Source organism: Chelon labrosus, assembly GCF_963514085.1.
Source record: "Chelon labrosus genome assembly, chromosome: 16".
NCBI lineage: Eukaryota > Metazoa > Chordata > Actinopteri > Mugiliformes > Mugilidae > Chelon > Chelon labrosus.
The window spans coordinates 19,124,553-19,259,712 of record NC_140349.1 but is presented as its reverse complement, the minus strand read 5'-3'; the positions used below and the strand labels follow the sequence as shown (position 1 = coordinate 19,259,712).

The window sequence follows — 135,160 nt, the reverse complement described above, 5'->3', positions numbered from 1 at the left end:
CTGAGAAGGAGCATCCTCGTGCTTTTCAATACTTTGAATCTTCAGCCATCTTCCATCTTCCGTTCTTTTCCAAGGACCTGATTCTGCATTTTGAAAAGTCCGCAATAAAGAATTCTTGATTCTAAAATAGGGGGGAAATAAATAAATGCATCTCTGGTTCAAAAACATGCATTACCACTGTGCAGTGGAGGAATTTAACATTCAGTACTACATCTCTCCAGCAGATGGCAGTAGACAACCACCAGACAGCTGGAGCTGAAGCAGAATCCCTCCTGATGAAATCAGGATGTCCATAAAGTTTTTGTGTAATGTTTAAGAGGACAGAATAGTTGTTTGTGTCTCATCCAAACCTCCTGTAGTCCTGTAGTCTGTGCGGCAGTAGACACACATTGCAGCTGTAGTGCATCTCTCACTGTAAACCACCTTACCTTCAAAAATGGAAATATTTCCCTTCTTGACAGGAATAAATGCAGAATCTCAAACAAGAAAATCATTGTTGGTCCTGTTTCAACTGCTAATCGGCTTTGTCACCAACTCAATTCTCTGTGCTAATCTCAGCCTCCCAGCACATACTAACTGGGCAAATAGAACAAAGGTAAGACTCCTTTAAAATCAAATTATGTTGCAAAAAGCCTCTTGTAATCCTCTGTTTCCTAGCCTTCTTAGTAATGCTGCTGTTTCTCCATTCAGACGCAGCTCCGTGCAAAAAGTGCTAATCCCTATTTATCGAAGAAAAAAACGATAATGGAACACGTTGAACCAGCGCGGACTGCTAAAACAGACACACTTTCGACACGTGGCTGCATGGAGACGTTGAGAGTTCACTGTGCCGCCACACAGGTTGGCTTGCCCTTCACTCTGAATTCGCTCTCTGATCAATCAAGCCTTTAAATTAGCTGCTAGTTAGGGAGAGTTGTCCCCAATCAGTGCCCTCTCATCCAGACAATCAGTCCTGCTGACACGGAGGCAGAGCTCAGAGGTTAAACTCACACTTCCACAGTGCTCCTCCACCACTGCATATGAAGGAGAGGTTTCTGTTATTGTTTTTATTGGTTCTGGTTTCATTCACACGGTATTGAAAACACAGGTTGGAGGGTTTTCTGTCTAGCGTTTCACCATGTATCCTGACCCTATCCACTATATCTGATTATTGACAGGAAATATAGTCCTGTAGTCTGTGCAATCAGCCACAACATTAAAACCATTGACAGAAGAAGTTAATAACATTGACCGTCTTGTGACAATTCAATGTTCTGCTGGGAAAGTGTTAGACCTGGCATTAATGTGGATGTTACTTAGACATGTACCACCCACCTAGACCAGACCAGGCACCCTCATCCCATAGCAATGACTCTCCTTGATGGCAGCAGCCATCCCCAGCAGGATGCAGCCTGACACAGGCACACACACAATAACGACATGATCCACAGAGGCCCCTCCCTTCAACCCATAGGACCCAAAGGCCCCCACTAACAACATTCTGTTGCCAGACACCACAGGACACCCTCAGAAGGCCCATGTCCATTCTCTGATGAGTCACAACTGTTTTGGAGGAACAAGGGAGACCTACACAATATTAGCAAGGTGGTCATAATCTTATGCCTGATCGGTGTATCGGCCTATTAATCCAGAAAGTCATCAAATTTGAATCAATTGTATCATAGTTTGACAAATACATGTAGTTCTTATATTATTTATTAAAAGTGTTTATAATACATTTGGAACTTTTGGTGGGGGTTGCAGAGGGGGTACAAGGCTACAGCCCTGTAAATTAATCTATATAATGCAGGTTGGCCCGTGATATCTGCCCAGAAAAGGAAAAAAAAAGAACCCTAAAACTGCAACTGGAAGCACAAGGGAGACGTACACAATATTAGGCAAGTGGTCATAATGTTATGCCTGATTGGTGTGTACTGCACAATAGTGTTGCTTGAAATTTCCAACTAGAAAAAAAAAATCATTCTAATAATAAATCAGTAAAATCTCGACCATTGTCAGTGAACAATTTAAATGAAGAGCCTTGGTCTCTATGGCTCAGATACACTTAGGGAAATGTTTAAAGTGAATTAAGTCTCTTTGTTCCCATCACCAGGCCAGACTGAAATATGAAAAAAAAACAAAAAAAAAAAAAAACAGGAACTCTAAATCTCCACTTCTGCCTATTCAAACTTCTACATTAAAGAGTGTCTTGCTCAGAAATGAATCATCCATTTGCTAACTCTGCATCCATTATTAGCTCTACAGGCAGCCTGTCCATTTCAGCCAGATAATAGCCCGGTCCTAGCATAGATTCACTTCTTATAGAATATATGTCTGGTAACGTTCCATTTACTCTTCTGTCACCACATGAAGCCCACCCACACGATTTGATTGGCCCAGCAGATCTTTGCCAGGGCATAATCAGTTCTCAATGGAGTGTCTCCAGACCAGCTTTCTCCCACAAAAAAATGTGTGGGTGGGGCACACTGGTGTGGCTTCTGGATTAGCCGGGCCTTAAGTGCTCTGCGGGACATGGACGCCATAAATTATGCATGTAGCCTACGCCGGTGCGAGCCACTTATACTTGTGCGCGCGTCAGTCTGTAAAAACACCACCCAAACACTAGTCGGCGCTGTGTCTTTTTTGCCAGTCAGGTGAATTTTTGTTTCTACTTCCTGCTTCACTTTCATGGTTTTTGTTCCATATGTGTAATTTCTTAGTATCAAATCCTCAGCGTTCCAAAACCAGAACGCCATTATTTCCAGGATTTGTTAAGTCTGGTTTCATTGTTTCTGGTTTCCATCAGCAGATTCACTTCTCTGATTTATTTTTTACAAAGTGGTCAGTTTTAGAGGGTTGGTCCTGATGCGTCAGAAGCAGGTCAGTCTGACGGTTAGTGGATGTGTCGGTGTCTGTCAGTAGCCTCTCGGAGTAAGCTCCCAGAGTCTGGTTTCAGCACGGCAGCGTATGGAAAATAAACCAGACACAGAGAAGAACGTACAGTAAAAATTCATCCTCCATTTAAATGAGTTTATTCCCAGAGTGGCCTTAGCCCTGTGAACTGAATCTAATGTGTCAAATCTGTCAAATATTCAGTACAATGCTGAAGGAGGCTTTTGTGAAGGTGGAGGAGCCAGCAGCCAACTCGTCATCTCTGGAGACGGTGGACGGCCGACTGGACGGACTGTCAGATTCAGCTCTTTTGTGTGTCCGTCTCGTCTCACGGGTCCATTGTGGAGACTGGACAGGCTGATCCCACCTCGGGAATCCAGCCGTCCTCCCTGCCTTGTATGCATGTCAGCCTCCCCCCTTCTCCCTGCGAGGGATTTTCATTGTCCTGCCCTCCCCCCCTCCCCACCTTTCAAATCAGACGCCTTGAATGCTACACTGATCAAGGAAAAATAATCAACTGCCCTTTTGTTTTAGCAGCCGTTGCAGTGGGAGAAAATAAACTTATGGTAATGAAGCCTTATCGTGTGAGGTTCAGACGCTGGGTGTGATGTGATTTGCCTTCCAGTGGTGTGGAGCCGTCCAGCCGAGGCTCCCCGCTGCGAACCGAGGCCTGCAGCCAGCTGATGGAGCTCCAGCACATTCTAATGCTTAAGTGCTGCTGCTCCTTCCACCGCCCTCACCCCCTGCACAGCTCTTACCTACAGCTAATAACCAATAATAACACATGTTCTAAGGACACGGAGAGGAATAACCATACTGTGTTTGCACTTTTAAAGTTCTTTCTTTCCTTTTCTGAACAGAAGTAGCCTTGCACCTCCTCTGTAGTCCCCACCAAAGGTTTAAAATGTATTAGAAATACTTTTAATAGATTAATGATGCCTTCTGTCACTCTGTAGTTATAATAATAATAATCTAAGAACTACATTGGCGTTGTACATATATCAAACTATAATACAACTGATTCAAATTTGATGGCTTTCTGCATCAATAGACCTATATACCAATCAGGCATAAGATTATGACCACCTTCCTAATATTGTGTAGGTCTCTCTTGTGCCTCCAAACTAGTTGTGACTCATCAGAGAATGGACATGGTCCTTCTGAGGGTGTCCTGTGGTGTCTGGAAACAGAATGTTGTTAGTGGGGGGCCTTTGGGTCCTATGGGTTGAGGGGAGGGGCCTCTGTGGATCATCCCACAGACACTTCTTCTTCATGTTTTTTTTGAGTTGTTCCTAAACCGTTTTCGTGTGTGTGTGTGTCTGTGTCAGGCTGCATCCTGCTGGGGATGGCTGCTGCCATCAAGGAGTGTCATTCTATGGGGTGGGGGTGCCTGGTCTGGTCTAGGTGGGTGCTACATGTCTAATTAACATCAACATAAATGCCAGGTCCTAAAGTTTCCCAGCAGAACATTGGATTGTCACAAGATGGTCAGTGTTATTCACTTCACCTGTCTGTAGTTTTAATGTTGTGGCTGATCGGTGTAGCTCTGTACCATTACCATTGCACTAATCATATGATCTTCTGACAAAACCACTGTTAGGTCCAACTATCAATTCTACACAGTAGAAACCTGAGAGCTGAGAAAACTGAAAATACAAAAAAAAACAAACAGAAGAATAAATATTTGGTCTCCACATAGATAACTCCAACCCCATCATAAAGAAAGATACATTTTTCGATATTAACAAAATAGAAATATAGTCCAATCTGGTTTAATTCTGAGCATTTGGTGAGCCAGCCATGACTGAAATCCCTTCTTCTTCAACACCATCGTACGACCACAGATACATTCCTTCCACCGGCGCTGGGTCTTATGTGTAAGGGCCAGTGTAGGTTGCAGCCCCGAGCCACTCTTTGGAGGGGCGTGCTTGAGCGAGAGTGGGGTGACGACCCCGAGAAAGGCCTCATTTAAATGAAGCCGCCACACAATGTGAGATTACACTCCAGGGTGTGTAGGACACGTTCCGCTCATACAGAGCCAAACCAGCCGAGAAGATAAAGATGAGAAAACGTCGGGAAATTACAGCGCACCTTGGCGCTATCGCCCCTCCGCAGAGCTGGAGGTGAGAGATAGAACTGTACTAAAAACGCCGGGCAAAGAAGAATGACCTTTCACAATATTATACACAGGCGGCAAGCTGAGCATCAGTATCTGTCCTCGGCGCTGCGCTCCGCTTAAATGGCTGTTTTTCCTCAATGTCAGCTCAGTGAGCTTTGCTGTAGAGACACCATGGAAACAAAAATCAGCTTCAGCTGGGTTACCTTGAATATTATTACCAAGCCATCACATATAAGAGAGTGAGATTTCCTATTTTCTCCAATGGTCCTGAAGGAACCGGAGGAGCATTTTTAACCACATGAATCAGATGGTGCATTTCACTGGAGTTACCAACTGAGATTATGACAATATTTCCAATGTAATCAAATATTTTAGCCTCTTGTATTGTTCCATTTTTTTCTTGTATAGTTTTTAACCTGTTGTATTGTCGTAACCTCCTTTCTTTTTAAATGAAAAGCCCAGATAAACCAACTGTATATGACCTGCTCAGAACCAAATAGCAGACAGACACAGTTCGCTGCATTGCGCTTTTATCTGATGTTGGAGGAGACCATAAACAGAGTTCAAAGTATGTAACCCCTAGAGCAAACACTGAGGTGAGCACCTTTCAATAGGAAGAAACCCTGAGCAGATCCCATTTCATATGCCACCTGCTAGAGCCTGGCTATATGTAGCTTCTATCTTTAGTTCATTTGTAGGTATAAACAACGTTACATTCTGCCTTCTCACAGCCAACGCATCCATAGATGCTCACTGCTTATGGTATTCATTTGCTGCTTGTGTGATTCAGTCTGTTGAGCTGCTCACATCATGGGATTTGTTTTTGTCAGTCAGCTGCTGAGTTGCTTAACAAAGAGAAATGTTTTCAGAGGCTGAGCACATATTATTCCTGTTAATTTACTATAGAAACGGAGCCAGACTTTCTATTGTTATCAGAAGAAGAGTCTGGTAACACTTTGAATTCCATTATGTGGCATGTCTCAACTGATACAGAGAGAAGAAAATAGAAAAAAATAAATAAAAATAAAACACCTCTGTACGCATTTGGAAAGTCCTCCAGAGCTGTTTAGTGAAAACGGCTCCACGGCGCTCAGATGACACACGTGACTGTGTGGCTGCTACTGTTCTGTTCATCACCACACGAAGCCTGACCAAACTATTTGATTGGATCAGGAGATCTTTGCCTGGTAATAATCAGTTCCCAAAAGAGAGACTCTGCTACTTTCCGCCACGAAAAACAGTGGGGGGTGAAGTGGCTCTGGCTTCCAGGCTAGTAGAATATTAATCAGAATTACAAGGATGACCTCTACTTAAGGAGAGAGGTCAAACTCGTGGCTCCACTTTTACCAAATGTGTGCCGGGAGGTTGCACAAAGATTGCAGTGTTGCTGGACTGTACTATTTTCACTACCAAATTAGCTCCGTTAGTAGTCCATAGTAGAATGTATTCATAATCATGTTACGATTAGAGTATAATCACCAGAAACGCTTTGACTGAGAATCAGCCCTTTCCATCTACAGAGGGAGTCCTCTTCCCTCCACTGCTGTAGTTTCTCCTACACACTTGGAAGGGGAGGATGAGGGAGGGCTGTTCAGTTGGTTGCAGCCTCGCTGCTACGCTAGATGCCTCTAAATCTCACACAGCGGTCATTTAACATCTAACACTGTCATGACCGTCTGGCATTGTTGCTGACTGCACCCACTCCACTGGCGGAGACGGAGTGGTGAATCAGCAATAATTCTGTCTGTGCGCAGCGTTGCACAAACTCAGAAACTCATTCGTTACATTCCAGATATCGCTTACGTGGTTAGCTTAAACGGCTAATTTAAAATGTGAGATGAGAACTGGTGAAACGATGAGAGTAGCGTTCATGCTTCACCATCTCTGGCAAGACTCGCCCATACGACCTTCTCAACAAGACCAGCGCCATACAAAGTAGGCAGCTGCTCCAATAACGTGGAAAAAGAGTGACACAGGATGTACATCTCACGGCTACTGTGCGTGACGCTAACCGCTTCATGTTATTTGTGCGAAGCTTCCCCAAAGAAGTGCTCTGAACTCACACATCGAAACTCATCAATCATTTGATTACCTGCGGGCGAGAAAGGGAAAACAGCGGTTTGCCAAATAGTTTTGGGCTACGCAAGCCAAGCGTCCCACAGCTCTGGCATCCGCTTCTGTACACCGCCCTTATTCACCCGCTGAGCACAATATCAGCCAATGGATGAGCCTTTGTTATCACTGGCGTGCTGAGTCGTTCATTTTGATTCAGTCCTAGGTACTAAAAAAAAACGCTGCATCTGTTTCACGTAATGACAGGGAGTTAAAAAAATCAAAACATATTTACTTCAAGTTTGCCCTTGCCAACTTTCCCACCCACTTTTTTTTTTTGTGGCAAAAGGTTGGTCTGGAGTCTCTCCTTTGAGAACAGATTATGCTCCAGCAAAGACCTGCTGGGCCAGTCAGATCATTTGGACGGACTTTATGTGGTGATGGACAGAAGAGTAGAGTAACAGAGATGTAGTCAAACCCGTCATGTGATCACTGTGGAGTTGAATGTGTTTACAACAAAATGTCTCTGACTGGTTCTAGGACTATCCAATTGCACCCAGATGTATTTTCTTCCCCATATCGGTACAAATACGCCCCGTAATGAAATCCAAATAGTGTTACCAGACTCATATTCTGATAAGAAGTGATTCTCGCTACACCGGTGTGCCTTGCCTTATTCGCTGTCAGTTTCGCCTTTAACATGACTGATCCCAATAAACCAAATAGGTTATGAGACAATTTGGTTACAAACCTAGAAGTGGGCCTAAATGCCTCACTAATGAGCTTTTTATTTCCCTCTGAATGAGCTGTTTGGCATCAAAGGCGGCGATAACCTAATGAAATCCCTGTCTCTCTCCCCGTCCTGAAGCGGCCCATGGCTCCATGAGCCATCTTCTACTCTGAACAGTTCTGGACAGCACAGACGGCGTTGTCCTGTGGCGGGGGCATCCGATCAAAAAACACAACTGTTGTTTTAAAGCCTCGCTATGTGGATCCCGACAAGCTCGGGGCTTCGAAGTGGCTCCTGCTACTCCTAAAGTCTTTTTTTAAACCATGAGCGTACATGTCAAGTTGGATGAATTAATTTGTGTTTAATCCAGTGAGGACACATTGCACTGCTTGGGGAAAGAATGTGGCTTTGATAGGGACAAAGCACATATCTTTATCTCTGAGTCTCCTGCATGTCTTCCACCTTCAGTTCCACCTCATGATCATTTCAGTTCAATTAAAACCACAACACATATACAATCGTTAAAACTCCAAACCTCATGACAGTATTCTGTAAAGGCGATCCCTAATGCACAATGTGATCAGCGCGAGCAGCATGAATACTTCATGCGCTGCATGCGGCGGGGACAATGCAAGACCCCTAACACTCAAATCAGCAAAAGATGACATTCTCTGCTAATCAGGTAATACAATAATACCTCATGGCTGCCCCTGGATCGGCGATCGAGGAGCAGCTTCGAGGGCGCCGTCAGCATCCCACTAATTCAGTGATGAATCGGAGCAATTGTGTGTTTTATGGCAGCTGAAATGAGCTCTGTGGTTGGAGAGGAGCGCAGAGAGGAACAAACCACTCATAAACAAGACTTCAGTGACAGATCAGCCAATTCATGGAAATGTAGGAACGCCATTACCTCCACTTGTAAAACCACCGGTGACCTTTAAATATGTGCAGAGCTGGAGATACGGGCTCTGCCTCTGCAAGATTATTATAGATCCCTCTGCTTTTTTTTTTTTTTTTATACGAGCTGCTTTATCTGCAGAGCGGGAAAATGTGAGCACTTCACGGGGCATTTTGTAGTGTCTGTCTTTTTTAACACCGCAACCCAACTTCTGCACAGAGAGAAGGTTAAGGGCACTCATGTTCACCGCTGTGTAAAGAAATACACAATTTATTAAACCTCATTAGAAGTATGAGATGCACTCTGCATAATTCGACTGTTTTTGTTTCAAGCTCTCTACAGTCAGAGCGTAGACTGAGACACAGCACATACTCTAGAGACAAGCAGTCAGTTGGAATACACTGGACAATTAAATTAAAATCTAAGTGTAAATGCAAACATTGGTCAATATTGGAACTAGAGACTGATGGAGGATCTCTGGCTGAACGCAGGCTTGCATTTAGGGATGTACCGATTGGTATCAGGAGATAAGTATCGATCGGTTCAGTATTGTGACTCAGCCAAGCCAGATCTTTTGTAGCTATCAAAAAGTATTTTTCCTCCGTCTGCTGGCTAGCATCAAAGTTTCTTCCTGATAAAAGGGAGTTTTTCTTGCCACCGGTGCCTTAGTGCTTACTCTGGGGGCTCAGCAGGCTCTGCGTTTTGTAAAGCATCTTGAGACAATTTTAATTGCCAATATCTAGAGTAACAAAAAATACTGCTGAAATAGTTGCAGTATTCTAGATATTAAGCTTGTATTTCTGTTAAAACATGAATACTGTGTGGTACAGTTATCTAATCATTATCAGATTCATTAGACACATGGACGACAGTTTGCATGTTAAAAATAGACATTTTAAAAAAAGCTTATTAAAGTTTACAAAGCAACTTTGAACAGCCGACTGTTTCGAATGAAAGGTAAAATTAAACTTTAAAGGTTATCTTAAATTTAGTCAATTTAAGATAACCCCTAGATTCCTAAATGGGGTTTTAAAGCAAGAGGACAGAGAACAACAGCTTGTGACTCATTAGAGTTTAGAAAGTTTTGAGAAAAACATATTTTTACATCAGGTAATCCAAACTTAACGAAACCAAATCTACTAAGAGACAACCCATGAACGTGAAAAGACAAATCTATGACAAGATACAAGAGTCCAGACTGAAATAAACAACAAGAGAGACAAGTGACAAGTACGACAAGACAGAGAGCAAAGGGGAAGGCAGGGCTATATATACACAAGGGACAGAGGGGCGACGAGACGCAGGTGAAACAAATCAGGGAACACCACAAGGAGAAATCAATGACCTAATCAAGAGGGGGGAACAGAACACAGGGAGTAACACAAAACAGGAAATCAAGAACTTAACAAAATAAAACAGGAAACAGAAACCCAGGAAAACTAATCACCAAACCATGACAATGGTAATATATTAATAGAAAATAGTAGATGCCAAGTAATGAGCTTTGAGGCACTCCTTAAGTAAACTGGGAAGTGGAGGTATTACAACTAGCAATCGGCTACATGGAATTTTCTATTTAAAAGAAAACCAATCTAAAGTTACAGAAATTCATTTTAAATCACATGGTCAGTTGAAAGAAAAGCTGTTTCCTTACTATGCCCTCCTAAACCCCAAACTGAAATGTATCATATTGTTATTTATGTAATCAATGCTCCTTATTTTCAGCTGACTGAATGCTGCCTGTTCTGACCTCTTGACCGCCTTTTGGACTTTGATCTCAGCTTGCATTCCTGTCTACGTAAGTAAATTTTAAAACTATTGATTCATTGACTCATGATTTGCAAATACAAAAGATTAATAACCGTATTAGACTGAAGTATTGAAGTATTTAGTATTTATGGCACTAACTTGCTAAGAAGCAAAGTGGGAAGACTTCTGGCGTCTGGGTTATTTTTTAGGATTTTACAATTACCACATCAGCCGTATGCCAGATGATGTGAGATGTTTGTCTAAGAGAAGTCTTTAATATGAACTCACCTTCTCACTTGAAATGTTAGCAAACATCAGTATGTTACTCACACATCCAGTTCATTTGATATCAGGCAGATTAGCGATGCGCCCCGCGTGCGGTGGATTTGACTGGAGGAGTTGAAAACAGCCATAAGTCAAAATCAAGTGTTGAGGGGTCTCCGGCTGACGTGAACCCCCGTCTCCACGGGAGTCAATCAGGAGGTCTATTTTTAGCAGTCATGAGCAAAGCGTGTTCGGGCAGCAGATGGTATTTGAGAGGGAGTGGGGCGCAATTTACAGTAAACAGATTTTTTATCCTTGGCAGGTCATGGAGAGCGCTACAGCAGTATGGCAATTTAATAAGAGTGCTCAGGCAACTCTCTGGCAGGACAAGACTTAAGTGAGATGGAGTAACCTCAGCATGACTCTGAAACAAGCGCAGAAGCCGCAGACTTGTTTACTCTGGCAAAACGTGGGTTTTTTTCTGGATGGTGGATTGAAAAGCTTCTTATAATAAAGATATGGGGAAAGACACGAGGTGGCGGAGAGGCAGAAAGAGAATATGTTGCTACAATTAAATTCAATTTTATTTGCGTACCGTAAATTACAATAAAAACTGTCTCAAGATGCTTTACAGAAAAATTGATATTTTTGTCATCCATGTGTCTATTAAATCTGGTACTGATTAGATAACAGTACCACACCGTATTCATGTATATCCAAACTTAAGATGGTCTACAATACTACAAAGTGACTAACTATTTCTGCAGTATTCTTTATTACTCTGGTCTCAAATTGTCTTAAATTGTCACTTAACGCAGAGCCTGAAAGCCCCAGAGCAAGTGCGAAGGTTACGATGGCAAGGAAAACTTTTAACAGGAAGAAACTTCGAGCAGAACCTCAGCTCATATCGAGGAATCCATCTGTTTCACACCATTTTATTTTATTTTATTTTATTTTATTATCCAACATGTATTTAATTTAATTTAATTTAATTTAATTTAATTTAATTTATGGTTTTCAAAAGTGTTCTTTTTTTATTTATTTATTTATTTATCTATCTATTTTTATGTACAACTGAGTTACTGTGACCAAGCATTTCCCTTGTGGATCTGTAAAGTCTGTGCAAATGCATTGTTTACTTATTTTATTTTATCATCCAGCATTTATTTTATTTTATTTTATTTTATTTTATTTTATTTTATTTTATTTTATTTTATTTTATTTTTAAATTAAATTAAATTAAATTAAATTAATGGTTTTCAAGAGTCTATTTTATTATTTTATTTATTTTATTTGTGTACAACTGAGTTACTGTGACCACGCATTTCCCTTGTGGATCAGTAAAGTCTACGTAAAGTCTGCTTGAGAGAAAGGCATCCAGGGCACTTATTTGATTGGAATAAAATAAATCCATGCCCATGTGTTTATAGGCTTTAAATATACAGTCTAAATGCAGTAATCTAAGCCTTCATTAAGCTTTTACAGGCGATCACTTGTAGCGTTGGCACAGAGACGTTGCACATTTACGATGAAAAGAAATCAAAGCAGTCGATAGCAAAGGGCCATGGTAAAGTACCGGGATGGTACGACAGAATGTGCTGTGGTTAATGGTCGAGGATTGAACTGATCTTTTTTTAAATGGTGGCTGTAAGACAACATCATGTTGTGTCATGCACATTCAAGTACAAAGCCAAAGGCAGAATTCTCACTTTAATTTGAAATCACACATTTATTTTTTATGCATCGACTGTTCTTTTGATTCTGATGTTCAGGTACTCTGACTTTACTGGATGTGCTTATTACTGAACAGTGAAGTGCTTGAACATACAGCGGGGGGGGGATAAGTGATGTGCGTGCCCTTGGAGAATTGAGAAGAATGGCGGGAGGTGGTCTGCTGTGCTCAGCAGCAGTGTCCTCTGAGGTGGATGTTTTATGTGACAGGGAGAAATGGTGTGGCTGACCCCCCACCGTAACCCTCCGGCCCGCTAAAACACACTCCGCTGTGCGTTTGTCTGTCGGATACAGCCAGTTAATCACACGTGTGAAGCACGTTCCATTAAAAATAATCATGAGGCTGTAGACATGACGAGACCAAACAACGTAATAGAATTAGAAACAGAAGAAGCCTCCACTCGCGGCAACAACGTGACAAAGCGAGCGGCGTAATTCTCCGTCATGGCAGCCACTCTTCTATAGGGTCTTTTACTGGCTGAGGTATTTTTTGTGGCGCCGTATATGGGCTGATAATTTTTAGAAGGGGAGACAATTCTCGGTTAAGGCTCGCTGGTGGGCGATGCCTGTATGAATTACACCTCCCATAAAGCTGTAATAGGAAGGACAATCAGCAGCTTGTATCTGTGCAGCCTTGCAGGGTATTTACCTTTTTATGTGGGCGTAAATTTGATATGTGCCAAGGACGAGCCTCTAACCAGATGTGTTTCCTTTCTGTGTCGGCTCGAGTGGCCGCACGCGGTACAAACACACACCAGAAAGATAAAGATTTGGGTGAGTCAGTTACTCACAAAGGACCTAAAGGACCTTTGGCGAGCGCGTTAACCATGATTAAACTAATATTCTTCTTTATCAGTCATTAAATATGTTGAACATGTAAAGGTAATCCACGAAAAAATGATTGCGTCAATCAAGCTGTCTGCATAAGAGGTCTGATTGCCGCTTGTTGGATCTGTCATGATAACTGCAGGTACAGGAGCAGACTGAATTATGGGTTGTTGGTGTGATGAGAGGCTATATTCATAATTATATCTCTATATCTGGAAGATTACAGACGCACATACAAAGAAAAGGAAATCTTCACTCGCCATTGAGGACAGTCCTCCCTTCGAGTCGTCCACCAGAGGCCTGGGAGCTTGAGGGTCTTATCCAGTATCTTAGCCGCTCCTAGTACTACACTCTTCTGGGCAGATATCTCTGATGTTGTTCCTGAGAATCCGCTGGAGCCGCTCCATCCTGGAGGTCACAGCCGTATCTCTTCCAGTTATCACAGGGGCCTTCACCTTCCACACCTTTTCAAGCTCTCCCTTCAGCCATTAGTCTTTCTTGAGCTTCTCGTTCCTTCTCCCTGATGTTGTTATCGCTAGGGATACAGACTTCTACTGTCTGCATGCGCTACGTACCGCGCAGAGGTTTGCCCTCCCGTGATAGTTCCTGCTCTTTCTTATCCTCCTTCTCAGGCTCTCGCCGCCTGAGGTACTCGCTAAGCACTACATCAGCTGTGGACATCTTCCAGATGTATTTATGGATTTTGTTTATCTTGCCAGATCTTCTTGTTTTGTCCTGGATGGTGGCTCTGGCCTCGCTAGCCCTCTCCCTCCTTCCTTCCTCTTACTGTACAACCTCAGGGGGCTGGATTTGGGCTGAAACCCTCTGTGCATTTTGAAGAGCCTCCTTGTCTTGTTTTCGGTTGTTTATAGCTTTGGAACTTGTTCTTTCTAGTCATCTGACTTTTCAGGACTTGCCTCAGTCTTGAGTGTCTTCATAGTTCTCATTTCCTATGGGTTTCTAAGGTACTTATAGCTCTCAGTGTAAGATTTGTTGCCTTCTGATGGTTACTACATTCCGTATACAGTTTACACCGATCAGGCATAACATTATGACCACCTTCCTAATATTGTGTAGGTCTCCCTTGTGCCTCCAAAACAGTTGCGACTCATCAGAGAATAGAGCTTCTTGCCTTCATGCCAAGTATGCCAAGTTAACTACGGCCACAAGAGGAGCAAATCCAGCCAGTGACATGAGCAATGGTTTGCACTAACAAAAAGCATTTCAGTAGATAACAGCAGACGTTGCCGGAGAAGTTGCGTAAGACAATAATAATGTTGTATTGAGGGAACGCCGTTTGTCCATATTAACATCATTATTAAAAGTACATTAACCAAGCTTTTGTTTCTGCTCTCCCTGTTCACAAACAGACAGTCGTTTGCCGTGTCTTTATGGGCTGCTATTGATCTCAAATCCATACCAATGCCTGACTGATTACGGGAGCACTTGCTGATAATTGTGGCACTTAGTCTTCACTCCGTGGTCTTTTTGTACGCGTTAACTTTGACGCCGTAGTTTGCGAGCGGAAACGCTCTGCAGTGATTTTCACCGTGCGCCAGCAGCTCACGTCACGAGGCCTGCATTTGAGCCGATCGTGTATGTGTGTGCGTGTATGTGCCGGCAGGGAGAAAAACATTTGTTTCTGAAATCAGATCTACAGAACAGAATGTCTATACCGCAATATCTACGCACAATAAAAAGTGGTGGCTGGAAAATTGCGATGAGCCACAAAATTATGACCACTGACGGATGAAGTAAATAACATTAACCATCTTATGACAATTCAATGTTCTGCTGGGAAACTTTTGGACCTGGCATTCATGTGGATGTTACTTAGACATGTACCAAACACCTAGACCAGACCAGACACCCCCACCCCATAGCAATGACACTCCTTGATGGCTGCAGCCATCCCCAGCAGGATGCAGCCTGACACAGACACACACAAAAACGGTTTAGGAACAACTCACAAAAAAATGAAGAACAGCACAAGGTGTTGACCTGGCCTCCAAATTCACTAGATCCCAAACTGATCAAGTGTCTGTGGGATGATCCATAGAGGCCCCTCTCCTCAACCCATAGGACCCAAAGGCCCCCCACTAACAACATTCTGTTGCCAGACACCACAGGACACCCTCAGAAGACCCATGTCCAGTCACAACTGTTTTGGAGGAACAAGAGAGACCTACACAATATTAGGAAGGTGGTCATAATGTTATGCCTGACCGGTGTAATGTGCAACCCTTTCAGACTGCATTGCAGCCTCTACAGTTTGATGCACAGTGAAAGTAGAGATTGAATTTGTAAAACAGCTGCGATTAAGACAGACAAATGTATTTGCACTCACTAATGTCAGCAGCATCATAACAGCCATCCTCTGATGGCTTAACTGTTTCTGCTAGCTTAATTGTTTTAATAGCTTCATGTTTTACGTCTGTCTGACATTGTGAAGCACTTTGGTCACCGTTGTGTGCATGTTCCGTATAAATAAAGCTGACACATTGAGCATACGCAGACACAACAAAGTGAGCAGTGTTTCCTTTGTTGCTGTGAGTGCTGGCTGTTAAACACTGCTCCACGCTCTGTGTTTTATCCTCAGCACCGGGAGCTGTTTAGTATTCCGCGGGTGTAAATGGGAGATTGGCGGGGCACTGGGTGGCAGAGCGGGCCACTCTGTCATTAATGTGCCCATCGCTGTTATCATACGCCTAATGACATCGCTCTCAGATGGCATGCTGGGAGCTCGACCGCGGGGAGCCCGGCTCAAACGTCTGCAGGCGCCGACGCCTCCCATCATCAATTCCACATGTCTCTTCACCAAAATCTGAAGCCTCCAGATAATGTCTTTTACGGTTCAGCAGTCTTACAGGGCTTCCCTCCTGCCTGGCCTTGAAATGGGCAAATTAATAGTTCCTTTGAAACAAATTGGAATTACACCCCTCGATGCCTTAATGTCAGAAAGCGAGAGCGTTGACGTCCCAGGTCTGACTGCTGATGGAATATGAAGATCTGAGAAACACAATGGAGGGAGGGGGTGCAGTGCGAGGGGTGTAAAGATATGCAGGGACCCCCTCACACACACGCATATCCCTCCCTCCCCGCTGAGCACTGAATGGTACAGTGCTGTGTGGTCCGTGCAAATGGAAGGCTGGAAGTGTTTCATCTTTGAGCATTCAGAGGGAAACCCTTTGGTCATATGAAACAGTGACTGAATAATCTCATGAGACATTTGGACAATTTATCACAGAGCTTACACGGCAGCAAACACACGTGACTCAAAGCGCTAGTTCTGATTCTTTTGTCTTTTTAACGTGTCCTAATGGGCGCCGTGTACAGCGCTTTGTTCTGTTTTTAATTTGTACCTTCAGGGGTTGATCAGACCAGCACTTTGGTGCAATGTTGGGAAGTTGGAAATACAAATTTGCTGCAGTTATCTCAACAGTCTGGAGCACTGAGTGCTTGGAGAGTAAATAGTTGTGTTGCTCCTTTCGATTTTAGAAAACTGTTGTGTCTGAGTTTGAAGTCCAACATCTTCAATAAACTGTGCTAGCGAGCAAGCTTTCAAGCTGACAGACGGCAATCTTCGTATACGACCTACGGTGACTGACCAGCGGCATCATAGTTAGTTACTTTGCTGGCCATAGCACAAGATCTTTGTGTTAGGGAGATCTGGAAACTCGATTCAATGGAGCCTGCACACTTGAACAAAAATTGCCCACCTTGTGCACAAACCATTAGCCTGACTCTCTTAAAAGAAAATTCCCACCTCTAGATATTCATTGGCGGAGCAGTATGTCATTTCCACCTCAGCGGTATAGAATAATAAGCAGTGGACAAACGCCCTGCCTCCAGGATCCAGTTTTTCTGTCAGACGAGAGCTGACAGGAAAACTACCGCCAGAAATCACATGACGTGGGCAAATCTCTGAAAAGCACGTGCTGTAACTGACAACAAGTCCAACATTTCACCTCACATAAAGACTCAAAAGAAAGGTTTGCCTTTTCAACACTAGATATTTCTGCTTTTATGTGCAGTTTTCAGATCACCAAGTCCAAGTGAACACACTGAGAGAACGGCAAACAAATTTAACGCTCAAATCGTTTCAAAATAGAACCTCTTGATTCAATTTCTAACCTTTCAAAGCTTTTATACCAGTGCTAGGCACTGCAAGAACCTGCAGTCCTTAATCCAAAACACAGTTAAAACCAAAGAATATGATTAAATTAATATGATTGAAAAACAGCATCGAATGTAAATATGCATGCACATACCATACCCAATCGACAATTTTCTGCAGTGTGACATGTCCCTGTGATGGTTACAGCTACTACAGCCTTGGATCGGGACATCAATGAGCAGCAAGTCCACCGGAGGACAGCAGGTTACTGATCCTATAACAATTCCTGACTAAAATCATTGTCATGCACGGGAGTAATCTGTATCCTCTTGCAGACTGTGGTGTGATTTTGACTTGATAGAACATCTACATTTCTGGCTTTTTATAACTATTAACTTCTGCTGTTGCATCAGGCAGATACCAACCATGATGACAGAGGGATTAAGACATTTAATTGCGCAGTGAATATCAGTGATAGAGAGGCAAAACATTTTTGCATTTCTGATTTATTGGCACTTCAAGGGATAACTATAATTTACAATGAAAGCCTGATGGTCGTTGTAGCCTGTCAGCAGTCTATGATCACATCTAATGATCTGTTGGTTCTCTGTCCGAAATCCTAGAAACGAACTAAAGTCATTACTTTAAATCAACTTTATTTTACATCTCATGTGCTAAACATGGTGCAGTTGATTTGATATAATTAGACTATGAACGCTTTGAACACAGCGCAGAGACTTAGTCTGAATCACAGACTACAAGCAGGTCAAATAACCATCTGGCTAGGAAAAAGAAGTAAAAGAACCCCAAACTAAAGCTACGTGACAAAGTATGTAAATACAATCTCTCGCATTTCCAAAACATGGTATTTTATTACAAATCCAATGACAAAATAGATCGGTATGTAGCACTTGAATTCAGAGTTTAAAAAAAGTTGTTTTTCCTCACAAAAAACAAAACCTAACACTTCAATTAACGGTAAATAATTAAGTTGATATTTCAACTGTGGGGGTGGGGTGGGGGGGATAAGCATAAAATACAAAAATAAAATCCTCCAGTCAAATGTCAAGTGAAATGAGCTTGACGACGGTGAAAGCACTTCACTGCTGACGTCTGACCGGGGGGAGCGTGCTCAGCAGAGAAGATGAAGATGTTGATGCGTGGGCTTCGAGGGAAAAAAGGTCAGCCACACTCTGCTAGCTCCGTCTTGTAAACAGGACACTGAGAACGCGCTCTGTGTTGATCATGGTCTGATGATCATTAGTGTATGAAAATAAGTTGCATGAAAAGTGTCGTAACTGCATCAGGTGGCTGGCCATTAGAAATCAGACTGTATCTGTGTTATAGAAGGAGAACAGTGTGTGTATCTGTCTGCTCCTGTAGCTTAATTCTTTTTGGTGCTGCTTCATGAAGATGTCAAGTCCCATCCATAAAAAGTACAAACTCTATCATTGTAACAGACGAAAATATTACCCTTTCAATTGTGTTTTCTAAAATACACCTCTGGTAGCTAAACTCTCGGGAGTGGAAGCTAAGTGCCGGCCGTCTACAAACTTTGGGAGGAGTAGAAAGTTACATGTGCTATCGTCTGAACAGAAACAGCTAAGATTGGAGGTGAAAGCCACGGAGCAGGTACGTTTCCATCCTCCTGCTCGGGTTCAGTTTGGAATGTCCTGCTCCGCTGTCTCTTCTTTAACAGACTCCGCCTCCTCCAGCTGCTCCTCCTCTTCCTCCTGCAAAGACACATCATATCGCTGTCACAGAGGGCAGTCTGACAAACAGCCTCACCAATGAAGAAAAATAGAAGTTATAAATGTCCATCCATTCCTGTAAATACATGTTTGCCTAGAATAGTGAGTGTCAAGTTGTTCTGGACGCCTGCACACAAGCAAGATCTGTTATCAACATGGGATGTTAATGAACTTCAGAGAGTTGTGAATTGGGCAGCGGGATGGGATGCACAATGTCAAAATTAATGGTCCTAGCACAGAACCCTGTGGAACTCCACGCCTAACTTTTGCATAAAAATCATCACTGACATTGACAAACTGGGATTTTTCTGATAGGATTCATGCCAGTCTAATGTGGTTTAATCCAGAAGGAGCCTCTGTGGGAAAAATACTGTAATCAGTAGTGTCAAATGCAGTATTAACATCTAGAAGGACAAGTCTGTAGTCTGAAACAGTGAGGAGCTACTTAGTAACACTAACCAGTGCGTTTTCTGTACTACGATGAACTCTAAAAGTATTGTACAGTTACAGTTATTGTATTATTCATTTCACTGCCAGAACAGGAAGACAAAAGTTCCACACTGCACCCTCAATAGTGGGCTAGGTGAAGGTTTAGCTGGAGAAACCAAGTAGCATGCCAATTGAAATGAATGTGCTTTCAAATCAGAGGTTTTAAGAAGATAAAGACGTAACTACAGTACCATCAGAGTAGCCAGCTAGGGTTGGATGAGTGGCAGAATGCTACCGTTAGTAAGTAGCGTATGGTAAAGTCTAGCTGTGCTGTCTGGAGTTTGGTCTGCTGTCATAAGTTTTGTGGCCCTTGACAGTGAAGGATATACTGTACCTATTCTAAAGATAGAGAAGTTAGAGAGAACTATTTGCTCCCATGTTAGAAAGTGGATAGAATCCCTACTCTGCCTGTGAAGAATGGCCCTGTATTGAAAAGTGATTTCAGAGCTCTTTTATAATCAGTTGAACAAAGTCCTTTATGTTCAGGGTCTAGCTTCACCTTGGCACATTCGGTCAGGGTGTAAAACAAACCTGTTTTAAGGGAAACACACCTGCAGACATTCCCCAGCACTGAAGTGTCTCATAAGTAAAATCAATAGATGAAGCTAAAAGGAAACAAGGTTGGATTTTTTTTGGTGAACAAGTCTGGCAGGAAGCAATTCTGAACTCGTGATGGGAAAATGAGAACAGCAGCTCAATGTTGCTTGGTCGCAACAACCGGAGAAAGCTATCAAACACGGTGCCACTGATAGCAACATGCTGGCTAGCTTGACACGGTGTTAGCTGGTTGTAGTAGGTTAGCGGACTATTAGCTGGTGATAATGAAGATACAAATGGGTTTTAAAAGCGACCAAAAAAAAAAAAAGAAAAAACAAGAAGGTGACACACACAGAGCAGGAGGCAGCCGATTTAGTAACTCAGACAAAGTGAAAGTGACAGTGGTCGGAGCTGCAGCAGTGATTAAGCAACTCTGACAGATACAATTATCCCCCCTCCAGAGGTTAATAGACACATCTACACACCAGAATGTGTGATTGCCAGCCCACGACACCTCACAAATCCACAGGCTCCCAGCAAGCTAAAAGCAGATAACAGCTGTAACTGTTAGCTAAGAATGGTTTGACTCCCACGTGGACTTGTTGTGTACTCACTGGAACGTACAGACAGAACCTCTTAAATATTGTGAACCTTCTCTGTCTTATCCTTCGCACCTGGTTCTTAAATAGTTCTTCCAAAAACAGACTTGCTGTTCGTCAAGGTCAATCACTCAGGAAGTGATACTGCACCGTAGCTCGCTGATTAAAACATGAGACTTTGAAAAGACAAGCTTCACACTACATCCTTTAACAATAAATTCTGAAGGGGGGGATTTCTCCAGCAGTCCACTTTAATATTACTTCAAGCTGCTCACACTTTATAAAACAAAGACTAACTGATGCACTTGGGTTATCACCATTTATAAAAAATATCCCTATATCGTCAGTTTCATTTTGGGCTGTTTAGCAAGTTTAACAAGGCTAATGCTACTTACTAAACATAAATGTTTTAACCGTAATGTTATGTTCATCATTTCATTTTATGTAAAACATGAACCCTTTTGGCGTAGTCTAAATAATGTTTCTTATACATTGTATTGGAGCAGCTGTGGGTCAGTAGGTAGGTAGAGCGGGAGTTCCTGTACAACCCGCGGTTCGATCCTTGGCACCTAGACCACACACCGAAGTATCCTCTGAGCAAGACACCAGGGCCTGGGACTGGTTTGTGAATGTGTGCGGTTGTGTGAACAAGTGGGTAGATGTGTCACTGTGACCGTTAAGTGCTAGTACCAATAGGTGGAAAAGCTCTATATAAATAAAAAATCATTTACCATGTAGCTATTGCAACAGAAAGGAATCCAGTCAGGTACAAAGCAGATCAGTAGGGAAAAGCTCCATGGTAGTGGTAATTATTCTATCTGAACTCTACCAGTTTTGACTGATTTATGCTGCAGGTAATAAATTTACGCTTCCCGACCAGCTAATCCACAGTTTTCACCTGCGGTTAGCCATGCATGTGAAAGAATTTTAATCTTGATGATTGGATGTCTAATGCTGAAGTACAGTTTTGGACTTGTGGCAAACTTCTCTTAAAAAATAACCAGAGAGTTTCTTGCCGATCCAAGACGATGAAGAGCTTAAACTCTGAATTATGTAATAAAATAAAATACACACACATATATATATATATATATATATATATATATATATATATCTTAAATGCAGGTAATGTAATAATATTACATTTCTGACTCTGCAGGAAAGGTTATGAAGACTTGCTCATGTTAAGGCTGAACTGAAAATACAGTGCGCATATCCAGCCATCATTATTCAGTATGAATCAACAATAGATCTTAAGGCTCAAGCAGAGTTATGATATTTTTGCTGTCGAAAAGTTCTTCATTCAGCCAATTATGTGAAATCATTAAGCAACTGGCAGCCAGTCTGAAGCAGTAGTTGTTAAAACACTCATTAAAACTCATAAAGAAGACTCATGCCTCGTCCTATCATTCTCTTTTGATACTTGAGATGTAGCCTTGTAGACTGACAACTTCTATTGTCTTCCAGACACGTTTCATTGGTCTAATGAACAGCCGGCAGCAGAGCAGAAGCAGCCCAGTATAATAATGCAGACATGAAATTTAATTATCACTTGGGCTGTAGATAAAGATGAACTGAAATGGTGTATTTCCTGGACTCAACTGTAAATTATTAATTGTGGTGAATGCTGCTGAGCTATTTGCAGGCTGTGTTAAGGCATGTGTAGTTGCAGTAAATTAAGGTTGGGGTTAATGCAAAGGGCAGCCAATAAATCATCTCTTACGAACAGGAACCTTGGTGCCTCTGGAGAACTCTTGATATGCAGCCTCCCCTGGAGAAAAATGTGCTACTTTTACCTGAACTCTGGATACTTTCTGGTGCCGGTCCATAGAGTTGACATAAATCTAGCTGTGGGATGACACCTCATGAACTCCACCATCGTATACACTCGTACCATCCACCAAATCTCTCTGACAAGCCTGCCAATTTTCCAATTACCTGTGGCGCCATCCGTTATCGGAGGGCCAGTCAGCTCTTAAATGGGAAACAAGAGGGGAGGAGGGGCCAGCGCATGCTAACTATCTCATAAAGCCAGAGATGTGTCTTGCATGCCTCCTCCTGCGCTGATTTAGTGTGTGTCCCTGGGGAGGTGGGGTGACACTGGTCCTCCTGGCCTCCCGGGGCCTTCACAGCATTTCTCATGGGCTCTTTATCCTCCACACTGCAACCTTTCAGCCACCTATCACTCCTGTCTCCCGCCTGTGGGAAAGCGAGCGCATGCCCGTGCTCTTCATTGGTGCTGGTATTATCCTGCTGTCTCTCCGCCTGCAGAGCCTCCTCCTCTTGAGAGGGAGAGCAGTATACCGGAGGAGGGAGACACATACCCAGTCTTCACCTGTTTTCATGTTTCTTTAAATTTCAGTAAATCTGTGCTTGAAGTGATACTACATCTGAAGATTACCTTCCGATGGAGCCCACTCTTCATTTATCTGCACTTATAGCCGGGCCCGTGGAGTGAGTCTAGAGAAATTGCCGGTGCAGCATGCAATTTAAAGTGTCAGAGAGACGGAGAAGACGATCTGTTAATCATATTTGAAATGCACGTATCGCCTAGGGAGCATCTGACAAGTTGTTTGGGAAGGATGTGTAATTGCTGTTAGAGCACACATAACAGATTGTGATTCTCTAAACCAACTCCTTCATGTGTCACAGCATTATTGAGCAGTACTGAAATAGCTGCAACACAAAGATACACAACATGTGAGGGGAAGAGACGAGTAACTACAATGTTTCAAGTTTCGTGCTAGATGTGTTCCTCTTAGAAGTTGTGCCCATATGTTCTTTATGACTCTGTACACCGATTAGCCACAACATTAAAAACACTGATAAGAGAACGAAATAACATTAACCATCTTGTGAGAATTCAATGTTCTGCTGGGAAACTTTTGGACCTGGCATTCAAGTAGATGTTACTTAGACATGTAGCACCCACCTAGACCAGACCAGGCACCCACACCCTATAGCAATGAGCAGCCACCCCCAGCAGGATGCAGTCTGACACAAGTACACACACAAAAACGCTTTAGGAACAATTAAAAAAATATATATATCTGTGGGATGCACTGGAACAAACCTGATCCACAGAGGCCCCTCCCCTCAGCCCATATGACCCCAAAGGCCCCCACTAACAACATCCTGACACCACAGGACACCCTCAGAAGGCCCATGTCCATTCTCTGATGAGTAACAACTGTTTTGGAGGCACAAGGGAGACCTACACAATATTAGGCAGGTGGTCATAATGATATACCAGTGCAGTGAGCCAATTCAATTACTCACTCTCCTGAAAGGCTTGCAGTTTTTTCCCACTTCCAAATTCCCACACTATCATGCCTCCTCTGTCCAGGAACTGCCTGACTGAACTTTTCTTTTTAACATTTGGACATTTCAAATAGATTGATGAATTTCCTAATATTGGATCCCAAATGTTTGACCCTTATCGACTTTAATTGCAGGAACAAAAATGTTTTTCCAGAGAGGAAGGGAGAGATCTTGACAAGCTCCATCCTGCTGCAAAGAATTAATTCTCATAGAAAATGAATTTATGAAAAAATAAAAATAATAATATTACATGTGTTGAGATGCAGCATTTCAGAGATAAGTGTCCCCATGATTTATTATTATTGATTTCACTGTAACACACGTTTGGATCTAATGTAACTTTACGGCTAGGGTTATGCATTTTGCGTGGAATCTAATTAACATATTAGACTTTGTTGGTTGAAAGATACTAGTCGAATGAACGTGCAACGAGTAACCATGCTCTACTTGAGTTAAAGAGAGCGTGAGCTTTTTGTTCATAACTAGATGTTAATCTTTTTATTTCTTTACTTCAACTTTCTTGCTTTTTTGTTGTCTTGTCACATGATTGCTCTCTCCCTTTGGTTTGAGCGTTTTTCACGAAATAAAAAAATTAATAATATGGGTGACACTCCAAAGAGTACATAAGTGAACATTGAGAAATAAGGTGTATAATTCTTCACAATTTTCCTTCTATTCTAAAGCATTTTTTTTAAATAACCCTTTTGACCTCTGTAATCAGTTAGAATGTCTTTACATCAGTGATGGATGGCATATTCCGGTTTGTGTTTTTAAAAAGCACGGCCATAATTACTAGACTAAACCTAGTATTACCTGTGTGTTGTCGTGAAAGACGTGTGTTATTCTCGATGTGTTAAAAATCGTAGCACGTTCAAACTGCAGCTACATCCAGTGATCCAGAGAAAGAGGACAGAGGGGACTCGAAGCAGCGATGTTCTACCTCCTCCTGTTCTCTCACTGTGGATGACGGGGACCGAGGTATGGAGCTGTGTTCTGCATCAGTGGCCCCTGCTAGAGACATTTGCTTTGTGGAAAGCGAGGCGCCGGCAGGAGCTGATGGGCTCCGGCTTTGTGGGATATCTCCATCCCTCTGGGCAGACAGAGGAGAAGAGTGAAGAGAGGAGTACGGCAGGTTTGTTGCACGCGTTCACTTTCCATAGGCCGGCAGGCCCTCTGGCACTAACATATACATGTATGATAATGAAATGCCACGGTTTTCATCCAAGTTGGGGTCGGCGTTTTAAAGGGCAGGTGCAGAGTGTTGTCTCCGTCATGTGATGCAAAGAGGAGGAGGAGGAGGAGGAGGAGGAGGAGGAGAGCTCAGCCTGAGCCCTAGATGGCAACAGAGACCAGTCCAGCTCTAACACCGCTCAGCCTCACGTCCCCGCTGCTCACACCGTTTACCGCACCATCTGAACGCACACACAAACAGAAAGCGATCCCCGAACCGCGCACCCCACACACGCAGCCTCATAAACTTGGATTAAAACTGCACTGTAAAGAAATCATAATGTACAACACAGTATGTACTTTAATAAGCTCTGCCGTTCTTTATCAAGCCTATGCAGTCCTCAAAAGAATTAGCAGTTAATTAGCAGGATTGATTCTCTTATCATGTTTTCTGCTTTCACTGTATTCATTTATGAGAGCGTCCTACAGCCACAGTGTGCGCATGCAGAAGAGGCTCCGCTTCAAAGCACCCTCTCACCTCTGGTGGATACGCTCCTCTCACGGTCAGATAAATCACCAGCCGCGCAGATGAGCGGCAGCGCACATCTTTTTGCGGCACAACTGAAGTAAATGGACAAGCTGAACTATCAGGTGTTGCAAATAAACTGCTTGGTGTAATAGCAAAACCGGATCTGAACCAGATTTATTTTAATATGTAGATTAACTAATTAGCATCATAGAAAAAAACAAAATTAAGCAAAATGAAACAAAAAGTATTGAGATTACCTTAAACTCAGCACTTAAATAATAGAAATTTTATAACACAGCCTATTTCATTCTTTCAAATGTGGCCCCAAACTAAACCTATACGTTTAAAAGATGTTTTTTCTTGTTCTCAATTTGAAATTCATGTTTCCTTCTTTTCTTTTTTTTATTAAATCATTACATTTTAATGGCGTCTTTTATAAACAAATATAATTATTCAGTTGTGCGATTTCCCCTGCTCCTCTCTTCTCTAAAAACTTTAAGACATTAGTAAAATTCACTAAACACACGAGTACATTTGGCCAAGAGAAGCACATTCTGGAGTGTGTGTTCAGAAAAGCTGCACACACACTCGCTGGCCTAATAGTGTCTCGCATCTTGTTGCCATTCAAGAGATGACACAATTGCGGCAGGTCATAAACAGCGGCTTCATTAGGCTGTTCTGGCAGTCCGTTACTCGCTACATTTAACCACCTCTGCCCCCAGCGCTTCTCATGCACTCCTGCTCCTCAGCACCCACAAACTAGTCACCAGAGAGCACAATTAATTTCATGACTGCGCATATTTGCAGTTCCCATTTCATTTATTACAAAGGGCATTGTTTAATGTCCATCTTTTTTTTTTTTTCTTCCTCTCCTTCATAGAAACGAATTTCCATTTTAGTGGGCCATGACTGATACCGAGATGAACTTACCAGGCGATGCCTAATTTAATCAGAGGTAAAATGCACAAGCAGATTTTTCTTTTTATCGCCTCGTCAGATAACTTCAGATGCCTACTAGAAGAGGCTATGCAGTCGGGAGGAGGTCTGCTATCTCTCGGGTTTTCCAAGATGGAGCAGTTCGAATAAAGCAGAGAGTCTGGGATTGTAGGAAAACTGGTTGTGTATTGCTGCTAACTGAGAACACACAACATGTCAAAGACAAAATGGCAAAAATGTCTCATTGAATGAAAGCAAAGACTAAATGGTGAATATGTTTTATATAGAATGATGATCTCTACGGAAATTATTTCACTGTAGAAGCAAAGTTTCCCAGCAGAACATTGCATTATCTCAAGATGGTCAGTGTTATTTACTTCTATAAGTGGTTTTAATGTTGTGGCTGATCAGTGTAAAGTAAGCTGTGTTTAATTAATGAGCTTTACTCCAGTCTTTACGCTAAGCTAACACAACCTTACTCCTGCGCTGCACTCCGTATTCAAGTTCTTATTAATTGCACTCCCACTTTACCTCCAGATTTCCTCCAGGGGACACATACCACAAGTGACTTCTCAAAATGAGCTTAGACTACATTTGAAAAAAATGTCATCATGTTGCTGGCTGTTAGAAGTCCAAACTTAAAACAACAACAACGCTCATCTGTAAAAAAAAACAAACTGTTAATCTGCTTTCTTCAGCTTGAAGCATCTGCATTCACATAATTATGTAAAGCAAATTTGGGGGCTTAGTGATGGTGAGTGATCCAACTGGAAGCCTTCCTGTGACGAGAGTGTTCCTGCTGAGGCCCGCTGGAGTGATTTACTGTACAGCGCTTATTAGATACAGTCCAAAAATGCCAGCCACTGTAAAAGTCCAAACACCTGCAGGTCACTTATCTAAACACCGGAATTTCATTTTGATGGAAATCTAAATGACAAATAAAGTCTGTCTTAGTCTGTCTAAGTCTAGTCTAAACCATGTCATTATGAATGAGCTAATATTCAATAAAGAAGCTCTACGTCGGGAAGATTCAACTATGGTGAAGCTTAAATTATATCTTGACTAGCAAAATACACAGATATGCTCAGGTCAACAACAAAACAAATGTTTTTATTGAACTCTTTATCCATGCTTGCTCCATCACAGCTCACTCACACCATACACCGATCAGGCATAACATTATGACCACCTTCCTAATATTGTGTAGGTCTCCCTTGTGCCTCCAAAACAGTTGTGACTCATCAGAGAATGGACATGGGCCTTCTGAGGGTGTCCTGTGGTGTCTGGCAACATTAACATTAATGTTGTGGCTAATCGGTGTACGTGTCGCATAAACATGCCGCAGTCAAAAATATATGTTTAGAAGTATATTCTACTGAGTTGTGTTCACAAAGAAACCCTCATTATGCATATTAATGGAAGTTAAGTGTTGTTTCACATCCTGAATTCCATTAGAATATGGCATGCTGTCTGACCATGCAGCAGGAGCCAGAGACTTGTGGGAATACCATCTTAGCGAAGGCTGGTGGTGCTGTTTCTCAGTGTCTGCTACACTGTTTATAGCCATAAAATACTGAGGGCTCTGAAAAGTGGCCTCATGTAAGTTCTCTGCTAAGAGGGTTATTAGAATGAAGCCAGGTCCGGAGAAATGGACTGCTAGGCCACCGGGGACCCCGACAGCAATCACACACTCCTGTTTACTCCACAAATTGGCCCCTGAGAGGGGCATGGGCGTCTGTAGCGCCCAGTTAAAGTGATTGAGGTGACTCCTAGCCATTGATTTTCCCTTCGTCTTCGTCGTCCCGTCTGGCCACCCTTGACCATGTTCAGTGCTCCCTGTAGGCTAGTTTAGCTGGCCCTGCTCACCTTTAAATCACATTAAACTGTGGTTAAACTTTGGCCACGTCCAAAAGACAACCATCATTGATGAGTTTATCATACCTTAAGTACCTCATACGCTTGAGTAAAGGCCTCGACTGTTGGGCTTTATTGATTCCGCTCTCCTCGGGGCATTACAATTAAACTTGAAAACAGATAAGAAAATGTGGAGGCCAAAGAATTCAAATCCCACTCAGGGATTCATCTTGATTCCATGAACGCACAAATGATGCAGATTAAACCAATCAGATTGCTAATGGAAAATGGCTCATTGAGAAAATAAAAACAGGCTAAAGGTTAGATTTTTCCACTAAGATAGGCACCCAGTGAACAAGGAGTTGGCAAAAAGAAAAAAAAAATGCTTTCTCCGTGCATCTCTCTAAATACCAGGCCAGCTGATGAGTAATGATGCCTATTTTTCTTTCAATTTACTCCATATAGTAAAGGCAGCAGAGTGTGACACTTCATTAAGTTAATTAGGCTAACTTAATTACAGCCATTCACAGGTCAAGCGTGAAGCTTCTGATTGATGGCACAGCTTGCAAAGGTAATCTTCCTTTGGAAAAAAAAAAAAAAAAAGTTACATTAGCTGCTAAAACCCATCAAATGTTACACTTTCTTTACACTAAGCTCAAAAAACACCCGGTGGTAAAATAGGCAAACGCGAGCCTTAAACACATAACACAAACGGCTGAATACTCTGAGGTCATAACAGAACTTCAAATACGGTTTGATCGCTGAGTGGGAGGAGGCCTGTGGCTGCAGAGGAAGTGAAGAAAATGAAACTTTTACGGACAGTAATTTCAACAGTTGCAATCCTTTTGATGACAACAAGTCTGAGTGCAGCTAAAGTAGTGCATCCCACACAAGTTCACAGTTGAGCACTTTAAACACTGTCTGAGCAACTTTAAGAGCTTTTGGCATTTCAAACCTTTTATCCAAATCTTCTGGTCTGATTCACCGTGGAGCCCGGCGTGCCGAGCAGTGCTGCAAGGGCGTAAATAAAGCCTTAAACAAGCGCCCTTTGGCATGGTAACGGGCCTGAATTAAAGGCCATCCGTACATTATGGCAAGACTGTCGCTTTATTACCGAAATCAATTTGGGGAGGGCCTGGAGCAGCAGCGGGAGGGATGTGGCCTTGGTCAGAGCGAGGTTTATCTAAGCCGAGCAGGCCGAGAGAAACGCAGCGTCTGTAATGAACTCAAGAGTGTTTAATAAAGCTTTTTATCGTCGCTTTGCGCGGGAGAAACAAGTGTGCAGCGGCCCCGAGGTTCAGCTTCACATTTTCCTGAAACACTGTCAACCAGCAGCTCCTCTGTAATTACTATCACCCGGCAAATACCCCAACAATACAAGCAAATCAGAGAGACAAATCATCATCAAAAAGATATTTTGTTATCAATCAGGGCTTCACCGACGGAAACCCATTTACTGTGACCTTTAGGAGACAATAAGAAACCCACAAAACAAAAAGACTCGTCTCAGGGTTTGTTTTCTTTCTCAGAAGCTATAGTGTGAATATTAACGTCTCAGAACAGAATACACAGACAAGATGAATTCCAATACTAGCTCAGTGTATGACAAGCCAATTTCCTGATCGCAAACATGAGTACACAACCCCCTGAGGAAGAGAACAACCAACCTGTTAAGAATGGAAACACCATCATGGACAAGAACCGGCCACTTCTGCACAACTTGCTGTGTGTTGATAGAAACTGTATAATCAGAACTATATTATTTGACATATTTCAACAGGAGAGATACTGTATCCTACCCGTTACTGATTGGTGTGGGCAAAACAAGACTTGTAAAGACAATGTCAAGGCTTATAGGCGACTTGAGGAAATTTCTGCAAAAGTTTCAGTCACAATTGTTGAAAATGAAGCAGGAAGTAGAAACAAAAATTAACTGGCAAAAAAGACAAAGTGGGTGGGGTTGTTACAGAGCGGGCCAGACTGACAACCGCACAAGTATAAATGACCCCTACTTGCACAATTTCATACTACTGTGACATCTATCATGGACACATAAATCATGCTAATCTATATATTTAACTTGTCAGCTTCTTTATTCTCTCTGGGTGGAAGATTCTTTTTCACATCACCCATGTTCTTCTTCTGTAACCGCTTGTCCTGTGAAGGGTCATGGGAGGTGGTCATTGGGCGAGAGCCGGGGTACACCCTGGACATTCACACTCACACTCACACCTACAGCCAGTTTACCAGCTTGTTAGGTTAATTCACCAATTAACCTAACAAGCATGACACAGGGACAACATGCAAACTCCAGACAGAAAGGCCCCAGTCAGCCCACGGATTCGAACCAGGGACCTTCTTGCTGTGAGTTACTGTGCTGCCTCACATCACCTATGTCACATTAAATTGACATGCAAACAGGTAAATGGTGCTATGGACAGAGCACAATGGACTCAAGGGGTCATCATGTTTAAGGCTGCTATGGCCAGTTTTCAGGCCTTTACCAAAAAAAATCTCTTCCATAGCCAAAGAAGGCTTGGAAATGAACACAAGTCTTGTTAGAACCGTATGAGTAGACAGAAGGAAACACAGAGTGTCCATGTTTAAGTTTACAGATATCTAAAGATATCCGCATTTTTTGATTGTCCTTTATATTAATAAATTGCAATAGTAATCATTTATTAATAAATTAATAAATTCAGTAATAAATTTTTACACAGATGTAACAATTTCCAAAACAATTTTATACGTTGTAAGATAAAATTTAGATTACAGACAATCATGCCGACTTAACGCAGTGATCTACAGTACCTTTATTCAAAAAACATCAGAAAATTAGCAAAGATTTTCTGTTTCTTTGTCATCTTTTATTGTAATTCATCTCAAGTTGTGATGTAATGGTGTGACATTTGTACAAAATGCATCAAATGTGGAATTTCTGCTAAAAATCTGTATCTGTTGATACTGATTTAAAATTACCCACAACCTGAATGCTGCTATTTCCACTGTATGATTCATAGCATCTTGTCTCTCTTTGAGACAGTAGGCTTAACATCCTACTTTTGATAACACAACTTAACAAACCAACATATGTATTAACCTTCTTGCTTTCAGAAGTGGATGGATGACAACTTAACGTATAAAATTCTGTCTATGAAGAAACAACTATACTTTCACGTTATATTTTCAGAGCATATCTTTAGCGCAACACACAACAATCTCCCTTCAACCAAACCTGTGGTCAGCATCACCGAGTATAAGGCACTCTGTCTCTTCCTGTGTACCTTCAGATGCCATACATCTTCCTCTCTGATAAGAGCAGTGTCTGCTGGGAGCTCAGATAAATCTCTTCTGTACCATTCTTTGTAGCAGACTTTCAGGTGGAGAGGTTGACCACCCCCTGTTTCTGCCAGTAGCTGAATCTCCAACACACCGATCAGGTAATATTCTGCACTTAATTCTGGCATTTAAGAAACAGTCTCCCCCCACAGGCAAAAACTGTGCATGGCTTGGCATTTAAAAGCAGATAATAAAACTTTCCTTAAATACAGCTCTCATCTCAGAGTGCTTTTTAGATGCCCTTAGTGGAGTCAATTATCTCCCCACACTTGCTATTACTGAGACACTCTGAGCACCTTGCGCCTTAAAAGGTCTGTACACCATGCTTTTTCAAAAATGTCACAATCTGAACTGCCTCTCAAAATGTAGCCCCCTGCAATATTAGAAATGGCACACACGTGTTTGCTTCTTTCATCCATTTGTTGCTTAAACATGCCTCTTCAATGTGCTGGATGAACTCAAAGCGAACAGTAAAATTCTTCAGAATCGCAAACCATTTACTCTCTACGTACTCCGACAGGCGGCTTTCCAAATTAGAAGTGAACAAACTGTCATGCCCAACGCTTTGAGCACACATTGTACACAACGGTCTGCGCTTGCTAAAGGAACAGAGGGGAAATAGTTCATATTAATTTGTCACTTGAACGAAGCAAACGTTATTCTCCCGTCACCAGTGAAATGTCACCCTGCTCTGGGGCAGAGAGACCTGAAGCCTGGAGCTTCTCCCATTTGATGTAAACAAGTGGGAGGGAGGGGGAGGAGGAAGGGAGCAACTTCACGGGGACAAGATAGTCCAGAGGGAATGAAGCATGGCAGTCTAAGAGGAGGCAGAACAGAGATTTGGGAAGTAGAAAGTCATAGCGTCCCACTTAACCATCAGTATTTGTCTTTACTGTAAAGGGACACAATGAATAAATTATAATTATATATTTAACTGGTAAAATAAAGTTGAAAAAAAGTCATCTGACGTCGACATTTGTGCGAAAACAAGAGCACTGGTTGATACTTCAAACACTAAGTTTGTCAAACTTTTCAAGAATAAGGCCTCTTTAAATCTTAGAAGCAAAAATCTAAAACTCTTTTCTATTTGTGAATCTGTGCACAGACCTCAGAGGAATTAGTTTATTTTGCTTCGACTCAGTTAGACTTGATTCAAGTCAAACTGAACTAGTCAAAAACATTTTAAGAATCTTAAACACTTGCATAAGTACCTGGTTAATCTGTGGTTCTGCAAACCGAGGACATTTGACTAGAAAACATTTGACATTTGACTTCATGTCAAAGATGGGCATCAGTAACATCTACACTCACCTAGCTTATCAGACCAGGCCTAGTTAACAATATTATGTTGATTACCTCATGACAATGCATTTCAGTGTCTAAAATACACCTCATGCTAGCTGAGCTGCTGCAGTTCTCACGGTCAAAATGTTAAATGTGGAAGGAAGAGGTACATGTAAAGACCTGATGGGGACAGAACTGATTCGTTCACATCTCACTCTTGCCTCTCTGGCAAGGTTTAAGAGTGCTCGTCCTCCTCCAGCTACTGCTGAATGAAGCTTTTTTTTGCCTCTGTTGCAGCTGACCTCATGCTCAGCCTCAGCTATCTCTACAGTACAGCTCTCTTATACATACTACTGTATATGTATTAAAAGCAGGTGACAAGTTCAAGCGTTTATTCCTTCATTTTGACTCGTTTAACCATGCAGACAACACCCTAGATGTGGTGTGGGGGTTACAGTGACCCAGTCTGTCATTTAAACAGTCGTCTAATATGTTTTGTTTTTTTTAATGTTATGCAAGAAATTAAAAAAAGGTTTGGTTCAATGGGAAGGCAGTAGGAACCTATGGTGGTGGTATAGTGTTATTTGGCACAATCACTCACAGCCAATGAACCGACAAAAAAATCTGAAATTTGATGTAAGAACATTTTTTCACCTAACACTGATCCAGAGACAACATGAAAGCAGTTTCCCCTTGCTGCAGTCACTCTTTTCTTCCACAACACATTCTCAAGTGGATCTCAATTTTCATTTCTGTCTTGGTGGGAATAACCTGTGGAAGAGGCATTAAGGTCTGAGCCCCAGCGGCTGAAGATCAAGCCGACGTGTCATTTCATTTCACTTCATTTATTTTTGAATGACATAATGTCCATGCGAGCTGGTGGGTTTGTTTTGCCCCAACTAATCATTAGTAAGTAGCATATTGGTCCATCAGTGTAATTTAAAATAGCCAACGACATTGATTGTCATTGATTTACATTAATTGTGTTGTTTTTCTGCAGCATGGTCATAAAAGCTTCCCAAGACTAACATGATGTGGCCTTGTGCTGCGCACTGAGAATGTAGATTACAAGTCAGTGTTAAGAATGAACTCAAATCAATAGGGAACAAACTAAGAATAAAGGGATAAGCAAAGAGGTATGTGCATTGCACTGATTTGGGTATTATTGGGTATGTATTATCTGTGTGTCACACTTAAGACAATAGCCACAGACAACAGATGAAAATGAGCCTGTAGGTCTGACTCTTGCTCATGTACAATCAATGTCTGTTGACTGAATTAATAGTTAAATTAAATGAAAGGTACATCAAGATACCTGGAAACATGAGGCTCATTTTTCTCAACAGAACTGACAGAATACTGCGATGGGAACTAACCTTAGATTCAATAAAGGCAAACATTACTGGAAACATGCTGCTTGGACTGATTCCTGTGTTCAGCTTTTCTTCATTGGTACAAAACATGGAGTCAAATCATCCCAAAAAGCACATACTGTACAAAATCAGCAACTTACCTAAACCAATCAGTGGACTGTTACTTAGTAGATCACCAAATATTTCAGTTTTATGTGCATATTTGATGTTGATTGGGAAAAACTGTACAAATGGTACATTTTAAGGGAAATTTGATTCTGGTAGAATTTTAAACAGGGACCACTTAACATTTAAGAGCTATAACCTTTAGGTTTTTGTCATAATTGAATGTTTTATTCCCGTGATTCAACATTTCCACTATGGCTTTTATAATTCCAGCATCAATCAGTCTAGATGGAGCCTAGCAGGACAGAGTCCTAGCCTCGAGACGAATGAAAAATCAGCAGTTAGATGGAGAGGCAACCGAATGCTACCCTTTATTGCGATATAATGCAATAAAAACAAACAACTAAGCAAGAGGGGACAGAACATGGTTGTGCAGGGATTACAAAAGTTTTATGCGTTTTAAAATGAAAATTAAATAGTGCTTTTAGCATTCTTGCTTTAAGATGGCCATCATTTGTACTGGATTTTACTTTCCTACTAAATTATTGATTCACTCAGATTTACATTGAGCTAAGAGGTCACTTGCGTCACAAATCATACTGCATCAGTTATTAACAATTAATTATTTTTATTAACTTTTTTATTTTATATTTTCAATTACTAGTTACCCCTAAGCCTTTAAACTTTAGATATTAACCAGAATAGATGTAATCTGTCTGTGCCTTTACAGTATGAACAACAATATTCAGCTTCGGAGAACCAGATCTGTTGTTATGTCAGGCCGTAGAAGCTAGTTAGCGTAGCTCGCAGACGCTAGATTCCCTCTAGAAATTAGCTGCATTGCTTTTTTGTGCATGTACTTCATTTACACAAAGGAATTTTTGACGAGCGGTTCCCAAACGAGGGTTTAACCTCTCTAATGGTCACAAAATAAATCTTAAGGGGGCGTACATGCTGAATGGGGTAGTATATAGGACAAAATCTGTGTTTGCTTGATATTATTATTATTAAATAACACAATTTAGAAAAAAATTACTATTAACTTGTTGTAGAAATCTGTGAGAATTGTCCACACATAAGCCACGTTCTCTTGTCACATGTCCATATGGTTGGTAACCATTGAATCAGTTTGTAGCAAGGCGTTCCACTTTATGAGCTTATTGTATGTTTTTTATGTAATTATTATTTAACGTGAACTTTTTCATGTGAAATCTACACATCTACAGCACTCTATCTATGGCAGTACAAGTATTTGCATTTTTTTCTTTTTAGTAATTTCTGTTTTGAGAAAATAAGCCCAATAAGTCCAAAATACCCCAAAGATATACAGTGTCTACACAAAGATTGTTAAAGAAATGTTAAAGCAGGCCACCCCCTGCCTCCATTGCTTTCTGAGACAGCACAGACGCTCACCTTGGATGATGATGTGTCACACTCCTGGCAGATCCAGCCATATCCTGTCTGCTTGGGAGATTTCTTCAGCGGGGGTTCCAGACACCCGAAGTGATAGCAGAGCCGGCACTCGTCACACCTGAAGCGCAGATAGGAAGGGCACGTGTTAGGTCTCACATAAATAAAGCCGTCGTCGGCCGCGTTCAGTGATGAGGCCAGCTCAGGAGTGATGATGGATGATGACAAGGCTACCAGTTGTCAGGGATGAGACTTTGTTAACGTATTCCGAAGCCCCTCTAATCACTCCACCGCCTTGACCTTAAACAGCCATTGACTGTCCAATGGTTCGTATCAGTGTCCAGATAAATACAGGCCTTGTTAGTGTCAGATAAATCCCCGCTGGCCTCAGGCTGGACTGGCTCGCAGTTCTCAGGTGAAGCTGCAAGAGTCGGGCAACATGCAGTTCAGACACTATGGGACACTGGTTCATGGTCTGCAGTTATATCCACAGGTACCATAGATAATCTGCAGGCTGGGTCGGGCTGGGTCGGACTGGGACGTAAAAATTCTGATTAATAGTGGATGGTTTGTGGGTGAGTAGAAGAATAGTACACACCACTAATGAGAAATATTAGCAAACTACAATACATTTTCTGAAAAGTGAATTTTCAGCGTGCAGGATCGATCAGAAATTCAACACTTTTGTTTTGAAGGGATTAAAGATGCCTATATATGGTCAAATAAACGGGAAATACCTGCCGTCATTTTCCTTTTCAGGGTAATGGTACCATACCATCACACCTGCATACAGTACATGCTGCTCATAAACAACAAGTGTCTCTAAATCAGAGAATATCATTTCCTCTGGTGAGGAGCAGTTGGGTGGTTTATGCATGAGTGGATGACGTCAGAGCACTCACTATCAGAAATAATAATGAAAAAAAGCTTGCCAACGAATATGACTGCTTGAATTGCATCCCTTGTCTGTCCAACCTAGCATATTATAGTGTTTAAAATGTCACAGTCGAATTTAACTGTAGACATTTGGATATAAAAATGTCATTATGTCATAAGTTCATATATAATGTATGTGCCAAACTTGAAGAAATTCTCTCAACATGTTTCTGATGTTTTTTCCCATTCACGCGTTGAAATTCCATCAAGGCATTCCTGAGATAACGCGCTGACGAGAAGATAAGAATGGGACAGAAATATGGCCACAGACATGAATGGAAAGATCACAGTGCCGCTGGTGCGCAAGCATGAGAAAATATATTGGTTAATCGTTTTTTTTATCATTTATTTGGAAACGTGTTTGTGGCGCTTTCGTGCCTGCTCGGATGGATGTTTGAATAATATCTGTATTAAGTGAAGGGATGGATGTAGAAAGCCTAGCTGCAAAATGTGTTGGCTCTCTGTGTCCAAAGTTCAGAAATTAAAAAAGAAAGAAAAGAAAAAAGAAACATCAAAACCTCACTAATGAACTAATTATGTCAGGTCTTGCTTGTTTAAATAATGCAGACAAAAGCTTAAAATCAACAACCTGTGATTTTAAAGGGCGTAGTGTGCTGGACAAACTGTTCTTGACCACCTACACTTTTGTGCAGTGTGTCTGGTGATATATGGATATAAAATGGAATCCTGACCTGAAGACAGTGCAAAGAGGTCCATCAGTGGTATTAAGCTTCATCCTCTGTGAACTGTTTTCATATGGACTAAAACAGTTTTTGTGTGTGTGCCTGTGTCAGGCTGCATCCTGCTGGGGATGGCTGCTGCCATCAAGGAGTGTCATTGCTATGGGGTGGGGGTGCCTGGTCTGGTCTCGGTGAGTAGTACATGCCTAAGTAACATCCACATGAATGTTAGGTCCAAAAGTTTCCCCAGCAGAACATTGAATTGTCACAAGATGGTCAATTTTATTTTTTTTTTACTATCAGCAGGTCATAATATTGTGGCTGATCAGTGTTAAATGAAGATTCTAGATAGAACGTACAGATATAACTGTAAGTATAAGTTTAAAATGAGGACACTCACGATAGTTATAGGTGTAAAAATTCACTGATGTGTTAGGCATTAGTGTTTCTATGGCTACATGTTCTATAATTATATACATATAAATTCCTCTAAGCACTCACACTCACTATCACTAGCATCAATTTGGAACATTCAGGAAGCTGCTCATCCTCTTCTCGATCTCCCCCTCAATCAATCAAATGAACAGAATTAATCGAGAAATTCACACTTATTCTATTTCATTTTTCTGTCTTTTGTTATTTATTTTTTTAAACAGTTGGAATAGTTTGCTCTTGTCATGCTGCGGTTCCAGCACAAATATTATGAAATCACATTATATGCTCTATCCAAAAAGCTGTCTGTGCGTGATTTATGGCAGCCAGTGTTTGGAAATCAATTACTAGTCCCCGGCAATGAAGCCAGCTTTGTGCTGGATGTGCGCGCTGAGGGGAATTAGGCAGTTTGATAGCATCTAATGTGATGGCTTTACGAGCAAATGCAATATGGTGGATGGCGAGAACGCCTCGGGCTTGGACTGATGCATAACATGAAGGAGTGCGAACACCTTCAGTCTGTTAAGGGTCATTTTACATGGCTCCGTTCTCTTTAAATCTCTGTCAACGAGGGTGGCGAATGTGAGCAAACGTCTACCTGTAGTGTAAAATTTGAATTTAAAACATTTTCTAATAAACTTAATTAATTAGGTGAACCAAGATGGAACATTTTGGTTATGTGAAACTGAAAAAAAGCAATTACAGATTCAAAACACAAGTATCAAAAAACTTTCTGGGACTTGTATAACAGGTTACAGCTTGTATTTAATGTATACATGAATAAATACAGTATTAGTAACTGTCAGCTGATGACGGCTCCAGAGCCTGCAAATTCACTCAGTCTCAAAGACTTGTGGTAACATCCAACATCCATGGCTGTTAAGTAACTGACTGATGATCGGAGAGTGAAATTGATGCCTAAAAAGCACGGAGAGCTAAGACTATGAAAATATATGAAAGCGCTCCCAGCTGGCAGGTTCATCTGTCTGAAATGACGTTAAGAAATGGCAGTTATGACAAGATCTGGAAGCCCGAGAAAACTTTCAGATAAAACTGTAAAGTCTGCAGCGTGGAGACGCAAAACTCCCATACGGCGGCAAATGAGCGCCAGGAAGGTTTGGCCGATCCCAGTCATGATCCCAGGTCTGGGCGAATAGCTTGGTGTCATATTATCACTAGAAATGATGACCTGAGCTGTAATGAAGCAGTAAATAAGCCCGTGAGCCACCAATAGCACAAAATAGAGTCCCAGGATCCAGTTAAACTGAGACTAGCCAAACTCTAATAAGCGTTAAGTTATGGATTGCTGCCCTCTGGCACTAGACTAAGGAAACCTGTGAAATAGGTGTAATAATACAGTGTGGTGTTTACTCATTAAGCACAGCATATTTAGTAAAACCAGAGCAGAAATTTAATTGGCATGGATAATTGGCAACTTATGAGTTGTAAGGGCATAAGCCAACAGCTGCTGCACATTAGCACAAATATGCCGAGGCAGGTGGATCTCTCTCTCTCTCTCTCTCTCTCTCTCTCTCTCTCACTCACACGCCCACACGCATACCCAGTGTGTGTGATGGGCTGAGCAGGCATATCTGCCTGGGAAACGATGGGAATTTAAAGTGCCCTCCGGCCACCTAGTGAATAGAAGACAAATGACCAAAGTGTGTGCGCTCCACTAATGAGCACACTCCCATTGTTGCACACAAACCGCCAATTGATTTCACACAAATCTCCGACTAAGGCAAAAAAAAAAAAAAGGACGGAGCAAACTGTTCCGTTTCACTGCTGGAGACCCTTGAAAACCTTTCAAACTCACAGGAGGGCTCTTTTTATTTAGCAAGACTGTGACGACTGCACACACGCTTCCCTAATTGCTTTACCTCAATGAACCTTTTGTAATGTTTGCTGGCTTTCGTTGAGAGGATCTTTGAATTAAAGCACCGCTTGCTGACTCTGACACGTGGCTTGCTGTACGTCTGCGTGCCGGCGTGGTTTCCAGTCTTCATTTATAAACGGAAGGTGAGCAAAACTTCATTATCCGTTTCAGAAGGAAATTGAGCTTCACATTCAGACAGTCCAAACAAACTCTCTCGCTCTGTGAGGTGACCATCATAACCACGGTCTACTACTGTAATGGCCCAGTTATAAGAGCCTTCAGACAGAAATCTGTTGTTGCAGTGATCAAAACCATTTGCAATGGCAGAGTACATCAAAATGTTGCTTTCATGTACAGTTCAAATGATAATGAACTGTTTTGCACACAGCCCGCATTTGACAGAACAGAAAGTTTGCAATGGACAAATCAGGTGTAGTATTTATTAGTCAGTTGTGTCACACTCTTGTGTTTTAAATGCCAGGGGACAAACTGTTCCATAAAAGAGGGATGGTGTGCTGCCAGCTGTGTCGACGTACTGCATCTCAAATAAACTCAAAGCTGTAATAGCTGCAAAGATACAGTAGGTGGTTAAGGCAGCTAGCCAACTAGCAACTCCAAGCTTCCAGTAGCAGCTATTACACAGGGCATGCAAATGAGTTCACACTGCCAGGAACATTTAAACATTAAGCTTTTTTTTGTGCCAATTATTCTTTCGGTGGTGTAATGTGGTTTCGCTTGGCTGCGAGGGGTTGACGTGGAGCAGACTGGTTCATTCCCTAACTACTACAAAACATAGTAAACACAAGAATGAAAATCATCATGTGGCCTTAAACCAAAGCATTTGGCACAGTTGAATTTTGCGGATCCAGAACGTATGACGATCCAGGTTTGGGTTGATGCTGGAGAAAATCCTGAACCTCGGCAGTAGAGGGAGAAGTCAAGAATCACTTTGTTCAGTTGGTTGTGACACTATGTAGCTTTTGTCTCCATTTATTTATTAATCCTTTTCAATAAGTGAACATATTATTGTTTAATGCAAGCGCAGTTATTAGCTCAGCAGCCTTACACATGCAGCTTTGATGGTTACTACTTGCTTTTCCCATCTTAGCTCCATGGAGTAAACCCCTTGTGAGTTCTGGCTTCAGCGGCTGTCAGTTAAATCATTCGAACAACCATCCGTAACGTATGGGCGACGTCACGGACACATCATCAATGTTTCCTGTACTTTAGGGTTTGCGCCAGAGGATGGTCAATTCAGAGCCTCTCTGGCCGATCTACGTAGTGTTGTCGCCAGTCTCTTCACTGTCACAGTCACCTGCTGCCACCAGCCTTTATCTGCTCCCAACACTGCCCTTACACACCCAGCCACAGCAAGGTCCTTGATGTTATCAAAGCAATTTGGCCCCGCTTTAATCATTGGGAAAATTGAGCACCCCCTCCTCCCTTGTACTTTGGAAGCCGACAAAATCCAATCACTCATAAGAGAGGTTATTGATTGATGTAATCTTATTGGAGGTGAGGCGTTGGAGGGGACATGATTGATTGCTTTTGTCTGCTACATGTGTTGCTCTCAGTGGGCGATTCGTGTCCACTTTCATCTGGTGTTTAATCTCTGTGTGAAGTTCTCACAGCCCTGCCGCCCCTCCGGTGTCACCCAGGGACCAGTCCTTGTCGGGCAGGGCTGATGGCCCCATAAAAACTTATCTGGCTTTGTTTGATCTCACCCATCTCTTCAAAACTCACTGGCCCTGGTCAGACCTAGTACTAAGATATTTAAGTGATCAGATCATAAGCATCCTGCTTTAAGTACGTATTATATGTTAAAAAGTGGCATTACATGCATCTCGAGCCAGCACGCAAGGTACAATCGCAGTTTTCTGCTGTGGATGCAAATAAACACTAAGATCATTTGTGTAGAATGATGTGCAAACAGCTACTGTCTCTAACGGATCACTACAACTGTATCAGGAACCCAGTATGGGATATAATGAAATTTTCTTTACTCTTAATCTACCATTACCAAAGTAGCAGGAACCCAAACTGTTAGATCTGCAAAGTTTTGTTTGTTAGACTACTTGAATGATTTTAGAGGTCTCACATCCTACAGATAAAGCTATTTGTCTACTTTTCAGACTGATTTATGTCCTGCACTTGGACTAGCAACAAAGATTGGAAACTTCTGTATAATTAGAAATAAAAAGTTTGCAGAAAGTTCTCGAGGCGAGGCATGATGTTCCTTGATGATAAAGGAAAAAGAAACTGACATTGAAAAGGACAATACTAGTACCTTGAGCTTTTAAATTAAATTTACTCAAGATTAAATTTTACATTTGTCATGCTGTTATGAGATGTTAATTATGTTGCTGGCTGTTACTATGGATCACCGGTGTTATCCATGTGATGACGTGTAGCTTCGAATGTTACATTAGAGCTATGAGTTTGTCCCCACATTACATGGAGCCTGGAACAAGACTGGATCACACATAACGTACTGGGATTTGTTTCGGTGTCACCTGTCTGCAGGAGGAGAGGTTATGTTATTATTTATCTATTTATCTCCAGTCTGACGCTAGTTATTCTACAGACCCGCCCGCGGCCCTGTTTCTAACTGGGACCCTAAGGCATTATTCTCAGTGCTGTGATGTTTGCAGCAGCAATGAAAAATATCTGTTAATAATGACACCAATCAGTATTGAGGAAATACAGTCATTTAACTCCACACGGCTACTTTGGATTTTAGTACAGCACGTGATATATGTTTCTTATCTATCGAGCGGTTTACCATTGGTTACGTACACGTGCTGATTTTTATAAATAAAGTTATATCATAAAAAAGAGCACAAAGCATGCTATGCTTTGACGGCACTGGAGAAAACAGGACAAATGCAATCAAAGCAAACTTATGCAACTCCTGCAAATGCTATGTGATCATAACTCTGACCCTCTCTTGTCACATGAGCCAAATACGACAATTATATAATTTGTGGTGTAAAAAAAGATAAATCATGTATTTTTTTTTTTTTTACATTCATGTTAAAAATGACATCTCATGCAATGTTATTGAAAACCAATGTGACACATTATATAAAAAAAGACTTACGTATGTGGTTATGTTCATTATCGAATTCCCATCAAGCTCATGCAAAATAAAAAACACCTGCCTTCATGTCTTGGTTGCAAGCTACTACAGCAGCCATAGGCCTCACAGAGCTTATAAAGACCCAACAGGATCTCAGTGTTGAAAGATCGGCCAAATGAGAGCCACAAAAACTTTAAGCATTAGATAGACCACTGGACACGGTAAAGGCAGGACAACATGATACACCTGGGACATTAGCAAAAACCGGACATCCTTAATAAATTGATGAGAAATCAGTGAGAAAACTGGTGGGGGAGGCCAGCAGCAACATCAAAGGAGCACTGGTTGACCCCTACACCTCACCTGGCGGCTAAACCGCAAGACGTTTGTCATAGGAAGCATTGACAAAATGACATTAATGAAGCGTTGAGCTAAGTAATCTTACAGATGAAACACAGAACCTGTAGTGGTATTGATGCTTCTTGGCCCACAACTGCTTTGTACCCAGTCATGGGTTCATGTATCGACAAGGGGTTTGCGGCCTCAAAAAAACTTCTTTTCTCTGCGACAGGCCTGGCATCTGAGCCCAAGCGGCTGAAACAAGGCAGGGGATTTATCACAAGTGGCCAATGCAATTACCTTGGGAGTGGCCACGTGACAGAAATCAATATGACACAAAGCACTCAGCCATTGACTCTCAACCATGACAAAGTGTGCCACTGTCTTTCCATAGAAAGGAGTGAATTATTGGGCTTTGTGAGCCCCCTACTTTTGATCTACTGTTGGTTGACTGCAACATTATAAAAGAGCCATTGTTTTACAAGACGGGGAAGTAATGAATGGACTGCTGAAGTCGCACCGATGGAAGAAGCCAAGTCGGAGCGGCCGCGTTTATTAGCTTATCTGGACGCGACCCATTCACAGATAGGATGCTATAGGGAAGGGCCTGGGAGTGCTCTTCACATCCCTCACCTGGTGCTTTGTGGTGACGTTGTTCATGTTTTCCAGCAGGGGGCCCCAGTAAACTGGGTAGCACGCTGGAAAAGAGCTGATCTGTGCCCTCACCTCTCAAGCCCTGTAGGATCTGACCTAGCCAGAAACTTGCTACAGAGAGCTTTTAGCCCACCACAACTCCTTTCAAGCAAGACTATGATGAAGTAATCAATTAGGATATAAGGCAGCCATAGGGCTTTGGGGTTCATGTTCTGCGTGTAATGATTAAAAAATGGAGGAGGGAAACAGTGCAGTTAAAAGTGGGTGAGAAAGAAACCAGTTAAGGAGGAGCAGAAGGAAGAGCCTGCACCTCAGGGAGCATTCGAGCGGACCCACACAGTGGCAGAATCACTGGGATAAAGAGACAGGGGAAGAAGCTGGGGAGTAATAGATTTTAGCTGCTTGGCCACACTTCCCACACAGCCCCAGTCCCAGCTCTTGTGTTTTCTGTTTTAATAGGGGGAAAAAAGGGCGAAGTCAGCAAAAACAAAATGCCGCCATTAAATCATCTCCCCGGATCTGGTGTCAGAGCAGTAATGGGAAATGCACTCATCATCTGAAAGGTTACTGCTTTCCAGAACCTTCGTGCTGGCTTTTCTCTCTCTTTATCCCTCGGCCCCGCCCCTTGCCGCATCTTCCATGCCTCCCGACTCAGCCCCGTACCAAAAACCAGCTGCAGCCGAGCCGATCTGCGCTCCGCCAGCTGTTGTTTTGTCCTCAAAGATGCTGTGGTTAAAGACAATAGACTGGGGCAGCAACAGTTCGCCACAGTGAGTCAGTTCCATCTCATGGAGATGCCACAAAATGATGCAGCCACTGTGTTGAAAGCAAAACGTCCCTTTTTCCATCTACTCCTGCAACTGAAGTATGTTATTAAATTTGATACATGTACAGTGTAGCTTAGTGATTTTGTTTTCTTTCCAAATGCGGTGAATTTTTTTTTTACATTTTTTTGACATCACTACTCACGACTGGTGGACCTTGTATTGTTTACCTTTCAACTTTTGTCATCTTATTGCAAATTTACCTCAGTCTAAGCATGTTACACAAGCCAGTATGAATATTGCCTAGAAGATATATGCAAGAGGAATGTTTTTTTAAAATCTCTCTAATTTCATTGTTCTGCCTTTTAAAATAAGACATGCCTACTGATTGCTTCAGCTTTGGATTTTCTGGTTTGCGAACCAGAAAGGAAGCAGTTCTGCGTTGGTGGAGATGTCATTTCTGTGACACTTTGGTCCAGCACTAACCTGAAACCACATCAACTTCACACAGATATTTGCTCATTAGTGAAACTGCCATTAAATTTGTGCTTAGTAAATTTAAGCACATTCATGCTCCGGAGAGGTGTTTATTTTTCATGTGGGTGACATAATTAGTCGTAGACTGTATGAATATGGACAGTGCGTCCTCTCTTCCTTGCATTGGCTAAACTGACGCAAGATACAGATTTCCCGGAGATACAGACAGCGCCATGTCACAGGTTTGGAGCTAGAGTCTGTGCAGTGCGGCCTGAGATACCGGTGACCCGCCCACACTCCCGCCAGACTCGTTTTCGTTTAGTTACTTTTGTGCTCTGCTCTACCTCCACCAGTTACAAAGAAATGTGGATTATACACTGTACTTATTTTTATTTATTTATTTTTTTACAACTCTCACTACTTTACGGAGCGTAATGGGAACTCGAGGTCTCACATCCTGTTCCTATGGTGCCAAATAACTAATTAAAATGAAACTTATCCAAAAAATTGACACTTGAACATGCATCGACATTATATTAACTACCTAAAATGACTGAAACGGTCCTTGAAATATGGAGGAGGTGGAGCTTATGACTTATACTGCAGCCAGTCACCAGGGGGAGCTCTACTTGCTTTGGCTCCACTTTTGAGGAGCTGTTCCGCTGTCCATCTTTATACAGTCTATGTATTCAGTTATTATCATTTTATTTTTTTGTTAAGTACAGTATATGCCAACATAAAGGCCTATAATACTTTGGCATTCTATAATTTAACTGCAATATGTAAATGAAAAATTTATCCACCTGCTTATTAATGTGTATGCCATGCACAACACATTGTTCTCATTATTAGAACCACTCATCAGTGTTTAAAGGGTTACTTTGTCAACCTCAGAATCTCATCTTCCAAACACTATATTGGCTATACCAGCATCTACTATACAAGTGTTAACTGTTTTCAAGAAGGGATAATAGGAGAATCAAGCAGATCTGTTTGAGACGTTACTCTATGCAGACTAAGAAGCAGCATTTCATCTGAGCCACCCCCTGCAACAAGAAGGCCACTTCCCAGGTGATAAATCACAGATGACAGAGGGCATTACACGCACAAACGGGCCGCCGATGCCGTACCTTTAGAACAATTAATTAGCTGTCTGACACTCATTTATCACTGCGGCAATAAGGTGAAAAAGTCAAGAGTTTATTAAAGCTCTGCTTAATTTTCAAGAGCTATAGGCCAGAGGCTGAGACACTTCAAATACACAACAGCAGCAACATTCACATTCTTACTTCATACAGAACCACAGTATTACAGCACACAATTAATCAGAAATATTCCCTTAAACGTACCTCGGTAAACAAATGTTTGGCAAATAAAGAAAATGTAGTAGTCGGTTCACGACTACACCACAAATCAGAGTCCCACTCTGTTCACAACACAGGCTTATGATATAATCAAGTATCTAGGCACATAACAGAAACACATATATGTATGGCCTCATCAATAAATACTGTACACACTATCACGCTACAAAGCTACCTGGCATTCAAATTCTACAAGACCACATGACTTATTTTCAGTTTTAAGGTTTTGTACAGATCTGGGTAAATAGATATATCCATGCACTGTAGAACTGACACGCAGTTTTTGAGACTGACTGTGAATGACGGGAAAGACGGGACTGGAGAGGAGTCAGCAAGTCATTCTGCACCTAGACCTTACGGAGACCAAACCAGCAGTAAACTGCATGGGTTTGACTGCTCCCAAAAGCATGCATATAGGGCCCTGGACAGGCAACAGAGTGACATATGAGGGCAGGATGTGACACTTGTCATGCGCCCTGACAGAGCAGCATGCAGCTGTTGTTTTGACAGAAATATGGGCGACCAGGGACAAGGAGACAAAGCTGGGCTTCTTTCTGAGGACATGTCATTTTAACTGTCACTTCCTGATACGGAAACAGAGGAAGACTTCTAAATCCCTAATGGCACCAAAGACACTTGGACTAATATTTAAGTGCTATTACTGCTAACTACACTAGTTTGTTTCTACTACAGACACTTCATGTTAGCATTACTTCACTGCTATACTTGATACAACAGAAAGTAACAGTCGGCTTTTTTTTTTTTTTTTACGCACAACGTGACTTCTCTTAATGCTTTTGGTCCTCCACATACTTAAAAAAACAACACAACACTCTAGTCTAGGTTCAAGTGTGTCTGCAATTAACCGGATTTACACTGAAATGCTCAGAGTGATTGGATAGTAGATGACTTCAATCAATAATACTGATTGGTACTGATGAGAAGTCATTCAGGTAGGGCAAAAGTGCAGAACACCAGCCGTGAACAAAAAAATAAAAAAAACCTCTGTTGCTCTAAAAAAGAATTCACGTGTATGCTGGTTGCAGGGGAGCACCTAGAGGCATAGAGAGGATTTATTTGTGACAGTCCAAAGTCAGAAGATGCAAAAAAAAAAAACGTCTTGAAAGTGCAGTTTTGAAGCACATTCAGTTTTTCGCTGAGCCTCCTCACTGCAAGTATTAAATTACAGCATGAAGCATCCGGAAAAAGCTCAGCTGCCACGTGGACATTCAAGAACCTTGTGGGCTTTGGATGGATTTGTTGTATTCAACAGTCAGATTTGAATGCAGTACTAAAGATCCCAGGAAATGCGTCCTTGAGCTTCATTCAAAGTTGGAGTACAGCACAGATAGTGGTGTTCATGTGTCATCAGTGGGCAGACGGCAGCTGATGAACTCATCAGAGACTTTTAGCAGTGCCACCTTTCAACCTGTTCTATCATTATTCCCACCTAATGGCTAATATATGCTCAGGTGTCTAATGTCCATCAACAACACCATGTTTCTAAAGAAAACACTTTACATTAAAGAAGCAATGACATAAGTTTATGGTAATTTAAGAGATATTAAATGTCTTACAAATAAAATTTACACCCATCAGTTCCCTTGGTGGTACGCTCTTAATTAATTCTGTACTTGTTACTGGTTTCACCCCTTATCAACCTAAGAAAAGTATATTGATACATGATTGTGTAAGTCAAATGCTTGATAAAGCTCAATCCACAGCACACAAAGAATCAATCAAGTTACGGGTAGTATGCAAAAGCAGTTAAGTGTCCAAAATTTTTAAAAAAAGAAAAAAAGAGAGAGATTGGCTCCAGCCGCACTTCAGCATTAAGTCTTCCATGTTTTAGATTCAGACAGCTCTGCTCAATTTTCGTTGGACAGTTGACGGTCCAGTTTGGATCAGAGGTGGCCGCGTGGTGGTGTGACGGTCTTCAGCCTGACTCGAACGTCATTCTTCAAATGCCTCAATTTGCCTCTCTCTGTCTCTAAGCCAACGGTCATCTGTCCCCAGTTTTTATGGGAGGTGAGGTGGCTGCCCCGGTTCTCACAACCTGTGCAATGCAAAGATAGAAAGAGTCAGGGCAGCACACCTCATACCCCGACCAGCAACCCTTAAAACTCAGACGCTGCCTCGGGATCACGACAAATCAAAACATAAATCACTTTGGTATTCAAGCGCTGAGGTTTTTCCTCATCTAGCGCAATGATAATGGTCCTGTCTTGGGGACTGAATCATTTTCAAAAATGCAGCACAAATGACACAGCTTAAATGTAAATGAGTAGGTAGAGTGAGTGGCTATTATCTTACAATGCCTTTTTATGGCTTCTGTCCATAAACACTCGCAAGAAAGTAGTGCAAACGCAAATACATTAAATATGTAAATTCTTGAGTAAAAGCCAGTTTTGAAAAACATGTTCAACACAAACTAACTGACGGAATATTTAGTTCACTGTCTTCTAAGACTAACAACTTGTCCATAACATCTGACTTGTTAACTAAATTAATGACATAGAGGAAGTAATTACAGCATTTCATAGAATCTTTTAAAATACCAGGAATTGGTATCTCAAATTTGCACCACTTGGAAAAGTGTTTCTCTGTTCATTTTAATTTCATACCTGGGGTCCAATATGTTTCGGGCAGACATATTTCCTAATTAACTGCTTGTTTGGTCTAAAATAGAGCGCACACAGGTCTTTATTTCCACACCGACACTCTACACTATTATGATTTGGAACACAGAAAAGTAGCAGCGTTTTCGCTTGAAAACACAAAGATCAAAAAACTTGGAAAACATCTTTTGAGCCGATTAATTGTTAACGCTGTTGAGGCTTTACGACTTCTAAATTGCGAGAATGGAATACATGGAAGTGTTACTTTATGTTGACAGCAGTAAAACGCCGTCAGTCGAGAGTGAACATAGTATTTCTTGCAGAACCATCTGTATGGTAAGTTGGTGAATTTATTAAGATGGTGGAAGTGTTGAGCTTGCCTCAAAAACTAATTAAACCTGAAGCAGATTAGGGCAGGAATAAGTATGTGCCTGTCTTCGATACAAGCCTTTTTCAAATAAAGGCTTACTGCTATTGATTGACAATTTACTTAAGCAACTAGTAGTATGGAAAATGGTGACACACTCAGAATGGCTATAGTTGGAGAGACCCATAAGGTGTTTCAAGTAACGGTGACACATACAGTTTTGGAGACACGACGCAAAATGAATGCAGAGGATTCTGTTCAATCAGAAGTCTGATTAAAATGGAGAAAATATTTATGGAAGAGATTCATCACAGAGCAATGTGCTGACAAGGTGTCTGCTGTAATCCAGTTTTTTTTTTTTACCGAATGCCAAAGAAGAATCCTGTTTATTAGATGCCTGACACTTGAAATCCCAAGAAAGGAGTAGAATAAATTGTGCTATTCATTACGCCTTAATGAACTGTGCAAATGTATGTGGCAGGTCAATATAGGGGCCCTATGGAGGAGATACCCTCAGCCCCTTTATTCTGCAGAGCCCAGGCGGCCACAGCCTAATGAAGACTGAACTTTAATCATCAGGAGGATATGGCTGCCTCATGACACACACACACACACACCCACACACCATCACACACACACACACACAGCATGTGTAATAACCCCATGCTCCTGCTCTTCTTCTGAGACATACACACACGGTGCCTCACCTCACAAGGTTTTCGTTGTCGCCCGGTCCTTTGCAGGTTGTACACTCAGTCCTTGTGTCGTCTGCTTTGGGTTTTTTCTGCATTGCAGACTGGCGTTGTCGGCGTTCACGTGGCAGTGGTTCCTATGGAAACACGGCTGATTAGAAATGAGAGCTTTACGGATGCACGTTGTTGGTCGAGATGTAAAAGTAATGGCATGTTAAACTGTGGAGCGATGGGGAGTAAAGTATCACGAATAAAATGCACACAACTGACGCTGGGTTGGTGTAACGTCTTCTCACTTAATAGTCATTTTAGGACTTAAAACGAATTTCAGATTAGCGGCTCTGATCCATAGAGAAGGGAGCATGTAGCAACCGACACGGCTGTCTGCAACGAAAGTCATCATTTTCCAACTATGTGTCTTTCGAAGAGCGAGATGTTCAGATGTATATTAATATTATGTTTCTGAACCAAGTAAGAAGGTGGCAATAACAGCAATATATGATGTTATATATGATTAAAAATATATTTATATTAAACATCTATCATTTAAAAAGAAATACTCCTTTAAAATCAAATTTCAGTGAAGATAGGGCAAAATTGAAGTGGTTTATGAGCAACTTAAATATATCAGTAGAGTGTAAGCGAGCACATAGCAGCACTTTTCTGTAACAGAATGACGTGACAAACCTCGATTTTATCTTCTCTGTCTTCACAGATGGGAACTCTCTTCCTCTTCTGCCCTCTGGTTCTCTGTGAAACACGGACATTTGACTTTTAAGTAGTGGTAACATCACGATGCACTACAACTCATTTCGCTTAATTTCCTTTTGCACGGGTCAAAAGCTTATCTGTTGTTTGATTTACTGACTAAAATATCTGCAAAGGGTTTACTCTGACTGTCCAGCTGCCAGTGGTGATAATTTCCCTCAATTATTACAACGCACTCGCAGGAATGAGCTTTACAAGCTAGAAGGAGTTGATGGTGACTTTTAACTGCCTCTCAGGCAACAAACAGGCTGCCATACGTCCTACAAATTAATATATATATTTAATTGACATACATTTCTCCAACAAAAAGTGTTTTTGTCTCAAAAATAAAATAAAAGAAGCTACACTTTTAACTGACGCATAACACTACAAGTTGGGAGTTAATGAGCACCAGCAGTGCTCCAGTCCAACCAGCAAAGATGGATGCAAAGCATTCTGGATTCTAAATATTCAGCACTAAAGTTCTCACATATTTACACCAGTATATGGTTGTTGGGCCTCACATGCCTCGTGCAAGAGACAAAGGCCTGTATGCAGCTACAAAGCCTTGCTATGGCCTGTAGCATACACCCAAAGCCTATAAAGAACAGAAAGCATCATTACCCATGGTCTTCGTTTAAGCCTCTCTATCATCTCCCTGACCGGAACTCGTGGCGTGACGTATCCCTCATGTGGACGACATCCACCATCGTTCTTCTCCTCAACCCTCTCTCATACACATCCTTACACAAACCTCTACATTCACCCACACGAGCCGTGTGTTTGCCTGCTTGTTGTGATAGTTACTGCTGATAGTTGTAGCTAGAGTTTAGATGTTTACTGATGGCAGTGCTATTGATTGGGATTAGAATTACTGGTATTAGTAAACTGTCGTTGTGAACTTGTTTTGGTGTAATTTCAAGCTGTGCTTAAGGCTGATCAGGGGAGTCAGTGCTCGCACTCATACCTCTCTCTTATGCCACGGTGGTGCCATTTAATTATCAACTGTAATTAATAATACAAATGATAATGTCAATAGCCATTAGTCATTCCTGATTAGAATTTATTATTTCCAATAACCATACCATCTCCTAATAAAGCCTTTGGGCCACTAAAAGCTTAAAAAACATTAACAGTACTGCCACAACTGGAAATATTGGAAATATTGGAAATATTAGAAAATATTGGGCAAAAATATGAAAAACAAAAAACAAAAACACACACACAACAGCAATTAAAAAAAAAAACAAACAGGTATCCAATCTCCAGAAGCCATGTGGACAAATGTGTTATGGTCTGATGAGAGACCGATGCACAAAAGTTTAAGAAGTCTGTTCGGTGCAAAAACAGCAGAGCACATAGGCAAAGGGACACCATAATGCTATGAAACATGGTGGTCACGGCCGCCTCACGCTTTGGGGCTGCTTTTCTTTAGCCGGAACCATGGTTTTAGTGAAGCGGGGGGACTCATGACAAGCTAAAAGACCCAGCCAGTTTTGGAACAGAACCATATGGCATACAAGCTAAAGTACCGTAGTGTTCCCCTGATGCATGGGGAGCTCAAACATGCAGCATTTCCGCAATTAGATGATGAAACAGAAGACACCAAGGCACATGCACTTCAGACATCCAGTTCCTATGTTATTAAAAATTGGTAATTTATTATTAATTTAGACTGCTGTCCATTGACTTTTTGTGTCAAAAACATTTGCACTCTTACGAGATTATTACATAAACAGAAATGTTCTCAATCGACTGAATTAGACTTAGCTTGGGCGATCTATTTAGTGAGTTCCTTTGTGTTTCCTAACCATTAATGTCTTCACATTAACACATAAACACACCAGTAGGGCTGACACCCTGCCCTACTGGTAACCTCTAACTGCTAGTCGTGCTGTGGCACTAAATATGACGGCTGATCATTCCAGGCCACCGATCACATTCTCCCCATGCAGGGCTGAAAAACACACGATGGACATTGCAATGCTCGGATTTTCTACAACAGTCGGATGTGTGCTTTCTTTTCTGAATACAGCATGAAAGATAATACAAATCAAACGCATCCTTGTTGCTAGCAAGCGAGCATCTGAGCTGCTGGGGAGGGTTTAAAAGGGGAAGAAAAATCGACAACATATTTAAACAGATTGTGAAAACAATTCCATCTGTCGCCTTTGGCTCACCACCACTCAACAGATGGAGCACTTATCATTAAGAATGCTAACTGCAAGAATGCTGCCAATTGGCTCCTCCAGACCTCTATTTCTCCCGCAAACCGCAGCATCAAACAAAAGGCCTGACATTATTTAATAATTTCTGCATTAAAGTGGTCTCTCTTAAAGTAATCCATAAGGCCAGGGAGGACGGAGCGCAGTTCAGTAGCTGGATCAGCTGAAAAACGCTCAGCCACTCAGCACATCTAATCTCACACTCTGTTCAGGTGAGGAAATTAAAACTGCAGACAGTTTAGAAGTCCCCAGCAAAATCAATCTTTTAATTAAGTACATCAGTGCATCTTTAACAAGCATGAATCATTTCACACAGGATTAGGAAAATTAACAGAGCATACGAAGAGGTGGTGACAAGATATATTAACTTAATACTCTTAATTTTCAGCTGATTAATGGCATATGTTCATATGGGAGGTTTTAATGTTAGGGCAGCGGCACCTATGTTCCATTAGAAGGAGCCTTTCATCACCACCTTTACTTGGCCTCTTGTACTCCCTGACACTTCTTGTTCGTTTTTTATAAGTAGAAAATGGCTATAACACATTGCATCAAGCGAATATGTATAGCACGTAAAAGTATTCAATCCTTTGTATTTTTCTGCACATTATTTCTAAAATTTAATAGAAGAAATGAACATGTTTGGGGAGAATGAGAAGTGTGAACCTCTGACACATCGATTTAAATAATGTCAGTAATTTGGCAGTATTTTTCACTGTCTTTTTGAAAAGGTTTTTCTTCGGCTCTTACTGGATGCATTGATTTTGAAATTCTGCACTGGATAAGGCTCTGAAAACAGCAGGCTCACAAAGCAGACGTATTTTACCATTATATTGTGTTGAGTTTCATTAATACAAAAACTGTTATTGGCGCATTGAATGTATGGCCAAAAAGCAATATTTGATGCAACCTATAATTGCCATAAATGGAATAAATTCCAGCATGTTGGAAAGCTCGAAACCTTCAACCTTTTCTCTCCTTTAAATTATGAGCTTACGGCACTGTTTTAAATAAAAATCCTAGATAACGTTTACAGATACGTCTCAATCAAGTTATCATCTTAAAGGGTTTTTTGAAGACAGGAAATAATCAGAACAAATAATAGCCTCAGCTTTATGTGAATGATCAAATTTTCATAAAAGCTTACTTCTTCACAATGATCTACTTGTGGTTTAGCGCACTGTTTCACAAAATCACCTTCAGTTAATTAGTGCACTGATTAATTCAGAAGGAGCACCAGGGAGGGGGGAATAAAACATGCTGACAGGGTCTGACAATGTGAACTACTCTGCATTAAACCGATCCATGACAGAGTTAGAGTTCAACCTGTGTCTGTTTAAGTCCCACACCGGAGAGCCGGCATAAGTGTGTGTTCACTAATTGTCCTTGCATGTGGCTCACTCTGAATAGGAGTGTTTGGCATGGTCTCATGGTCTGTGTCTTCAGCAGAGCTGTGTTAAATTAGACAAACAGTGTTAATGCAGCATTTGTTTTTTTTACAGCTGTGGTGTTACATACGTGCTAAACAAATTGGGCACACGGCTTGATTAAAAAATGTTTTCCTCCGGTAGACACTATTCTTTACAAGCAATGAATAACAGCCACAGAGTTTCAGCTTCATAAAAGGTAGCACTGGGCTGTGTTAGACCTTTTGGCCAAAGGTCTTTCTTGATATACGAATTCCCAGACACACACACACACACACAGACACACTGCAGCCTTGGAGGCCAGCAGGAGGTCGATTAGCCAGTCCTGATAAATTGAAACATGGCTTTAGAGAAGTGCCAGCGCTTGGGTGCCCTGGTAAAAGCATTAAAAATGCAAAGCAGGGCCCTTTTAGAGGCTGCCATTGCACGCCTTGCATTTGAAGATAAATGCTACACTGAAGTGCCTCGCCCGAGTGGTTGTGGCTGCGAGAAAAAAATCAGAAGGCTGCGTAATCCCTGAGAGCTCCAGCAGGGTCCTCGGCACATGTCTGGGCCCAGGGTTTCCAAACCTGAACAGAAAAACACATTAACCCAGACTGCCACTGTCCTCCAACACTCGGCTGACCAGACAGACAGAGTGCAGAGAAGTGGCTCAGAAACTCCTCTTTTTCTTTGTTCATTTCTCTATTTGTAACGGAGACTGCTGTCAGCGGTATTGGCTCTTGTGTGAGCATCCACAGTCACAGGAGGAAAAATTCCCTCAACTCCCAGGTGAAAGGCACTGGGTCACAGACTGACAATGGAAAAACAAAAGGGGGGTGAAGACACTCCACCACCCCCTCCTCCAGCAAGCTGTCAGATATCAATCTGGAGGGTTTCTTGAGTGAGCGGAGAGGCAGCTCCGTATCGTGGGATCAGAGCATGGCCGACTCAGATAAGTAGGATCCAGAAGGGGTAGCTGACACAGTCTGCATACTGTTGGTTTTTTTGTGGCCAAAGACAAAATGCAATACAATTCATAGGAAAAGATGCCTGATGAAGTTCTTTTAGCATCTCCTTTTTTTCTATTTGGTCTATTCATTTTTTGTGCAATTAGCCGTGATCACATTGTTTCTACAGCTTAGCAGATATTTGCTGTAGCGCTATAAGTAGGAGCAGGGATAAGCTAGTTGTGTTGCATCAAACCGAAGTGACATTTAAGACAAAACCAGACAAGGAACGGAGAAAAAGATTGTCTGGGAATAAAACCACACCGTGGAGATAAAAAGATAAAATAATAATAAAAAAAAAAGGAAAAGGTTGTGGAGAAATTATAGTTTCTTGTTGCTAAACGTTTACATTATCAGAAGCTAACATTAGATGATATAATTTGAATATTCCGTTCAACATAACTTTCACAAAAGTTTTTACATTATTTATTTTAGCTAACGATAATGATAGTGAAAACAGCCCATCCCTGCAGGGGGTGTAAGTGCTGAGCTGACAGTACCATTGGAAATGCTTGTCGATGGTTGAATAACTTTGGGAACCCCTGCAGATTTCTGTCATTGGATCTTGAGCTTTGTTCGACCACTATAACTATTATTATTATTATTATTATTATTATTAGATCATTATGCCTCTATAACCTTTAGAAACCAACAACAGTGATTCACAACCATTCTGTAGCTGTGTGGCTCCCTCTTCTGACATACAGTACAGTTTCTCACTTCTTCTTCAAGTTTGGAAACTATTCACTTGATTTTATTAACTACAGCTTAAATAAGTTGACAAAATACGGGAAGATCTAAACAGGAATGACTGTGGATTTAGCTGCCTGATCTTTAGGCTGAGCTTTAGCAGCCTGGCTTTTTCAGTTTTAATATGTATGCGACTTCTCACTTGTTTTCTTTTTTCTTTAAATAACTTTTGATCTACTGTGCAGACCTGCAAAGTTTATCTTTATTCATACAATTCTGTGGTGGTTACTGGAATATGCAACAGCTCCCCAGTAAAAAGCCTGTTTCTATTACTTATTACTTGATACATTAAAAAAAGATTTAAAAAAAAAGTAAAGTAAATGCATCTGGCCTCAGGTCCACCAGCAGAAAATCCACATCTATTTGTGTTTTTCTGCAGACCTTTGTATGCAGTCACACAGCAGTCTGTACCAATTGTTGATTTTGTGCTCAGGGGAACACACTGTCACCTTGTGCGACTTTGTGATAACCTTAAGAAGAGTGTGAGACTAATGAGAACTCAAGTTAATTATTTGTAATCAATACAGATCTATCAATTAGCCAACAGTGACATCGGTTACACTCTAATTAGAGCAGAGGAGGAGGTGAGCATACAAACGTGCTTATGAATTTTAGCTGTACCGTGAGCAGTTCCTGTCATTTCTACTGGTCACATTTACATGTACAGTGTGCCTGTACACACCGTGCCTCTCACTTGATGTTTCTTGGGCTCTGGCGACATCTCCTGTGGGATGAATTTGATTGGTCCCTTGATCTGCCTCCTGGACCTCTTGGTACCATCAGGTAACGTCTCCATAGCGATATCGGCTTCATCGCTGCTGGCCTGGTCACACTCGGAGCATTGCCTGAGGAGAAGGAAGAGAGCTTGTCTGTATTGATTTTATTATCACAGACCCAAATCTTTAGTCTTTACTGTAAAAGAAACGGCTATCACGGCTTCGCGGCAAGGCTGAGTGGAAAACTCCATATACCTGAAGGTTTTACCGCTTTCTGATGATTGCTTTGGTGATAATTTTAATGTTGCTCACTGCCAGCCAATTCTTTGTAGCAAATATAAGATTGTTATTTGACACTTTTTGGCCTGAAACAGGAATCTACAGGGGAATGTAATGCACAGAAAAGCCCAATAAAAACAGTCATAATCTTGATGAAATATATAAAATACAACAGAAAATATGTTGATGGCTTTAGCCATCACTGCAGAGGGGAGAAATACAAACACTCGCATGGCCTCACGGAAAAAAACAGGTTATATAACACAACATCAAGCCATTGACATCAGTATAAATGGTAATGTATTTATGTAAACCTCCTTGATCATTTTTACAAAAGACATCTTGTCCAACATTCTCAAGGAGAAGAGTCTACGTCTTAAAATATTTACCAGTATAATTCAATATGATTCAACAAAGTTTGCTTCCTCAGAACTTTACAGTCCTCAAAAAATGTAATTAATTGAACAGTATGCTACTCAATTAGCTAGCTAGCTAGGCAAACTGGCAAAAGGAGTAGTCCCTTTTATTTCACACTACCCTCATTTGGCTGTACAGCTTTAAAAAGCCAACCTATTGAAATTAAGGTGGACTTGATCCCGTTCTGTCTATTCGGATCATAATGTGTACAACAGCATTAGTAATAATACTAAATATTTTTAGAGGCACAAACTACATTTCTGAGAAGACAACTATGAATCACTGTGCATGAACTAACAACCTATCAAAGCTCTCTATCAAAGACTGTCAATAACAAATAAACACACACGTTTTCGGTATATGAATGATATTTACTGCATAAAGGAAAGTTGGAGCAGGGAGCAGAGACCGCCTTACTATCAACCTTCCAAAAATACACAGCGTCTGCCCTGTGTTTGTTGTGAGAATTCACATAGCAGACTGTAATCTCAGCGGCTTTCTGTATATGCACAACTCTGCAATTAAATCTGACTTTGTATCCACACACTTTTTATCATTCAAGTGGCTTCTAATTTTCAACCAATAAAGAAAAGAGCTTCATGCTCATTTTAGTCAGAAATTAAATGAATTACTCCAGTGACAGACAGAACACAAACGCGTCCTATATTGTATCAGCAGCTGCATCCCTTCATTTTTTAATTTAAAAAAGAATGAGAAAGCTCTCCTCCTTGCTGCAAACTGTGGAAGTAGTTTACTAACTAAAAGTAGAAATATCTTGGAACTATCACATGTGAAAAAAGAGATGTATTAGTTTTCTTTCTAGATAAGGAACTGCAGTAGTTGAGAGGAGAGACTGTGACATTTCCAACAACGCTGCATCCCTCATCTGATAATCCTGCTGCCACCGACTGGCCTCAAATGTCAGAACTAATATGAATAAACAAACTCCAGACCCTAATGTATTACTGTTTTTGCAAGATAGAATGAATACAAAAAGGATCCCAATTACATCAAAAGTATTAATAATTCTTTAAGAATGTGTATTTATGCAACAATGTATAACATTTAGTATCTAAATGTCTCTGAATAATTTAAATGGGAATACAGACTGTGGAAAAATACTAATAGGGACAATTTAAGTCCTACTTTGTAGCTGCTTTTCCACAACAGTAACTTAAAAACCCGTACCCTGGAGATTCCTGTCACTTGATCCTTACGAGAACTTTCACTTGACAAAACTGGAACAGCGTACAACACCGGAAACCAACACAAGACATTTGTCCAAAATGGGCACACACAATGTTCTGTTTGTTGTGGATGAGATTTGGATGTGGATGACACAAGAACCCCAAAAGAGAACCTACTTCCTTCCCCAATTAAGGACAAAGGGTGCAAGTTCCCATAAATGTGACCCATCGGCCCTGAAAGTAGACAAAGAGAACTCCATAGCAATTAAATGTTTCCGGTAACTGCTGACCTGTTGTCTACAACTGCTTGGAGGAATTTAAGTCCCATTCTTAATTTTGTCTTTCTTTAACCATTCTTTTGTAGAACAACTTCTGTGTTTGGGCTCTTTGTCTTGCTGCGTTACCCAGTTCCTCTTAAGATTCAACTCACAGACAGATGTTCAGATATTTTCTTTTAGAATTCACTTGTAAAATTCACAATTCCAATGATGGCAAGCCAGATTCCAAACTCTTTAGAGATAAGCAACAACAACTCTTTTTTCTGAGGTCCTGAAAAAACTCCTTTGTCCGTGCCATCATACACTTCCACAAACAACATTGATTAAGAACACTTATGAAGAGATGAACTCTGGCCTGGCCTTGAAATCGACTTGTAATCCTGGTAGCACACTTACTTTTGCACCTCACAGATATGTAATATTGTCTAATTTATACACAAGTATAATATTTTTGTTTCATTTGTTTAATTGGCTTCTCTTTGTCAACTTTCAGGACTAGTGTGAAAATCTGCTGATGTTGTGATGTTGTCATTTTCACACAGAAATGCAGAAAATTCACTGTATATACTGAAAGCAGACTGACTCTGTTCCATCAAAATACAAACAAACTAAAATTTGCTTACATCAGGCCATGCTGCAAACTATGGGTTTCACAAACAACCCCATCAAAAAGTCAAATACTACTGCTCTTTGAATAAGTAGCTAACATTGCCAAATTTACAGGAAACGTAAAGAACAAACATCCATATGCTTAATAATAACTCTGTGTAATGTCTCTGTGTTCATTGTGAAACATGTTATGAAGCATGGACTGAGACCTCTTTGAGTACTGCACTGATATGCCTGTGTTTTTTCTGAGTTATTGACTTCTGGCTCCTCACCACAACCTGATTTATGCATGAACAGCCTATGTGATTCCACATAATGCATGGTGTTGTACTTGTTATATCTGAACACCTTAGATTAGTTCACTCTATGTGGTGTTCAGTAGAGAGGTTGAATGCCAAATACTTTTTGGTAGGTAGGTAAAATTAGGAAAAAATTCTTCCTGTGTTCCTACACAGTATATTTCCTGAGTAAATCACACACCTCCAACACATGACCCGTGCATCCCACTGTCTCTTACCAATAGCTATTCTTTGTCTTCTTCGGCATTCGTGTTAGCGGTGGCTCCAAGCATCCCAGGTGGTAGTAGAGCTTGCATGTGTCACATAGCACCAGGAGATGTTGGTCCTGGTTTTTCTTACAGATGCCACAACTGAAGAAATATGTCAAACAAAAAAAGACTGTTACTCTTAGTCATAACGTTGGAACGAAGGAAAAAGGTGAGTTTTACCATATACGGTACAAAAGGAAACGTTTTTAGGCGCTTTCAAGTTTTCCACATTTTTGTTGTTTCAGATTAATTTAAAATTGAATCTGTTTACTTTTATACAGATGATAATCCATAAATGGGATTTATAAAAAAATCCATTTATATACAGTAAGTATGCAGGACCTTCACTTCCAGTAGTACTTTGTCAAAGTTGACCTTTGGCAGCAATAACATCCTTGAGTCTTCTTAGGAATGATCTTAACAGACTGGCAATTTCACATATTTTTTCTTGTGCTATATTCTTCTTGAACCTGACCAATACTTGGCAGAATTATTCAAGTTCAACCGGGCTGGAAAGGGATGGCTGGTGCACAGCCACTTTCAGGTCTCCGAAATTATTTTTTTTTCTTGAAACAGATTTGCACACTTTGTACCAAAGTAAGTTTATGTCTCAGTGACTGTCACCGTCCAGGGTGGTATGATGACTGCACGATCCCATGGTGTTTATATTTGCACAGAATCATTTGAATAGATGAAAATGGTACCTTCAGGCATTCTTAAATGATATCATCTGATTTTCCAACAATGTCGAACAAAGAAGTACTAATTTGAAGCTAGGCCTTAAAATACATCTATAGGTACACCTCCAAATGACACAGAACTATAATTTGTTAACGTGAAATTAAATTTTCGATTTCCACTGTGTGCTACTAATGAGGTGATGCTCAGTGATTTGTTTCTTCCACACACCCCATTGGAAAATTGCAACCGGTAAGGAAAATCTTTGTTTAATCAGACCAGTGGATTTTGCTTCTTAGTGGCGTGTGTGTTGTGGTGCTATGTGGCAATCTCCCTGCAGATAGTCATGTGCCTTTTTGTAAGGAATGGTTGTCCTTCTTCAAGGTTCTCCCATCTGCAAAAAAGAACTCTGGATCTCATTCACAGTGACTTCCGTCACTTCACTTCTTCATGATTGCTTATTTTTGCTGTGTAGCCAGATCTAGGAAGACTGTTCTAAAATTGGTATGCGATTGATGAGCCTGATGCCACGTGACCAAGCCCACTTTGCAAGTGACCCATCATTCCCATTTTAAATTGATTGTTTGCAGTGTGTTTCGTGTCCCTGATGAAGGCCACAAGTTGAAACGTGTCGGTCTAATAAAGTTGTTTGTTATAGTAAAAATCAGGTGCTCTCGAGTCTTGACCTTTCTACACTTTCTTTTCCCCCTCCATGCGCCTTGGCAGTAGGTGAAGTCAAACCAGACGATGCAGAAATTGGCATCATATTCTTCCTCAGGATTGCGACTTGACGTAATCTTGTCTCGAAGGTCTACAAACAATTATCTTTATTTCATAGCTTTCACTCTGACAAGCACCATCAAGGGTGAAACCTTATATAACCTTTTGTTCTTTTGTCCAACAAATACAAGCAATCAAGTTGTAGAAGCACCTGGAGAACCACTGATATATGAAGCATGGACCAGAGTTCATCTGCAAGTGTCATAAGTTTCTGAATAGTTAAGTACATGGAATATTTTTAATAAATTAAAATTTCATAAGAATTGAATTCACTTTAAAGATAAGTCTGAAATATAACAAAATGTGCAAAACTCAAAAGGGTCTGAAAACCATCTGTGTGTAATACAAAGAGAGATTATATCAAATGCAAATTTTCACCTAATTAGTCTAACAACAATGATGGACATATGCAGCAAGGCACGGCGCTTCTGCCGCTGGCATTTTATGATATTTAAGCACACTCTGCTTTGGCTATCATACTTCATCATTTGACATTTTTTCTTTAATCCTCTCTTTCCTTGCCCTGTCTCTCTCAAGACATTACGTATTCACCTGTAGAGGATAGCTGGCAGGCTGGCTGACTTCCCCGGGGATCCTCCCTCCTTCTTGTTGGGCTTCCTCTCTTTTGGGGCTTTCAGGATTGCTGGAGTATTTAGTTTCTACCAAAGCAAAAAAAAGGAAAGGAAAACAAAAAAACAATTTAGAGATTTAACTCTATGTATTTAACTGCAGACAAACAGTGGCCAAAACAGAAACAGTTTATGGATTACTTAAGAACCTTTTCTTCTATAGAACGGTCAATGGATGGGTTTGTAGAGTAATGAGGACTCTACTTCTGGACATGCAAGTTCCTGTTGAACTTTAAATGCCATTTCTCATTGTGTTGAGGATAGCAAAATGTGTCCACTCTATTAATTTAGCCTTCAGTTTGTTCATGGAAGTCCATTGGGAGGCAGATAGCCAATCAGTAGCAGTTGACATATGTGCCATAACTGTTATTTTCAGATGTGACAATGGTAGGAGAAGTTAATTTAACATTGTTCAGGACAAATGCATGTGTTACTTTAAGAATTATTTATTTTAGTTATCGGTAGAGGAGCACCAATCAACAATGCTCACTGTTTTTCTGTTGTAGCATTAGTTGGTGTACATGGAGGGCTGTGGATAGTGAAGCAGCTTCAGGCCTGTGAGGTCACTGGTTTGATCTTTCCATGTTTGTGACTGAGGTGCCTTGAGCAAGCACCTAAAACCCCACCAAACTGCTCCTTGGGCACATGGCATGGCTGCTCACTTCTCCAAGTCTGCTTGTTTTAATGGGTTAAAAGCTGAGAGCAAATTCCTTTTATGTCTATAGGAAGCTCCGATTTGGTTGTTATTGACTTATTTGATTCAATAAGAGTAATTGCATTTTACATATAATGTATAAATAAATATATACAGTATATCTGCAGAAAGACTTCAGTAGTCTACCGTTTATTATTTTGTAAAACGGTTGAAGTAGGCCTTAAATTGGTTAATGGGCCAGTGACATCACTGAAAGGTTTAATTTGTCCAAACTGGCTTAGTTATTCTTAAATGGGCACACCGCTGGAACAGTCTCAATGGCAAATTGACTGGTGTTGCTAAGGTCAGGGTTGCTGATTTGATAAAGATGCAACAAAGAGCCAAGTGACAGTTTAGTGAGCATCTACTTTATGTTGCCTGCGAGATTGGCTGTCTAAATAATGTTTGCACTGCTGTAAAAGTTCCCTCACAGCAGAGTTGTGAAGAAGGGAACCTGTTGAATGTGGCAGGTAAAAGGCAGCAGTAGATAGCCAGTTACTTCTTCCCTACATCTCAGGTGCTGCCACGCAGGTTAATTAGAAAACTTATCTCGTAGGGACTGATTCTGTCACTAAACAGACAAGGTTTTCCCTTAGGAAGCTCTAATCTGAGCTTGCTCGCTCTGCCTGCAGCGCCGTGGGAGCGTCCCCGCAGGGAAAACCTGATAGATGGGAGACGGGTGACCAAGGCACAAGGGCCTTCAGAGGCTATCTCTTTAACCTGGATTGCAGTCCGTCAGCATCCAACCAGTAAAAAAGTGTCTCCACTGCTGATATGGAGTAGTCGGAGCATTGTTAACATGCTTTATCAGAGAGATGAAGAAGTTTAAAGGTTCAGACTATAAATAGTGAGTTGGAACACTAAGGTAAACAGACTGGCTTTAGGCTGTCTGGCTTCCTGTCAAATTATCGTATCCTCAGGGAACACTCAGTCCAATATCACAGTGCAGGAGTAAACTGGGCATTTTCTGTGGCTGAGAGCATTTTCATCATATTGAAAGTTGAGTAAAATAATGAATATCAAGCAGTGGTTTAAAACGTATTTGAAAACGGCTCTGAACAAGCAAACAGGCTCCTTCATAAGTATCTCTCCAAGTTGTGTGCTTCAGCTGTAAGACTAATCCACAGACGCCGTCATCTTTGGACCCTAAAGCCTCTGTTATCTGAAGTTCTCTGATCTAATACCAGACTCTGGGATGCAAGAATCTCTCCACAGCTTTCTGAGGATATGTGTGCTTGGCAGCAATAATGGCAGACAGTCTCAATAAATTCTGTGAGCAACCCTCACTGAGATACAAGCAGAGAGTGAAGCGATGTAGAGATGCTTTTGCTGTAAAATATCTCTGCTGCAAGCAAAGACGCTAGAAGCTCCGTTATTGGATGCAAGAGCAAACACACAGGCTCAATAGGAACATTCCTTTATGTTTAGTGTTAGTATGTTGTGCAGTTAATGTGGCAAAAGCTACCATTAGGGTTGATCGTATGTCCACAGGCCACATCCGTGTTCAAACTGTAATGCAAATGTGAAATTGATCCTTTTTTGCAGAGGACCAGTTTCATATTGACAATATTATTGCACACCGTTTGGAACAGGGCTTAAATTATGGGTATTCAGGTATGAAAGACTGAATGATCTGAGTTTTATTTTGTGCTAAAACTTCACAGAGACATTCTAGGGACATGTGAGGCTTACATTCACCTGTTAAAATTGGTACAGTGTAGGAAATATAAATAACAGGTGGATGAATCAATGTTTCTGTTAAAATTGTCTTCTCCTCTCCACCATTGACATTTGCTTTCTCAAGAGTTGTTTGTTTGCTTCTCTCTATAATTCTCTAAGGTTTTGACCTTATTATGTTCTTAGAGATAAGATTAGCTAATATTCCGTGCTATATAAATACATTTGATTTTAATTTAAATTATATAGAGAGCCGAAGTCCCGCCTCCTATACTTCCGGGTTATGGGACCTATCTTTCGAAAAAATATGAACGGCAGTCTATGGCGAAAGATAAATTATTTTCTGGTCCCGATCGACTTGTGCCTTGGATTATACATATGTTGTTTTTCAGAATAAAAAATGATTTTACATGTCAAGAATGTCACAGTTTGTCGCAAGATAGTTAAGTAAAACGCTATGGAAAATACGTAATTAAACGAACTACAAGTCCCGCATGCTGGCGCGTACAGAACCGACCAAAACTCCCTTCGTGTAACTACAGCTCTCGACATGACCCGATTTATAATGATTTTCACCTCGTTTGATGCTTCTGCCTTCGTCCTGGAAGAAGACGGTAAAGCTCAACAAGGAGACAGCCATAGTTCTCTAGGGATCTCTAGAGAGATGTAGTTCACTAAGCGATCTCATACAAAACCTAATGTTGTTCAGTTGTTCGGGACCAGAAAATAATTATGATCTCTCCATAGACTGCCGTTCATATTTTTTCGAAAGATAGGTCCCATAACCCGGAAGTAGAGGGGCGGGACTTCGGCACTCTATTGCGTCCGTGTGTATTTGTTGTCTGATAACATTTCCTTCTGCAATTACCATTATATAAATTCTATTTTACAGACAACAATCAGTGAACTGGAAATAAAATAATTTACTCATGCTTGAGAATTTGCTCTCAGAGCCATCAAAGCAGCTGTAGTTCTGAGAAATGCTGCGATGCTTAAAGGTCCAGTTTTTATTGTTTGCTTTTTGACAAACTGGTAACACTTATCCCCGTTATGATATCTGCAGCGTGGTAGCCGTCTAAACCCCATGGTGTTTTTGTAGAAAATGGTGGAAAATGTCTTCTGAGTGTTTTCTTGTGAAGTTGCCAGGACTGTTAAACTTTAAGGGGCATCAGGAACAAAAGCACTGACTGTGTACTGGAAGAATGATGAGAGTCCCAGTTGGGGACATCAATAATTTCTGCAAATGCACCGGCAGGATGACAAATAGGAGACGAAAATGTGGCAGATAGATGACACAAAAGCATGCGGTACTGTGACTGATGTTGCTACTTAAACCGTGGATGTTCATAATTAGGTGATTTATGGTGGTCATTGCCGATGCACTGCCAGTCTCCCAAGTTTCTGTCCATTCTGCTGCCTCGCCACCACATTAACATCATTTGACCATTTATCTACACGCCTCATGCTCTCAATGACCACACTTTTAATAAAGTGCTTTATGGATTTAGCTGGTACTTATACTGCCTACATAAAAGCCAAAGGGAACAAGTAGACTGTCTCAGGCCCTAAAATGGATACGTTATTAATTATCTTCGATAATCTTACATTAAAAAACAGACTTAGTTTCTTTCTCTGAGGTTAAGTAATACATGTGCCAACATTGTATTTGTGTGTGTGTGTGCCTCTTCAATGAGCAACTATGAACAAAACATAGAAAGTTATTTCAGATTAGTTTGTGATATACAATTATCAGACACTCAAGCTACCAAATAATCAAGTTAGCTAGCTTGCTAGGTAGCATGTGTCTCCACAAAATACTAAATAAAAAGAGAACTTGCTTATTACTATTACTTATTGAGTGTGCAATGTTCAAAATTATTGCTGCTAACAAAGTGGCTGGGATTTTGTGAATGACTAAGAAAAAACATGAAAAAGAATCAATAACAGTGAGAAACTTGAATAAAGAGTTACAGAGGAAGAGCAAACTAAAATATTTTGTAATTTTTATGTTAAAACTTTTATGTTAAAAAATCATATTGACCGTTCATTTTACTTTATTTATTAATTGTATCAATTGTGTATTTATGAGGTCTGTTTAAGTTTTAAGAAATGTTGCTGTTTCATTTTTATATCCTCCCAATTATTTTGTGTAATTTCAAGTTTTTGCTGTCTGTTATTATTTGTTATTCAGCAGCAACAACAAAAACAAACAGATTTCAATTCACATTCATTAAATAACGCATCAGCAATACAGGCACATCTTGGAACGGGGTTGCCATAGGAACAAGAGGCCGAGGACAGTTGTTACCTACACAGTCAGGTGTGACTTCATGGCAAATGACAGGACAATCAGTTAGAGTAAAATGAAAGGATTTCATAAACAGCAGGCTGCAGTATCACCCACTGTTGACCATGTGGCTCGCAATGTCAAAAGCCATCCATCACAAGTCATTGCTGCGCTAAGAAAGGCGAAATCTGTAAACTTGAGCATTTTGCAAACTTTTTTTTTAATAAGTTATCTGTGGTGTGGGGAGGGGGAAGATGACATTTAAAAGACAATCATGTGATAGTACCTGGCCCAGGATGCCCCCCAGCAGAGTCCAGATGGCCTGGCCTTCACTCCGCAGCTCTCCATTCACATTCAGCAGCTCCTCCAGGAACTCACAGAGCTAGAGCAGGAGACAAAAGAAAACATGAGGCAAGGACACGGAACGCTTCAACCCTTGTTAGCATAAAAGTGTACCTAGTCTGTTTTCTTGAGTGAGCGTATGTTTGCTGGCAAATTAAATAAATGACACAGCAAACTTGAGATTACAAAGTTCTCGGCTTGAACACAGACTATACCATACATTTAAAGTAATATACTGTACATGACAAATGAAAGGGACTCTAGCTGTGTATTTAACACGCAGACATAAGGTTGATATCAATCTTTCTCATCTCATTCTCACTCTGTAAAATGTTATTAAATAGTAAGCATAATTATAAAGTTTAAGTTTGGATTTCATTTTCATTTGAATTTACTAGACTTGAAGCGGCATTGAAGCCTGAGATTAAATCCCTCTAGTTTATGCAATACAGACAGCTAAACTCAATATTTGATAAGATAAAGTACTTCCTGGCACAGATTCATGGCTGCAGGGGCTTGACAGTATTGAGTAAAACTGACTACAAGTCAGCCTAATAAAACATAATGTGAACACTCCGAGTGCTAAGGCAGCAGGTGAACCTTTAAGTTAATTTTGCAGGGGAACTGTGTAACTGCTTAATATTATCACTTCATTGGAACTCCAAGAACTTCACCCTGTGTCATGACGAAACCTTGTACTGGTTTCTACTACTATTATAAATCAATCAAAGCCAAACTTGTAATGGCATTCCTCCACCAGCATTTTCTCCAAGGCCAAAGTCATGTAAGAGCAACTCGGGCGGTGCAATTAGCAACACACACTCCATTAATAACGCTTAACACGCACGACAGAAGACTGAACGCAACATTAACTCTTGTGCCTTTTTCCTCTGCCATTGTATTCCCCTTCTCATGTTGACAGATGGAGTGGCAGCCTCTTCAGAGGTCACATGTTTGAAGAGAGATGAAAGAAAGGCACACACGAGATTGAGTAAGTTCGTGGTGAACACTAAAGCTACCAAACCCCTCGAAAGTTGTGAAATAGTTGAACAAGCTATGAATATCAAAAATGAAACATCTGATAATGGACATTGAACACAGCAATAAAAAAAACAAAACAATGTCCATTATCTTAAAACACTTGAAATTCACGTTGAACATTGATCTGACTAAATTCATTCATTCATTCATTCATCTTCTGTACCCGCTTATTCCTGTTAAGGGTCGCGGGGGTCTGCTGGAGCCTATCTCAGCTGTCTCAGGTCGCCAGTCTATTGCAGGGCATCTGACTAAATTATTTACCCTAATCTTTAACCATCAAATTAACATACCGTATATGTGTAACGTGGTGCAACAACACTACACATCGCATCTCTGAACTACTTAATCTCAGCAGACTGGCACACCTGCTGTCACCATGCACACAATAACGTTCACCAGATGATGATTATGAGAATGATGATACACCATTTCACCTGCCTAATGTCAGCTGGACAGCTTTGAGTCCTCACAGCCTTGCACACTCAGTAGCATTGCTATAGGTAGAATCTCTAAATGCATATTTCGCCGACTGCTTTGAATGGATTTAGAATCAAATTGTTTATACACACACAGCTGGAAATAATAAGCCTGAACAATAATTCACAATTATACAATTTGTGTTTAATTTGATTACCAACAGATGCTCATGGCTGCAGCTTATTACTGCACAGCTACACTATATGATTAATTTACGTTCATGTAGTTATTGTTAGTGGAATAATTTGTACAGCCTAATCATCTCTTATGGAAGTATTAGCACAAATAAAATTAAAAAATGTTTGTTGTGTGTTAAAGCACTCGACTTTCATTACTCAGACATGAGGACTGTGGGACTGGATTTCTCTGCTCACCTTGTTGTACTCCACATGCAGTTTTTCTTGCTCACTCTCCAGCTTGTCTTTTAGGTTCTTCTGCTCCGAGATGTTGTCCTGGATCTGGATCATTCGCATGTTCCGCTCTGAATGTCAATGGGACAAAAATCAATAGCACCACGATCACAATCTATATACAGGAAAAAGCACATGAGAGAGTGTACTGATGGCAGATAGGCTCTCTGCTGCAAGCTAATGGAGTGTGCTCTCAAGGTTACTGACATGATGCCATTTATTTGGGGAGAAAATGTCTTTACGCAGCACTCACACAATATCTGAACCACAGTTAAACCTATTCAGTAGGAAAATAAGTAGTAAAATGCTTTTAACTTCTTTACCCAACATCATTCCTGCACATTAGATCTAACAAATCTTATTACCATTAAAAAACTTTTAATGCTTAGATTAATTTAAATTATCGCTCAGTCCTAATTGAGTTTATTTTTCCTCAGAGTGAAACTCGTTTGATTATCTCAAAATAAAAAGCAACACAATAGCAGTGACTGGAGTTGACTGTGCCTTTCCTCACCCAGGTAGTAGTTGACGAAGTCGGCCGTGAGAGCAGGCTGCTTGTGTTTCCTGCGTCCGTCCATGCTGGCGTTAGCATCAGACGTGTCCACAGGGAAAATGTCGGTGCTGATGCCCATCAGTTCTGCCTTTCTCATCAACTTCCTGATGGCTGAGGCACTAGAGGTTAGAGGTCGTGGCAGTTTCTCTCGGGGAACCCATGCCTGAGGCCGGGTGTTCCTGGACAGCTCTGCTTTTGCCCGGTACTGCTGCAGGCGGGTGGTGATTCGGGCCTGACATTAGACACAGAAAGTTTAACTTGACATTAAGAGAACTAATAGCTACTTTATAGAGAATTTTAAACCAAGCAAATGAAAACTACTGACGTTAACAGTCTCCACTTGAAAGGTTTTTGAAAATAAAAATTATAATTCCACACATTTGATGTCTTACCTGAGCCTCAGGAGTAAGCTGTTTCTCTCTCTCCTGCAGAGAGACCTTACAATAAGACTGTAAGGCCAGGTAATTCTTCCTTTTCCATTTCCTGTCAAAGCGGTCTGCATGCTGTTTACAGTATGCAAAAAATGGATCTGCAATATCCTGAGGAGACACAAACACATTTAAACACTTTAACTTAACAAAAATGTTAAGATATAACAGCTTTAATGTTATGTCAAGGACTATATACACTTGGTCAACTTGCATCTTGTCAATCATGTTGAATAAAAGCTAGTTAGTGAGACACATGAATGTATGCAAAGTTATCTTGACTGACTCTCAAGAGTTTTAGCAGTTAGCTAGAATGCTGCTCATCTTTTACTGCCGATAGGAAATGGTTGGCTTGTTTTATATTTAGTGAGTGTAAACTGAGAGTTCACCTTACAGCAATAACTCTGCATTGCTATTATGAGATGAGGCACGATTGTGGGTTTGGAAAGTCTTACATACTGTATATTGTACACTGAGAATGCTGCACTCAGTGAAGGAATTTCTTTTATCCAGTAACTTTTGAAATAGAAAGTATTTGCATATTCATGGATCCTGGATTTCTCAGTGAGGGAGGAGACATACGTGTCTTTCTAACCAGGTAATGAAGCTTTGTACAGAAAAAAAATAGAAACTCATTATTATTCAGAGCAATTATTCAGTGGATTTAGTCTTCAGAGTATTTTTATATCTGCGAACATGTCTGAGGGGAATCTTGAAATAATTGTAATGTATGTAATAAAACCCAAACTCTTTGAATATCGCTTCATGTCGGTTTGTCACTGAAACAGCCGCAGATAACTACTGAGTTGTTATATTCACTAATAATAAAGCTTTATGTGTTAAATACCCAGATTGCTCTCCCTACCTCCTCTGCTGCGGCCTCAGACAGGAGTCCCTCCCTCTGTGCACAGGTGACATGGAAGTAGGAGCGACACATTCCTGCATCACAGCTGATACATACACCAGTCCTGGCGAATCGGGCATCCTCACAGAAACTGCACTCCTACAGAGAACAAATACAAATGAAATTAGGTTCAAGTGACCACTGGATTCTCTGGGCCCATCATAATCATGTTTTCTGTTATACACATGCCATGGAGGTTTTTCTCATGGGGCAAAAGGAGAAGGCATGCATATAACTGAAATCAATGCATTTTCCTTTTGTAAATGTGAAATAACGGTGGGTAACATGTTAAAACCTTAAAATCTGCAGGCCATGGAAGCAGACTCAACGGTGTGAGTTTGGCAGCAAAAAAATCTATAGTACAACGTAAGCAAAAATGTCGTTTTTTTTTTTTTTTTTTTTTCTAACTGAAAAATAACTATGCAAATTAGAAAGATTTGGATATACAGTCAGGATACACTCATCAAAAAGAAAACTCAAGCACTGGCTTCTGCAAAATATTAAATGTGTCGGTAAATCTCTATGAACATCCAACCCAACCTACATCAGTAAGTAAAGAGAGAACTTGCCTTGGCTCCGTATTTTGAATAATTCATCTCTGTGAGTGTCACTGGTCGCAGTTTATCGATGTCCCCAAATGCTACTCCAGGAACATAAAGAGCACAAACCACGTGCACCCATCTGAAAGAAATTAACAAACACAATCAAAACAGGCGATAAACCATTTTCATGAAGAGTCACATCATGCTACACATTAGTCTGTCTAGAAAATATCTGAAGATTAAAGGCTGGTTCTATAAGGTGGCATTTGAAATATATTGATTTCTTAATGCGGATTTCAAGGAATGCAATAAAACTGATTAAATCTATTGGTCGCTGTGGTTTATTTCTGCATTTAGTGGAGAGAATTACTGCAGACAACAAGAAACTTAATATTAAATGGGTTGCAATGAGTTTCTTAGACACTTCAAAAAGGACTCACAGATTTATGTAGCTCCAGACTCTGGCTACAGTTTGGTGTGACACAATTTCAAATGTGGACTTTAGGGAAGAGAATCCAAAGTCCAATATAAAGATATCCATCTCTAGCAAGCAACCGCTTCACAGTTTAATTTGCTGTGTTTTTCATGCTCTACTGAAGTAGTAAATTCGGGTGCAGCCTGGCTGAGGAGCACTATCAGCGATAACGTGGCTGAAGTCTCCACGCTTCACATAACACACTCTTTTCTCTCACTTCTTTTCTTCCTCTATCTCTTCTCTTCCCTCCATCCCCCTCTCTCATCCCTCCGCCAGTTCTCTCTCTCCTCCTTAATCCAACTTCCTTTCCTCCACAGCACTGCATATATGTACAATTTTGATAGCCTTTGGCTGCCTGCAGCATTTTGACCATTTCAGGCCATTAGGAGTTATTTGTTTCTGAACACGATCCACTCGCTGGCTCTCACAAATGACAACTGACCACCAGGTCAATATGCTACTGTATCCCACCTCCCGGCATCTGTCTCTTTGAAGATTCCATCCTGGTTTGGGCACAGCTCACAGCTGGGAGTTACGCCGTTCTTACAGGCGTCACAGAACCATGGCTCCGTCGAATTCTCGGAGGCCGAGCTCATAATCGAGTCGCTCTCGCCATCCACGCCGTAACACCCTGGAAACACAGAACAGTATTGCTGTAAAGGCAATATCAATTACATTGTTCATTAAAGATAACATCAATCATGCTGTTTTCCATGTGACTGGCTTCATAAAGGGCAGGAACATGAACATCACATAATGTCACTGCCCTCAGAAGACTAAGTGGCACGTCATAAAAGCTGCTTGGATGAGGAAGAGGCTGCAGCGGATGTGGCTGAGAGTGAGGGCCACAGTTTCACGTCGTGCTGTGGAGTGGTTGGCAATGAACGAGTATGAAAGAATGGAAGAAGTGCAGCGACTGAATTAAAGAGGACTGAGGAAAGGCTGCAAGATTTGGGTGCAGCAACACATCTGCACCTGCTGGACTCTGTTCTCATAATGATGCTGTGCTTTTAAGTTGTAGCTATTCACTTTGGAATTAGTACAAATGATGAACTACAAAATAACTTGAAATTAAGCTGGATTTACCCATGACCCAAGGAGTTAAAGGGATTTCCGCAATAAATGACTACATCAAAGGTTGAGTAAGAATAGAGGTCTCTGCTTGTTTTAATCTTTTAAATTACCAATACAAAAGCAAAGTTGTTGGAATTCGGTGCTGTTACTACAATTTTAACACAACGCTGGAACTGATCGTCACACAGTTACCTTTAGTCCTTGTTTTACATCATATTCCAATCAAATCCGCAATCCTGAACGAACAGGAGACAAAGTAGAAAAAATACATCCCATTGCTCTCTGGTCTAAAGCAGTCAATCTTGTGTGGCGTCGCGGCACCACAAATTGAACATTTGATAGAAAAAAAATGTAGCCCCAGAGAAGCAAGAAGAAGCCACACACACGCATTTTAATGTTGTCTTCTTAATTTTCTGAGGTTGCCGAAACAATTACTTGGCTGATGTGGTTTCTATGGCAGCTATTACACCAGGCAAACGTGCTCTTCACTACCAATGAGAGCAGCAATCAGTCCTCTGCCTCTGTTTGGGAGATAACACTCCAACTCCTAATTCAGTCAAGCAGCCTTCAGGCTTTTTAAGCAATGGGAAAGACTCACAAATCAAAAGCTCAATGTTCTGCAGGCCTGTCACTGGATGCCACACTGGGGAGTTGGGCAGCCCATCAAAAGCAAACACTGGGGCAGACAGAGTTGTTTATTCAGCTCTACACTTTGTTTGGTGGGCGCATGTCCTCTTCTGATTGAGAGACCATTTGCTGTCTGTCAGAGTGAATCGCTAATTCTGAACTCTGCTCTTCAGTGGCTGCGGAGGCTATATCTTCAGATTTTTACAGGAGTGTTTTTTCTTCTGAGGATCAACTCACTCGGGCAATTAAGTCATTGCTGGACTGTGCCATGACCTTCAAAAGGGAAGATGTATTTTGAATCTAACTACCCAAGATGTGAACAAAACTGCTGCCTATTTCTACCTCCATTTTCACCCATAGTCTGTGGCAAGGGCAGGAGGGTACTCCTGCTAGCTCCAATGCAGCTCCACTCTACGTTTATTTTCTTCAAGAAAGGTATTACTGAAATACCTCTAGCAACAGTTGGGAGTTTCATCTGCACTGATTGGGCTTTGAACCGTAGAACTGGGGGTTGCGAACGACCACCATACTGGTTTAACTGACTTATGGCTCAACCATGGCACAAATCTTCGGTGTTCCTTTTGAACTGAGATACAAAGCTCAGACCGTTAAGCCATGGGTTGCTGGCTAATATGAGCTAAGCTGACAAAAAGTGATGACTACAGGATAGCTTCATAATCCCTGAAGGAAAGATTATCCTTTTTAGAAATGACGAGCTTGGCAGGAAAAAGAGGAGGTAGAGATGACAGAGCCAAGAGAACTGTACCGAGATACAGGGTAAAATAGTTTACCTACCTTTAACAAAGGCTGACCAATTAAATATATATTTATCCAGAAGTGAGAATAAGAAATCCCATGCGTATGAAGAAGCATGACGATCTAAATACGGTATACAGATTTGAGCTTTTGGGATGTTTTACAGTATTTTCTGTGCATATGACAGGAAAAACAAGAAATAGAGACCAAACTTAATTTGAGTTCAACAAACATGTTTCTTGTAACATTCTATTTGTTATTAATTGGTTATAAATTGCTTGAGAACTTAATCAAAATTAGTTTTTTTTAATATATATAACTGAATTACCCATGTTTAGTGTTATACCATACTCATGTATACACTCCTATTGTATGTTGATCATATTGAGTCATTTATAATATCTCCCATCCAGAAGAAGAGTTCTGCTGCCTCAAATACTTACCACTGCATCAAATATAAAATGATCTGCCCAATTTAAAACTCCTTTTTTATTATTATTTCTTAATATGAACCAACAAAACCCATATGAATCTACATGCAACTATTTATTTTGGAGCAGTTTGAGCCATAAATAGGGAAGAAAAGACAGCGTGTATGGAGAAAAATGAACACACTGTTGGGTTTTGATTTTTAATTGGATTTGTTGAAAACAGAATTTAAAGAGACACCAATCATATCATTGGTGCTAAACTAAACAAAGCCAAAGGTCCTTCACATACAACCCTGTCAATAACATGTACTCACACGGTTGGTGTTGGTCGTTTCTTTTTCTTAACAAAATGTTGGTGACAAACCATTATGACTGGTATGTATTTCCATAGACTGCAAGCTTTGGAGAATATCTTACGTCTTATCACAGCACTGTTTAACACACAAATGTGTAACAAAAGAGGCTGTACCTGGCAAAAAGAAGCCAAATAAAAGTAAAAGGAGGGCTTGGGCTGTGGTGCGGATGTCTTCCTATATGACTGATGAGAGTCAGATAATCAAAAGGCAGCCCAGCAAGAACAGGACTCCTTTATGTGCTCTGTGTAGCTACTTGCTTTGTGGAGCCTGGCTCATTCCAGCTTTTGATCCCTTACACAGGTCTGGTGCGCCCACCTTTCATGTCAGACTCTCTTCTTGTCTGAGATGGAGTGATGGTGTCCGGACAGTGTGAGAACACAAGAACAAAGAGAAGCAGTGTAGTCAAGCACCAAGACTGACTAATATTGGCTGCAGATACCGACATCTCAACTTTGGCTTAAAGTTCTTCCTTGTTTCACCTTGTCTAACCTCGAGAGAGGAATTTTATGACCACTAAAATGAGCTCGTATTCCGTGAGTACTACACCTTTACAGTATATTATCTCCAGAAAATCCATCTCACAAGTACTCGAAGAGAAATCCATGCTGTACCTAATTTCCCAAGGCAGAATGAGGGATTCTAATGAAGTATTTCACTCACAGTTGCAATATGCCTACGACAGCACCAATATCTAGTTAAACAGAGCACCTGCTAGCATCTGTGAGTTATCAGTAAGTCATCATTTACCATTAAAGTTACGGTTGTAGTTACTTCTGGTAATAACAAATGTGGTGTAATACTACAGGAATTCTGAGAGCAGAAAACTACTGTCATTTTAATTAAGAAGTTAGGCATAATTTTGTGAGTGACCATGATCTGATTTTATGTGGCGTAGAGTAGTTGGTCAAGTTGTCCAGTAGAAACCCTGCGGTAAGTGCTTAAGCTGACTGACAAAGTACATTGAATTTTCTTCATAATAAAAGTCATCTTGTGTCTTTCAAGTTAAATGTTTCATCTTTCATCCGTGGGCCATGGGCTCAGTCAGTATTACCTTATTTGGCAATAGAGGTTTAATTAAATGACAATCTTTGTGACTGCCACTGTGTGTGGTTGACAGAATGAAGCAGCTAATAGTCAAATATGAGAACATTGCTTGTTAAATTACTATACAACTGTGTGAGTTACAAAATGTAACTTTCAATCAACTTAGAACTTAATGCACTAAACCTGCCAGTAAGAATAATATGATATTTTGCACAGCAAAATGGTGTCAACAGCTATGTTATAATTTAAATTCAAATGTACACCTCCCATTGCAGGTGTAAGTGTAAGCTGAATCTTTCATTTTAATACACATGTTTTCCATTGATTCTTGGTGTGCCTATTATGTGGCTCCATTGTGACCAGACTGTGAACAACTGCAAACATGAATAGTTTTTATGATATTGTATCGATGATCATCTCTAAATCAGCACAAGTGACTGCTCCCTTTAACACTGGTTAATTGGACAGAACACTGTCAGACGGACGCACAAATGCACACTCCACTCTCCTGGGACTCTGACAAATGAAGAGAAAGGGAGAGACAAAGAGGTGTCAAGAAAACCAAGCTATTGCTGCAGGTAAATGTATTTTGAGGTCATATGTGTTTTTAAGGTCAGCAACATTAAAAATTAGCAATTACAGCCAGAGCCAATAGGATTGTTTGTAAAATTGGCATTCGCAGAAAATGACATATGAGATGATGTCCAACCCTAGTCTGCTTATTTGTAGTACAATCCTCTACATTACAGAAAACTATGAATAAATTATTGTTTCATCAGTAAATGACAAGAAGAAGTTAAGCTAGACAAGATGATCTATCATGTTAGCTGCTTCACACATGATTAGGGCTTGGTGGCAAAGCAGTCTGAAAAAAATCCCTCAATAGCAATAATGAACTGATGGGTCATTTATAATAAACCCAAATCTGTCTATCACCCAATTTGTCTACAGCAATAAAATAATGCAGCTGAAAAAATTAGTGCATAAAATTTTAACCACTCCACCCATTTCAGGTCAGCATGTTTTGGCTTATCAGTCTGAACATTTATAAAATTCTGCATAGACACATTGTTTTATTTTTTTTTAAGTAATGATTTCACAACTCCAAGTTGAACTTGACTGCAAATTTATGTCCAAAATCAATGTGTGGGCAGAAATGAAAATGCATGTGCAAGTCAAGAAGCCTAGAAACTCCACACACCAGTTCTGTCAGGAGAAATTTTCCAAAACAAAATGTATGCAAACCAGTGGTGACCAGAAACAAGGAACACATCACAAAAGCCTCCCTCAAGTACAGTGACAGCTGCATTCACATGGAGTCCACAAATTCCTGCGGCGTTGTGAACAATTGCGGCCATCTTTATTTGCGCGTTTTACTGCCGTGAAACAATCACAAAATAACGTTTGGATTGTCGCATTTGCTCACAGTCATTCACTCTCTGGCTCGTTCAGCCACCACTGCTTTCTCTCTCTCTCCCTCTCTCTGCGCTTATTCAGCTCGCTCTTCTTCCCTCATCTTCTTGAAAGGAGGGACTGAAGTGTTACAATGAGTAATACTGTAAAAGAAGGATTTACTGGTGGTGTGGACAATACAATATGATCAAGTCAAGCCGTAAACTAGCTGGCAAAGGATATGTCATACTGCTATGTTTCTGCAACAGCCCAGAACGGATAATCCAAACACTACAATGATGTTGAGAACAACAAACAATAATATTTTATATATCAAACAGAAATTAAGTTCATAGACCAAACAACTAAATACAGGATGTAAAACCCAAAAGTAACCTCATCACATATATGCTACGGCTACCTGTGGCTTGAATAGGGTGGAGGGGAAGAGATGCATTAAAGATTCCTATTTTTTTTTTTTTAATTCCCCTTGGAGATGATGTTTTGATTTCTAAATATCAAATTAGAACATTTAGTACATTGTAACAGAAAGTAGTTCGGCTATTGATTTAAACCTCTAATGGCACAATAGATCTATCCATAGTAAGTACAAGTACACAAGAACACCAAACTGATTGCTAGAATTAAGCTGAATATTCCACAGCCCCAGAAAAAGGAACGCCATTCATGTCCTTGGAGAGGAAGATAAGAACTGGCCGCAAGAGCTGCCACTGGCTCTTCTCTCTGAAGCCTCCACTGCAAACCACTTAGTCTCCCTTCTGTTTCTTTTCAGGGAGATTAAACGTGTCTCAGAGGAAGAAAATATCAACCAACCAAACGAACAAGATAAATTTAAGACCTGCTCGTAATATCTTTGTGTCTGTGTATGGAGAATTGGTGATTAGGACTGTCCCCACTCTTCACTGCTGTGTGTTTGTACGTGCACATGTCATAAAAGAGTGTGAGTTGGACTGCCTGAGATAATCGAACCAGTCTTGCTTTTACCTCTGAGGTGTTTGCGGCTACAAGATGTAGTTCAGCAAGGCACAGAGATAGGGACTGCGTCAGCGCAGTGCAAGTTGTGGGTGTGTGGTGTGTGATTACACATATGTGAAGATGGCAGCTAATTATATAACCTAATGAAGGTCTGTTATTCTTTTCACTGCTCAATATTCCAATGACATCAGCCAAGGAAACCCCCCCAATAAAAACTTATGTTGCCACTGAGCAACAGGAATAACTATTAAATGGAGACTACAGGCAAGCCACAAAATATGACAATGAATTACAAGCTATAGCCAAGCTACAAAGCCATCCTAGTAACTAGCACATTTTACAAAGCAGATTTCACAGAAGGGTGAGGGTAAATAAAGTAGATCAGTGTAATATCTGCCCACACAACACTCTGCAGTGAGGACACATATTGTATTTCTTGGACTGTGTGGTCATGTAAAGCTCTACAGTTTAGCTCACAACCAAGTAAGATTGAATTCATTCAGTCAAATTTTATCAATGGTCCAGATCCAAGTCAAGTTGTTATCTAAAGGTGCATAGTAAGATCAAGACTTTCCAGAAATGTACTTGCTTTTAACTGCACGTGTGCACAATGGATAACTTGGCAAGACATACTGAGAAGCACAAGGGGCTTCAACATATTTTCCATTTCAGTTCCATACTTTTCCAGACTCGTATTCCTGATTCCAACTGATCCGGGTGGATTGTTTAGACCAGCGATTCTCAAAGAGCGCCATCTCTAGGGGGTGCACGAGATGAAAAATGTAATGGCGGAGAAGAAATTAGCTTCTTGTATGGACTGTATAAGCGCACCTAGCTTGTGACCATTTATGTCATTCATGTTTGCAAATATGATCAAATGGTTGAAATCAGGTAAACTCTCAGGTGGGATATCTCAAGCCAAAGTTAGTGATGAATGATATTTATGTTGTGTGTTGTTGTAACTTTATTGCAATTTAATTCAAATTACTGGCGTTCTAATTTTATTTCCATAACCGCTGTGCTATGATGACGTGTGCTATGGTGCACGGTCATTTAAAGTTGCTGCAATTTTTGTTTAATGCGGCTGAAAATATTATAGCATTTCCCCCAACTTACCTGCTTTCTGCCTCTGAGCCAGTCATCCATCCACTTTGCTCTTAAAAGTAGAAGCTTGTGCGTAACTTTGCTGCATTATATTGAAAATGTTACCGTGTGTCAGTTTAATTCAAACGCAAGAGCGCACTGTTGTGATGGTGATTATTTTGTTATATGTGTGTTCTGGTCATTTGAGCATGATTAAAGATGCCGCCTTTAATATGGCTATAACAAAAAAGCTTGTTGTGTTATTTATTTATTTATTTTTAAGGTGTGAGGGGATTGGGGGTGCGTTAACCCGGTTGGGACATAGAAGGGGGTGCGTGGCCAAAAAAGTTTGGGAACCGCTGGTTTTGACCAAGTTTGACATCTGATACAGCCATGTAAATACATGCCAGTAAAATCTAACTGTTAACATATGTGCATTTCAGCTATGTTTGTATGATGTTTCCAAATAATTGTCAAAAGATACAGCACTCTAAGATTAAAAGTTGTATGTTTTATATTTCTTTTATTTATTTAGTCTTGCTAGTAAGGGAGACTTGCAAAGTATGAATGTGGCTGTATGATCTAAACTGCAGTTTTTACTGAGCATATGACAATGGTCCATTCCGTATTTGGATTATTTTCACTTCAACACATTTTATAAATAGTACTGACACACTCCACATATTTTATCTATTTAATAAATGAGAACTAAAAATAAGTTTACTAAGTAACTTTAATGTTCTGAAGATAACATCACTGTCTAAATGCTCACACAAGTTTAATATTTGGTTATTTGTCATGCCATGTACAGTATATATGAAATTGAAAGATACTGCTGCATTTCTTTTATTTTGTTTTATTAATTTGGTCATTGGGGACTAGATTTGGCATTTACGAGGAGTTGAGGCATACAGGCACATCTCTGCATAGAAGTACGTGTTCAGTCACACTCTGTACTTCTTGCCTTGCGTAACAAAAACATCAGACAGCTTGTATGATCCTTTCATCATTAGAAATACAGAATCATATATTTTATAAAACATAATAAGGTAAACAGCGTGAAAACATGGATAAATTTCTGTCCTCTAAAATCAAATTCCATAGTGTTCCATACTGCACAGTAATCCTGTGTATACAGCCATATGGACTAAACTAAGTTGATGGCTCAGTCACTTCAGCCCTACTGTCAAATTTAGACAGGTTTACAGAATTCTCCTTTAGCTTTTTTGTCATTTCTGTTTACATCACGATATTGGTTAATGGGTCACGTTTCAGCACTTATTAATATAAAAAAAGATTATAAATAGACATATAATATATATATATATAAACAAATAGAAATTCCAATCTGTGCCTTTAAAAGAATCTGACTACTGCATTTGCTGCCTTTAAAACAAAATACAAGAAGGGGGGAAATAACTAAATAAATAAAGTGGATGAAAATTACTGGTGTCACATTGATCCACCTTGAGTGGTCAGCCTTAACTATGGATGTTTGGGAGGGCTCCAATCCAAAAGAGATGACTCACAAAGTAATTGATTTTGTCTCCAAGCAGTCAGATTCACTCAGCTGATGAAGCTGAAACAAGACATTTTCTCCGTCTTCAGTCTCTGTTACACAGTTCCACGTGTAACAAAGTAACAACACAAGCTCCTATAGGATTTTACAAGAGAAGACTGAAAGGGAAATAGGGTGATATTTTGAACCGTACCATATTATATTTACAAATGTTCTCTCTGCAGCGCAATAACAGCGCATCTGTACAGGATAAGTTGCACAGGCATGCAAGGTACAGGACACATTTTCTTTTCAGAGACAAAACAGCCTTCAAAGAATTCTAAATATCTTTTGGACAAAAATATAAGTAAAACACTTGAGCAGGCACCAGGGTTCAAGCTTAAAAGTATTTAAATTCTCTTTACAGACATGCTTACTAGTCTGCAGTCACTGTAAAATTCTCCTCTTTCATACACATTGCTGCCATCAACAGCACAGCTATGCATGAGAATTAAAAAATATAATTGAGCCATTTCAGCTGCAATGTAAGACCGGACATCTTGGGCTGACGCTGAAAAGAATCCGACATGTTGACTTGGTAGAACAGGAAAAGCATGGGTGTTGCTAAAAATCATTAAAAACGGCTCTGCAGCATTAAGTGTCCCAGGAATCCAGCATACAGAGTCTTCCGTATGTGTTTTTTCCTTGGCTTATTTATAGAGGATAGTGCATATTATTCAACACTGACATTTTAAAATGTCAGTATAAATGTGCTGGTGTGAGCTCTGCTGCTAATTTACACCCGTACTCCTGACTCAACATGAAACTGGCAAAAGAATAAAAAAGAAATAATTCATACATAATAAAACTTCAATCAAAATAAGAGGGGGAAATATCTGAAATGCTTTTCTGAACAATACAATCAGACAATAAAACACTACAAACAAGTTCATCTTAATGTAAATGTTTTCATACTGGCCATATCAGTGCATCGGTAATTGGCATCGTATTTATGGGTGAGTAAATTGTGTGTCTGGCCCTATGGCTAGCAAGTTCATTCTGTGACAAGGTCTTTAAAGTCATATTAGCTTATTTTTCTTTGAATATGTATCCAAAAAACACATGCTGGAACACCTGGAAAACAACCCATTTTGTACTGTAGAAAATGTAAAACTATAATTCTTAATTTTAAAACATTTCAGTATGTAACACTGTTTGGATACTTCCACACATCAGGCTAATTGCTTTATAAACTGCTTTTGGAAAGTTACAAAAACTACTTTACGCATATGCCTCCCTTCCAAAACAGGAAAGCATGTGAGGTACTGTAGATGAAACACACATCCGAGTAAATCATACTGTGAAGCCTGTGACTGATGAGTTACAGGCTTCACAGGCTTCAAAATCAGTTTCATGCACTAATCTTTCATGTTTTGTAATAATTAAAAGTTACAACAGATTAATGAAGCACAAAAAGACTTTTATCTGGTAGAGTTTTAGGGCAGTGACTGATGCACAGCATGGGAGTAACTATTGCCCAACAACTTATTCAGAAAGGGATAGTAGGGAAGTAGGTTAGTTGAAGTTAAAGTTATGGGTTATGTTAGAGAGTTTTACTGAAGTACATCAGTAGCTTACCTTCGTGCACAGTCACCCCGCAGTTGTCACACTGGATGATCTCATCTGCATCCTCGCTGTTGTCTCCCAGACAGACGCAGCAGATGAGGATGTGCTGAGTGCTCCAGGTCTGGGACCGGTCAAGCAAAGCATCCTGGGGAATTAGGGAACAAATCCACAGTAAAGCCACTTATCAATGCCCCATCCCTCTTTTCTGACTGCAGATCCAGTGACTGGCATTTGGTAAATCCTATATACAATGCTCATGGACACTGTGCTAAGTTGATTATAACAAAACCAGAGGCATTCTCCTGGAATCAATCTGATAATATCTAAACCTCTCATTGGATTATATGTTGTCTTCGTGACTCATATTGTGTTTTGGTATTATGCAGTGCCATACAAAGCCAGCAATGTGCAGGCAAGCTGCCTAAATTGTCTGCAGTGGTCTATATAACTAGGATAAGGTGGAAGACTACATTTGCTGCAATGTTTAGTAGCTGGAAGTGCCTTTACATGCGATTCCGTTTCATTGATAAAGTCTGTAAACCTGTAAACGTAAACCTTAACGTGTAAGTGTTTATAATAATTATTATTATAATTAGTCAATTTCAAAGAACAACTTTAGCTGTTAAGGTTCAGGAAATTACATTATCTTAAACAACACTGTCCAGGAACTTTGCTACTTGTCCAGTAATAATGCTTATGACACTATGTGCTGCTACACAATATTCAAAAAGTACGGCAATTCAACAGCGTGAGTTGCAATTACTGTTTCAGACCAAATCTTTCAAGGATGAATTACACAGTTCTCACAGCTCAACAATTGTTTGGTTTTGTTTGCTGTGCCAGCTTTGCTGTGTGAACGTTGTTTTCTGGGCTATGAAAAACTGAGCCGACTGTGTGGACCAGAGGAGGCGTTTCATAAATAAGGCTGAGAAACTTAAAATGAAAAACCAGGCTTCAAAGACCCCAACAAACTGGCAAATTAAGTTGTTTTATAAAGCTTCTAAAAATGTCTTAAAAAGGCTTGACAAGTCTCTCAGAGTTGTAGCTTCACTAAACCCAATGCACGGTCTTGTGAGACTCGACTATATAAAAGCAGCCTAGTGAGACTCCAGTGAGATTTCTAAAGAGAGGATATTGAAAATGGCATATATTTAAAAATTGATGCAAGGATTTCATGAAATGATATTGGGACTGTTCAAGTGAAGACAGATTATTTAAACACAGGCCTAAAGGCCAGTGTGAGTAATTCAAAAATATGTGTGAGATACGGCTTCATATTAAACTAGTAAGAAACACTTGTCCATACAATATATTATTTATCCAGAAGCATAAGTTCAGAAAGGTTTTCCAGCGTCAAACATATCAGTCTAAACATACAAACTGTGTAGGCAAAGTAGGGGATGAGGTGTGATTAGAGTGGAAATTGCGGATTATCTAAACAATGAGTTTGTTTTAGGGAACAGGGCAACTGTACTATTGATATTTTGAATGAGCTGAATATCAAGCCACTAGAAGTGACCCATCATATTACACATAGCCAGCTGAAATGTTGCCTTGTTGCCTTGCTTTATGAGACACATCATCAATCTGACCTTGTAAGACAAGAGTTGCACTCACCTCATTGCCCTTTCCCTGGGACATGCTATCATTTGTCAGCTCTTCATCAAAAGCACTGCCACTCTTCGTCTTCTTCTTAGGCTTTTTCACCTCTTTGTCACTATCACTGCTACTATTGTTGTTGTTGTCATCACCATCTTCCTTGTCATCGTCGTCCTCGTCGTCATCATCGTCGTCGTCGTCGTCATTATCATCGTCTTCGTCGTCACTGGCACTGCCACCGTCCTCTTCCTCGGGGCCTCCTTTCTGAGCAGCTGCTTTGCCTTTCTTCTTCCCAGCTGTGGGCCTCCAATCATTATCATCTTCACTGTCATAGTCATCCATTTCATTCAGTTCTTCCATGGTAGTGAAGTCCAGCAGGGGGCGATTCCTGCGGAAATTCCATTTCTTAGGCTCAGCTTGAGACTCTTCAGCATTCGCGTTGCTAGGTTCGGGCGTCAAGGTTGATCCAGCCGCAGGATCTGCTGCCAGTTCTGGCTCGGGAGTCTTCTTGCTTTTGCGTTTGCCTTTTGCCGGGGTGACAGTGGGCGTGTCTTTGGTGGAGCTGTCCGAGGATGGCTGCTGTTTGCTCTTGTCCTCATCTTCAGTTAAGTTGTCCTCAGCAGCCAGGTCTTTAGCCTCCTCCTCATCTATGCCATCGTCTGCAGAAGCGGCATTGTCCGATTCGCTTTCTGATCCTGCGGCGCTCGCTTTAGACCCTTCCTCATCACTGCCATTCCCTGTGCCATCTGATCCTATCAGAGCACAACAATAATAACAGAGAAAAGAGCAATGATGTTATCACTCTGAAAGGCTTGTTCCACATAATTGTCGTAAGTCAAACAAAGATATACACAATACTTTTCGATAAGCTGGTCTTCCAGGATTAGCCTAATGATAGACTGCAATGGCTAACTAATTTGTAATTTAGGATCAAGATGCTACCAGGTCAAGTGCTTTGAGACCAATTAACTAATCTAGAGTGAATATGACTTTGTTTCCCCTGTAAGCAATCAATTCAGTCAGACAGTCTTAGCTTGACTACAGTCCTACAATGTACAGTACATCTCGTTGCCTGTTTGTTGCGACTTCCGTCTTTTACTTTTTTCAAAGTTTTGAGGACATTTACACCGAGATGAAGACAATGCTTACCTGAGGCATCTCCGACTTCAAAGTCACTGTCATCTGAGCTGTCATAATCCAAGGCATCCAAGAGAGAGGCAGCAAGAGGCTTCACCTGACGTCGCTTCAAACTGCGGTCCACTAACAAATGCAAGTTGCACAGAACACAACATCAGAATACAAAGATTAAATAAGACATGACCAGCAGGGTAAGGCAATTGATTTCTTGAACTGATTTTTAAAAACTACCTTTACAAAGCAGCAAATCAGAGAAATCCTGTTACTCTGAACAGTTACCAGCCTCAGAAACCACAAATTAACAGCACCTCAGATTAGAGCCCACATAATTGCTCCACAGAGTTCAAATTGACATATCTCAACATCAACTGTTCACATGAGACTGTGTGAATCAGACCTCCACGGTTGAACTGCTACAAAGAATCCACTGCTGAATAAGAACAAGAAGAAGAAGAAGATATCTGCTTGGGCCAAGTAAAATAAGGACATTAGACGACTGGAAATCTGGACTTTGGTCTAATGAGATGTTTGTTTGTATGGCTTCATAGTTTTGATGTATTCAGTATCAATCTACAATGTAGAAAATGTAGAAAAAACATTGAATGAGAAGATGTGTCCAAACTTTTGACTGGTACCGTGTGTGTTTATACATGGTCTGACAAAAAGTGGTACGGGTGCACCAACAGCTCTAACTAAATCTACCCACATCTTTGGGATGATTTTCAGTTTTCAGTAAATTTTGCTCTGTTATCTGTGTGAGCTTTTTATTTGTGACATTGATCACAGTTGTCCCTAAACAGTTTAGCAGTCAAAGATCCAGTTAATAATGAGCATTAGCAATCTGGCCATTATGTGATCTGTTATTTATATGTTTATGCATCTATACACTAATATTACTTGTCCGAGAATCAGGCGAACTGAGGAAACTATGATTAAACTATTGAACAGCTGTGTTTACATCAGTCGTCCTGGTTTCAGAAGGGGTGTCGTTCTTGGATAAAAGGACCTAAGGCTGATGTTTGTTTACGTTTTGCAAACCTGAGCACAAACCCATCGTGACTAAGTTGTGCAGAAACTCGGATTTTGTGTCGTATAGTCCAAAAGTTTCTCCAATGCTGGCAATTGGACACTTATGAAGTGCACTAACACCCATCACGTGCAAGCTGCTTCGCTATTAGCAAACAAAGAGCAACGCTGCGCCGACGCAGCTAACAGAGTCTGCACAAGACATACTCTTCCTGCAAACAGACAACGACATAAACTTTCTTCAGCAAAACACGCTTTCGTGTTCCCAGTCAAACCAACCAGACAGTGAAGGTCAGTGACACATTTAATGCAGTCGTAGCTCCAGTTACTCCCTCATCTACCAAGCATGATTGCTTACTGCGGTTAGCGTTAGCGTTAGCATTAGCATCCACGCCAGGTTACGGCATTGTTACCTGACGTGTTTACCGGTATAAGAAAACCATTAACGGATAGGACGGCTGGGGTGTCAGCTACACGACAACACGCAACTCGGCTGTAAAATAAATCCGCATTAGCAATATCACCAATCCAAAGTGCCAGTGCAAAAGTATAGCGGAGCTGTCTTAGCTGTTTAGCTGCTAACTAGCAGCAGCTCGAGCTGGCAAATGACGGTGTTAAAACAGCGTGGTGGCAAATACAACTGAGCAAAAGCACAATGAATGTCAGAAGAGAGACAGCGGGACACAGAAAACTCACTTTGTAGTTTGTATTCACTACAAGCATCAAGGTAGGTCTCCTTTTAGCAGCATGTTATGTGGACAATGGAGAACGGAGTAGTGACGTACTGACGACTGGATGTTGTTGCCATGGGGATAGATAGGAACATCCGGTTGGTCAAAAAGACTCAATGAAAATGTTTTTTTTCTTTTTTGTTAACCTCCTAGTCCAGTACTTGAGTATATAAATGGATATTAGTTTTATACATTAACTGAATTTGAATATTAATTTGCCTAGTCTATAAAAGAAACTATAAAAGGACATGTACTTGTTGTATCAAACACAACCATGTCACCAGCTGCTGCCGAGACCAATGGCTTAGTAAATAAAAAGAAGAGACACATCAGCCCAACCTCACTCTGTCTCGGCATCGCGCCCTAATGTTCTCACAGAATTATAGTGTAAGGCGAATGTATAGAAAACCCCCAAGAGGCATATTTTTCCTGCATTTTCTTCTTTTGCTTTCTTGTGTAGGTCAGGGGAGAAAGAGATGGCAAAAGTTTACCATGCTGGCACTTGACAATGAGTGGATGGTGGAGGTTTGTAACGGCATCCACCTTCAATGGGAGCCGTACTGTCATGTCTTTAGTAACTTGGTGTCCAGGGAGGTTGATGGGGGTGACAATGCTGACAATTATTTGTCGATTATTGTCGTTGTATTTTGACCTGAAGAACTCAGCATCTCATGAACAGCAACTGGTATGGTCCAAAATGGTAAACACCAACATTTTGTGAACATCCAGTGGGTGGACAGGTCCCTGATGGTTACTGTGAAACCAAGTCCACTTAGGAAACAATTTCACACCGAGTAGGCAAAAGAAATTTGATGGCAGGTCAGGCATCAGCTGCTTTTATAAGACTGTGAAGTGTTGAATTGGGCTAGGATGAAGAGGCTCCATATTTTCAGACATAACCTTACAGAGCTTTTCTGGGTTGGGTGCCAAGCCCAGCCAGACTGATGGGCCGGAAACTCTTGGATGGTCTACCCCATGTTTGGCAGCGAAGATGAGAAGGTGGACTGAGTGAAGGTCTGATGGGGTCCACTCTGCTGAAAGCACATGCATGCCAACAGAGGGTGGCACCGTTGATCGAGCAGTGTGTTTGACATCCACCAGCAATACATAAGTGCACAGGAAATATGTGTGCTGGTCCATGTACCTGGTACAACAAGTATGGATGGAGTTGTCTTAAGTGGTGCCCATGGAGGGTAAACTGCTAGTGGTCTAAGTCTCTGCTCTCAACGTGGACAGGTCCACGTCCATGTCTGGGATGAGCAGTAGCCTGCCAGCTCACTCACAACCACTACTAAGAGCCGAGCTAGACGCCGACATGGAGATCGACACGTCAGCATGGATGAGCATTATGTTCCCTGGCACAGGTGAAAAGGCTTGGGCAGGGAAAATGTAGCCATGCAATGTTGCTGATCAGCCAGGAAAAACAAATCAGCCTCCGTGGACAGAGCAGAGATTGGGTGTTGGCCATAACGGTTAGTAGCTACCTGCGAAGGCAGCTGTTGACTCATTTTGGGACATGTCAGCACATGCATCAAACAAAATTACTACCCCCCTTATGGTAAGTGTGTGTTATGTTTTGGCCCGTGTGTAAAAAGGTGAGGTTGCCATGTTTTATTAGTTGTTTATGTATTTTGATGTGAAAAGTTGTTCAGTCGAATGGTTGTGGACTGGAGACGATCATTTATCATTTGTTTGTTAATGTAGTTGGCAATTTGAGCACTTTTACTAAAATGTGAAAGCAATGAAGACAAACTGCAATCTGCCTGATCTTGTTCTTAGTTGGTTGGTGCAGCAGCACTTGGTTGAGCTGCAGTAGCTGGTGTCAAAGAGACACAGAGGAGAGAGAATGACACCATAGAAAATCAAGCCTACAGAGAAACATTCTGGTGGGAAGATTCAAGACAGTTAGTTGGACACAACAGATTGACTCTACCTGATCAAGGAGAAATGGCACCCTACTTTTGAGACGCAAGCTCCATCGTGGACGTTTGTGTCATCGTAAGAACATATTTTGTCAAATCATGCAAGTATAATATGAGTTTATAGGTTTGAACAAAGTGGAGCTGGACTGTTGCTGTCATGCATGCATGCGAGCAGACCTCAAGTTCATTTTTACACTTATTAAACTTTTCACTCGAAATGTCAAGTAATGGAATGTTTCATTTTTGTATGAAATTAAGAAGAAATGCAAAAGAAAAAGATTTACTTGTTGTCTCAGACACCTCTGAATAGTTTATTTCTGATACACACTAAAAATGTTTCACATTAGATTATCATGCGCAAATATGGGCATAACTATGTTTTTAATTTTATTCTGTTTAAATTACCTGACAATGTCTTTTAAAAACATACAATTCATTTTTTTAATTCACATTTTTTTCATTCCAAAGGGTGCAGTTGCTCAAAAGTTGCATAAAAGTCCAAATTTGGAGGCTCATTTAAAAAACATGCTTTGTTTCTATTGTCCTCCTTTGACTTTGCCAGTTTAGCAAATAAGGGATGATTAAAATAAATGAGCCTAGATTGATCCTGATACATGGTAAGGGGAAGACTGATGGGGTAGGCAAGCAAAAGGGATGATTACAACTGTCCTTGCATGATGACAAATGGCCCTGTATTGCACAGCAAAAAGGTTGTTTTTTTTATCAGCTTCCATCAAAACACTTTGTGGATATCACGGTCGCCATCATTGTCATCATCGCTATCAGCGCTCTCATCACTTTCTCTCATGCCCTGCTTTGGTCAACAGAGAGCCTGGGATTCAGCCAGATAGTGCTGAAGGGAATATGATGGATAGTGGGTCTGACATTGGAATCAATGTGATAATGACAGTCAGGCCAGGTGTAGATTTAACAGTTACAAAGTTTATACAATGTTTGAGTAGTACAAATGGATATAGTCAAGTAAAGACTACAAGTCCTAAACATGTGTGCCTTCACTGGATTTGTCAAGACCAGAGGTGCCCAATACGTCGATCGCGAAGGTAGTGCGTGCCATTGAAAAATGTTTTAGATGTTGCACCTCCTGAACGAACAGCAAGACGAACTTCCATCTTCTTTTTTTTTTTTTTTTACTCTTTATTGCAACATACCTTCAGTTCAGTGGCACACATCCACAGCCATGCACATCATCAACAACAACTCAAGACTACCGTCTTTCTTAAAGGGACAGGGCTATTTTTCTAAAGGTGCTGTGCAACAACTTTTCTTCTTAGAATAATAAAAACAATGATGGATAGATCTTTTAACATTGTAGCAACCGGTGTGTACCAGAAACAATCTGTATTGCTTTGTTCTGCCTACGTATTACTCCATGCACAGACATGAACACAACTGAGAGAAATTAGGATGTTTGTGAACATTCCCAAAACTTGATGGTACTCAGTATTTTGTGTTGTCTTATAACTTGTGCTAGTTATTGGGTAAATGTGGTACGTTTATAGTTCCTGTGTAGCTGCTGTTGTGCAGGGGGGTTTTAATTAGTGAGGCACACCTGGAACGCACATGCTGCGTCCATCTTTGTTAATTTACGCTTAAAACAACGCAGCGCTTGTAACTAGGAACTGGACAGAGCCTGCTGCTGTTGTGTCACTCACTGCCCCAGTCAATCAGAACAGAGGGGTCCGTGAAGTGGGAAATTTGAGTTCCTTTTATGTCTGGTGCCAAAGCATGTGTTTGTGATCAATGTAGGATAATGGAGCCTTGTTAAAGGATGATTAGTTAGCTTGCTAGCCAATGTTTTAGTATAAAGATTAACTAACAACCATTCAGTGTGGCAAAACCACACTGCCCAATAACTTTAAATAACCATATTAATACATGTGCCAGGACGCAAATTAAGTGGATTTGAGCTTAATTGCATGTACACAATAACACTGTGCTAGTTGTGTGAGCCAGGTTAGCTACCAGTCCATGAAAGGAAAGTCTTATTATCCCCACCAAAAGAGTGAAATTTCAAAATCTCAGGTAAAAACTGTCATAACTTCCACCCGATGGAAAAAAGTAAATTATAGAGTAGATAACAGCTTCATAACAATAAGCAGGCGACACTGATGTTACTGAACATAAAAAAAAAAAAATCGCAGCTGCAGCTCTACCAAATTTGACGCAGCCCGAACTTGAACACAACAATTCTACATCCAGTGTAATCCAATGGAGTGGCAGCGGGTTGAATTTAATAACAGATACAGCATGCTTCAGATCCTGCAGGGTCCTCCATGGTGGGAAAGTGTTAAAGTTGATTTAGAAATGAAACAGACTTCAGTGGTCCATCGGGTCTTCAAGAAATTGAATTATTTTATGTATGATATAAAAAATAAATGATAAAATATGGGCTTTGATGTTTATTTGGGACAACGTGATTTGAAGGTACAGAAAAGTGCTCGAGTCTTTCAAAGGGGGAGGCGCACAAACACACTGCACACACTGATAATTAAAGCTGAACACCTTAAGCTGAGGGGCAGAATGAAATGCGGCGTTCGCTGAAGGTAGAGGGTAGATAGACTCAGGTTTAAGTTTGATTTAAGAGGAGCAGTTGCTTTCTGCAGGCCCAGTGAAGAGGGCTGAGATCTTGAGAAAGCGTCTTGCCACAGATATCAGTCAGCTTGATGAGCCAGAGGACAGAAGCAATTACTTTGCGAGTAAGAATAACACAGGGTTTAGGAAATAAAAACATTACTGTAAGGATGCGCCGTGACAAGTAAGGTTTAAAACCTCATTTGAAGAGGAGTAATTGCATTGGATGTTATTTATGAATCTTGAGGTAAAATACCAAAATGTCTGTCTGATCTACAGCCTCCCTCCGCCTCAGGATTTTGCATTTAAATTGAAATATTTATTCACCCATATGATGTAAATCATGTGACACCATGTTCTGCATTTATCTTTCACGAGACTGCCTTTACATTTCATTTCAGATGTGGAGAAAGTGGATTGTGTTGCTATCCCACTGGCAGCGTCTGACGATGTCTTAATGCAATAAAATGTTCACCAGTAACCAATTGCTTCTGAGGCATGCAGAACAAATTGTATTTAAGGAGGTGTCACTCTCATCTCTCACTTAAATAAATCTGATAATGTCATTTGATGTACACAGTATAAAATGCTTTACTGTTTAACATAGCGTTTGGCTCACATATATGCTCCTGAGGAAGCTTTCCTTTGCTGAGATTATTGCAATTAACTGTAGTTTCATTAACTCCAGGAATGATTGAAGTTAATCAGACTCAGATTATTCATGAGCAGAGCGGATGGCAAGGCTCAGAGAAATGGACCAAAATGCACAATACAGAGACAGAGGTGGTGTCTGACACACTAAGTTCCATTTTAAAACAACTACATTATTTGGGCATGGTTATGAATGGTCATTTTGTCAACTTCACTCCTGTGCCATGACATTTTAAGCATAATGTCGACTAGTCACTGATCACGTGACAATAACAACACTGACACATCTGAAAAGACAGGTGAGGAGCCCAGTGGGTCGTTGCGGCAAACTAGCAGTGGTTCATCAAGTGTCTGGAAATAAAGATGAAGCCCATACCACCGTGACATGCAAAATATGTAAGTCAGCCCTGAAATACAACAAAAGTACTACTGCAATGTAGACTCATCTGAAAAGACATGCATTAATGCTAGCAGATGAACGGCATCCTCTCGACAGCAATCAGCTAACAACTTCACCAAACGCCCTGCGGTGACAGAAAGAAGTAGGTTGCATAGATACAATTTCAATTTCATTGTCAAAGTTATTCGACCTTTTGCTGCAGTACACGGAGAAGGCTTCAGAGAAATACCACATTTTTCTTCCAACACACTGTGGGCTACTGTTAAATGCTATTGATGGTGCTGAGTTGCAGCCTGTTTTTATACAGGCTATACATATCTACAGCGCACAGTATAAAGTTGTGCAATCCCTAGTACCAAACCAGTTTCCTGAAAATAATAATCATGAAAATAAGAACACAGCCTTATTTTACTTCTAGAAGTCTGATTTCATTTGTGCATTGTTTTATTTGAGGTCTATTTTGTAAAGCATGCTGTATGTTTTATTCTTGTTCTTAGACTTTATTATTGGCATTCAAGCTACACATTTAACTCGGCTCACAACAGCAACTAAACACGGATGCAAAAAAAAAAAAAGTAAAGATCAAATGATTATTTACAGATACCTTTGGACAAATATAACTGCCACAGACTTGGTTGTTCTATCCTGCAAAATCTCTTCCAAGAGGGAGGACAGTGGATGATGGGTGTATGTCCCATCCAGGACAAAAAGGTTCATATTTAAAATAAAGACAGAAGATAAGGAAGACAAGTGGGAGCATTTTGGAAAATGTTTTATTGTCTCTATTGTAAATGTGTAAAAAGTCCTCCTCACATCTTCCAGCATGATGGATAATAAGTGTAAACTTCTGCAGATTCTGATTAGACACCAGCCAGTGATAGTTCCTGTTTCCGTTAGAGAAAGTGGAGGTCTTGCCAAAGGTTGCAAGACTATTTATTAACTACATCTTAACTAAAGTGACAAGAGACAAGTTTTTTCAGCTTTAACATATCATTATTTTATAAATGTTGTATATATAAATATAAGTCTCCGTTTCACTATGCAGTTTAGTCTGCCACAAGGTACGGAATCTGTCAGGAGAATGAAGGCTCAATTTACGGCACAAAGACAGAGCATAACAGAAAGGAGATTGTGCTTTTGTTTTCCCCAGTGGAACGAGAACTGTGCAAACTCTGCCTGTCAAAAGAAAACAAGTCCTTTTGTCAAGGCAAAAGACGCAGAGTGATAGAAACCAAGGACAAACAAGAGTGAACACTGAATCGATGGAGAGAGAGAGCTAAGATTTTAAAGAATTCAGAACTGTTTGCATTATTTTTACTAGATTGGAAAGTAATAAAACTTGCCCCCTGGATGTTTTACTCTGTATTATAGGTCTGAGGTCATATTTTACAGCTCAAACAGGGATTTATATAGTTGTTTTTTGCTTTGGAAATCAGGCAGGGCTGGTAGTAGTAGCCATGTTGCTAACGCTACCAGTAGCATTCAGAAAAAGAACCATGACTAGCCAGAAACAACATACTATTGCAAACAACCAAACGTACCGTACATACTTTATGTTCAAATCAACTGATTAAAAACAATCTCCCTGGCTGCTTAGGTTAGCTACATTTAGCCATTTAGAAGGTGATCCAGGCAGTATTTTCATGATTAAGTATGGGGTGAAGTCAGGTACAGTATACTGCGATATCAGGCAAATTGGGGCAGTGTAAATGAAAAACATTGTACATCGGCCCTGAAAAGTGTGAGTCTGAGCAACTGCTGCTGGGCCCTTGTTGTGGAAGTGCATAACCAAAACCATGTGTCTTAATTCCTGTCATATCACATGGGGATTGTGGTCAGCATCAAACAGGAAGGGAACCCCCCAAAAAGCAAGAGTTAAGACAAATGACATACACCGATCAGGCATAACATTAGGACCACCTTCCTAATATTGTGTACGTCTCCCTTGTGCCTCCAACAGTTGTGACTCATCCGAGAATGGACACGGGCCTTCTGAGGGTGTCCTGTGGCAACAGAATGCTGTTAGTGGGGGCCTTTGAGTCCGATGGGTTGAGGGGCAGGGCCTTTGTGAAGGGGAGGTGGGACAGAAAAGAGAGAAAGGGATGGCTGGAAATAAGAGCAGCAGAAGTAAAAGAAGAATAAGTACCATAGTGTAACTGCATAGAAAAGAGCTCCAGCTACACGCCTTTCAAAACAAAAAGTTTACGATGCCTAAGTGACACCATATCCAGCTTTACGTAAACTGTCCTGGACGATTTACGTAAAGCTGGCAATTGTTTAACACCAAACCCTAAATCCTAAAATGGCTCATTTTAAGAATGAGGTTTAAGGGGATTTTTTGCTTTAAGCTGCTCTCACAAAGATGGACTCTCACAAAACATAATGACAAAAACACCTACACACACACACACACACACACACGTAAACAGCATAAGTATAAGCAAGGTTAATAGATGTCATGCGAACTCATTCATTAGTCTTGGCACCTTGACACTGTGACTGCACTGGGAACAGACTTCTCTTAGTGCAGCAGGAGATCCAATTGTTTCCAGATAGGCTTTCAGCTCTGCCACTTTGTATGTTATGATGTTTCAGTCATGTTCAAAGAGTGCCTCTATTGGCGATATTCTCAAAAAATGCAGATGGCATGTGTCTGACAACTTCCAATTTCCTTTAAAAGGAGGCAACTATTTATAATACTTCCAGGCACTTTTTCCTCGGCGCTTTAGACACAGCCTCCATTTCTCTGATGGATTGGCTGTCATATTCCAGCAGCACAGTGCTTCTTTCACTTTATAGACATCTCCTGGCTCCTGCCTGTGAACTGCAAGCTGTAGTTTTTCTCCCTTATCGTTACCATGCTGCTTGCGGCCTGCTAATATAAACAAGCAGGATATCCAACTGAATAGCCATGACTTTGGGAGGATTTAGCTTGGGTGACGGTGCGTATGTGCTGTGTACAACAATATGACCCACTACCTCATCACAACTTTTAATTAGCTCCATGTTCATTTTGAAGGCAGATATGTCTGTATATAAATATTAGGGGTGTGACTCGATTAAAAAGAAAAAAATCTAATTAATTAGAGGCTTTGTAATTAATTAATCTCGATTAATCAGATTTTAATCGCATAATATTTGGCTCAAAAAGCAAATTTTTTAAAATTTAAATGGATTTTAGTGGACGACTGAATCTGACACATATACGACAGAAAGCGTCCATGAAAGAAAATATGTTTGATGCTACCTTTACTGTTTTAGTTTGGCCCAAGTTCCTTCCACTAATATGGAGGAGGCGGGGCTTAGGACCTATAGTACAGTCAGCCACTAGGGGGCCCTCCACATGCCCTTCCTCCACTTTCGAGGAGCTGTGGCTCAATAGGTACGGTGTGCTGTCCGCGAACCATTGTTTTGCACTGGTGTCCGAATGTGTGTGCGCTTGTTTGAGTGAGACAGTGTAACTGCGAAGTGCTTTGAGTACCAATATGTTGAAAGGCGCTAAATAAACACAATGTGGAGCTAAATAAACACAAGGCGAAATTGGACTAAAGTTTGTGATTGGGCTTCTTCATCTTTAATTAATCACACTTAAATATTGACATGATATACAACTGACTTCGCTTATTTCTTGTTTTTGTTTCTTCATTGTTTTTATATTTCCAAGCCTTACAAGCCTTCATGTCCAAAATCTCCGCACTACAGCTGGTGAGTTATACGTTTGTTATCCAATACCCGGTTTAAAAAAAACCACTCAAATATTGCTTCAATGTAAAGGTTAGAGGGTGTGTTGGAAATGTAACTGATGTCTACTCAAGTATAGTCATTCAAATGAGTGTGTATGTGTCTGTCTGTGCGTGCGTTTCTGGGCACGTGTGCGTCTGACCTAGTGGACATTGTCTTCTTAGTAAATCTGGTCCCTCCAGCAGGCCTGCGTGTGAGCAGCAGCTTATCAGCTCCAACCAGAGTTGCCCTCACTTACAACCACCTCCATCGCCCGAGAGGAAAATAAATTGCACCCATGCAGTTAATAAGAATAAAAAAAAATAAATAAATGTATTGCGACAAAGTCTCACACAGCCATTATAAATACCACATAAAAAAGTGACTGGTGGGGGAAGTGCGTGCCGTGTGTGCATAGACAGGAACTCGTTGGCATGGTGAGAGTTCGAACAGCATCTCGTGATGAACAGCCGAGGTGGCTCTCCCCCGCCTCCACGAAGCCAAACAAACATTTATTTCCTTTGCGTTACACTGCCAGTGTCATGGGTGCATATTGAATTCCCGACAACACCGTGACGATGTCTGTGGAAGGTAATTACATATCGAATGTTCTTTTGCTTTATTCAGCTCCTGGAGGGGAAAATCCATCTGTTGCGCTCAGAGATAGTATGGCGAAATCATGTTTCCTCAAGCCCTCAAACACAGCCATTTACATCGATATCAAAACAGGTACAGCAGCGCAGGATATCTGCTCTATGGTAAATTAACTTCTGACAACGCCACACGTGACACATTTCCCCTGAAATACAGTAAGGGGGATGTTCTATTATACAGTATTGAAAAAGGGGGAACTCTGACGACTTCTTATAAATACAATCTAATAAAAAGATGTTGGTTACAGCTTTTTGAGAACCATCTAGTAACGCGGTGGTTTTCTGTAAGACTCCTTAGAAATAAGGAGGAGAGTGAAATCAAAGCAGCACCATGAGCTGGATAGACAGTCTCAGTCCCTGCCACACGAGCGCCACAAGAAGCACGTCACACAGTGAAAGTGGGAAACGGGCCTCTTCAGCAGGCATTCTTAAATAGCATGAACAAATTCAGGAAAGTATACCTGTTGATGAATGCTGGGGTTGTGCATGATGATGGATGCTTTAGAGGCCTGTCTCATCTGTCCATTCATGCTCAAGTGCAAAACAGTGGAGCGGTGTGCGTCAGGGATATGCGGTCAGGGGTATAAATGCAATTTCTGCAGGATTCCAATCATTTAGATCATTTTTTATAGTCAAAATTTTCTGTTCAGATACAGGGGAGAGCGGCTAGTTGAGCATCACCTCACCTCGTATTGAGCAATGGAGCTGCAACGGCAAATCTGCGCTCTTTACTCTCTAAACTGCTATAGATTTGATGTTTTTTGTCCAAATATGCACCTTACCTATATGTATATTAAGAATGCTGATATTAGATATATGAAACATAAGTAGTTTGTACAGAAGCAGCCAGTTCATTGTGAATATAAGATGATCTATTGTGCTCATATTTATAAATCTGACTCTGAAAGAGAAAAAGAAAGTTTAAATTCAATCTGTCATCAAATCTTATTTGATATTTTAGGGGGAGTTATGTGTTGGATCTATTTTCTGACAAATATTAATTTAGCTGTCAATCCAGGACTTCTGTATAGCTCTAAACACAACCTTCAGTATAGTCTGTCATCAGCCACCAGCCCCTGTTGTAACATTTGTTTTTCTGTATAGGCTGAATTTAAAAAAAAAAAAGAAAACACAAAAGGAATAGGCTTTTAATCTGATGCTAGATGTTTTTGGGCTATGCAAGTCTAAAACATTTCCTATTTGAGCAGTTTTTCCAGTTTTTCTACATCGCCTGCTTTTGTTTTCCTCTGTCCTCAAAAAACATTTCGCGTCCCTTTACCTTGAAGCGGTCCTAAACCCTCTTCGGCAGCACCCCAAGGACCCTGCTAAACCTCCTCTGCTGCGTCTGCGCCTCCGTCAGGCTGTGGAAACGGGGCTTTTGTTCTCTGACGTAAGATGCTCAGCTTTGGCCTGCGGGATTAGCGCTGATAAATCGCTGCCTTGGCAGGGGGTTAGCTTTGGTTTTGCATGGCGCACGGTGGCTGCAGCAGCATGCCGCTTTGGTGGCGGCAGGGGTCCCACAGTGGAGGTACAGTATAGGCTGGTCATGGTTCCTGGCAAATACCACAACCATCCATACAACTCTTGGTGCGATCAGGGAAGTATGTACAATATTTCACAGATTTGAAATGACCAGATGTTTAATGTGCATTGCACAAACAGACACAAACATTAAATTCTCATATAAAACCAAAAAATATATTACCTATTGAAAGTTTCTCCGGTGAATTACATTGCATACCGGATAGTTATCTGATACTCTGATAGAGTTTTGTAGGTTTATAGTAAAACAGGTTTTATGTCTCTTGGTAGAGGAACCCTGTACTAGGATGCTATTCTGTAGTGGTTCCAGTGGCAACGGGAGCTTTAGGGGCTTTTAGGAGAGTGGCTCAAGCAAAATATCTCAGGTCTCTGGCATTTACATAGAGAATTTGCTAAAGCAGCATTCAGAGGCAGCTCCAAAGCCTCAATTATTGAACATTATGGAAATGAGTCCAGTTAAAATGCATGGTTTTAAATAGTACTTAAATAAGTATTGCATATTTCTTAGGACTTGAGTGGACAAATGCCTTAAATTTGAATTGTGTGTTTCAGTGGTCTGCATCCGTCTCTCACGTTTCTGTGTGCGGGTACACCACACAGAATGTAATATAATGCGTGGAACACATCTGGGTCTCAGAAAGGAGATACATTATTGTGGTCATGCTGCAGAAAGAAATGTCGGACGGAGGGGACACCTTTCCTTTAGGTGCTGGGTGATGGATTCCAGCACTGCCTGAACACAGTAGAACTGATGGATGGTCTTGAATTCATTAAGAATGAAAGAAATTCCACCAGGTTGAGGTTTCACAGCTTTCCACAAACACTGAAGGGGACAACTTCCTAAAACCGCTTAAAATATTGCCTGTGACAACTTGTGATTGCAGCAAAGAGTGGCGACCTTGAATAATTGAAAAGATGAGTGCTTCTTTGTTCACTATAATACATTTCATACTGTTGATGTCTTCCGTTTTGTTCTACAGTGCATAAAACAATACGAATAAAACAAATCCTTGAATGAGTTGATGTGTCACGCGTAACGTAGCCTACATACAGTATATTGGAGCTATTCATAAAAGTAGCTCTGTGGATTATCCAGCGACTTATCTACACCTTCATCCACAAAGTTTTTGTAACTGAAAGTTTGTCTGTAGGCACTCCGTTGGCAACTGATTATGCTTCGGCAAAGATCTGCTGGACCAATCAAATCATAGAGACGGGTTTTACGCGGTGATGGACTGAAGAGTAATGCATCATTTATAGTACCGCTGCACATTCTCTCCGGACCCTGTGCCGAACCCTACACCGTAACCTAACATGCACCTGCAAAGAAATATAACTATGCGTTGCGGTGACGCCAACTGGCTGTGATTGGTCCAAAATGCAGAAAGTTCTTTGTTCAGGCTCCTACACACTGTCTACTTGGACATCTTTTCCATGTTCTGTGCTACAGAGATTTTAGTGAAACTGACTGTTTATCCACATTTAACTTCACCTCAACTCCAACATGAGCCGCTCCGTTCCACTCGCCGTTGTGTGAAGTGCAGACTGAAACTCAACACAGCTGGCCTAGTGTCTCGGTGGCGTAATTACAGAACAATATGGGCACACCAGTGCACGGGTGTAATGCCATAGCTGTGACCAGCTAAGCCACAGATACCCACTCAACGTGCCGCGGTACTGTAAATTAATCTTAACAGTGACATAGTCATACATGTCATCTGAGCATTTTAACACAATGGCTCTGATTGGTTGTAGTTGCCTGGAGAGGTATTTCTTTCTATGTATCAGTTGAAACATGCCCCATAATGAAATCCAACTTGCGTGTTTCTGAGAAGAATTAATTCTGACCACGCCGGGCCACTCCAGTACTTTATATGTACTGTAGATGCGGCAATCTCAACTAACAGTGCCACCAGGAAGAAGAGACACAAGAAGATGAAAAGTATCAAGAGCTGAAGGAACAACTGGAATAGTTGTGAAAGGTGATTTTTGCAGTGGCCATAGGTACTGCTAAGACACTGCACAGAATCCTCCTATATACAGACAGATAAATGCTTTACTATGATCAGCAGCTAGACACTGACTGGGTGTGTCTGCTGCTTGCAGCTGAGCAGTTTGTTTTATCAGAAAACAGCTTCTTCCTGCTGTTGGGAATAAAGTTGAGAAAACCAGCAAGCCAGCTTACGTACTCTTTCAGTTGTTCTATTTTTGGAATGATTAATTAGTGCAGCTTTAATCGAGACAATGTTTGCATTTAATATATAGGCTACTGGAGTTGTTTCTGATGATACATGCCTGTAAGTACAATGCACATATTTGTAAATTATAACAATTTTTTGTTGGCTAATTGAACTGTGAAGTGTATTGTAATGATGCCCTTTGAGTTCATTTATTGAGTCACTGCACAATAGCGGCTGGTTCAGGAAATTCAATACAGCTCCCTCTCTTACAAATAACACTCCATTCAGCATTGTGATTGCTCTTTTATGAAATGGAGGAACACTTTTCATATCAGTGTCAGTCATTCACCGTTCAAACAGCCTTTTTCTCGGCAAGCACAAATGGCAGGCACCACATGTTTGGCTGCCGCCAGACGTGACACATTTCTATCACACACACCTCCAGACCACTCCAAAGCACAGCGCAGAGAGTGTCAAAGTGCGCTCCGGCTATGTTCATATTCATTTCCTCCTGATTATGTCTTTCTCGTGTCTCTGATTACTCCCAGACAGGGCGCTGGGCCCGCTCATTTCGGAATACATCATAAACAATTTACACGTCATTAGTTTTGTTTTGATCATATTTGTTTGACAAAATGTCTTCCTGCATGGTGAGTGCCGGGGTTATTTACCCCATTTAGAGGTCCAAGGAACGCCACGCAGGGTGTGCTATGTTGCATTGTTTGATTAATTGTCATGGCTGTGTGCGGAACTTTAAATCGAGAGAGGGGGGGAAATGTATTTTGAGTGCGTGTGTGTGTGTGATGAGCGTGGAAGTGCTGCTTGTGTTGATTGCTTTATTAATCTACGTGCCAGTAAGAGGATAGGCAGCGCGCCATCATATACTAACGCAGGTGATTTAATTGCACTTTATCTGTCATCTAATAGCAAGCACCCTGCAGAGGATGTACATACACGTACATATACCATATCATTTTCAGCGTGGCATAAGGGCATCTGAGACAACACATGCACCTGTGTTTGTGTGTGCTGTGCCCTGCAGAGGGCAGTAAAACAGCAAACACAGCTGATGCAAGGCACAGTGAATAAAAAGCAAACTCCCCTTTATATTAAAATGCAAAAACATGCAAACAGAGCATGGAATATCATAAAATACTGTGTCATTCTCCCTGTGATCTGTGGTCCCAATAGTTTTCTCCCATATAATAGACGGTGCTGTTTGAAAGCCTTTCTAGTTTCCTATGCAGAACTGATTTTGCCCCCACACAGCTTAAGGCCCTCGGAAACTAATTTTCTCAATCAGCTCCTCACTGAACATATTATATTCTGCCCAAGTAGAATTGTGTTGGTTGTTTTGTACTGTAGGTTTGATCTGGCACCCAGTGGCAAGTACTTTATTATTATTTTTTTTCCCCCTTTTTCCCCTGTGCTCTTCTAATCGGGTGTAAGGATGCTGCGGTTCAGTCAGATGATGGTGATATCAGATACATCTGTGGGCCAGTCAGGATCTGGTAACACCTGAACATTCAGCATATACATAGACTACAAAATATCAAAATAAATGCGATACGTTTATTTAAGATGCTTCTAAGCAGTCACTGCTGTGCAATTTCTAGTTGCAAATGAGCGCGAGATGGTTTCACCGCCATTTGATTGACAATTTACAGGAAGTGAGGCGTCTTCCATCTTTCTAGTCTGTGAATCTGATCACACCACACTCACACAGCCCTGATGAAACAAACTGGCAGCTTCAAATTGTCATTTTCAAATAGTAAAACCTCTGTGGAGTTGAATCAAGTCATGGTGAATCCAAAAAATGAGCTAAAACATGGGCAACAGCTTCATCAGTTCCGAAATAAAGACTGGTGGGCGTTGGGGTTTAAATAGGAACATCTGTAGGTGTGGACCATCAGATAATTGTATGACTAGGGTTTGTTAATGACCAGACACTTACCGGTAGTAGGAGGAAGTTGATTTGATTTAGTTTTTCTTCCCGAACGAATTCCTAGTGATGTAAGTTTCTGATGGGCAACACTATTATTGTTCCTGTTTAAGCTCCACCAGTCTTTTTACAACTGAAGGAGCTGCTCGGACGAGTGGCGAAAGGTCTTCAAGAAACCCTACAACCTTCGTTCCAGCTTGTTCTTTGGATATCTGGTGACCAGTCCATTCCAGTGGTGAAAACCTTCCAATTTTTGCCACTGATGAAAGCTTTGGTTCAGTGAATTTGCTCCAACTGCTTTGTTGTTGTAGGGTAATGGTCCAACCATTCGTATTGCAAGATTTTTCGTTTTTTACAGCCAGATAAAATGTGTGTGTAGACTTTGAAATTGACTCTACTACCGCCAAAGCAGCCAAACATGCCAAGACCATGACATGACCTCAGTGTTTTTCTGATGAGCTGGATGGTTTGAAACAGGGACACTTCTTGTCTTTCCATCACCTTTGTTTTTGGGCTCGTCCGTCCACTGCACACGGTAGAGGGGATGAGATCAACCAAGCACAGCCGATTCTGTGAAATAATAAGGCTTTCAAAACACTTTTAGTTAAAAAAATAAATAAATTTGCCCTCTCATTGTGTTGTTGAGGCATGTAGTAGTATCACCGGAAACTGAGTATGTGAGATGGAGAATCCCATGTCTTCTCAGAGAAAACAACAGATTGTAGCAGATTCTGTCATGGAAGAAGTGGATGGTGGTTTGTGGTGCCAGCCGCCGCTTAACGCTTGCCCACAATCAGTTAACTGGCAGGTTGAGGAAAGCTGTGCACTGGCAGCAGGTCCAGAATCAGCTTTGTTTTCTCCCTTTCTCTATTGACTGCTTAGACCATCTGAAGTAAGTGGCTTACTCTAACCCGGACCAGAACCTAACTGAAACCTTCAGCCTAAAACCAAGTCTTCAGTTTTAACCTTGAAACTTTTGGACCTGGCATTCGTGTGGATCTTACTTAGACACGTACCATCCAGCTAGACCAGACCAGGCACCACCACCCCATAGCAATGACACTGGCTGCTGCCATCCCTGCTGGGCAGCAGGATGCAGCCCGACACAGACACACAAAAACGGTTTAGGAACAACTCAGACAACATGAAAAACAGAACATGGTGTTGACATGGCCTCCAAATTCACCCAGAGATCCCAAACTGATCAAGTATCTGTGGAATGATCCACAGAGACCCCTCCCCTCAACCTATAGGACCCAAAGGCCCCCACTAACAACATTCTGTTGCCAGACACCACAGAACACCCTCAGAAGGCCCATGTCCATTCTCTGATGAGTCACAACTGATTTGGAGGCACAAGGGAGACCTACACAATATTAGGAACGTGGTCATAATGTTATGCCTGATTAGTGTAGTTACCAAAGCCATGACATTCATGCCCTCAGTCGCTCATCCTAAAGCCCTTTTATTTGGTTTTGAAATATTGTTGAGATCTGACTGGGTCCCCACGAGGTGAAGTGGAATGAGAGGAACATTGTATTTCATTCTGCTTTGTTCATGTCATGTCATATCGGATGAAAGGTAGAGATGGGACTAATTCTCGTGGCTGCTGCTTGCTAAACAGCTCCAGATGAGCAGTTAGAGGTTGAGATGCAGTCGCCAGATCGAGGCGTGGGGGTACAAATATGCACATGATCTAGTGATTTACCTTTCTAAAAAATCTAGTAACAGAATGGTTTCACGAAGCTCTGTCAGTTCATCATAACCATGGTATTGTTAGCTCCTGCTAATTAGCGTGTACAGCGTGGTGTTCAGTTCCCATAGCTCAACAGTGGCAGGCACTGGTGTGTGAATGTGCGTGTGCTTGTGTGAGCGAATGGGTGGATGTGTCAGTGTGACTGTAAAGTACCAATAGGTAGGAGAGCGCTATATAAAGACGTGAAGATTTACCAACTCACATTTAAACTATGAAGCTAAAACTTCTGATGGTTTTGTAGCAACGCATTTTATTCACAGCACTTGTAGGTAAAAATGATACTGTAATGTTAATCAGTAGTATGTGAAATGTTTTCCCAGTTTAAATGTGATATGGAGTTGTTATATGAACTCTGAAGTGGTTGTGTTGGAGCTGGTGATGAGACGCTGAAGATCTGGACAGATAGAGAGATTACGTATGCAGGTGGACTGGTGAGGATCTTAGCGGAGGAGCTAACGGTGGAAAGCGACCCCCAATCAAAATTGGAGGTGGACAGGGCGGAGGAAGGTTAGATTGATCTGCCACCGAAATGACAGCTGACAGCAGCACAGAACCGTTAAAAATGACAGCAGCGACATGATAGGCTGATTGATAGGTTGTGGGGAAATCTTATTAGTTTAACGGAGGAAGTCAGCTGACGTGATGAGTCAGCGACAGGAAGAGACTTCCACGGAGCTCCGCGGGCAACAAAAGAGAGATCTATGCATGTTTGACGTCTCTATGCAGGTTTTGTAATTAAATTTACAGCTACTCTAATTCTTTTTTTTCCTTTTTCTTTTTGTGGACAGCTTCCAATACAGGATGGAAATTATTATTTTATGATGGATTAATCAAACAAACAAAACAACTATAGTGTTATGTTCCCACTTGTTCTTTTTTATTCACGCATAAAAATTATACTGAAAATGCAATCCTTTATTTATTTATTATTTCCAAAAAGATGTGATGCAGACTAATGGAGGCAGGTTTATTAAAACCCCTTGACAGAGCTGCTTCTTCTTCTGTTATGTACAAAGCATCAACTCCAGGCTGCACAAATAATTAAATAAATAAAGCACGGGTGTACATGTCTACAACTGGAGCCCAGACAGTTGTTGACAATCACTCTTTGTATTTATTGCCATACCAGCGGAGGGAGTTTGCTCATTCCGGACAATACCACTGTAGCCGTCACATTCAGAAATGCGCAAGTTGCATACACCGATCAGCCACAACATTATGACAGGAGAAGTAAATAAAACTGACCGCCTTGTAACCTGGCATTCACGTGGATGTTACTTAGACATATAACAACCGCCTAGACCAGACCAGGAACCCCCACCCCATAGCAATGACACTCCTTGATGGCAGCAGCCATCCCCAGCAGGATGCAGCCTGACACAGGTGTTGGCCTCCAAATTCCCTAGATCCCAAACTGATCAAGTATCTGTGGGATGCACTGGAACAAGCTTGATTCACAGTGGACCCTCCCCTCAAGCCACAGGACCCAAAGGCCCCCACTAACAACATTCTGTTGCCAGACACCACAGCACACCATTAAAAGGCCCATGTCCATTCTCTGATGAGTCACAACTGTTTTGGAGACGCAAGGGAGACCTACACAATATTAGGAAGGTGGTCATAATGTTATGCCTGATCGGTGTATGTCGTGGCTTTGAGTTCATATTGTTATGTACATAAAAGGCCAGGTTATATATGATAGCTTTCACAGTAGGAAAACAAATGTTGGACATGAATGGGTTGCCTGACTCATACTTTCTTGCTGCTATAATAAAACACAGTCAAAACTCAATCAAAGGATCATAGCACTCATGCCCTTAGCTAAGTTGCTTCAGTCCAGAACCTGTTTGGTTGTGTCGTCCCCCGCTTTACAAACAGCTTTGGAGGGACAGTTTGTGATTTGCAGAAGGGTGCAGCACAAACTGATAGCGCAGAAGCAAAATGAGCTGCCGGTGGCAAGGCTTTGCACACTGAGGGATTATGAAAGTCTCCAGTGTACCATCACTATACCTGTCTGCCACTATCATCACCAGCACCCACATTCCACCAGCCTGCAGGTTTCAGAACAAACAAAAACAAGCTAAGTGACATGATTTCTTTGTGTCTACAGAAAACAGTGCCATTAATTAATTAAAAAATTAAACCAAGATGAATGGCTGGACAGACTAGACCAGAAACCAAAAATATGTTTTTGGCATCCTCAGCCAGTCATCAGACAGAGGGGCGATAGGACAACCATTTACACACAGGGATAGTAAACAGCCATCATAAAGGTGTACCGTTAATATGATAGATATTAGGCCTTCCCGAGTAATAATGTACTTAATCAAGTTACTAATAAATAGGAATATAAAGCACAAAGAGGGACAAACAATAGGTATGAGGCAGGAAGGAGAGGTCAGTAGGGGCTCACATGATATTTGTTCCCCTGAGGAGTAAATGAAGGTATCATTATTAGTTACTGTATATGGGTCTATTGGCTACATCACACTAGTTTGTATAAAGGCTTTGTATAAAGGATAAAATACATATGCAAGTTTAGTTTACACACAGACTTATATACACCAATCAGGCTTAACATTATGACCACCTTCCTAATATTGTGTCGGTCTCCCTGTGCCTCCAAAACAGTTGTGACTCATCAGAGAATGGACATGGGCCTTCTGAGGGTGTCCTGTGGTGTCTGGCAACAGAATGTTGTTAGTGGGGGCCTTTAGGTCCTATGGGTTGAGGGGAGGGGCCTCTGTGGATCATCTCACAGATACTTGATCAGTTTGGGATCTAGTGAATTTGGAGGCCAGGCCAACACCTTGTGCTGTTCTTCATGTTTTTTTGAGTTGTTTCTAAATCGTTTTTGTGTGTGTGATTGTGTCATCCTGCCTGGGATGGCTGCTGCCGTCGAGGAGGGTCATTGCTCTGGAGTAGGGGTGCCTGGTCTGGTCTACATGTCTAAGTAACATCCACAAGTTTCCAAGAAGAACATTGTATTGTCACAAGATGGTCAATGTTATTTACTTCACCAGTGGTTTTAATGTTATGGCTGATCAGTGTATATATAAGCACATACAAGCAAACAAGGTAATATACATACTGTACATACATACCTACAAGAATGTATGAAAAGAAATGTTTAGCATTAGGCACAAAACCCTTTGTTGGATTAAGGGAAGGACCATTGTTCTGGCTTAAAGTCGAGACTCCTCATTGTCATTTATGAATTACAACTACAATAACAAATCTGTTGTTAAACTAATGGGATCAGCAACATGTTTAAAACCGGTGTACACTCAACAAACAACAGGAGTCTCCCAGGTCCAGTGTTTTATTGACCCACCATCCTCCCCTACCTCAGGCTGCCCTTGCTCCTGCTGTCATTACAATAGCCATTAGTTGGTAAAGTGTTAGTTGTTACTGGTTCACATAATCAAGTAACATTTATTTATTTTTGTACACATACCTACATATTTACCGTCAGCGCTGTATCATTGTTGATGCGCCTGAGTGCTCCTACAAATGAATGCTAACCTCACTGAATGACTATCAGCCACCTATCAGTTATTACTTCAAAGCCGGGGTGTGAGCTCGGCGAGCTGAAGGTCTCTGCTCTAGTCTCTGATTTAAAAGATCAGCCCAAACAGCCCAGAGTCAATTACCAGGCTTAGCTAGGATATGAGCTACGGCTAAGATGTCCACCGACCGAAAGGCTGAGAGAGGGAAGGCAGGAGGGAACGTATAAGAGAGGGAGAGGAAAAAATATCAGGGAGAGAAACCTTGGAGGCCATTTTAATACTTTTCTCCAATTTATCTCCCTCGTCTCTCTCCCCCTGCCTCTCTCCAACGCCTGCAGGTATGAACAGACTTCCACTGAGCAGTTTTATTTGAATAATTCCTTCCTGTTATATATGTATATTAAACCAGAAATCGGGGGAGATCAGAGAAAAGGGATGATGCCTGAGTGGTAATCAGTCTCTAACTTCTGTTTTTTTTTTTTTCTCCCCCAGCTGTGCGTGAGCAGAATCCATACGAACAAAGAGGAGGACAACTGTGATGACTTTAATCACAGGGGTCAAGAGGAGTACACTAAACCAGGGACCTTTAGCCTGCAATGTCAAGATTCATGTTATTAGCTTTTAACTATATAGTCTGTGAAAGTCTGCAATTAGTGGTATTTATATTTTTTCTCTTGAAATTACCACCACGCCGCATATCTCAAGAAAACTTAAATTGCAGGCCCATGAAATATCCTTTACTGTTTTATTTCTCATTATAAATATCAAAAAGTAGTTTCAAGGGTCTCTCTGTGATGGTCTGAAACTGTAGCTATATTATTTCAACAAAGAATAAGTAGAGGAAATTTGCAACATATAGGTTCAGTTTACTTTGCAGTTGCAGAATTGGCTTTACTGTTTTTTACAACCTGGACCTTATTTCTAGCATAAAACACGATCGTTTACTCACCCATATAACTTTTGTGTCATTTGCACTCGTTCAGGAGATAATTAGATCTGCGTATATCCATATAGTGAGAGTGACTGGATCATCGAGACGCAGCCTCTAATCTGCTGTGAAACTCGTTCATTTCCCCAATATTTTGGTATGATACGCTAGTGCTATTCCTCGTTGAGTCTGGAGTTACCTGTTATCATCATTCATTTTTGATGATTACAGGTAAACAAGCCGACAGTCGCGGGTGCGCGTGGCGCTCAGAGTTGACATCATCCAGGTCAGAAGACATCATCCGGAGCCTGGATGATGATAACAGGTAACTCCGGACTCAACGGGGAATAGCACTAGCGTACGATAACAAAATATTGGCAAAATGAACGAGTTTCGCGGCAGATAATGCGCTATTTAGAGGTTGCGTCTCGGTGCCCCAGTCACTCCCACTATATGGATATACGCCTATCTAATTAGGCGTGTGCCCAGTGTGCCCAGTTGTTCACACTAGTTCACATTCACATTCATACACCAGTGACAGGCACAGGGGGTACTTCAGGGTTCTGTGTCTCGCTCAAGGACACTTTGGCATGTGATCCAAGTAGAGATCAAACCGCTAACGGCTTGTGGGAAACCTCCTATACCTACTACTACTAAAGCCGCCTCCAATAACTGATCATTCATCTATAGCACCAGCATCAAGACAGGTATTAAACACTAAAAGGCGTAAGAAAAAAAAATGTCTTATAATCCAGTCGACAAACTGGGATTCATTTGGCTCAGTTCATCCTTGCTCCACAGGAACCACAACCGTTCTCTACTATTAGTTCAGTACATGTCAGCTATGCTACTTGGTCAAAGACCATCAACGCTAGCAGGCTAATGGTTCCATGAAATTCTTTGATTTGATAAGGAAAAAAAAATAACTTTGTAGCCATTTGGGCTTCTGGTGAATTTGGTAAGACTCTAACTCACTGAAAGTTATCTGAATTTCAGAGAATATATATTCAAGCAAGCAAAATAATTAGATGGTTATGTAGAGAATGAATAATGGCTCATATGACAAGGTTCACCAGTTACTTCTTATTTAACTCTTGAAGCAATCTCCTCCAGAAGTGCAGAATTGCTGAGTGGTAGCGGGACTAGCGCACTGTTCAAGATCATAAAACCCCAGATTTATCTGGGAGGGTCAGATTGATCTATTAGAGGCCCCGTGTTGACATCGCATCCACCATGTCCCGTGCTTATGCTTGCTAAACGCCCGCTCCTCACTGAAGCTTTCTGCTGATATAAGCAGCGCTCGGGCTCCTCGGGGTGGGACAACCTTCACTGCATCGCGCCTGGATCATCCATAACCATGGAACTGCGGCACTGATAAACATTCCCCCAACACTGGAGGAAGAGGGAGGCGGGGGGGTGGTTTTGGCAAATAATGCGCTTTTCTTTGGGCTCTGGGTAATACATTCATTCAATCAGCCTTGTCAGAAGCAGAGCAGCCCCGAGATGGCATTGTATTTGATTTTTCAAACTGGCCTTTGATTGGGAAGAGGGAATGGCACCCCTGTGACACTGAAAACAAGCAATGCAATTACTCTACTACTCTATGGTCTTCAGGCAGTTAATTCATTTTGATTTGCTGTGTATTTCCTGGGCCTCCTTACTCATTAGCAATGATTAATCACAGAGTCGCCTACTCGTGTCTTGGGGTTTGGTCTTTTTTCTTTTAACTAGTGTTAGAGCAATGTGGAACAGCACGTAGTGATCTCTTCTCTCTCGAGCCAGGGGGTCACATTTTTTTTTCAGTGCCGTTAAACAAACGGGCTAGATTAAAGGCATTGACAAGTTTCTCAGGTGTGGAGGCGAGGCATGTTCTAATTTAGCTGTTTAATCATTTTCCGAGGACAGACTTTGCGACGCGAGTTTTAATTAAAATTTAAACTACAAGATCAGCTGAGTTAGAAAACTAACTCGGAAATAGTCCGAAAAAAACAAACATACATTCCAGCTCTTCTGATAACTGGCTCGACGGACCAGATCTGGAGAAAAGATTGTCCAGGCTTTCCAGCAGCAGCAGCAGCAGCTCTCCCTCTTCCTCCCCTCCCTCCCTACTTCCAGTGGTCTCTTCCAGATGGAAGGCATGGGGTAGCAGGGAAGGGGTGGAGGAGGTGGGGGGGTGGGTGCCGAGAAGAGGAAGTTATCACCAAATTGCCATATCTACAAAGCTCTCCCTGCACGCCACAGATTTCCCCTCTTTAATCTGACACATACAGCCTCATGCCTGCTAAAACCCTGCAAGGCGCTGTGAAGCTCAGCATCCTGGGCTGAAAGAACACCGCAGCCAAGAGAGAGGGGAGTCAGAGGGATAGACGGAGAAACAGAAAAAGAAAAGATAACACGCGAGAGAGGGAGAGAGAGAGGGAGAGAGGGAGAGGGAGAGAGGGAGAGGGAAAGAGACCATTTTATTTGTTCTTTGGAGCAAACATGCGCCGGGCTTTATGAAGGGAGTTAAATCGTGGAGGTTAATTGAAAAATGAGATAAACAAAGGCTGTGAAAAGCAGAGGGAAAGATTGTGGCTGGCAGCGCAGGCGGGCCACCACTGAACCTCCTTCAGACTGTGCAACCCTGATAAAAAAGCACAGTTAATTGTCTCGCAATTTCTTCCACTTAATTTCAGTCCAATTAGAGAAAAAAATAGCGAGGAACTGTCTTCTTCCTTTCATTGCTATGCACGTGCCGTACCTCCATAGAAAGGAACTTTAATGGGTGGATCTACAGACAAGCTTTCATTTTGTCATGAAGTCATGCTCTGCAAAGATGTTCAAATGTTTCTAAATGCAAAATTGCGTCCAAAACAATATACTTTTCAGCTCTTACATTTTCTCAACAGTGAATTTTCAAGTACAACCAAGTGAAGTTCTGCTTATTTGGATGACTAGCAATTCTCATGTGAATTATTAAAGGAGTAGTGTTGGAGCAACGGTGTCTGTGTATCACATTTACTGTAGGAACGTTTGAGAGGATCAAAAGTGGCGCGTTTGGCTGAAGACCACTTTTGCCGTAACCGGAATTTGAAATGTCAAAGCACTTAAAGGTGAGTGAGTGACTTGTGAGATCACAGCAGCAGTGTGCAGCATCGTGCAGTTGCGATCAGATTTCTGTATAACATTATGAGGTAGGTGTGAAGAAGTCTACCAGCAAGACTATGACATCTTTGTATTTGTAATACTGTTTAACTATTGAGGCAAGTAATAAACCAAAGTAAGAAAACCATTTAAAACCACACATTAATTTTCAGTGTGGCTGTCAATAGATTAATTGCGATTAAATAAATTGCGATTAATCGCATGATTTCCACAGTTCACACCTGTTAACACAAATTAATCACGCTTTTTTTTATATATATATATTTGTTACAAATATGCCTGGCAGGGTTATTTTTCAAGTGCACATTACTGTTATTATCATCATCTTAGCTGCTCAGAAAGCTCCTACACAGTCCATAACTCAGTTCACATTGACAGTAAATGCCAGTAACTGTGTTCTTGTCAAGAGAATCATCTGGCAGGATTTTGAAGCTGAACTTGCCAGTCAAAGGTCCAGATTCTTTATCCATTTCTGCTTGTTTGTTTCTGCTTAGTTTGTTGTTGTTTTTCTTCTTTTACTTCTTTCTTCCTTCAGGATTTGTTCGGCAGTTTTGGCACTATAATGTGTATTACTGCCCTCCACAGGGCAAAATTATTTTCTATGACTTCAGATTCTGTTTGCTTTCCACAGCTTCAATACTGTTTCTTCATTTCCCAAACATAGATGGGCCATGGTAATAATAATGTTGTGTAAATGCATTATTAATGGGTGCATTTTGACAGTCCTTATTTCCAATAATGAAAACTGTCAAAAAAAAAAGCTTTTTTTTTTTTTTTTATGAGGAGACAAGACCAAGCTGTTAACACATCAGCAGAGAGCTGAAGTCATCGCGTCAGCAGGAAACATTCAAAAGTGAGCCAGAGACAAAGTTTGATATTCAGATATTAGTCAGCTAGGCAGCAGGCTAATGGAGTCTACCAGCAATTCATTTCAGGAAGCCAAAGCCAAAGGTCAATAGGTCTAAAAATGAAAGCTTACTTACAGCTTTGTGAAAAATCAAGCAGCCAATGTTTCAAAAAGAACTACTGATGAGGTGTAAAATGATGGATGATTGGGAAGCTTGAAAGACAGCGCAAAGGCAAATGAGCTGATTAGGGGTTACCAAAGTGTCAGTTCAGTCTGATTGTCTGAAGATTCTGAAAAATCGGAAACACGTTTGTGAGGTTTGACGTCCATATTCTTTGATGTAATGACAGTTGTCTGTATACCCCGTGTGTACATTGCAAACGGGAAGTTGCCGATTGAAATTTTATGAAAAACCTAACATAAAAACTAACAAGTTTTAGACAGGAACGCACACACACATGATTTAGTCGATAGTTCTATCATTTGCCAGCATCTTCCTGCACTGACATTATAAAACCATGCATCGTCCATCTACATAATACTTTCCATTAGCATGTTAATAACAATTGGTAAACCAAAAATGGAAGAAATTAGGTTGAAGTGATTGGAGAGCTTGCTGATATGCTTACCCTGCCCCACCCTCATTTTTAGGACAGATGAACAGCACTATTTTATAAATTAAATAAAATGTCTTAGAACTATAAAGCAAATTTCTAAATAGTACAGTATTAGTGTGCTATTAGACGTGATGAACTAGATGGCTTTCTCTAGAGGCTTTTTATGGTTTTCAAAGAATTACCTCCTCCCGGCGCACGTAATGTGCCTGTCTAGAGGTGGCCGTGACACAGCCTGAAATAATTTATCTTCCTGATTTTTCCAAAAAGGTGTGACATGAATCACTTACTGACAGCTTGTCGCGCAGATCTACAGGGTCAGTCTTATCTTCTGGGTGGGCAAAGGCCAAAACAACAAATAAGCGTGCTGGCAGCGCCACCCAGGCTCCTGATAAGAGGGCGGGTCGCTGTCCGAGAGCCAGTCAGCTGTGAGCAGGCGGGTGCCCCACCAATCTCCTTCCTGAATTCGAAAATCAGACGGACTCAGTCAACCAATCGCAAGCTTAAACCTGGGACTTTGATTCCTAGAAAGCAAACACATCACTGGAAAGCGAACATAGACCACAGGGGATATGGGCACAGTCGTAACAGCACATCTGGATGTTAATGTTAATGAAGGCTTGTGTTATCTATAATCATCACAGTTCTAACTTTGTGGAAATAAATGAAGTACACCAATACAGTTCACTCTTCTCTCCTGCATGGCCTAGAGCAGTGAGACGCTGTGCTTGATCTATGTCATTATAAGTTATACAAGGATGGAAAATGGAAAAATCCTCTTAATTTGACAAAATAAGTGTCATAAACAGGCACATATTTAGGCATTTAATTAATTAGAAGAACAAAAAAGAAAAATCCAACTACAAATTTTCTGTGTGACAGGGATTATATACAGGTGTGTTATGTACAAGTATGCTTACAAGAGGTTTTAGCGATGTCACCGATTATGACATTCAACAAAAGTACATTTAATCCTTCCCATCCTGACTGAGGTCAGTGGAGCTCACCTCTCCGTCCCTTCTGTGCAGTCCGAAGACACATCAAACCTCAGCTATACTGTAAGTTACAGTGGATGTGAGAGCATTAAAAATTTAAATAAAAAAAGGAAATATCTTAATTTTAGATGTGTGGCTGACTTTGAAGACTCATGCCTCACGGACACCGCGGCGTGATTAGCATATGTTCCCGGCATACAGAACGAATCCGAGGGGGGATATACATACATTAGGAGTTGTCCCATTAGCAGCACGGCAGAGGGGCTGATTTATGTTTTCTGTTGGCATCACCTGACAGGGACATTAGTGTTACAGATGGGGACAGGTGACGTTGTCAGGACCATCCGTCTCCAGGTGACGCACTGCCAAAATGATGTGAAAGGAGGAGGCAGTGAGGATTATGGGTAGCGTCAAAGTTGGGAGGGGGGGCTTTTGCAGCTGCACTACTCACTTTCAGAGCACCTAGTGGAAGATTACCTTGTCAGCATCAGAGGAAAAAACACTCCTGCTGCAAGACAAATGACAATTCAATAATTTTGAATGCCTTGAAAGTGTCTGTCTCTTGCAGAACTCAATTACAGTGATAAAGGCAACTAATATAAGTTCACTGGGTACATGCCCAGATGCTGACAAGATTTATCGCATCATGGGAGCTTATGACTTATTCATGGCCTATTATACTTTATGATTACTATCACTTTGGCACTAAATACAGTTGACACCATACAGCACAGTACCGTGTGAAAGGACAGTTTGAAAGCTCAAGGCAGATATATTCCAACGGGAAACTATTCCTGTCAGCGGGAGGACATAAATGATGGTTCACAAATCACTAAAACAAAGACAGAAAGGATTTCTATCTGTGCCTGCCACTGCAAGTTTGAACACTTCACTTAGGAACGGTGATATGTAGGGAAAATTAAAGTCATAAAACAAAGCAATCAGACATAACAGGAGGACTGCTCGGCAACTTGAGGTGACGCAGTGTAGCTGTGATACTCTGGTAGTTCTGAGGCACGAGCGAGGGCCATACTTTGGAACAGGGATGGTCAGCTCTGGAAGTTTATCGATGGCCACCTGTCAGTTCTCCCGGATGAGAAGGACAGAGGTCAGCATAATAGGGGATACAGTGCGCTGCAACTGCCCACAAACACTCCCTCAGTGGGGGCCCTGTCTAGCTAGAAGACTGGCCTTACTTTAGGTGGCCTGCAAAGAGCACCGGCTGTTTCAGTATGTGAGAGTGTGTCGCAGAGTTGTAACTGGCAATAGACCCATCACGTGTGAAACGGATCAGATGTGCGGTTATTGAGAGTATACACAAATATGCTTGGTGTTATTTGTCAGATTATTGGCATACCTTTTTGTCACTGTGTCAGATAGTATACATTATGTAAAAGCACTACAATAACAGCTTGTCATGCTGCATCTCACTGTGTCAGTAGGTTCATCTTTCACGTCTTACTATGGACTGAATATTCCATTTAGAGCAGTGGACCCCCTTTTATGTAATAGATTTAAATATCTATCTATCTATCAGGGGTCGCGTTAACCGAATATTTTCTGTCATTGACTGTTTTTTTTTTTTTTTTAATGTGACGGAAAAATCTGAAGGCCATCCGTCATTTTGACAGATTGCAGTTCACACCCCTGACCACTTGGTGGCGAGTGACCTTATTGGCTCTTGTCCCTCATCGCAGTTTATGTTCCCAACATCGCGGAACTTTTGTCGGTGCGCGATTTCCTGGTACACCGATTACACTGATGCACACGTCAGAGCTCGGCTAACCATAGACCATAGACATATATACAATATATATGTATATATGTATGCAGCTAACGGCTACCAAAATGGAATTTGCATACCACCGAAGCACTTCAACCCATTGACTGTATAGCTTCAACCCTATGGTACCGTCTAAGAGCTGTTTACGCTAGCAGTCCCGTTCCGAGTACGGACAAGACGTGTCAGCAGCCGAAACTTTTTTTTTTGTTACCATTTAAAGTCAATACTGTTCTGAAAAAGGTACTTAAAGTTAATGAAACTTTAATGAAAAATAAATACTATTGAATGTCTTTATTATCATTTAAAAAATTAAAGTGACGGGTAAAAACAGATTATGACGGAATTTTTATGACCATGTCAGTCAAAATGACCGACAACGAAAAAGTCTAGCGCAACCTCTGCTATCTATCTATCTATCTATCTATCTATCTATCTATCTATCTATCTATCTATCTATCCATCTATCTATGTCTGTTTTTATGTGAGTATTTACTTCATCGCTGCATCAACTGCAATGATAAACTTTCAAGTCACACATTGTAATGCTCACAGAGAGATAGACAAACAGAAGGAGAGTGAAGGGGTAGGGGGATGTAGTGGCTTACAGGGGGAGGGGTTGTATGCAGAGAATGTGTGTGAGTGAAGGGGAGGAAGAGAGAGAGAGGGAGAGAGAGAGAGAGAGAGAGAGAATCAAACGCTGGCTGAATTGGGCCCAAATATCCAAGGTTAATTTTGTGAGAAAGCTGCAGTGCCCAGATAAGACCATCCCTGCAAATGAGTTCTGCCTGCCTGGATTACAGCTAAATTTATGCAGCTTTCCTTATCCTTTCACAAGCTCCTCTGAAGTGGCATAATTAACTTGCGCACATGAAATGTGCACATTTTCTGCATGGTGGTAACATTCTTCATTTTACTGCTTTGATTTTTTTATTTATTTTTTTTGTATTATTTTTTTTTTTTTGCACTATTCATGAAGGTACTTAAATTTTGCTTTTTCCTCAAGTTTAGAGATTTGTCATTGTAATGGCACACGATGAGCCTTTCAGTGCTTAATCATTCTAATTACTCAATGGCTAAATCTCGGCTGTCATTATATTTATCATAGATACAGCAAACAAACAAACAGTGCTCCAATTATCCTCAAGTGCACATGGTGTGTGACTATGTACAGTAAAAACACAAGGTGGAAGGAGGATTATGTGAAATAGGTTTTTACTACTGACTCATCACTCGTGCTTTTACACATACAGATCACATACAGATCATGGTGTACATGTACTGTACATGCTACACCGTCTGACAGTGAAGGAATAGAAATCCAGCTACATGTCCAGACCCAGAAAAACCCTTGAATCTTCAAAGCACATGCAGCTGAGATGCAAATATGGTAAGCTCCACTTGAGGACAGGAGGATATGCTCTGCTATTACAAAGCTTTTTTTTTTCTTTCCTAACATGCCCCAGGCTGCTCTGTTTATCTGCCCTCCTCGCCGCCCCAAAAAAGCTGTCCACGAGGGCTTCCTCAGAAGCGGTAGTTCCAAAAACCACCCCATTTCAATTTCTGTTTCCACTCTCTGCAAGATCCACTCCTGCTTGATATTAGACGGATCATCTGTGCGCTAAGCTAGCAGGAATAACCTAGTCCCGCAGACACAATCACACAAGTCGTGAAAAAAAACCAAATATTTAATAACGCTAACAAAGAACCGGTCCACATTTAGGGTAGTTTCAGAAGGTTGCATTTTCACTAAGGATACTCTGGTGTAGTAGCTGGGTGTAGCAAGACACAAGTCTGGTAACACATTTGAATTCATTATGGGGTGGGTTGCAATTGATAGCAAAAACAGTACAAAGCAATGAGAGCTAAATTTAACTCCTTCGTGCTCAGATGATGTGTGGCTATGTTGCTGTTACTCCTCTGTCCATAAAGCCTGACCAAACGATTTGATTGGCCCAGGCAGATCTTTGCCAGAGCGTATTCAGTTCTCAACGGAGAGAATCTGGACCAGCTTTCTGCACAAATAATTTGTGGGTGTGGAAGTTGGACGAGCTTCCATACTACCTCCTTTTCAGCACCAGGGTATAAATCTGACACAATGAGACCTTACCGGTTTGTGTCACTGATAAAAGCTTTGGTTGATGGGCAGGGTGTGAAATCCATGACTTGTAAATAATTCTGACTTTAATAATTAGTGCTTATTGTTGCTATTTTGTCATTAAAATAAAGAGTTCTGCCTTCTTCAGATGGTGGTTACAGTGAGAGCAAGAGCAGATATGTGACTTCCCCATCCCATTTTAGAGACTTCAGAGAATCCACAGCTGCAGCACATCAAAAAACAGATGTATAACTGAGCGTAAAATGCCAGAATAAGTGTGAAATTCTAGATTATGTGTCACATATGCTGGAGGGAGCTGGAGGGATCCCTCCGCTTTAATTAGGTCCTGTTTTGTAGCCTTTTCAGTTCAGTATAAGATAATAATTAACTACAAATCAGAACTTGTCCTCTAAAAAGAAAACTAGCAATAGTAGTTGCAATACAAATAAGAACAGGAGGGTGTTTTGGTGTGTTACTGTATATCATGAGACAAGTGTAATTATTGAACTTAATTAATAATATTTGGCCCAGGACATGCCATAGTGAAGAATTTCCATTAAACAAGGCCATGGCTAGCTGTGACTTCAAAATGCGCCCCCCACGGCCTGAATATCTGAATATTTCTGTGCATAATGTCCCTCCTCAACATCATGGAGTCAGGATTACATAAAGAGACAGAAAACAGTGAGGCGGACTGGATTTATGGAAGAATTGAGGCAGTTTGAAAGCAAACTGAGGTCCTACCTAGTATCAGTGTGAGGGTTGTAATAAAGTGTATATGGGCCAACAGTAGATACTCTATGTCTGTATAGATATGAGCAAACATACAAGGTTGAAGCATGCTCCTATACACGGACAAACAAATTTAGCTAATGCTAGCCCTGTCTTGCGAGTGTCCCAGTATTGTTGCTGTGGTAAGCCAAGCAGAAATGTCTGCAGCGAAAAAGAAAGACTATACGTATCCAAATGGGTTACACCGGACGTGACGCGGTCAGTAAAAACGTGGGAGCAGTGTTGCCAGATATACGATAGTTTGTCTGACAATGAAAAAAGCATTTGTTTTATTCAAATGGCCAAGCCTCTGTGTTTAGTCCTTAGGTTATTGCAGACATAGAATAGCTTTGTTTTTTACTGTCCTTGTGTGTGATTTTTCAAGTTGTTGTAGTACATATGATAGTTTGGGTCAAAATACGATTTTTAAGCGACAGTACGATATTTCTTCCATTTACCATCTAGCAACACTGTGTGGGAGAGACAGTGCTCTGGTGATCGGGTAAGTTGTGATCAGTGATCATTACTTCTATTGTATTTGATTTTCTATTTTATTGTATTTATTTATTGTTTACTTGTTTTATCTCCTGTGTGCACTGTCCTTAACACTATACGCTGCAGAAACACTGCAAATTTCCCCACTGTGGAATAAAAAAAAAAGCATTATCTTATTTTATCTTATTATCTGACCAACAGCACAACCCGATATCATGGCTGATTAACAGCCACAGCCGTTGTCTTCACTGTTGCCGATTAATATGGACGCCAAGAAAACACAGGAGGCGTTCAGTCAGTCTAATAGTGAATGTTATGCCATTTTGTTCTTGTCAGGGTTCTGACAAAAATGGTATTCCCTACAAGCTGGAGACAAGAATAACCTTTAGCACTGGACGAAAAAAAAAAGGAGTTTCTGTAAGCATTACAGAATATGAGGGTTGCTTTTGAATGTTGATTACAATTTTTAGAGTAAGACATTGTAGGAAGCTGCATGTTTTGGAGTTAACAAGTTCATTCTTGTCAGAATCTACCAAATTTAGACTGGGACTAGTTTGACCAACACTTCAGTCAAGGCTAGTCAATTTACCAACACCTGGAGTGCTTCGATGTAGATTTAGCTTTGGGCCATAGTCCATATAGAACTACGAAGTTTGTGTATTTTCCGCAATGTAATTACGATCAGTAACTTTGTTTCCTATCTAAATTGCTGACCCTTCAGTTGATTTGAAATATATTTAATTTGTCTTATGTTTATTAATTTTTATTGAGAAAACTCGTCCAAACATCTACCCATCCATCCACCCCCATCACCACTCATCACTCTGCTGTTCTTTAAGCAAACGGTTGGAAGGATTCATTAGATCCTGTGTTTTAAAGCACCTCAAGTACACTTTTGTCAGTACATGCAGACACTTTCACATCCAACATCCATTCTCCACTGGATAGTACTAACGTGGGTCTTTTTATGTTGTTTAATATTTTTAGGGCACCAGAAGTGTGTCATTACCCTGTGTTAGAGAGTTTGAATATAGCTTCACAAGTATATTTGTTCAGATACTTCTGACTACCTCCGGTTTTTTCAAACATGCATTGTGAAAACCAATCCTTCCTGAATTTACAATGAATAATTTAATTGATATCTGGGTGGCACAGATAGCCACCCATCCAGTCAGCTGGGGCCATTCTTTGTGGAGTCTGCATGTTCTCCCTATGGCTGTGTGGGTTTTCTCAAGGTCCTCCAGACATGGTTAATTGGTGATTCTAAACTGGCCGTAGGTGTGCATGTGAGTGTGAGTTATTTGTCTTTCTGTACCCCAGAAAGTACATAGTCTGTACATAGTCACACACCATGTGCACTTGAGGATAAGCCTATCCCCCCCAGTAAGGATAGGCTTCATCACCCCACGTGATCTCTAGAAGAAAACCGGTAACAGATAATGAATGATATCTACGATATGTCAGTCAGAAAAAATGATACTGATAAAAGTGCTTGGGCAAGTTATAAAAGCAAAAACATACTGAATGAAGCAAAGATTTCAAAGTCTGTGTGCACTATACAACTGAGCATAATAGTTGCATAGACTGTATAAAATATGGACTACACATCCCCGCTTTCTTTCACTGGTCAAACTGAGGCCAGGGATATGGACGGTGCCATCTTGCAAGTTTGGAGGCAGATTCTGCGCAGTACTATCCAAGTGTGGAGCCGTGTTATCGATGACTTGCCCACACTTCATCAGGATTAGAATTATATTAACTGCCGAAAATGATAGAACGCATACTTTAAAAAAAACTTATTTCATGCGTACTTTAGTGTTTTAGTTTGGCCCAAGTTCCATCCACTAACATGGAGGAGGTGGCGCTTATGACCTATTCTGCAGCCAGCCACCAGGGGGAGCTGTACTTGCTTTTGGCTTCATTTTTGAGGAGCTGTTCTGCCGTCCTTCTTTATACACAGTCTAATGAATACCTGTCATACAATCACCCCATCCTTTACACTGAATTGTAGCTGTGGTGAATCTGACTCATTACAGTTAATTTCCAAATTCCTGAAAAACTAAAAGCTAATTAGCTAATGTTAGCACACTAAACTTAGAGGATTAATATACCGCATCCTGACCATTACCCACCATGTAAGCAATTTTGTTGTCAGCACGCCTCCTTCCTGATACTCACATTCACACATTCACCTTGAACCTTGTAGACTCTTAGCAGGGATTAAAACTGAAAACTGCCCTGTGATAAAACAGCACGGGGGCTACATTGTTGGGGGTGCAGTGTTTACCATTTGCGTCTTCAAAAGTCAATGGGTGCAAACTTCTTTTTATATATTGCATTTAAAGCAATTTTTCACCTGTTTTCTTTGTGGAGGATTGACGTGTCAAACAATGCAAACAATGCAGAGACATGGACATGGACACTGAAGCTCATGGAACTGAATAATGCTGAATAAATCAGATGGTAAAGATATTAGTAGAAAGGAAAAATAGTTCTTTAGAATTTTAAAATGTGGTGCAATGCTTTGTCCCATACTGTCACTATGGTAACATTATAATTAGTGAATGTGCTCTCTGTCACTGTCAGCAAGACCGGACTGAAATTAATTTCCAGCATTTCACAAATGAGTTGATGAGCATGAGATGGAATGGATTCTGTTGGTGCTGACAGATAAAAGGAGCGCTGATAATGGAGATGATTTCTGTTCATAATTCAAGGTTCTGGGTTCTAGAGAAAGCACATTCACATCCTGTACCGGCGTATGAGCAAACTTGGTGCTCTCCAACAGACATACGGCAGCAGTTTTCATCAAATAACTTCCACCGTAATCTTTTCAATCATGTATGAATTGCATGTTGAATGAAGGGTTGAGGATTACCAAACCTTTGTTGCAGCTCTTAGCAGAGAATAACTGGTGAAATTCACAAAAGCCTAAATTACTTTTTTTCCCCCCCAACATATCTGATGCGGTGATCTGTACTCGCGTCAACTTTCTGCCAGACAGAGGGGCGCTTTGCGCTTTGCAAAGTCTCAATCACTCCCATTGTGATTAGTTTCTGTGTAATCCAGCAATTTCCACAATCCGGATTATTTTATCATCTGACTCGTGATAAACAGAGGCAAAAGTCAGATTTCATTTACACTGTCCGGGCCAGAAATAATCACCCCAACCCAAGTAAATCATTTATGATTCTGGGTTCATTCCCCAGTTTTTGCCAAATGCATTCCGCTAAACTCTTTGTCCCACTAGCATCAGAGCCAACATATGTATGTATTATATATTTATATAACAGGTTTATTGATCCAAATAGTAATAGTCATTATTATTATATGTCATTATTGTACTGTATGACATTCAGTGATTAAAGGTGATTTGTGACATCCATACATGTTTACATAATTAGATGTCTATAATTTTATTAGAGGATGGTATCTGAACTCAGAGTCTCCCCTTTTCCTCATTTTAAGTTTCATGAAGGCACACCTACAGCCAAACAAAGTATTTTGGACTGTTTGAAACATTGTGCGGGAACACAAGCCAAATCTCCAGGTACACACACAAATGGTAGCAACTAGTTTGTCTTTCCATTTTGTGCTACTACTAAGCAGGTGCAATGAGAATATGCAAATAAATATATAAACATACTTCTTTACTTTATCAAAATCTTTCACAACTGAATTGTCCTAAAGGAATAAGTTAAGGGGAACTGTTAATGTTAAGACCAGAATCAAGAGGAAACCTTTACATGAAGCCACTGGTGTGCTGGGTACATAGACTGTATAAAATATGGACTACACCCCCCCCCCCCCCCCCCCCCGCTAACCACCGCTAAAGGTCTGCGCTTTGGGGGACGAAGACGGCCGAGGCCTCACCTGCCACTGGATGAACATAAGTCAACACCTGACATCTGCAAAGCAACATCTGGATCAAGTGCTGTGGATAGACTTCTGGCTAAAAATCTACAATCTGTTTGGAAAAATAGAGAACACCTTGACGACTGTTCAGACCGAAGGTGGAAACAGTCTGATTTGGGGCTGTTTGCCAGCCAGTGGTTTTCATCAATTATCCACTATATATCATCAATCCTGCAGTGAAGGTGAAAAGAGGCAGGATTCTACAACAGGACAATGATTAAAATGAAAATATTTGGGCTTTCAGAGCTGAAAATATAACTGTTAAAGAGATTTTTGCTCTGACAGGCTGAGTGTACTAGACAGCTTAAATCTGTGATTGTTAAGTTTGAAAGGAAAAGCTGTTAGTTGCGTACAATTACTATTAATTGCTTTTAGGTCATTGAACAGAGCATTCATGTTTGAAGACTGGCTGTTTTTTGTTATTAACAAAATATAGAAGCTTTGCATATAACTCAAAAGGATTTATCTTTAAATTTGCAAAGGTACAATGTGTACCAGAGCATGTTAGAGTCACCGCCATGGTCTATTTTCTTCCTCTTAGATGAGATATAACTGTAGAAAGGGGGGGGGGGGACAAACCTGTGTGGTAGTTCACCAGCAGGCAACTGCCAGCAATTTTCAGAAAATAATGTCCACTATAATCTTTTCAACCGTGTGCCTTGTATGTTGGTTGAAGGGTGAGGACTATCTAACCCTTTTGTAATAACCCTTACAGTGTTTGCTGCAGTCATTTATTTGGACTCACAAATACTTCTAGGTATCACTATCACTATTATTACGTCCTGTGGTCAAAATGCTGTCGTGTTTCAATGTGTCACGGCCTTTGGTAGCGTTTCATCTTAGATTTTAAACTAATATCTAATAGCAGTTGCATGGGTATTAGTTCCCTTCTGTTCTTCCTGTCATTGCGACTAAGACAATTCTTATTTTCATCTGGAAACCCCACGCAATCTGTGTATTGGACATATTAAACAGTGGGTGTTCTCCTTTTGTCGTCTTGTAGCTTTAATGATAACGACTGCGTCTTTGAATGTCTTTAATGATGAGGGAACAGCAGCCATTAAAGTAGGATCTAATTTACAATACATGAAATCAGACTTATTATCTTATTATGTTCTTGTTCCCATTTTACATCTATATTTCAGGTTACGTGGTTGCCTTTGTATTTGGACACGGGCATGATTTTTGCCATGCTGTTCACAGACAAACCTCTTGCTTGCTTCCTCTGCTTTTATTGTTTGCCAATTCCGACTCCACACTGATATCGTCGGTCCATATACCGCGAAATGCAGCGGTTGTGATCAGTGTGAGATTGCGGCGCGGAGGGATTGCAGGGTTTGCCAACTTCCACGGCTGATGAATAGTACTCCATTATTAAAACTACCGAGCACATTTTCTGTCTCTGTTGCAATCAGGGCATTGATTGCAGGACAATGGATGTGTTTGATTGAGACATAATCAGACACTTCACTAATTCGACTTCAAAGGAAAATCAGCAGCATGCAGACATGAGGTAAAAATCACACAGCAGTCCTTCTTCTAATGAGGTCAAAGCAGTCTGTAAGCAACTGTGGTCAAATCACGTCTCCCAAAGTTTAGTTCATGGTGCACGCTTTATCAAAAGCTGACAACACTGCTAAAAATAATTGTAGTTTCAGACTACATTTAAAAACAGATGTGGTTTTCTTCAACTGGAATTTTGTCTTGTTTGTCTCAGCATGCACCGGGACATTTATGGACAGTTAAAAAGTGGACAGACAGAGAGTGTGTGTCATTGATGAAGCAGGTTCCTAAAACTGTATACATTTGACTTTTAGTGTCATTCGTGTTAAGCTTCTGGAACTTTCTAAGCACACTGGTGCCCTTGAATGATCAATTCAGTTTATTCCAACCCTCTGTACTGTATTTCTCATTAATATGGCTATTGTGTCTCTGTGTAATGCTGATTTTGCACTCTCCACCTCCATTGCAGACATTCAGGGAAATGAGGAGTTACACAAAATAGCCCATATTATACACAATTTTAGCTTCCTGCAGCTTTTTTTTTTTCTCTACACAAATCATTCTAAATATTGTTTTTTGGGTCTTAATGTAGGTAAAAACACAAGTTAACATTATATCTCCATTCTCCATGCAATCGATTAGTGAATACAGACTAAAGGCTCTTTTATAGTACTGCAGGACATAAACACCGTAACCTACGCACGTAGCCTATGCCAGTGCGAGCCATTTATACTTGTGTGTAAAAATTCCACCGAAACACTAGGTGGCGCTATGTCTTTTTTGCCAGTCTGGTTAATTTTTGTATCTACTTCCTGCTTCTCTTTCCACTCTCTGCTTCACTTACAACAATGGCGACTGAAACTTTCACTGAAATTTTGCGCGTCATACAAATGTTTGTATGTCCGAACCTCCTCAGTTAACATTTCCTCGATGTGTTCCGTCTGTATTGATCCAAAACAATCAATTTGAATATTGCGGAGAAGGAGGAGCAGCCGGAAATACTAAAGCGGAAACACGCTACTACCAAGTGGACCAATCACTAAGCCAAGCTCTTGCGGTCTGCGACGCCGCGGTCCGTAGTTACATTCTGGGGAGGTGCATTAGGGTCTGCGTATACTCTGCGCTGTCGATGTAGGTACGGCGTCAAATTGACGCAGAAGTCTAAACCGCCTATAGGTCAGCTGGCAAGTACGGAGATCACTGTTTCAGTGGAGAGAATGGCAGGTCCAGCTTTATAAAGTCTGTGCTTACCTACAGTCAGAATTACAAATCTAAGTATTAAAAATATAAATATTGTGTAAAAACATTTTTAGAAAGCTGCACAGAGCTGGATTTATTTTGTCCCCCTATATTACAACCATTTTGTGCAACTTTTCATTTCTACACCAAAAGTGTAGAGTGCAACTGTTGGCCAAAATGTACAAGATACACACACTGCAGTTACTCAGTTACTAACTGCTTTGTGACACTGATGTTACTAAATTTGTTCTGATAATTCTCCCCTGCGACTATACCATTCTGCGTTCATCTTAGTCATAGCAGTAGAAGGTGGCTTCCTCAATCAATGTGCCATGGAGCATTCAACAAATGTTGAAAGCTGTGACTGAGGTATTATATGACTAAACTGATTCAGGATAATATATTTATTGTCACACACACAATAAAAGCAGCAGTTTGACCAGTGGTTCTGAACTGGTCTGGCTTCGGGACCCACCAGCACAACCCAAATCGAGGAAAATTTTCACCTTCTCAAACGTATTTAATTAACAGACGGTGCAGTTAGAACATGAGAATGCACATAATATCACAGTATGCCAACGGACAGAGTTTAATGAAGTTTAATGATAAACCAAAACAATCAGTAGGTGGTGATGCTAGAGATGGAAATATTCCATTTTACACTGAATTAGATGCATTTGAATTAAAACCAAAAAGTGCATCTTAGGTACACGAGGTTTCAAGAATATTTAATGCAAGTGTGGATCTTCTTCTATGCTGTGAAATGGCAATTAGCATTACAAGGCATTATCGCCACCTACTGCTGAGGAGTGTGAACAGATGGCACTCACTGCATAAAAAATATTTTGAGAAAAAAAGTCTTCAGCACATCTGACCCTTTCAGCCCCTTCCCCAGAGCCTGATCCATGGTTAGTAGTCAAGAGGACAGAGTCCGGCTGTATGGACTCCATTCTAACCATGTACTAACACACTGAATAATATTCTGTTCTCCTGTGAGCATCGCAGCTCTGTCAACATCAAGCAGTTAGCAGCATATCAGAGAGAAATCCCTTGAAGATGCTCCACGCAGATAGATGTTAATCAGTGAACACTGATGACTTTAAATATTTATTTATTAAGTATTCAAATTGGCCTTGAATCAAGGAGCACTTGGCAACTTCTAATCAGCCCAGTGTGTCTGTAACCTCCAGAAATTAGCCTGCGCTAATTATCGCCTAAAACGCTTTAATTTGTTTTGCAACAATTCCAGAGCTGTGTGCACACAAAATACAGTGGCCCACCAGAGACCTTCTCATTCACAACTCCTCTGCTTTTTATTTTGATTCTGTTGTTGTTGTGGAAGAGGAGGCTCCCTGTGGACCCCTCTATCACTACCTAGAAGCGTTGCTTCCGACCAGCCACAAAATACAGCAACAGCTTGTAGGTAATTGATCAGGCAAGTGAACTGTAAAATATTCATTTTCTACTTCAACAGCCAGATAAATCTCTCGGGAGGGTTTGGGGAGGACGCTGGTGGAAATATTGCTTATGCGCCACGAGGTGGGAGCTGCAGCAGCATGATGGTGAGGGGCAGATAAGAAGGGAAGCGTCGCCGGGTGCGGGTGTAGCTGCCAGTGATGGTCAGTCATGCAATTCCCTGCTTGGCTTTAGACCAAGAAGCCAAATCCCCCTCTACAGCCCTGGATTTCATGCTGCAGAGCTGAGGGGGGCTTGGTCTGCAACCTCCATGGCTGGCAGGCTAAAGAGCTGATTCCTACCCCAGTCTGCCTGACCTGTTTTTGTGTATTGTAGTTTCAAACACACACATGGCTGAGACTGCACCTCACCGAGTGCGTGTGTGCGCGTGTGTGACTGACACTTAAGCAGAGGGGGGAAAAAAAACAGCAATTTTCAAGGCTCTCCTTTTATTTGTCAATCGAATTTATCAATGAGGCAGCCAGTGGAACAGCTGAGGCACGAGCCCTGAAAAGGTCGCAGTGTCAGAAGCAAAAGGTTATTTTGAAAGTGTTTTCTGACTGTTTGATTGATTCAGCTTGATGAATTTATATTTAATCGACATTAGTCTATATATGCTAATATGTTTGATCAACAGGCAAGCAGCTAAAATGTTACAAGGCCTTTCGTTGTGACCTTTCACTGCATCTGGTGGGTGTCTGACCTTCACGCTCTCTCTCTCTCTCTCTCTCACACACACAAACTCTAGCGTGTGTGCTGTTACAGATTATGGAAATATGCAGGTTGTTTCACAGGAACACACCAGTCTTCCTTCAGTATGGGGACTTAAAAAAAAATCAAGTCGTAATTTGTTATTACAGCCATCCATGTTTACAGTTAGTCTACGCTCTGTCACTTAACCAGTGAAATACTAAATACTAACTACATGGAGTCTGAACTGCTTGCTGTTACACATTGGACAGAGTAACATTATGCGTTCATGCGTTTCTGTTTCACGTCCCGAATATCGGGGGAAATAATCCTGAGTGATTTGGTGGTCTTTCTTCAACAGCAGTGCATTTATAGCAAAACACAAATACTGTTATTACAAATAAATGCAGAAAGTAAATGGCACGACAAACTGAAATCACAGCAGCACAAAACTGACTATACAAAATGATAGTAGCTAAAAACGATTAGCAAACAGCAGGTAACTGCTAACTGAGGTTGGCGATTGAGGTCCGCTGATGCACACACGCTCGTCTCAAGTGCCTCTAAATTACCTTATGTGTTGTATGAACGCGCCTCCAACTCTTTTAAGGTGTTATAAAAATCTAACAACCATTTTACTGCTTTCAGCAAACAACAACATACACGATTATGAGCCGAAATAATCAATCAATGAGAGTGATTTGGTGTTCTTTCCTCTAATGTGGCTTTACTGGAGCGAGGAGAAAACACCACAAATCCCATGAGGAGATGAAGACAGAAGCAATCGATCTCAGATCACGTTAAAAGGATTTAAATAAAGCATTTTAACCTCTTCACATTACTGGTTCTAAGCACTATTAATGCCTTTTTAAGCACACTAATGCTTAAATTACAAACCATTTAGCTCTGTTTATTTCCTTTTATTTCTGTTTTTCACCGTATAATACATATAATACAAATGAACAGTTCTGTTAACATTCTAGGATCATGAATTTATTTTATTCGCCATCTTTCACATCTTATGATGACAACATGTTGTCTTTTAACCCGTCACGCTTCAATGATGGTTCTTAGCAGCTCATTGTGCTGTTTTTTCCGTAGATTCTGTGTTCGAGCTGGCTTGTAGGGAGTTTTGCCTTTTTTTCCCCCACCCAGATAAGCTGAATTGCATAATTGAGGTTCTCGACTTCAGAACATACAGGAACTAAGGACATTTAGTCCAAGACAATTTGTCACTCAGCAAGGTCACTTTAGCGATACAATACCTACATGCGTACACTGTTTCCCAGTTAACCCAAGTGGCACTATAATTCTTTATTATTATTATGGTTATTCAAGTTTTCCACCGTTTTTACGCACCTGCAGACGCTCAACCTGTCTGCACTTTATCCACTTTATTTATACGTCCATGTTTACATCCACTATGGACGGTTTAAATACACTGCCTGGCCAAAAAAAAAAAAAAGTCGCCACCAAAAAAAAAAAAGGTCACACTCTAATAATTTGTTGGACCGCCTTTAGCTCCGATTACAGCACACATTCGCTGTGGCATTGTTTCGATGAGCTTCTGCAAGATTTATTTCCATCCAGTGTTGCATTCATTTTTTCACCAAGATCTTGTATTGATGATGGGAAAGTCTGACCACTGTGCAAAGCCTTCTCCAGCACATCCCAAATATTCTCAATGGGGTTAAGGTCTGGACTCTGTGGTGGCCAATCCATGTGTGAAAATGATGTCTCATGCTCCCTGAACCACTCTTTCACAATTTGAGCCCCATGAATCCTGGTATTGTCATCTTGGAATATGCCTGTGAACATCAGGTAAGATAAAAATCCATTGATGGAATAACCTGGTCATTCATTTTTTGGACACATAATGTTGCTGAACCTAGACCTGACCAACTGCAGCAACCCCAGATCATAGCACTGCCCCCACAGGCTTGTACAGTAGACACTAGGCATGATGGGTGCATCACTTCATCTGCCTCTCTTCTTACCCTGATGCCCCCATCACTGTGGAACAGGGTAAATCTGGACTCATCAGACCACATGACCTTCTCCCATTGCTCCAGAGTCCAATCTTTATGTGCACTAGTAAATTGAAGCCTTTAAAGTTTTCTGAATCTGAGTCAGACAAGAACTGAAACAATCCATGACTTTCCACCTACATGATTTCGCTCTGTGTTCTGTAAAAGCAAAATTGTCCACCCAAGGAAAGTTACAGCAATGGAAAAATAACAACAGATTTACATAAAACTGGCAGGGAACCCTTGGAGCTGTGTGAACTATGATTATGAAATGAAGAATCAGAGTCCACAAAGAGAGGTATTTAAGGTGGATTGAGTCTGTAATAAAATAAAAAATAAAAGATTTTGACACCAGGTCCACTGAGAATTTAGACTAGATCACACTGCAGCAACGAGAGGGACGGGGGTTGGGGTGGGGGTGCTGCTTAACGACGAAATGACAAAAGCAGCTGCATGTTACTTTCATATTTCAAAAGAGTAATAAAAGCAGAAAAACTAAATGGCGACATTCTGAGGCTGTGAAGCAGCAGGTGGTGTGAGTGGGACCGGGTGGCCCTCGCTGAGCTCACAAATGCTTTCATTACCGCGCGTGAAGTGCTTTGCTAAACACTTTATAGTCTGTTTAAAGAGACAAAATGCCCAACTCACGGTGCCACAGCAATGCCGCGTGTTTGTAATTAAGTAGTTAGAAATCAAAGCAATACGCGGAATGATTAATATTTAATAACATGGAGTTTTTATGGCTCGGTTAATTGAATACCTTATCTTTATTATGCAGATGCTTCATAAATATGAAATATTACTCATTACAGATAGCTGCTCTTGAAAACCTCACTGAAGCATTTAGAAATATAATTAAGCCGGGCAAAAAATAAAGCCAGGACTTTCCTTTCCAATTTTCTTCATCGAAAAGCTTTATCTACAAGGAACCTACATCAACAAAATAATAAATAGCTCTGTGGACTTAGCATAAAATGTTCCCAACCTACAAAACTGTTATTTTTTGACGCGCTGTTATTGCTTCTCTTACCCCAGAAAAAAATAAATAAAAATGTTGCGTGTTATTCTTTAAACATCAATGTAAGCTCTCAGAGAGGCTTGATTAATCGTGGGATTACGCCTGAGCTCAACTGAATATTTCAATATAAAATGTAATCTTGTCATTGTTTGCTGCTCCGTGGTCAGAGCAGGAAGACTGGATTTGATGAGCCCAACAGTGATCATCTGCAGTGGATTACACAAAGCTCTGCGCAGTGTTCAAGATGAGGAACTGAATGAGGCACGCACATGGAGGTACCTTGAATGCTGCCGTATGTCTGTCATGGACTGAGCTCCATTGACTGGACTACTGAATATGTCTCAGGGCTCCTTGTTGTGTAGAGTTGCTGTGACTGCAGGCATTCGCGGGCAGAGATATAAAAGTAGTAGGGGATAAGTCAAGTTCCCTACCACCATTAGTGGTGGTGGAGGGGCCTCTGTGGATCATCCCACAGATACTTGATCAGTTTGGGATCTAGTGAATGTGGAGGCCAGGTCAACACCTTGTTCTGTTCTTCATGTTTTTTGAGTTGTTCCAGGCTGCATCCCGTTGGGGATGGCTGCTGCCATCAAGGAGTGTCATTGCTATGTGGTGGGGGTGCGTGGTCTGGTCTAGGTGGGTGGCAAATGTCTAAGTAACATCCACATGAATGGCAGGTCCAAAAGTTTCACAGCAGATCATTGAATTGTCACAAGATTCCTTCTCCTGTCAGTGGTTTTAATGTTGTTCCTGATCAGTGTGTACTTCTACATTATTTATGCATTTGCCTTTCAAATTGTTGTATCTTTGTAGGAGAATACTATATGGAGTTTTTCTGTTTTTTTTTTTTTTTTTCCAATCTTGACGTGTCTCGACTGGTTTTGCTTTCAGGTTGGGTGAGGGTGCCAACAGCTTCTAAGAAGCCAAACCGAAGCTACAGCTAATTTCTAATGAACTGTGCCTGGCTTTGCTAGTGGACGCGAGCAGGGGACGAGGCAGTGATGAAAAGCTGCGGTCAAACCAAGCAGGTCTGACAGTTTGCATTAGACTGTAGAGGAAGTTATTCAAACAACAAGTTATTCAAACAACCTCCTGTACAGTTCAACTCAGTGAGTCTTTTAACTCTGTTGATGTCCTTCCAGTGGCTGTATAATTGTGAAAGGAGCAAAGAAAGAAGTCAGGTGGACGAAAGGATCGGAGGATGGGTCAAAAAATAATAAAAAAAAAAATCAGGCCAACCACTGTGACTCTACATTTTACTGGAAGTGAAATTATGAGCTCCTAGTACTCATTGTATCTGAAAATTCCCCACCGACTTTAGTCTATGAAGCCTAATCTACTTAATTTTGTCTGCACAGTTGTGGAGCGGTGCCCGTTTGAATTTGAATTTCTTCAAATGCGCATTTTGAAAAATACAGCTTAAGGGATCAGCTGCATAATTATTATTGTCCCCATGACAATCCCCGCAGAAGCAACAACAACAACTTCTGCCCTACCTTGAATAGGTACCTATTTTTAACACAAACCATAACCTAGCAAAGTCAACTGTCCACATTATGAAAGCATTATATATTCAACAGTAAGTTTTTGTATGTCCATACAGGGGTCCAATAAGAAAATTAAGCCCTTTATGCACCACGGTTTTAGAAACACCTCAATATGAAAACAAATAAATCATGCCGTTGTAACCGTGGCTATGCAAAACTGGAAGCTCAGGCAAATATCAATCAGGTGGACTATTTGCTCATTCGTTAATGAGCAAATAGTCTTTGTTTTGGAGTCTTGGTTTGAAACACAAAGAGGATGCAGTACTTTATTGAGATCTTCTTGTGAGGCAAATATGCGAGTTTGATACAGTATATTTAAACATTTATTTGACTGATGACCTTTATGGACAGATTGCTCAGAGCACATTCATTCTCCTCGGTACATGAACCATTTCCGTTTAAAATGCTGACTGAACCTTTCTGCTGGGTTACTCGCCAACCACATTATCACCTATACACTGAGATATTTAACTCAACATATTTAACTATGTGCCAAAATGACTGTACATATTTATTATCTCCAGAGGATAAACAGCTCTGGTTCAAATAACCTTGTTTTTCCAACCACACCCTCACAACAAACCTCATCATTTTAGGCTTAGTAACTGTAAGAGTTTAAGCAAAATCCACAGCATTCTGTTCTGTGCTTGTGTTACACCCCTTCACAAAGTTGTGGCTGATCAAATATACCAAATACACAATTTGTGTCTGTAGATTATTGTACTTTTATAGACATAGTGAAACTTTTAGTGCTATTTGGGGGTGTAATGCCTCTGGAACTGTGTTTAAAACTATCACGGGACAATAAAATGCTCCACTAAAAGCCCAACTTATGAATTTCTTTTACTTAGCCCATAGAAGCAGAGTTTCAGGATAAATCCCCCAGCAACAAGCTGCAATGATTTCTGTGATTAGATGTCTGAAAACACAATATATTCACTACTTTAGGATTCTCCTCAGGGCTGTACAGAGAGATTTGGGAAAAGGTCGACGCAGCGCTGATATATGATGTGAATATGAAGGGGATTGAGTGTTCCACAGAGGAAGGGGTCCAGGACCCGCGTTCTCAGTAAGTGTCCATGTGAGGATGGGCAGTTGGCCATATAACTTGAGGTAACAGCAATCCTGTTTGCTTCGGCTCCTGGGGGCTGATGGATCATAAGTGAAAATGCACCTCTGAAGGGTTGAGGGGGAGGTTCTCCCACTCGTTTCCACCAGTCTCCTGCAGCACAGAGGCCTGTGGTGGGATTCTGACCCTGCCTTGCTGATGCATGGACCAGTATGTTTGGAGGCTGCATCTCGGCCGCCTCTGATAGCAGTGGGAGCAGAGGATCAAAGGCAGGAATCCCTGGGACTTGATTATCTGTGACAAAATGATGAAACTCTCCGCTCTGTGGTAAGCAACAGCAATTGTTTAGGAACTTTCCGA

The 135,160-nt window shown here is 40.9% G+C and overlaps 1 protein-coding gene across 3 annotated transcripts; it reads right to left on the bottom strand.

The window, feature by feature from the left end:
• Positions 1–17,847: 17,847 nt before the first annotated feature.
• phf14 (PHD finger protein 14) lies at positions 17,848–88,046 on the bottom strand. 3 transcript variants are annotated; one of them, XM_084563832.1, is made up of 18 exons: positions 87,764–88,046; positions 86,054–86,164; positions 84,923–85,656; positions 83,318–83,450; positions 72,894–73,053; positions 71,975–72,086; positions 71,367–71,504; positions 70,466–70,612; positions 70,035–70,305; positions 69,485–69,591; positions 67,537–67,632; positions 62,516–62,622; positions 60,476–60,607; positions 57,155–57,317; positions 51,022–51,084; positions 50,350–50,471; positions 36,060–36,177; positions 17,848–19,092 (listed from the first exon to the last, which is right to left on the bottom strand). In XM_084563832.1, coding segments are annotated over exons 1-18 (2,790 nt in total). In that variant the 5' UTR covers positions 87,765–88,046; the 3' UTR covers positions 17,848–19,017. The 3 variants fall into 3 exon arrangements, with proteins under 3 accessions (XP_084419958.1, XP_084419959.1, XP_084419960.1); XM_084563833.1 differs by having other exon boundaries at positions 57,167–57,317; positions 87,764–88,045; XM_084563834.1 differs by lacking the exons at positions 17,848–19,092; positions 36,060–36,177 and adding an exon at positions 46,485–48,713 and having other exon boundaries at positions 87,764–88,044.
• Positions 88,047–135,160: the final 47,114 nt, after the last annotated feature.

Excerpts from the sequence above, each read along its gene's own strand:
- phf14 (XM_084563832.1), bottom strand. Across the intron at positions 73,054-83,317 it reads CGGGGTGACTGTGCACGAAG|GGTGTTACGGCGTGGATGGC; the intron begins GTAAGCTACTGA and ends CTGTGTTTCCAG. Across the intron at positions 70,613-71,366 it reads CTGAGGCCGCAGCAGAGGAG|GATATTGCAGATCCATTTTT; the intron begins GTAGGGAGAGCA and ends GTGTCTCCTCAG.